Raw genomic sequence first — 144,179 nt, forward strand, 5'->3', positions numbered from 1 at the left:
TGTTTACTGCAGAAAAGCTAAAAACTTTAGGACCTTTTGGATATGCATATCAATGGTAGGAACCTGATTGCACTCAGGGGAAATAGTCTCAGTTATCACAGAAGCGCTCAGCACTCTAGTGACAAGTGCAGGAAAAATACATATACAGAACACTGGATTAAATGGAAGGAACTAATTCTGGCCAAGTGAACAATGCCTGCAATATAATTCATACACATATTCTGAGATTTCATTAATGGTTAGATACATAGGCTTGGGCTCTTGCTGTATGGCTGGGCTACATGGTAGTGCATCAAGATGAAAGGAACTTCCATTTATTGTAATGATGTAAAATCTCCTAGTGTCTACAAGTGCTAAAAGTAGAGTTTGAACTAGTAACATAGAGCAACCAGTTACATTGTACAAACATTTCCTGATCCTGTTAAATATCGTAAAACAGTTTGTACTAACACAGAAAATGCTTTAGGGATTCTTACTGCCAATGACACTCATTATAGACAGTGAGCACAAAAACACATCTGCCTTCTACTTAGGGGGAAGGAACAACATCATGGAGCTGACCATCTATCTTACATATTCTGAGTGCTAAGCACTGAAAAATTGTAACCTGGGCCAAAAAAAAATATCTAATTGTGTTTAAAATAATGAGTATCTTTCTTTTTTTTTTTTTTTTTTTTTTTTTTCAGTCTTTTCTTAAATGTAAAATTTAGGTTCTTTTCATGTGTCCACTGAGCTTCTTCCTTAAGAGATTACATGCAAATTGTTAAGTTTTTTCCCTCAGATAGAGAATCAAGGGTTATTCCACTAAAAACACGGAGGCACATTAGCAGATCACAGCTCTGGGATCCGTTCCTTACTCTACACGATGTGGAGAGCCTTACAGGAATGGAGCATGAGACCCAGATCCTGACTTCCTATCAACCCCCACTTTTAAGTATTTTCAGCAGAGTTCATCACTTTTGAAAAGTACTCCCAGAGATATATTTGCATAACGTTTCCTTATATTTCTAGTTCTTGCTTAGCAAGGTGACTGTTTCTATCCCTACAATACAGATTTGTTTCGGACATGATGATGTTCACGATAGCTAGTATGGTCAGTGAGGCCCAGACAGGCTAAGGGCTTGAGAGTGACTTTTTACATAGGCAGGTACAGACAGGACAAGGGGAAACAATTTTAAGCTAAAAGAGGGGATATTTAGATTAGATGTAAAGAGGAAGTTCTTCACTAAGAGGGTGGTAAGGCACTGGAACAGGTTGCCTGGAGAAGCCGTGGATGCCCAATCCCTGGAAGTGTCAGGCTGGATGGGGCTTTGAGCAACCTGATCTAGTGGGAGATGTACCTGGCCATGGCAGGGGGGTTGGAACTGGGTAATATTTAAGGTCCCTTCCAACCTAAATCATTCTATGATTCTATGACTTCACACTTTCTTTTTAGAGGAAATATAGAACTACATAAGGCTTGACCATATCTGTTCATTTCAGTCTACCCGAGCCCTGGAAATTTCTCAGCATTACTTTTTTCAACCTGGCACCGCTTTTTAAATTGTTAACAGTTAAGCAGTTAAGCTAAGGTTGCTTATCTGTTAAGAGTAAGGATACCGAAGTATTTTAAAACATTTATGTCTGATCACTGAGACCAGCCTTATTTAAAATAAATCAGAAATAAACTGCTTCAGAATTTTCTAATTAAAAAAAAAAAAAAAGTACAGCAGAGAGGGACAAGAAATGGGGTCTAATATATAGCTTCCAATAAGAACACAGAAGTTAACCTAAGGATCTTGGAGATGTTCCAGTTCTAATAATTGCATTTTTGCTCTCTAAATTCCCTCTCTAATTTCATATAGGTAGAGATTTCTTAACTTCCTGTCCTAAGCTGTTGTGTAGCTTGCTATTCATTAAGGAACAATGCCATTCCAGTCAGGTGAAACTTAAGTCATACATGAACTATCTGGATTTTACCAAATTAACTACTAAGAAAATACCCTAATTTCAATTTAGTCACATGTAACTTGTCAGGTAGTTTCATTAGTAAAAGGAATTGTGGTTCTCCAAAGCTCAACTTCTACTCTTCAACTGAAATCTGTAAGGTATTAATATTTTAATACACAGCAGTATTTTAACTGAATGAAAGAGTACACATGCTGTATTTTGAATAAAACAATTTACATTATTCTGATCCCCACAGAAGGATAACACATACATGTTTATGCAACATACACATAAAATATATATCATCAATGTTCAACAACAAGCATATGTACCAAAGCAAATCTGAACAGTTTTCCCTGAATTTTACTCTGTCATTTGAGTATATTTTTCCTGATGCTTAGTTTTTACTGAGTGCATTATGGACTTCTCTAGGGAGCAGAAAATGTGTTTTTTAAGTAAACATGGAATGACTTGATAAATCAAAACATTCAAATGAGATTACTATTGGAAAAAAAAATCTATTCTGTTTTTAACTGAAGTTCTATGTTTAGGATAATAATAAAACCTGTCATCCCAGAAGACTGAAACAAATTTTTATTCATTGTTGCAATATTGCACATTTCTTAAAAACAAAATCGTCATATGAAATGTAAATAATGTATTCCCATAAGCTAATCAGAAAGAAGTAGAAATTGCCTATAGCATACTGAGTAATAGATATTTTAATGTAGTAATTAAAAGGAACAGCACCTTTTAAGTACAAATATTCCTATGTCATGGATATTCACTGTTCTACACCTTTACCTACTAAATAGAAGACAAAGCAACCCACAGCGCAAATGAATCAAACATTTTTAGAATACTGACCTGAGACAATAAATTTCAGAGCACTGCTTAGAATGGTGGCTGGGTAAAACACCAGAGGATTGTTTTTATGTTTAAACAAACAAACAAATAAACAAACAACACTTCTTGCTACATATTACTTTATATTGTTTTAAATTACACCTTTGAATCTTACAGCTGTTCAGAGATTTGTTTTTATGAAGATAAGGCCCCAAACACCTACTTTAAAGTAAAAGCCTTATTTTTCAGCTTTAAAATACAGATTACAAGAATGACATTGCAAGGCAATGTGCACTGTTCAGTAGTGACTACCGTCTGCAATAAGCTCTTTAAAATTAGTCAAGACAACTCTCTAAGAGGAAGATGCGATGTATATTTCTACAGCCGTTACTTATGTACTGGACTACAAATGCTAACATTGGCATTACAAAGTAGTGTAGAGCAGGAGCCAGATCTTCAGACACGTAAATCACAGTAGCCTTATTGCAGTTGACTGAGGCACAATGGTTTATAGCACTATAGGGTTTAGCCTGGCATTACTGGGAGATATAAAATGACTGAATATGAAACACAAGAGTATGAGTCACACATGCTAGCATTTGGAATGCTTAGATAACTAAACAAAAATTAGTCAGTGTTTAGATAAGTAAAGTACATGTGAATGTTGTGAGATCTTTTGCCCCAAATTGAAATCTAAGTCTACCACCACTTTCAGCTTCACCATAAATTCTTAGATCAGGAGAAGATCCAGCAAGTTTAAGAAAGATACCTAAATCATAAGCCTAAAAGTCTTGTACAAGTCCAGCAAGTCGTTTAGGTATAAGCTTAATTTTAACCTAGTGACTAGCTCCACTGAGTTGATAGCACAACTCATGAGCCTGAAGTTAAACAAATGCTTAAAGTATTTTACTGACTCAGTTACAACTATTAGACCAGGGCTTTGTGGGCCTGCTTCTCAGACACTGCCAAATCTGTAGTTAGTTTGAAACTAGAACTGGTGTTGATGTTGAGAAAACCACAGCAATTCTGTAAAAGCCAAGGGGCACATGAATTATATGTCTTTGCAGGAGTTCCTGGATTTACATGTACTAACCTTGGAGCTTCTTACTGAAATATAATAAATAATTTACAGATTCCACAACCCTGTACAAATATTAATTACAGCAAGTCTTATCACTCTTCCTTATAGCAAAACTGAAACTGAATTGTCTAAAGCCAAGCAGTGAGTGGTGGAGCGGATAACACACTTCTAGCATGCATTTATTTGCTCCCTACTTTGATGTGATATCTGACTCAAAGATCTAGACACTCTGTTCGACGAATCAGACTTTGGGCTGATGTTATTGCATTTTAGCTAATCAGTTCTAGGTAGAACAGATGTAAAATTCATTTCTATTATTTCTGGGTCTTTACTTTCAAGGGAGAGAAGTAGGTGGTGTACTTCTGATTCATTTAAAAACATACTTGGTGCAAATTTACAGCTAGAGAATTCCATAAAGGTGAAAGAAAGGGTTAGAGACAGCGTGTGAACACAAACTCCTCCCTCCCGGATCCAGAGAACAAGGACATCTTGTTTGAGGAGGGTGGGGAGGATATCTCTTGTTTCAAGTATGCCCCTATTTTTTCTCCATTACCAGAACTGCATGTCCTTCCTGATGTCTGCCTGCTCAAGGCGCTGCTAGTCCTGTGTTATCATGAGTATTGACATTTTTCTCAGTACACAAGTTGCAAGCTCTAACGTTTTATAATATTAAAAAAGCAGTCTAAACATTAGAATCCAAAGCACTCCTTTATGAATTAATTAGTAACATGGCATTTGACCTCCCACCACTGTGGTCTGTAATTTGAGGGTTATCATTAGCAGCCCCTATAAAACTGGTACAATGGATCTGTGAACACTGCCCTCTAATTCAGAATAATATTATTCTTAAAACTGGGCTCATTGGTGTTCTTTAATTCGGGGGGGCGGGGGGAAAGGGAGAAATGTTTGAATTCAGTTGAATGAATCTAGTATTTATGTTGCATTCTTGTATTAAAAAAATATACAGCTTTATTCATAACACGTTTGGTAAACGTAGTAGTAATAGGTTGGTGTAGAAAATAGGTACAGTGTCTTTTAACAAAAATATCTCTGATATTTGGTAGGTAGAAAGCTTTTATAAACTGTTTTCTGCTGGGTTACTGTCTTCGGAGTCTCAAAGCTTCCTCCAGTTAAGGTTAATTTATTGTTTGTAATAGTGCATATGCCTTAACAATGTAAAGAGCATTTCCCACAGATCAGTTAATAAGATGCAGCACAGAGAAAGGACCAATGAATCTGTTTGTTACAGTCTACTTAGTGAAGCTATGACTACAATACTCCAGTGCTGAAGTCAGTGAAAAGACACCCGCACAACACAATCCAGGGAAAATGCAAGCTGATACAGCACAAAAGATTCTTTGTTTAAGAGCAGCAGAAATTTCCAGCAACTGTCTGTACAAAAATGCAAGATAGAAGAGAATGTAATTAAATAACAAAACAAACCCAAACTAAAAGAGAATCATAATAAACCAGGACAACGACACTTTGTTTTTAAGTGCACACGATGAATTTTAAAGGTCTTTCTTCAGAAGGGGCAATAAAGTATTATGGAGGAGCGACACATTTGATGATGGGTAGGTTCTGAAAAAAACATATTATCAGTTACTATTTCTTGTTTGGTTCTGGTCCAGTAATTTTTATTTGAACAGGCCACATGCTAGCATGGTTTTGATTGCAGGAAGACTGTTGTTAAAGGAGGTACAGTTTCATTGACTGTATTCAGGTTTACTCTACCCCTCCTTTTTCTTTTTCTGATAGGGACTCTGCTATGGCAGGCACTGTTTCGATTGTTAAGAAAAAAAAAAAAAAGTTTGTTTAGTAGATTACTCCTTGTTTTGTTTTCAGCCACCTCCCATCCAGATCAACCCAGTGTATCTTGGAGGTCATTTAGGAAAAAAGCAATTTCATTGCTTCTCAAGTTTATTTCCCAAATAATTTGACCCTCTTGGTTTTGTTCCTTCTCTCTTTTTCACCAATATTCATCCAAAGCAGTGTCATTAAACCCGATGGAGTCACTTCACTTGAGCTACGAGCAATCAGGGAGCAAATCCCCATTCACTGTTTACTTAAGTAAACTTTTCAGAGCCTTCGTGAGATTGCCTCATCAAAAAGGATTAGTTATCAGGAGGAAAACTTCACTGTTTACCTTTCAAACAGGTGTAGGTTAAAGAACTGCTGATACCTGGAGTACCTGGAGTGAGGATGACTACATTATACCCAGTTACAGAGATAAGAACAGTCCTTCAAATAACAATCATTTCCCATTTACTTTCTTTAACTGTGGATTGTAAAGGTCCACCCACAGCACCCAGTGAAGAGAATTGCATTGTTTACACTGAGTTCTCAAGGAGAGACTTAACTGGAGAGGAATTATTCTCCTTATTCCTCAGGAATTAAAGATGTATTTAGAGTACAACCCTGGTTCTTCATTGGATGAAAATACACTGCCATTGAATAGAGTTTTCTGTTGTTTTAGAAGAATAAACACATATACAGAAGCTATTTTTTTGAATCAGTCTCTGCTAAACGCATTAATCTACTAGCAAATCTAGCTACTAAAAGAGGTGCATATGTCTTAGTCATGAATGTTTCTCCTGAGGAAGGTGCAAAGACAATAAAACTGTTTCACAATACACAGTATCTAAATTTCTGATTCCCAGTGCTTGCTGAGTCTGCAGGACAATAACAGCATGCAAGTCAACAGCAATGTATGACTGCAAATTAAAAGAGCAATGGTGTCTTCTCCCTTTCAGAGCAACCGGGAAATTTGCAGTATATAATGTGGAAAAAGAGATCTTCAAAATCTTACTTGCATTCTGAAAATATTTTTTTTTATTGTCTCATATATTTTTGAGCTGCTTAGTTTACTCACTTTTGCCAAAGTAATGTTAATATAGTCATTATAAAGAATATTAAATATTCTTATATTCCATATAATACTCTAAAGGAATATTACATTAAACTATTTTTTCTTTATTTTGACCTCTTGCCTTTTAGTACAGCTTTCCTTATGCTATTTAATGTGACTTGAACTTGTAAAATTCGATTGGTTTACATAGCTTCCTTGCATGACAAGATATGTGGTTCTAATACATATCATTCCACAATGTTAATTTCCAAACAGCGATGCTTTACTTTTTAACAATTTAATGTGAAAAAACATCCCCTTTCAACTTAGTATGTACTTTTAAAAAGCTAAAGTTTCGAAAAATGTGGAATAGTATTCATTGCACCTAAAAAGCCTCGAGTCAAAGATTTAACTCAAATAATTAGATTTATTCATTAATTAATATGGGCCAGAGGCTAAATAGTGACTTTCATTAATGGTATTGTGGAGGCTTGGGGAACTCTCTTTACCTTCAGGGGCCTGGAGTGCATCTTGGGTAGCAAGAAGTCATGCTAAATCTGTTCTCCTTATCTCACACTGCTAGCAGACTCCTAACATTGCAGTAAGCACTGAAACCTGGTTAGGGAAGATGGCAAGCCACATGTTTTCAGATAGTCACGACTTCTGGGATGGATGTCCTCATTCTTCCTGTGCTGCGGGTGACTGCATGTGAGGTCTGTCATGTGAGTGGGTGACTTCCTCCTCATCCTAACTCTGCCTTTCAGCACTTAGCCAAGCCCACACATTCTCTTGTGAAAATAAGACAATTAATTTTTTGAAAGCTAAGAAAGATTTGGATCCAAGCCTGCATATGAACTGACGGACTTTTACTGAGATTAACGTGTCCTGTGAATAAAATGCACTAAGAAATATTGTTGTATTCTCATCAGGGTTGTAATTTTTATTTAGCTAAGATGTAACTATAAAGTATACTTGTGTGAAAATACTTTATTGAGGTCCAGCTTTGCAGATCATGTCATATCATAATTGGTCCGTGTTTATTATAAACCAGATGAATGTTGATACAAAATGGGGGTTAAACAGCCTCATGGCTAAGGCCATATAACAAATATTGTAGACAGGCCTTAAGACTAACTCCTTACCTTACAGAAAGCACTCATATCTAGAACCTGATAACAAGGTGCATGTGCAATTTAGTGATGCATAGGATTTTGCAAGACTTCTATAAGGAAGTTGAGTTTTCTTCCCAAATAATTTGCAATGGTTTTGCCACAAGGAAAAAAAAATAAAAAAATCCTTACTGATAGTTCTTGTATTTGAATGAGAAAGGGAGCGTTTGTCTACGAAAAATTACTTTAATTTCAAATATCTGCCTAAGCCATTCTGCACTGTCCAAGTTTGCAAATCCAACCTCTAGTATATGACAGGCCCTAAAATGCTACCCTTCCTGCAGATAAAACTTCTGTGGAGGTTTTCCTGCCACATCCCAAGTGAATTTATTGTAAGTAGAATTGTGTCGTTGCAAGAAGTTTGCATGAAATAAATCAGGCAGGCCTGCAGAAATAAGCAAAATAAGATCATGAATCCAAAACACCAATGCCTGTAAAAATTAAAGAAAATGGGACTTTGGCAGTGTTTAAGAAGAATGTACAGACTTCATTAAGAAGCAGTTTGGAACACAAAAACTCCTTTGCACAGATTTCTTGTTTTTGTGAGAGGGATACATATAAACTGATATATAAATCATCATATTAAACACAGTATCATAAGTTCTCCTAATGTGCTTATTAACAACATACCCCTACAGTCACTAACAACTAATTCAGGAAGTTGTACACAGTGATTGTTTTAAAGACGTACTGAGACAAGGTCACTTGATAGCACTTGTAAAACACAAGTACACAAAATGGGTGTCATGTTGTCACATTCTTCTACCAGTAAAACCTGGCTTAACACCCTAATTAAAAGTTTAAAGCAGAGAGAACTTAGTGCCAATTCAACTGAAAACCTCCTTGAGTTTATCTTTTTGAAGGCTTGTTACATGGTGTATTTAAATATGTCTACTAATTTAGGACTTAGTATAAGCCATTTTGAATTAATTGATTTGTCAAAGAGCTTCACACCTTTATTTCTGTAAACACGTGTGCGCGCACATGTGTGTTTGTGAGTACACAGCTGACCAAGTATGGTGACCTGGTAGCTTGGTCTCAAATTAAAGCATAATAAGTTGCAGCAATAGGCACAGCCCTGTTGCTCTTCAGCTACAGTCATTCCAGACAGGAAATCCGTGGGGTTACATACCAAATGGCCTCAGGATAGGACCTGTTATTAAAGGTCCTCTGGCACTGATAGGTCTCTGTATTAAGGTTATGGCTCAGCTATAAAAAGATCACCAGAGTCTGCGAGTGGGTTAGACAATCTTAACTGGAAATTAAATTTTTTTTTTTTAACCTATCCTCTAATATACATATATAGGCACACATTGTTCTGTTCATTTTAGACCTAAGATTTTAAATGTAAGTAAAAGCAGACTAGCTCTGAATCAATAGGACCAAAATAACCACTTCATAGAAGAAAAAGAATGGATGAGACACTTTGCAGCCCTTAGCCTCTCTGCGATATTTCACAAGGCTTTTTTTTTTTTTACACCAACCCAAACTCAACACACTTACTGTGCCTGTAAAACTGCCTAAATATTTCTTGCAGTTGATTCAGTTATGAGAAATCTTTAGCAAGATGTGTAAAACATTTAAAAGCTACCTTCTCTACTTGCTAAATAATAGTACAGGTTATATAACCTACCATAAAAGATTTTTCATAAAAGAAGGAAAAAACAAGGAACTTTAAATACAAAACAACCTATATTTAAAGATCCATCAAGGCTGTGTCAGAAGTGACAAAAGACGGGAAAATAGAATGACATCGACATCCTGATCTTAATTCACATCATTTAAAAGTGGCAAGTTACAGTGCACTTTCTCTTAAACTTCTGAGTTTCATGGATCTTGCAAGAATGTTGCAAAACTGGGCAGAAGTGCACATTGATTCATTTGTTAAAGAGTTAAGCAGGTACACACAGTCATTTTGGTAAAGCTCAGCAAATCCAGCTCTGTCCTACCCCTAGTTGCATAAATTCACTGAAGACAAGAGAGAATGAACAGTGCTGAGGCATAGATAACGTCACTGCCAAAGTGCTCTCCAAAAGAAGAGGGACGGCTTTGATGGCAGAGCTCTGTACGTTGGTCTGCTAGTGAACTGAAGACCTTTCCCTCTGGAACTCTGTACCTCACGAAGGCAGGGCTACAGAGAACACAAAATCCTCCTGTTATCTCAGAATTCAGTATCTTCAGACAGAGTGTTTATTTTATAACTGGATTAATTCTTCTCTGCACTGAGGATCCTAAAATTATGGTCTGAACCCGCCCATCATATTTCCAGAAACACTCACAACTCCGCAGAGTCCCGTAACTGTTCTGTTCTCACACAGCTTTCAAGCACCTGGGTGACAGGCACTACACTAAGGCATTTGCAGGCTTTGCAGCCATACCTCTGAATGTCGAGACATGATCCTGGCATGTGGTGAACATCCTCCATTTCAGAGGAGCTGAAAGTGCTCCACTGCTTCGTGCAGGATACTCGTGACCAATCCTTTAAAAGCATTTTTGGTGCTGGAAGGTTCAGACACAAGCAAAGTGGTCTTTTCATAATTAGTCAGGTGCTTTGTCTTCATATCTTTGAACGGTATTTAGAGGCCTAAACTCCACTGGAGCACTGATTATGAACCCTGTAAATGTGAAAATACCAGCAGAAACGAAATCTGCAAGCATGACAAAGCCTGGGTACTACAATGACTAATGAAGCCAACCCTGAAGGCATTTTCGGTCATAGAAAAACAAAAGGTGAGAAGGACACATTTTGGTCAATTTCCCAGTGACCTGGATTAGGCAAAAATGGCTTCAGAAGGATTTAGAACCACAAAACACTCTAGGTGACAGTACATGCCAGATTGCAAGCAGACTCTGGTTACAAACTTCCCTTCAGAACAGAAAGCTGATGAATTTCTGCCCTGCACCTCCTAAACTCTAGACGGCAGTGGAAGATGGATGCCATCACCACCTTCTTCAGGTGGACAGATGGTGCCATCACCACCAACACCAGCATCCTGAGGTCCTGACCACTGGACCAGCCCTTGGAGGGCAGGCAACGAAGGAAGAACCTTGGTGAGATGTCCCATCAAGGCCTCAGGCCGCTCAGCAACTACAAGCCTTAGCCAGAGAAAAGGGGGTGGTAAAAATATTTTACTACTAAAAACGCAAATATATGCAATTTAGCTACCATTATTAGGGCACTAATTGCCGAGTGAAAGTTTTGAGACTATGGATTTTGAGTACAGGCATCCAAAACGACGTGACTAAACCACATCTATTTTGCATGCAGGTTTAAACGGCAGATCATCAGCTGTACAAACTGCTTGGAGGCAAATCTAAGCCTGACAGGCGCAGACAAAAAAAGGAGCCTGAGCCTATCGCTCGCATGTGCACCGGTGCATGGTATTGCCTGCAATGGGGCTTGGCAGGAAAGTTGCCATGGGGTCTTTCTAGGACACAGTACCGATCGGTGCGGGGTTGCTTTCTGAGAAATTAGGGCTGCTAGAGGCGGCAACGCAGGCACGCGACAGGCCAGCTTCCCCGGCTGTGTTCCCTCCTGCCTGCAGACCACGGAAGCCACCGCAGCCGCAGCCAAACTGCTTGTGAGACCTACACGTTGTTAGCTATCTGTTGCTGCTGATAGTTAATTTCCAGATGGGCTCACCGCGCCTTCAAAAACACCCGTCCCTTGGGATCCAGCGGCCCTTCTCTCCTTTGACGGGGGCACAAAACGCCCTGCGGAATGCCAGTGTATCTTTAGGATAGAAGGTTCAAATGTCACATCCTTCAGCCTTACTCCTGCGAGTAGCTGCGAACAGCATCCTCTCACGGGCGCCGCTTCCGAGAGGGAAGATTTCGTCCCTTCAGCACTGCCAGCGGGGAAAAAACGAAACAAAACAAAAACTTAAATTATGTCACATACACACCGCACACACCACGCACCCCCGGGCTGCCGGAGCCGTACCGCAGGGCACAACGACACCGGGAAAAGAAATTAAAAAAAAGGATAGCGCGGGGAGCTTTAACCGCGGCGGGACCGCGGGCGGCCTTCAGGGGGGCTGCCGCGCCCTCAGGCGCCGGCCGTTACCCGACCGTTACCCGGCCGTTAGACGCCCCCATCCTGGGAGGGGGGGGGGGGGAGAACAGGGGCTTGTGAGGCGACGCCGCGGGGCCGCGCTGGCCTCTTGCAGGCGACGCTGCCCCCAATTAGCGCGGCCCCCCCCGGCGGGGGCGATCCGGAGGAGGAGGAGGAGGAGGAGGAGGAGGAGGAGGAGGAGGAGGCCGCCGTGTCCCCCCCCCCGCCGCCCAGCTCCCACCGCGCCCCCGCCCCGCGCTCTGGATGCGGCGGGAGCGGCGGCGGCCGGCAGCGCCCCACGTTACTTTGATTGACAGGTGAACAAATGTTTCCCCTGTTCCAACGCCGGCGCTATGGCACGCCGGCGATCTCAAAGCCCCGCCTCGGGCGGCGGGGAAACAGGCGGCGGAGAGGCCCGGGCGGCCGCCTGATTGGCTGCGGGACCTCGAGGCGTCACGTCCCCACGTGGGGGCCGGCCGCGGGGCCGCCCCCCCCTCCTCCTTCCTCGGTCCCGCACGCCCATTTGTCAGCGGCGAAATGATGGGCATTAATACAGAACGGCGATTAATGCGCGGGCGGCGCTGATTGGTCGGCGGCGACGCCCTTCGTGGGCGGGGCGGAGGAGGGGGCGAGAGAGGGGTGCCGGCGACGCCGCGGTGCCCGCCGGGAGAAGAAGTCCCGCGCGCTCTGCCGCCTGCGCGGGTCGGCGGTGCCTCTCGCCGCCAGGACTACATCTCCCAGGGTGCCCCGCGCGCGGCGGCCTCCCGTGCGCTGTGAATATGTATCAGAATGTTAATGACGAGCCGCTGCTAAATTTGGTCAAAGGAGTCACCTCGCCACAGCGTGCTGGGGGAGCGGCGCGGAGCGGCGGTGGCGGCCGGGCTGGGCCGGGCAGGGCTGGGCCGGGCCGGGCACGACCCCTCCGCTCCGCTCCGCGCGGCGCCGTCGGCACTTCCCGGAGTTCCGCCAGGCGAGGAAGGGGGAAACAACCAAAACAAACAAAAAAGAGAGAAATACGTAAATAAAGCAGCCCGGACCGTGGTTTCTTCTTCGTCCTCCTCACTCTTTTTTTTTTATTATTACTATTTTTAATTTTTAATTTTTATTTTTTTAACCACAAGCAACAACAACAGCAGACACCGGCCACGCAGCAGCGCCCGGAGTGGGGGATGCGGCCGGGGCGGTAGCAGGAGGACCCACACCCCGCTCCGCTCCCCCAAAAGTTTGCAGGAGGGGAGGAAACTGCGAGCGGGGACCTCCGCGGGGAGCGCACAGCCGGAGGGGCTCTCCCCGCCCTCCTCCTCCTTCTCCTCCTCCTCCGTCGCCGCCTCGCACGGGGCTCGCCGCCCGCCGGAGCGCTCGGCTCGGCTCGGCAGACCCGGTCGGCGCCGCCCGGGGGCCCCCGGGGGATGTGGCAGCGGCCCCCGCGCCCCGGGGACGCCGCCGCCGCCGCCGCCGCCTCCGCCGCGCCTCGCTGCCGCCGGGGGTGCCCCGTCGGCACCGGGGCGGCGGGGCCGGGGCGCCCCTGCCCTCCGCTGCCGCCGCCGCCGCCGTCGTCGCCGCCGCCGCCGCCTCGCCCGCAGCTTTGATTCCGGCCGCCAGCGCCCCCCGAAGCGGCGTGGATGATCCGCGACCTGAGCAAGATGTACCCGCAGACCCGGCACCCGGTGAGTGGCGGCGGGCAGCGCTCCGGCGCGGGCAGCGCGGACTTGGAGCCATTTTCTTATTGTTGTCCAACGCCGCCGCCGCCCCGGGCCCGGATCCGGGATGGCGCCGCCGAGTTGCCCCCGGCCGGAGGGCGGCGGCCCAGGCGCCCGCCCCGCGTCCCGGAGCCGTGCCGGGGGGTCCCCGCGGCTCCCGGCGGCTCCTGGCTGCCGACGCCGCCTCCCCCCGCGGCGGCCCCGTCGGGGCGGGAGCGCGGGGAGCCCCCGCGGGCGGCGGGCGGGGGCGCGAGGGGCCGCGGCTCGGGGCGCCGGCACGACCCGCTCGCTCGCTCTCTCTCTCTCTCTCTCTCTCTCTCTCTCTTTCTCTCTCTGTCTCCCCGCCGCTTGCAGGCTCCGCACCAGCCAGCGCAGCCCTTTAAATTCACCATCTCCGAGTCCTGCGATCGGATCAAGGAGGAGTTTCAGTTTTTGCAGGCGCAGTACCACAGGTAACGGCGTCCCGCGGAACCCACCGGGACCCCGCGGGGACACCCCGGACCGGAGCCCCCCCGGCACGGCTCCCGCACCCGGAGCCGGGGGGGGCGGTGGGGACGGTGTTCAGCCGTGCGAGCCCATGGGCGGGGGGCTGTTGGGGTTATTTTATTTTTTAACCCTTGTTTCCCCCCCCCCCCTTTTTTTTGGGGGGGGGGGGGGAGGGATGTAGGAAGAAAGGGCGTCCGGCTGGGCGCATCCCCCACTTTTTATTGGAAATGCCGCTCAGGACACGCATCTCGTCTTGGCTCGGCCCCCTCGCGCCTTTCATTGACATGTCAAGTGCTGATAACCTGAGAGCGAGGCGGCGAGCTATTTCATTATCCTGAGCCGGAGGAGCAGCGTGTGCTCCAAGTGACAAGTGACTTCTGGCAGGACTGCTTAGCGCGCCTCTGAAAGCAAACAAACCGAAAAATAAGGAAAAAAAGAAAAAAAAAAAAAAAAAGCGACGGACGTGTTCGTGTTTACCGCAGTATTCCCTAAATTACCTGCAGTATTTTTCCTGTCGTCGCTAACAGTCCCCCCCAAAAAAAAGAAACAACAAACAAAAACAAAATCCCAGCAACTTTTTGCTTCTTGAAGCGGTGATACACATTTGATTCCTGTGTGGGCTGGGTGAAAGCAAGAGGTGTTTCCTAAGCTCGTTTAAATAAAAGCTAGGAAAACCAAAGCATGAATTTCTGAGTGGCTTCTCAAGCTTAAGTGTTACAGGTGAGAACATGTGTGCCTGTCTTCTGTGAAGCAGTGTTTTGTTTTATTTTTTTTTTGTCAGTGAAAAATGCTCTCCTGCATACTGTATGCAGTTCGCTTAGGAGGTGAGGATGTTGCACAATCTCTCTCAAAAGATGAAAAGTATAAACCCCACCCTGAACTCCCAGGCAGGTGCTGGAACGTACATTTCTGTTTGTGTTTTGGGGAAATGCTCAAAAAGGGGAGTACCCTGTGATCAGAAGAGCGTCAGTTTTGCGTTACGAAGTACCCATGCTTTCTTTTTTCCTTTTTTTTTTTTTTTTTAATGTCTCGAACAGTTTAAAGCTAGAATGTGAGAAACTGGCCAGTGAGAAGACAGAGATGCAGCGACATTATGTCATGGTAAGCAAGCTGCATAACAAATTCAAAATGTCTATTAGCTTGGTGTGCTGAGACTGAAGAAAGATTATAGTTGGTGCTGCTGCTGTGGAGGTTGCATCCGTGCTGCCATTATCCACCCTTGGTTTCAGGGGTTTGTAACTTGTTTGTAGCGGTTAGTTTCTACGTGAAATCCGCTCTTCGGTGTTTTAAGCAACTGGGGATATTTCTTCGAAGTGGTAGGATACTTGTCAGCCCTTTTAAGGCATGTGCAACTTCAGCAGTATTCCTGGGGACGATGTTTTTTTCACTTACACCGACTTTCCCAGCTACCATGCCTCTGTAAAGCCGTTTGGGGTCACATTTTTTTTTTTCTGTGATGGCAGTAAGCCCAAATTGCACATGTGTGTCTATAGACCTGAAGCCCCTGTCCTTAGAAGAACTGTTGCTTCTGGGCTGCTGGTTCATTGTTTTACTGAATTCATAGCGGCAGGGATCTGAGCTGTGAAAGGGATTTCCTCGATGGTTGTGGTGTGCCTGGTTAAATAACGTGCATAGGAAGACATCCCCTAAATACATAATTGCATGATGGATCGTGATAACTCCAGAGGAGCTCTTGCCATCCTCTCCCTTGTGCATCTACAAAGGATTAACCGTTTTCCATTTGTATGTGACAAATAACACACAGGTATTCACAAAAAAAAAAAAGAGCAAATAACCTGGAAAAATTATTAACCAAGAGAACAAACATATGTTAAGGCTTGCATTTGTCTTTTTCATGCCTGATTTGCTTAAGTCTCAGAGATTGTTTGGTGCTAACATCACACACTGACCTGAGTTCCCTGATGCTCAGGCACATCAGGGGATATGTAGGGTGGCGTGTCTGCTTTGGCTCTGCATTTACGTGCTCCTTCATTCTTCGCATCCCTGCAATTTAATTGTAGCTTTTTTGTGTTTTTAATTTAAAATACTGAATAACCGGTCTGTTAGTCGTTGCTGATTTATATGTGTGTCTGGCTTCAAGCACTTCAGTGTTTTTTGGCATCTTCTATGTGTGCTAGAGAATAAAATCTTCAGCATTTTCTGTGTTTTTTTTTTTTTTTTTTTCCTCCTGCTTCTAATCTTTAACTCTGGTTTTGATTACTTCTTGTGATTTTTTTTGTTGTTGTCTGGGTTGGGTTTTTTGCTTGTTTTATGGCCATCTTTTGTAGATTTGTCAAGAAGCAATGTAGATAAAGAAAAAAGAAAAAACAGTTTACTGTGAAATGCTTTCTGAAATTCCAGGAGCTCTTCTAGCTAGTAAATGGTTTTTAGGTCTCTGTTTCTTTGTACAGATGATGTTAGAGTCAAAGCGAATTTGGGAATGGTTTTCACAATTGCAAGGTCTAACAGAGTCATTTTCTTCTCTCACAGTATTACGAGATGTCCTATGGGCTGAATATAGAAATGCATAAACAGGTAGGTAAATATTTTGCTTTGTGTAAGAGCATTCCCTGTAATTTCTCCCATCAGTCTTAAAACAGATGTCTATTACGTGCGAGCCGCTTTAATTGCATGCTTAAATGCATTGGAATTTTTTTGCGCTGCATGCTGCTCTGAAACTTGCACCTTGCGTGCGGTGCGTGGCTCTGTGGAGGCAGCGGTGTTGTTCACCAGGTGTGTGTCGCTGTGTTGACTTCTCCACGTGCAACCCCCATGCACGCGGGTAGGACCGAGGCAAGCAGGGACGGATGGGGTGGTGGCTTCAGATCCGCCTGACCTCAAAAACCTGTTTGGGGTTTGCGTCTTGGAGTGATGGCGACGTTGTAAATACGCGTTGGGTGCAAAGGGACATGTGTTTGTGTGTGGGACAGACTTCCCTTTGGTTAACCTGGACGGATTTAAGCTGGAACTAGAATAGCTATTGATGCTCAGCCATGTTCCTGTCTCCCTCAGATCTCTTACTTGGACCTTTGTCCAAAAGCAGAGTCTCAGCTTCTCAGCCACAGAAAGGGTAAATGAGCTTTCCACAAGGATGTTAGCTTGCTCAGTTTTGTGCCTTGAAGTCTAGCACTTAGGCCGAGATTAGCAGGAGGTTACTCGGATGGAGCATGGTAGCGTAAATCAGAATTTCTTGCTTAGTAATATGTGTTTTTAACCTTCTCCAGAGGAGAATGAATTAAACATCTGACCTCTTTTCCAGTGAGGGAACTTTTAATATGGTGGAATTTAATACTGACAACTCATTTTAGCAAACGGTTGAGCAATTCGCCAGTGTTGCTGGGGAGCGTAAACTGCAGAAGTAAAGAAATGGTTGAATGGGACAAGAAAGACTATCTGAAAATTGTTTTATATGCGCTTCTGTTCAAAGTAACTTTTCCGGGTTGCGGAAATAGGATTTCTTTATCTTGTTGAGAGCAGACATAGAAGTCAAATGTTTTTCCCACTTGTTTATTATTTATTGTATTTTGTATGCCATTAGCACCCCAACCCAAATGACTGGGGACGTTTGCGTTGGGTGGCACGCGATGACGAAGGCGTCAGGTTTTCCTGCCTCGCAGCGTTTTGCACCTGAAGGCCCAGACCTGCAGAAGCGTAGGTGCGAAATGTGCTTATGAAGGCTCGAGGGGAGCGGTGAGAGAACCGCTGGCAGGAGGCGGCGGTGCCTGCAGCGGGGCAGCTCGTGCTGAGCGGGGTGATGCAGGTCACGGGTGCTGCTGGACGGGCTGATGGCAGCCTCTCGGAGGTGCTGGAGCTGGTGAATGAACGCCCAGGTTGTCCCAGGTTCCGTCTGAAAAAACAGCACCGCCGTAGTGAGTGTGAAAGCAATCCACCAAGTCCGGAGTCCTCCTTGCAGGCCACCTACGAAGCAAATGCTTGCATGTGCTCGAAAGCAGCCATTGCAGTCAAACTTGTTTATGTTTCTAGGCTCTGTGTTTTTACAGCAGTTAGCTGTATGTGGACTTAAACTGACTGTGCAAAATTATGTGGGACAATGTTGGCTTGCAAGTGAAATATGTAATTAGATTGTTTTAAGCGGGGGAAACCCGCTTAAAACCAAAACCTTTTTAATTTCTAAACGCTTTACTTCAGAAATTGTATACAATTATGGCAATGGAGACGTCAGTGATATTCTGGAAAAATTAAACACCTAGTTAAAACTAAATGTGGGGATTACGAAGGACGGTTTTAATTAAACACCTTTTTCCATTACTGTTCAGTCTGTTCAAATTAGTAGTTTAAGTATTCTGCTCTCATGCAAAACACTTAAATATTTTGTCAGACATTGATTCAAATCAACTGCGGCTAAGAAACTTGTTCGCTATCATTCCTAAATCTGACGCTAGTTCTGTATCTTTCATGCCTCCCCTTCTATTCCCACAGCATTTTTATCCTTCCTCCTCTTGCTTCAGCGACCGCAAAATATTTCACATCTCGCTTTATGATCGCAGTGTGGGGGCCCAATTTTGTACATATAGGGAGCTGATTGTTTCATTTGACGCGCACAAATCTTTTTTAGTCTTCCACCTTAAATCCCCTTTTCTTCCACTCAGATCTTTGAATTTTACTTGGCTGAAATTGAGCGATTCACCCTCCTCCCCCCCTCCCCCCCCTTTTTTTTTCCTAGCTTTCTAAATTCAATCATATCAAAAATCCTGAGGGCAGTTTATCACATTATGAAATACAGACAGCCCTGCAAACCACCTACTTATTATATTTTCTTTCTTTTTTTCACTTTAGCACAGAGGCATATCTGTCTTTATTTGTTTTTCTGGGCAGACAGCCTTGGTTCCTCTTAGGTTCTTTTCCAGATGTACTTGCTGGATGCCCTTGTAATGGAAAGCAGGCAATAATGCAGTGAAGTTGCCCTTCGGCGTAATTGGGCCTAGTTCTCGAGATCAGGTTAGGCTTATTCACTTATTAGATTTGCGTCTCAAAGGGTTCAAGAGCAGGACTCCCTGGAGTCCTTGGAAGTACCCTAGTAATTGGTGGCCCTGATATTTGAAACCTTTGTGTATTTTTCTGTTAAAGCTTCTGTTCTTCTTGGCTGCTCCCAGCCACAGAGTATTTATTTTTAGAGAAATTTTTCACTGGAACAGAAAATGATGGCTGTGATGGAGTCATGACTCTGTGACTTAGCAAATTGATAAAAGGATAAACGTGGAGCGCAGCGATAGTGTGTGTGCACGGCGGGTGGGGGAGCGGGGGGAGAGCATTGCTTTTCCCACCCCTCATGTGATGCTCATCATCAGTCATCCTGTGTTGATTTTGATAGAAGACTATTAAAGTGAAACCTATGGGGAATTTGTCATTCTGAAAGGAAAGCTAATGTAATTAGTACCAATTAAAGTACATTTAGTAAATTGGATTTAATCTTAATTAAGCCTGCATAATGTTGCCAATTTTTAACAATTATGTTTGAGAACATAATTAATTTAAATTTTGGTAACTGAGTAAATAGCATTAGACTGGTAGAATTAGTCATTTGTATTTTTTTTTAAAGACAAGTGTGGGGTGTGTTGTGACATGTGGTGTTATAGCCTAAAACAGTAAGCTAATTTTTGATATTCTGTACCACTAGGATCAATAGAACTTCAAAATAAAGAGATTCCAAAAAAAAAAAAAAAAGAAAAGAAAAAGAAAAAAGCCAGCAAGTTGGGGATTGAACAGGTACTTCCCTACGGTTTTAATTTCAGCATTAGAACAAATGGAAATGTTTGAGTGTGGTCCGAAGAGGTCCATTTCTTACCAAGTTTTTTTTTTTTTTTTTTTTTTTTTAAGATGCTCAGTGGATAGTTTATGAATGAATAGTTGATGTGCTGATCTATGTTTCTAATTCAGTGTTGCTAGTTCTTGTTGGTGGTCATTTGGTTTAATTTCTGAAATTAGGCTGTTTTAACGTTATGGTAAACAGTTTATTTAAATTGCCGTAATCAAACATGCTTTCTGAAGGTTTTAATTGAGAATTGTAATTATCACTTAAAATGTCTGTATTTTGCTACAGACAACAGATATTTGTGAATGGCACTGATGGAAAGCATAAATAGGATACAGCATTCACTTCTTATTTCAATTATGGTTTTGGGGGTGGCAGTACGTAAATGCTGATTCTTCTTGGTTAGGCTTCTGTCTTTGAACTAATTCACATGCTGAAATGTTGGATTTCAGCATTTTTGAAGGAAAATTCAGATCTGTTAAGAAGCCGGGTGTTAAAAAATAAATGAAATGACTTCTTAAGATCACAGTAAAGAAAAAAAATAAAAACAAAAACACCACCATTTCAGTCCAATCCATGTAAATTTTATTACAAGACTTGGGCAACAACCATTTGAGTGCTGCTAAAATATTAATTGGGTAGAAATGAAAGGGCTCTACTAGCTGATAGGATATCATAATCATAGCTGCAGTAGTCGATGGTAAATGATGATAAATGGCATTAGGAACCTTTTAGCAAACTGTAATAACTACGAGGAGGGAAGCAGTATGGATTTGCATTATATCTGATACCCTCTAGTACCAAGTGGATTGCCAATACTGCTTGTTTAGCATTTTCTAAGGGCAATAGGATATTGATTTCTGACTTACAAGGAACGGCTCTATTTTCACCATTGAAAAGTATTGCAGGTTGTTAAGAAGAAATTGACTTGAAGAGGCCTGACTGCTGCCCATCATGGAGCAAATAAAGCAAAACTGCCGAAGCATGGTGGAGCAGCGAGATGGGGCCCTCAGCAATTTGTTGCTATTAATTTACCATGCTCGACAGCAAATCAATCGGCATCTACTTCATCTGCTGGAGAAAATGCTGTCCAGGGCAGATAAAAGGCCCTGCGTGGTATGGGGAATAGGCTGGATTGGCCAAACGGAGGCTGCAGTTAATGTGTAAATAAGTGAAATCAAGGCCACTGTTGCCGAGAAAGCTGTTTTTAATTAGGTTGGGGCTTTATAGTGAGCTATTTAAGAAAGTAGTATGGAGCTTGGAGAGTAAGGGGAGATTTATTGCCGACTGAGTTAATATATGGGTTGTACGGCATCCCAGCCTTGAGCCTGCTTGCTTCTTAAGCCTTAGTAAATTATTTTGGTAAAAGGGTAAAGATGGGAATCAATTTGTTTAATATAGGGCTGAGTTTTGACCATTTTTCATCTTCATGGCCATAAAATGCATGTATCACAGCGAATTGGTTTGTACGTGTGCCATATACGTAACAGAAAAGTACTTTTTTTTTGTTTCATTAACAATGGGCTAGTCTGCGCGTGAATGCGTGTGCATACATGTGTGTGCACACCTTGTTTTTTTAACACAGTCTGCAGCTGAATATGTATTGTCTTCAGTTTGAAGAATAGCTGGAGAGCCAGCTGAAATTATACTGGCTGAATTTGTTCTCCATTATGAACAGTAGGAAGGATTTAATAGAGATACTGGCAGTGGGTAGTCAGAACCGAGCTGGAAAACTTCAAAATGTGAGGGATTAGACGTGAAATCTTGAAGACTGTGGCTCACACAGGACTATTAAGGAGGAAGGGAAAAACAAGTGTTTTTCCATCAAAGTCGCAAAATATAAAAAATAGGTTGTCAAATCAGTTTGACAGCTGAGGCTTGTTTGTCCCAGTTTTAGGTTATTTAGCCTCTGAAGCCAGTAGAATAGCTTAGAAGCTTATGAAAAGTTAGAAAACATGTTATTCTGCAGTTAAACCAAAAACCTTTTACTTTGTAATAACTGCTGAGTTCTTAAACAAGATTCTGTGCTTTTTTTTTTCTCTTGATACAGTTGTTAGACAGCCTTCCTGTTAATTACTTAGAAGTTTGTTGTTTCTGCTTCTCTACGATTTGCTGTTGAACTAACCTTCCCCCTCAAACCACAGAATAACATGTATTAGGACAAGAGCTTCTATTTCATCCTGGTTTTGCCATTCATAAGCAAAGGAAAATGTCATTTTCTCCCACTTGTTTTGGCAATTCAGGCAGATGCCTTAGACACAGGAAGTAGCACAAAACATGCTGAGCAAACTTTTAAATTAAGACATACGTTCTGTTTTTACTGGCAAAAGGCTGTACTTGACAGTGCTTAAACATAACAGCATTTTTCTGCCTTTGAAAGATGCTAATTGCTGTGATGCTGCCTCACCGGCTGTGTTAGTTTATGGGCACGCTTGTAATTACTGAGGGGGCCAGTGGTGATCCTATGGTTAGGGTCGCCTAACACTTTCTGGTGTAAAAAATTCTTGGAAAAATGCGTATGTGGTTGGTGCTTTTTTTTTTTTTTTCCTTGCAAGAAACTCTGTCACCTTGACTATTTGCAGTGAGGGACCATGTTGTGGCAGGAGCCCCGTGTTCTTTTTCAGCAGCAGGGGAGAGGAAAGATGGGAGGCAGAAGGAGGTGGTCTGCAGCTCCTGCCCGGCACGGCCGGCTGGCACGGCTGGAAGTACAGCTCTAGTGTGAGGCTCGTGCTGAGCCGCTGGAGCTCACCGCCTGCGATGCATCTGACAGAGGAGGAGAGGGAAGCCATGTCACCGTTTCATATTTAATTACATTTGCATCATTTTCTACGATGAGGTTTCTTTCCATTCAGGGGCAAAAAAGAAGTACCGAGGTTGTTAAACACAGAAATAAAACATCAGCGGATAGGTTTCAAAGTGAGGTACTTGGGTGCTGGGATGCCCAAGCTCTACAGTGTGCGTGTTAGTTTGGTCCTGCCCTATTGTGTATGCGCATTGTGGTGCAATTTTTAGTTACACACTCGCCGATCTCATTACCAGTTTTCCTAGAGGACCTCTTTCACAGCACAAAATAGACATTAGGAAAGTAGAATTAAAGTTGCAGAGACGACTGTAACTCTGGCTTGAAAATGTTTGACTGCTTTGCTCTGCAACCGAAATAAATAACTTTTAACATAAGGATTTAGGGATGTGAAATAATAGTGATTGGAAGCTCTTCAAGGCAGGGATTCTGTGTTTGTGTGGCAGTGAAGGGGATGTCCTAACAGGTCAATCACAGTGTATGCCATGGAGTTGTTGTGCTAAAGCATGGGAACAGAGGTTTTTTTTTTTTTTTTTTTTTTGACACTAATACCAAGGCTGGCAAACACTAAGAATTCAGAGCTATCAATTTGGTCTTACCTTTATTTTATTTTTATTTTATTTTATTTTATTTTAATGAGAAGATACAGCATATTACTTGTGGAGTTGATGGAGAACTGGGTTTTTCAGAAACGCATGCCAGCTAGTGAACAGAGTGATTGTAATTGTTACAGAAGTCACTTCTGCTGCTGTCTGCAGATTAAGCACATCTGTTGCCACTGACTTTCAGAAAACCTATTTAGCCACAAGGCACAGAGGGAGCAGAGCAAAGATGATACTGTGAAACACAGGAAGTATAAAATGATGCTTGCATTAACTAACAGATGACAATACACTTGAAGCTAAACCTATCCATACTCAAGAAATCTGATTCTAAGAAAGAAATTGAATGTTTGAATGAAAAAATAATCTTTATTTTCAAATGTAAAATATGAGGTGTCTTTAAGAATACCTGTTTGTGCCTCTGTTTATCTGTGTGTTTTTACAAGTTTGGCTTTGGTTCAAGATGATATTTTTATGTTCTACTGCTACCTTGAAGTACTTCTTATGTAAAAATTTCCCCTTGGTATTGTTTATCTTAGCGGTGACACAAATGTTGTAGTAGTTAAGCGTAGTGGGAAGCATATTGGCACAATGTCGAGACCAGGTGTCTAACTTTTTAAATTTTTTTCTTTAAAATATAATCAAAATATATCAGAAGTAGTACGTTGAAGTCTACACAGTATTTTCTTGCATGTATGGATAGAATTTAGACTTAAGGAATCGTCTTTACTAGCCCAGGACAGGTATGTAATGTTCTGGCATTGAACACTGTTGCGTTATGGCTGAGATGTTTAAATGCGCAGGCCAGTCAAAGTTATAGTCCCCACAGTAAACTTGAATTGGTCTCTTTATGGTTATGTATTTGTATGGTACGCTCTGTTGCCAACTCTAAATGTTAAATCATGCCAGTTGTCAGAAAATCATGAGATTGGCTTAAAATTAATCACGGGATAAAAATAATATATTTGGGGTTCTTTTTATTTCCCTTCTAATTTTAAGCTGCCAAACTACACTTGGCTCACGCTTCTTAGGTTTTTTCTCCAGCATTCTTCTATAATCATTTTTTGCTAGTAAAGTGTAAAACATCCTAAGATTCACAATAAAGTCAAGGGAGCTGGATATGTGATGCAGCTGGCAAATTTTGTCGTGATTTCCTGTTCTTGGAAAGTGCGTGAGGTGTACTCTACTAAGAAAAAATAATACCAAGTTAAAACTATGTACATACTCAATTTAGAATAGCTTGTTAAGTTTTTGAGGATTATGTACCATGATGCCACAGACTTGCTGGTGGTGATTTCCCCTTCTGCATCAGGAGGAGAAGGAACACAGGATGTGGTTTTGAGTGCAGGTCTTCTAACTTGGCCTCTTTCTTTTGGTCTGCTTAAATGGTTTCTCCACAGGATCTTATACTGCCAGAGGTTTCTGACATTTGCTGGATGAGATTCAACTTCTTCAAAGGAGGAAAAAACCTCTCGCTATTATGTTTGGGATGTGGAACATTGGCAATGAGAATGTGTGCTTTTCTTTTTCTTGTGTTTGCTTAAAAACCTCAGCAGAGCATCTCACAGTTGAGCAAAAATCAAAATCTGTCCCTTTCATGCTATAAAGAGTCTGCATAATAATAGGTCCTGCCACTAGATTTTGTTTGGCTCGTGTTGAGAGCTGTGTGCATGTTGTGGATGATCACTGAAAGCACTTTAAATTTTTAAAAATGCTGTTCTTTCCTCCATCTTAAATGCAATAAACTTCTCATGTATTTGCTCCCATCTCTTTATGTGCCTGGCTACTCTTGGTGTCTTGGTGGTTTGGGGAATATGCCAATGCAGACACCCTTAAGCCTGCATCCGTGGCTTAGCCCAGAAGGAGCAGTGGCTGCCCTGGGGCTGGCTAGCTGGTAATAATAGATGGGCACCCCTTGCAGTAGGTAGCCTCTGTCTAGAGAGCATGGTAAGGCTGCTGCTGGCCCATCCAATGAGCTTCAGTTACCTGCGTGGCCAGTGTTTGCAAAGTCTGGCTGGCAGAGTACTCTTACTGACCAGCAGTTCAATGGCTGAAGCCGTCATTGGCTGTGTTGATGTGATAGCATTGTTTAAAATTAATCATAACGCAAAGCATAGTGAGTTTTTCGCCTGGGGTCGAGGGAGAAGAGGGCATGGTCGCTTGTTTTCTTTCTTGTGTCCCTCCGCTCAGCAGCAGAGATGAAACTTCATTTTGCTCGTTTTTTACAATGCAGATAGCTAACAGGACTTCTAGTTTTATGCATTTGGATATCCAGTTAACGCATGAATTACTCCTCTTTATAACCTGATACAAATTTTAGCTTCTAAAACCCTGGAGAAAGTGGAGCAATCCTAACATTTATCTTGGGCTACCACTTTTTGCCATTTCTCAGCTTTCCCGGGGATGAATAAGGAATTTGCAGCTGTGCTTCATGGCCAAAACACTTCTGGACCTAATTTTGAAGACACAGCGGTATTCTCTTTCCTATTGATACAGGAAAGACAGCCAAAATAACTGCAGTGCAGCCCAGCCGAAGCTTGGGGAAGAGTCAAATATGAACTTTGCAATATTTGTCTGCACATTTTTATGGAAACCACTTCACCAGTGACTGTTCAGGGCTGGGTGTCTCTGACTGTCCTCCTTCCTCACCTGGGAGATCTTGCTCAGGATTTGAGGTGGTTGGGTCCTCATCCAGCTGGTTGACAGCCAAGAAGCCAGCGGCATTTTGGACTCTGCAAGGTCATTTAACTCCAATAACTGAATCAAGTCGTGTTGTGGTTTTGGCATTAAGAGAGGTGCGGGGCTCTGCTGGGCTTCTGTGGTATCTGCAGGATGAGGAGATGTGAATTCAGTATTCATCCTCTGTGGAGTACTGTGGGTCTGGAGAGAAAAGCCACTGTTGATATGAGTCCTGTTTCCTGCTGTAGGTACTTGTAGAAGCTTACATATGTGCTTGGCTACCTTAGATCTGGAGAGGAGACCATTTAAATGGTGTGGCAAATTGGTAGTTGTGTTTTCTCTGACTGTGGGCTCACACTCTGTAGCCCTTTGTGAAAATCTCTGAACGTTTCTGTGCCTCTGTCTCCGACTCTGAAATGGTGATGATATTTACATGACAAGAGTGATGTAAGATTTAATTTGTTAACTTACATTATTAGGTGAGAGACTCTAGAGAATCACGGAATATTGAATGAATATATATTTGCTATGAAGGGAAGAGGACTCCTTCCAAACCCGTGTCAGCTTTGTAACAAGGTCCAGCAATGCCTTTACTACTGTGTGTTTTCCTTTATCCTTATGCCCCAGGAAATAACAATAGAGATGCAAGAGGTGTCCTCCTGCTTACTCCTCTGGTAATTTTGTATTTGGAGATGAAAGTTGTAAATGGGGGCCTGGTCCTATGATAACATTTGGAGAAGGAAAGCAAAGTGTGTAAGGCCAAAGCTGACCAAAACCCTTACACTAGATTTTTGGTTTGAGGGAGAAGCCAAAGAACAAGGAATGATAGGAGGAAACTAGTTAATTGGTTTCCTTCTCACATCTCGTATTTCCCGGTGGTACCATTGAGTCTGTATGACAGCCATCCAACTTCACAGTGCCCTCTTGGAAAGACGGCACTGTGGTGATGTGCAAGAGAGTCAGCTAGAATGCCACTACTGTCTGCCCTTTGTAATTTCATCAAGCATGTGACTACATAAAGCATGTAGATACCTCTTCTTAAAATATCTTGTGTTTGAATAACACAAGAAGGTTGGAAAGACTTTGTACGAAAAACACACTCTGTATGTTTGCGTCGGCATGTCAACAAAGAGTAGATAGGACATTCTTATATGCAGTTTAACCAGTAGGCTTTCTGTCCTAACTGCAGAAAACTGTTACCATCTGAACAGGTTGCTTATTTGCAGTTCCTATCAGTGTTAATTTCTGGGGAGAAACTGTGTATTTTTTCCTTAGTCTCCTCCTAAACAAACAAACAGAAAAAATGCAAGCATTGATGAGAGTTTCTTCTTTGTTGCTCTAAAACAGTAACTGTGGAGGAGACACTGATTTCTCTGAGCATCAAAGGACTTTTTTATGTCAGAGTCATTTGCTGTGTATTTGTCCATGAATAAACGTGAGTTGTTACTGTTTAAAAGTAAGTTACATATAGGTTCTTGGTTAATGTGATCAATAGTGATGTCCAGTTTCCTTTGCAGCTGTGTGCTTCCATGTTCTTCTAGAGATGGCTGTTAAATCAAACAAGGCTAATAATGTGTCTTTAACATGGATAACACGAGGAGAAGGGCATTTTCCATGCAGTGCTAGAAGACATTTAGCTCTCTCCTCCTCACCACTCTCCGTGGTTTATCTCTGCAGACTGGTGACGCCAAAATATGCATGATGTTTCAGTTGTTGGCAGCATAAGGAAAGTCTTACAATTCTATGCCTGTGGCATCCTGGAAATTTCTGGGGAATGGTTTGTTTCTGACATTCTTTGTAAAACCACATTTAACTGGGGATGACAATTGTTCTTGTTCTCAGGTTTGATCATGTAGATAGATATGTAAAAATAAGGAGCACCACAGAACTGTACTAGAGTCCCCATGAGCATACATGTGGGGTGTTTTTTTTCTGAGGTTGTGGATTTCCGCTGAAGATGAGTTTTCAAAAATGTTTATGAGACACTTTTCAGACTAGCCTTAGCAGCCTCATTATTACCCACTTTCAAACTCATATCTCTGTTATGTAACACCTTCCTTTGAATGTAGAAATGTCCAGCTTCTTTTGTGTATGCAATGTCTTTTTCAAATACACCTTTGGCCAAATAGGTTTATATACTTTGTGAATGTATGAAATATTTTGTCCTTTATTTAGATGCAGGTTACTTAGCTCTGTTTTCTGCCTGGAACTCAGGTGGGTATTTCTTTTAAAGCATTGATTTTTACCAAGTATTTTGTGTGGGTGAGAAGAATCCTGGGATAATCTTAGTTTACACATTTTCAAAGAGAAATGCCGCTGTAAGTATGCACTGTATTAAGGGTCACGAGGTCTGTTTAAGCCTGCAACAGGACCTGGAGAGCCTGAAAATCTGTAGACACAGGAAATACCTCTCAGTATTAATATGAAGCAAAGCACAAAGCTCCCAGGTAGATGAAATACAGCATCTGGGGATTGTGGAGACCAGCTGCAAGTGTCTGATCTGTGCTGTCAGAGGCTTCCTGAGACCTCGGACCATCCACTGCGCCCACTCCCAGCTGAGAGGCTGGGGCATTGCAGCAGATGCTCTTGCACCACTGGTGAGATGTAAGGACAGCAGAGTGAAGGCAGAGGGAAGCTTGCAGCATGCAGGGCAAGCCGAGTGATTCATTGTGGAGCCAAAGAAATCCAGCACGTACAGCGGGTAGCTCACAGGGAAATGTTGAGGTCATGGGTGTGCCCTACATCTGGCACTGCTTGAAGACTGAGACACCTGAGGTGGTGCTGCCAGGACATGCTGCCTTCACTTAGTAGTCTCAGACCAGAATTACCTTTAGAAGAGTGATCCCGATTTTCATCTCTCCCAGGAGAGTGAGTAGAGACTGGGCTATCCAGCAGAAAGCTGGTTTGCGTGAGATAATGATTCAGTAGAGCTGAAAGAGGAGGGATGTTGTGCTATTGCCTTGGAAAGACTGTGGCCAGCTGGAAGGGGTTGTGCTGGGTTCCTGCCCCAGACCCTTTTATGTTTTGGCCCATGGTGTTTTTTTCATGTGCAGTGGTTGTGAGCAGGATCTGGAAAAGGGACTTTCCTTCTGCAGTGGAAGAACTGGGAGTATTTCCTTCCCAGAGTTCACAGAAGCCTATTAGGTAGGGTGTGCTAGGAGGTGGGAAGGAGAAGTAAAGAAAGATTTAAAGTAATGTATGTAATGCTCTGATTAAATTCTTTAAGCACTAAGCTGTTACATAGAAGTTTCTCTGTTCTCTACCCCTTTTTATTTTTTTCAAACGTGACTGCTGCTGTGTTTCATGTGGGAATCGTTCTGGCAGGAGTTCCCAGCTCCCTTGGGGACATGGGTGGAGAAGCACTGAGTTGGAGGGGGGTGTTTGCCAGGGCTTAGTTGTGAGCTGGGTTGGATGCCAAAGACACTTCTGAACATGTCTGGGAAAGGGACTTAGAAGTGCTTACTGGGGAGCTTCAGTGCTGGAGACAGACACTCCTGCGTGCTTCTGGTGACTTCAGCGTTGCGTGTTCCCAGAACACATCCCTGTAGGGGTGTTTAGATGCTCCCCTGTGCTTAGGAATTCTTGAAAAATCATCTTGGGTACTTATCTGCTGACTTTCTGTCCAAATTAGCAGGTTTAGGCGTTATTAAAAATCCCATTACATACCTTCTTGAGATTTCACATGTGGCCTTTGTTGCCTGAGTTCTCTGCCTGGGAAGTGGAAGTAATACCATTGCTGAAGCATAACCACAGTGGAATTTTTGGAGACCGATATGTTAAGTAATAAGAGGTGGGATATTATTACATGGGAGTCACTTAGAAGTGGCTGTGTTTATCTCTCTAGACTGTAAGATGCTTGGGGCAGGGTGTTATTTCCCAAGACAGTTTTGTCCTCATTTTGCCTCCCATGTGAGTTCTGCTGTCTTTTCCATCCCAGCTGCAATTAGCATGCTCCAGTGATGTGCCTTTCGGCAGTAATGCAGTCAATGCTTTAATTTGTATTAAGGAGGCTTGTCCCTTGGTAATCTGTCTTCCCAGCCTCTGTTCTCCATCTGGAAAACAGAATAATACTATTACTACTTTTTTTTTTTTTTTTTTTTTTTGGGGTGGGATTCTGGGAGGAAAGATGAAACTACACAGAGAGCTTTCTCACCTTGTGTAGTGTGTCCCTAACTCCTTTCTTCATGCCCCCTGGCAGGGACCAGGGGTCTGCCCTACCCTTAACAAATGCCAGAGATGGGGCTTATTCCTATACACCCACTGGCTGCAGCACAGTGGGATCTTGGTTCTCTTGTACAAGTAATTATATTGTCAAGTTGAAGAAAATGTAGGTGTTGACGAAGTCTTTCATACCTCCAGGTTCCAGGCAGAATTAGTCTGGGATAGGCTTCTGCTGTAGATCTCAGGTACCTTAATTCCCAGTCTCCTCAACTTCATTGGAATTACTACCTGCCCATTTTTTGGCAGGGTCTGCTTTGATTAATTGGTTGCAGAGGTCGGAAGAAGATAATGGCATTATGAGTTGTCAAAAGATTAGGCAAACCCTCTTAGTATTAAATAGAGAGGATCACAGCTTTGCTTGAGTCATCTCAGCATGTCAGTACCCCATGTGTGAGAACCTGTAAATGTAGTTTTGACGGTAAAAGGAAGTTGGACATTGGTCAAAAATACTAGTCAGAAGGCTGTTTTAAATACAAAATAGAAGAAGAGTTTCATATCTGATGTTTTCCACTGAAATACTGCTGTGCTTTTCCACCTTCTTGAAGCAGTGGGACTTAGAAAAAGCAGGTCACTGTCTCTATGTGAGCATCACGTTGCTACTACCTTTCTTGGTAACTAATTTTGGATGCAGAACAGCTGTGAAGTTAGTAGGACTGTAACAGCTCTTGGTGCGTAGTCTACTTTGGTCTGTAGAGGTGGAGAAAACCTAATTTACAACTAGATCATATGGGCTCTACAAAGGTTTTGCAGCAGATTTTGAGAGTAATGTTCTATAGCCATGGGTGGCACTGTCAGAAAATGACATCTGTTTTTAAAACTTCACTTAAATATCCTCAGTTAAGATAATGTATGGTTTGTGGTGCATGTAGATGGTTTCCAGGAGTGTGACTGAAGTACTCACAGGTGTTCTTTGACCACCTTTGAACAGACTCTCTCAGGTCTTGCTAACTGAGTAGCCTGGGAGCCCAGAGGTCAGCAAGAGTTGATTATGTTGAGTATTTCTTGGTCAATTCAACAGGTAGCGTAAAGGAACTTCTGTTTTGTGTTCATGAGCTGAAGTTATGCCTGTGTGGGCAAACTCAATGCAACAAGTGTTGATGACTTAAAAAACAATCCTATTTCGCTTCTCTTTCCTTTGACTTCACGTACACCACATAATATGTTATAATAGTGAAAAGTGACTTTTTCGATAAGGAAATCAGTCATTTTAAACTGCCTTCCCTTTATATTAAAGGTTAATATTTTCCAACTTAATTCTTTTAACTTCACTGAAGCTCAGACAAAGAAAACCCAGCCTGAGCTATCCACTAGTCATCAAACCTATTTCCCTTCCTCCTCCCCCTGGCTTTTTCCATTGTCTTTGTGAAAAACAGACAGTGATTATTCACGAACAGGTTTGCAAACAAACTGTAGGTAGTTCAGTGATTTTAAGGTTTCCTTGTATTCTGGCAAATTTCTAATGCAAACAGAATCACACAGCTAAGTCTCTAATTGTCATGGGAAACTACTGCTATGAAAGGGAATAATTATAATAGTTTGTGCAAAACAGACTCTCATAAAACAGAATAGATACAACCTTTGTCTGCTTTTGTGGGTAAAAATATTAGGATTTGAATAAGTGCTTTTCATATAAACACTTGCCTGAAACCTTTTTGATTAAAAGGGTGGAGAGATTACAGACCTAGCTAACTAAATATGAAATTAACAAGCCCAGAGACTGCATTTTGGTAAACCATAGAATTACTCCGTGGCAAAAAGCCACATATCCATTAAAAAAAAAAAAAAGAGAGAGGGGGAGGGACACAAGGAAATGTGGTTTTGCTGTCTGTCATGCTGTCGGCTATAACTGAAAAACATACATTGTTTTGAGTTGTTTTCTTTCACAGTTCTGACCACAACATTTAATTACTTAATCTGACCACTGCCAGGCTAGTAGTCCACCACTCATTTTCACCAGTAAGTATTTATTATTCTGAATTCACTGCGCAATTGTGCCTGGGTGATTTGGTTTACCAGATGATCTAAGACATGGCTGCAAGGACTAGTTGAAACTTGCAGCTGAAACAGATAGTGATGTTAACCCGAGAGGTGAAAAGGTTGTTGTGTGGTTGATAGGAACATGTCTTGGTTGCAGCATAGTGGAGGAAGTGAAACAGAGTGCCTTCCCATGCTGAAAGGAGTATCGGTATATGTCACAAGATGAGAACAGCTTGCCAAGAGCGCTGTGGTGTGGTTTGCTCTTTTAACTGTGTTCTTGTTTTCTGACTTAAAGGAGGAAGGTGTTGAGCACTCACAAGAAGTCTCAGCATAGAGGCTTTGGGTGTCTGAGACTGCAGTTTTCTGTGAGCTTCAAGGTGGCAACAAATGGCATTGATAATGAAGGGGGTGATGCAAAATTTGCCTTTGTATCTTCTTCTTTGGGTTAACCCTAGGGTAAACTGGGTCTGGGAATGGGATTTGTATTTAAAAAAAAATAAAATAAAGGAAGTTTGGGTTAGTTTTAACTTGGATAAGTTCCTGGTTTGGTTCACCACATACCCATGAAAAGACTAGCAGCACAAGGGTGGGTTGAGCAGGAGCAGTGGCACACTTTGGTGCCCGTTTTTACACAAGTTCATGTGAAAACCACAGCAAAAGCCTTCTATCTCCAAAACAGGTAGAACATAACTGGTGAGAGCACTGCCCATGTTTCTGACCCAGCTGTTTTTACAGGGGGGTCATGGTTGCTGAACTGCACTAACTTTGTGGAGGAATCCAAAAGTGATGATGAGAACACGTTGTAAGGAGAAATGTGTTCATGTTGTTATCACATGGTTAATCTGTTGATAGAATTGATCATTTACCCCTTTGATGTGCTTGCTTTTGACCTATTTCCCATGTTCTAGATGTTTTTATTAAAGTCTCTGTATGCAAAATGATGAGGAGCACATTTAACATATGGCACATCTTGAGTATTTATCTGAAATTAATGCAGTTCATAGGAACTCTTCACATAAAGTGTGATCTCACAGGGAGTTATAGCACTGGAAGAGGTTTCATGGAACCTACATTTCTGCACCAGAGAGTTCTCCTTTGCTCCATACCTCCTGTTCTGCTTTTTACAGCGTTTTCTTAAATTTTATGTTTCTTTAAAAAGTTTATGTTAAGGTATTTGAAAACTTCTATAATGGTGATTTAATTTCAAGATAAATGTAATTTAGTATTGCTTGACTCAGAGTCTGTCCTGGTAAGAGTTTTACTGGGGAAATGCCATTCAAATGAATTGAATATGAAGATGTACTTAGTGTATCCAGCTGTCTTGGACAAGCGAATTTCCTGGATGTATTAAGCATTCATGTCTTACAAGTGTCTTAACATTTGCTTTGCAAATGTGTCCTCTTAGAAGGTTAAAAGGCGTATTGTAAACTGTCTGATTATTTTAGATGTACTTCACTAGCGAAACTACCACTTGTTAGATATTCACATTTTGAAGGATAAAATTACCTGTTCTTTTCTAGTCCTCCTCCACTTAAGAGAAAACTGGTGAGTGCTGCAGGGAACTCCAGTTGCAGAAATGCTGAAATCCGAATAGAGTTATTGTCAGCAGAGGTAGTTACGGTCCACAGCGATTGAAATTATGAGCCATGACAATTCATATCAATATTTTTTCCTCTATAGGAGTCAGGGTTACAGACTGTTACTTTGTTGTTGCTCACAGAAAAGCAGCATTTTGCTGCAGCAAGAATCCTTTCCTGTTAGGCTAATGGTGGCCCCACGTTTTACTTAAAAAAAAAAAAAAAAAGTGGGTACAAAGCAGTGTTGTCTGAGTGGTGGCAGAGATGTGTGAACTGCTGGAACATTCAGTGTTTCACTACTGTGTGAATCTGCTCAGTGTGCCAGCTCCACGGTGCTGCCCCACCTACACTGTGGGCAGCCTGCCTGAGAGAAGAGGAATTGGGTTCCTGCTGGCTGTGCCAATGTGTGTGGGGTGGGGTGGTGAAAGCCCCAAACGGCAGGGCTGGTAGCAGTTCATCCTCGCTTGCCTGTCCCCAGGGTGCCATGGCATTGAGGTTTGTGGCTGATAACTTCATTAGAAATGTGATATCATCTCATCATCTCAAAACATGATGAAATCAAGAGTCGGCACCTGAAGTTGAAATTTCCAATTATGTTCAGAGTAAAAAAAACTTGTGCTCTACTACACACCCTTAGCATTTTATATAACTTTAATTTGTCTATTGAGTGTTGATTAAAAAAAAGAAAAAGTTCTCTATAGGTGGGAAAGGGAGAGAGGTATCTTAAATGTAATCAGATTCTTAGATAATCTCTTGATTCCAGAAGAAGGAACTTGATAAAATACCTCCAAGGGATACAATGGAACATCTGTTTATTTATCTTCAGAAAGATTTAACAGGTATCATACTTCTACAGGGTTTAAAAATGGAGATGGTAACATGCTTTATTTGGATGCGTGTCATTGAAAGGATCTAAAGTGGATGTTTGATTATAGCATTGCTTTAAAATCCACTGCACTATTCTTTCATCTCTTTGGGGGGCATAACTAAAATTAAATGGTTTTGTGTACTGGCTTAAGAAGGGTAAGATTTTTATCTACTAAATTATGTCAAATACCAAAGTTTGTTACCTTAATGTACGGAAATTACATCTGAGTATTGCTCATTTTCATAATACAACAGGAAGGTGCAATGGAAAATGAGTTAAATTGTTGTTTCCTTTGCATAGACTACTTTTCCTTAAGTAAACTTTTTTTTTTTCTGAATTTCTTAACTAAATAATAACTATCCAACACATGGTGTGAAATCTCTGGGTAGGAAGAAGAGATGAAGGATTGGAGGTGAAACAACACAGTGTTCTAACAGTGTTGAAATTATTGTAACCAGACCTAACAAATCCACTGCACAGGTCAGTGTGCGGATTCCTAGCATTTATCTTTCTAGAAGCAAACATAAACAAACGTAATTATAAATGAATTGAGTGGGCTTTGGGCTGCAACATCCATGAGCTGCAAGGATGAGGTAGCAAAGACAACCAGAAGTGGAAGGTGGAAGACAAGTAGTAACCACATCTCCAGATGAGTTTGAAAGAGAATAAACCAAGTTCAATAGCTATGGTGTTTTTTTTTTTTTTTTTATGGAGACTTGCCTTTTTTTTTTCCCTTTTTGTAAGTTTATTGGTCAACTTTCTGTAGTTCATTTAAACCTGGAGCAGCGCAATGTTTGCTGGATAAACTTTTTCTTTTTTTTTTTTTTTTTTTTTTTTTTGTCAGGAGGAAAGCAGAAATGTGTTGACAGTGGTTGCATGGTGTTGGTGGTCAGGACTGGACTAGTACAACCTCGTACATGTAACTGGAGTCTGCCACAATCTCCATAGTTCTAAGGCTTGATAGTGTATCAGCTTCTTAGTGATGACATTGGGAGCATACTGCTCCAAAGCACTGGAACTGGAGAGTGGAGGTCGGATGATGGGGGCCTATTGCTTCTTCTGAATGTTTTCTTTCTTCTTTTTGTCTACTTGCAAATGAAGGGCAAGTGTTGGTGGGGATCAGGAGTGAGAGCTGGGCACTTGATCAGATTCAGGAGTGAGACCTGGGAACTTGAACCAGCTCTAACTATTTTGTGGAGGGAAAATGATTTTAGTGTTTCTTTTGTGTTAACATTTGAAAAAAGCATCGGAGTCCCCTTTCCTGAGCACTGTTTGTATAGGTTTTAAAAGCATGGTTTTGTCTGGATTAACCTGGTAGAGGCATTCAGCCTTTTGCTAAAAAGCTGGCTCCTTAATATTTTTCCAGTGAAGCTAAGGACATCCCAAAGTAACGATAAGTCTACTGAGAATGGGTTTTGACTCTCACCTTCCGTTGGTTCTTTATGATGTACAGATTGAAACTACTGATCAGCAGTATTTCTCTTTGATTACAATTCCTTCAACTCCTGAGAAAGAGTATGAACTTGTGATGTAAATAGATAGGGGACTTACTGCACCAGATCAAATTGAAACTGTGCATTAAAAGCACTATATGTATGTAGTTGTATGGCCAGTCTGAGATTGGCTCGTGTCATTTCCAGTAGGTACGGAAGAACTGTGTTCAGACTGTTTGGAGGGATGCATGAGGGGACGGGTCAAGCAGTAAGAGAGCGTGACAGTGCATGTTCCAGCATTTCAGCTGTTATGGGCAAACATTAAAATGGAAAGTTCTGACCTAATTAATTATGAGATGGACACAAAAGATTGAGCTCAGAGCTAAAGCTGCCTTAGTGGGATGCCACAGGTTTATAAGCTTAAAAAGAAAAAAAAAAAAAGCTTAAATAAGCTTTAAAAAAAAAAAAAAAACAACTGTGAAGTCAGATTCCTTGAGATGGTGGAGCAAGCTGGAATCTTCTCATTCTTACAGTATGAGGCCATATTTTACAAAGTATGTAATCCTATGAAGTGTCCTGTGTGAGGATTGCTGGTATGTGGTGGGATAGTACCTTTTAGGGTACTACAGTGCTGTATTGATGTCTTTCCTGAAACACCACCGTGCTTCACAGTGGTCCCTTCTTACTTGTTTCAGTCTGCTTTTTGGGCTCTCTTGGAAGAAGGGAAGTTGAAGCCAGTTTCTGTCATTTTAAATTCCATTTGCAACTTTTCTTCTGAATACTCTGCAAGTATTTCTGGCATGGCAGGACAGGATGCAGCTTGCTACCTGCTGGTAGCCTGAAGAACTGAAGATGAGACACTCCAGGCAATGCATTTCTGTGTCCTTACTTGCTGGAAGACATTGATATTAACAATAAACATGAGTTCCTCAAGTGACAGGTTTGAAGCAAGTTTGTTAGCTCACTTGATTTTCTTTTTATTGTCTTAATCATGAATGGTTCAGTATGTATCTTTTCTTGTTCAGTTGAGGTCCATGTCGTTCTTGAGACATTAAATAAAAGCCATGTCTTATCACTTCAGCAGCCCATGGATTGGGATGTATGTTAGTATTTTAGAATTTTGAAAATTCTGCCACTCCAATCTATTGCTTATATTGCTGTCCTCAATATTTTTGTACAAAATAAGCACATAAATTAATTTATTAAAGAGTAATTATCAAGTTTACAGTACTCCATAGGCTTAGTTGCAATGTTTATAAAGGAGGTTGATTAGGAAAGTGAGGGGGGGTAGGTATATGTGTTTATTTAGCAGGATCTTGTTGTTGCATTCAACTGTATAAGTGCATTTCATACCAATAAAAATTAAATCTTCTGTTGCTCAAGTTTATTGAAGAAGTTTTCTGTTTAATGTCTCTCTCACTAGAGATCTTTGTCCTCCATCCTCTTTGAGTACAGGACTAGATTATTTACATCTCTGTTTCCAAACAACATTCCTTAATGGCTGAAGAGGATTTTTATATTCAGGGCTTGCAATATTTTCTCCAGTTCTGTAGAACTGGAGTAAGCACTTCCAGACAACAGTCTGTGATTAAAACAAAACACATTCTTCTTTATGAAAGAAGAGTTAATTTTCTGTGAAATACTAAGATTAGCTTTTTTGCTCGCTTTATTCAGGATCCTGATATGTCTCATACAGTGTAATAATGTTTTTTTCCTCATTAATTTGTGAAACGCTTGTTTAGATACTATGGGTGTGTGCGTGTGTTCTTGGTAAGCACTTAATAAACTAGATTGATCTTTTTGGCAAAGGCTGCATTGTGTAAAACAAATTAAACCTGAAATAACAGTTGTTTCAGATTATTTTTCTGAAAGTGTAATTGCATATATTCCTTTTCCTACTGGCTGCTGAAATGGGTTTCCCAATAGTGTTTTATTATTCTGTTTTATTTCAACAATACATATATAGTAGTTTTGTTTCCATTCCAGTGACAGACCTACAGCCTCCAGTGGTAATTCTTTACCAGCAATTTTTTATAATTGTAATAACTATGGAACTTCATGAAATGTAGTGGAAATATTTTTCCTGAAGTTTATATACTATAAATAAAATCCCAATTTTGCTTTTTTCTCTGCTAAAAAGAAATGCAAATGGAGATTTTTAAAGCAACAAATAGATTCTCAACACTATATGTGTTAGAACATTTCTCAGTATTTCAATATCTGAAGTTTATATGACTCTTGCTTCTCTCTTAGGCTCCAGTTGTGTTAAGAATTGGGACATACGCTAAAATACTTAGCAAGGCACTTAAACACGTTCCCATATTTTACCATGTGCTTAAGTCCAACTGTTACTGTGTGCAGCAAAGGTGAATTGAACTAAGTCCCTAGGTGTTACCGTCAAGGGGATTCAGGAGTGTAGTGGTCTGTTGTGTGCTCTCTCCTGCATGCAGCTGGTGGCTGCTGGGCAGCAGTTGTGCCACAAGCACTCTGACACCAGTAACTAGCTCTGTTTTGGGCTGGGCTGCCTCATGGGGGCTTCTTCTGCACAGCCTTGCCCACAGACTTATCTGCTGAACGTTTTTCAGAATTACCAAGTTTTCAGAGGCACTTTGAAAGGTCAGATTTTTAAATATACTGGTCTGCATATCTAGGCAATTAAGCACCATTTAAGTATTGCTCCCTCGTTGCTTTGGTCAAAAAGATGTTGTTGGCTGAGCTGTGGAATTAAGCAGTTGCTCTTGTGTTGTATCCTTTCAATAATTTTGAGGGACTATTGACTGATACAGGTCCTCATTCCTTTACATGGGTCAGATTCAGGCACAATGATTTTGTTATCATCTCTTTATATGCATACCAAAACGTAGGAGAAGGCATGTTTATTAACATTATAGTTAGTAAATGTTCAACCATTCATTTAAAGAAAAAAAGCAACAATGTAAATTGTTATGAAAAGAGCTTAAAACTGTTAAAATAGTGTTTTTTCTTAGGTGGCTCTCAGAGGGAGTCAGACAATACAAGCTTGTGTTAGATAAGTAAAAAGACAATTCCAACTCGAGCCTTCGCTGCCTGCCTCTCCCTCATCCTTTCTGGTTCCATGCTGGTGTGTTTTTATGCAAAACCAAACACCTTTTGTGTTTAGGGAAAGGAGTAATAGAAGTGTCGTTGTTTGTTAACATATTTGACAAACTATGGCAGCAAAAGCTATCCTTTTTATATTTTGGCATGAACAATTGCCCTTTTATTGGGCCATTAATGCTATTTCAGAGCATCATGCTGTATCCACAGGCAATAATTTAGCAGCTGTTTATCAGGAGCTTTCATAAAGCTTTGAATAGTATTATAACATTCAGTAACCCTAACAACAGCATTTCAGAATCTGTGCCGGTTTAAATGGGATATCCGTGAATGTAGTTGTTCAGGGATGCGTGACCCACATAACCTATAAATTTGATTGGAAGTTACAGTGCTGGCATAGGCTGATGGATAGCAGATTAGAGCCCTGATTAACCATGTGATTCACAGACTGGGAATATATTGTCCTAAGAAAGATTCATCAGATGCAATCAGAATTTCAAGTGGTCAGATGAAATTCAAATGTGCTCTGTGCTTTTTTTTTTTTTCCTTGTGCTTTTTTCCTTAGGTTGCCCTCCGTTATTTATTTATTTATTTATTTTTTTATTTTATTTCCAATGCTGAAAAATACTTCTTTGATGAATCTGCTCCTCACCCTAAAGCTGTCTGTCTGTTATTCATCAGAAAGCAGGTCGCAGTTCAGTGAGCAGAAGAAAAGATTTTAATAGAAGCTGTGCCAAGGGCTGTAATGCATCATTTTAGGGCCCTAATTACATTACAATGACAAATATCAATGGTGACAACAGCAATAACCTACATCCTTTAATGGCTATGCTGGAAAAGGAGTTTGGGCGCTGCGCCATTAGATTAGACTTGGTTTCAAAACATAGGCCATTAGAAGTGTGTGTCCACAGCATTATTGGCCGATAACTGAAGCCCAGTGGAAAGGCCTGTAAATAAATGATGCCTCTCTAAAGCTTGGTCCCATGGGACAAAGGAGGCAAAATTAGATGGCTGTGGAAGCAGCAGTGTTTCCGAGGCAACTTTAGCTTTCAATGTGAGGAATTGGCTGCCTTATTTTATGAAATCATACTTTTTCCTTCTCCTGCCAATTAGGCTGATCATGAAAAAAACATTGGTATGGCATCTAAGAGAAAATAGAAGGTCTTAAACTGCTATTTAAACGTATATTTCTAAAAGTCTCTGTCAACATGGAAATGTAACGCAGACTTGTGTTTTTGTTTTGTCTCTTACTTTGTACATTACGGAGTTTTCAGGTCTTGTCTAATCGTGGTTGTAGTAGGCCTACCAAGACGCTAGCCTGCATTATCAGTGTCTACACCTTTAGATCTTAGGGTGTCCTTGTGAGAAATCCACTCTAACTAGCTTTAGTTGGTTAGCTTTTTGTCAAATTGCAGTTGTAATAAGCACTTGAGCGTATTGCTGTTGGATTATTCTATGCAGTTAATTGCAAAAGTGGTTGCAGTGCCATGGCAGAGGATACTTTGCTTTTACTAAATTAAAATGTCTAGTTTAAGATTTGTTTTGTACATCACTTTTTTTTTTTTCTTCATACTAAGCAAAAAACAAATACACAAAAGGTGTGTTTTGGTTCTTGAGTTGTTACGGTTTGGGATCATTAGTTTAATACCTAACACTGAGCAAGGCGATGAGAAAACATTCTTGCATCGCTGAGTGTTGTTGTGTTAACTATTCAATTCTGGACCACTGGAAATGCTTACTGCAGACAACATTCCTTGGGCAAAACGAACAGTATCCTGAGGCATCCCTGCCATCTTTACACTTGAAATAATAAGCATTTGTTTAAAAATGCCTTTCACATTTGACTGTTTGAGTACACAGCATGCATCAGGAGACTTTAGTGTTAAAACAACAAACATGCGTTGTTCCTTTTTTTACCCATGTGTTCTCAGCTGCGTGTAAAGCCACATTGAATTCTCTAATCATATAGTTTTCTGCCTCTGATAACCTGCTCATTGCTATAAGCTGACAAATGTGCTGTGTGAGCATACAGCTTGCCCATACTTTTTGCTATAAATACTTGCTGATGGCTAAAGAAACAAATTTGTTGGTACGAAATTACGATTTAGAGAAATTGTATGAAAGTTTGGGAGAGAAGCAAGACCCCCTTAAAATTTTGTATGCTGCTTTGGGCATCATGTTTCAGTCCCAAGCGCTGAATGTCCCTCTGCCATCGAGTCCAGCACCTCTGTGGGGTTTCAGAGTAGCTGGAAGAAGGGTTGACTGTAGTGCATTTCTGATGCTTTTGGCAACACTTAAAAGAACATGAACCTAACATAAACCTAGGTGAACTTCATCTGCAGGCTATGCTCTTGGCTCGTTTGTAAAGAAGCCTCTGATTTTTTCTTTTCTGAATTTAAGGAATAATTGAAGCGTAATTAAAGTCTTCCCAGCAATATCTGCAGGCACTGGAGGGCTAATGCTGAAGTTCTAACTCTTTCTGGAATATTTTTGAAATTATTGAAGACTTCATCCTTGAATATTCAAGAATAGTTCAGTGTCTGTTTTACAGTTCTCAGTGTCTGTTTTGGCAATAGCAAGAGGCATCCAAAGACAACTTTCTGAGGAAGTTGAAAAGCAGTTGCTTTAGAGTCAAGCCCCAAAGCATTGTGGAATAATAAAGTGGATTGTGTACCCTTCGTGAAGTCTCCCTGTCTCTGGCAGACAAAAGCAGAGCAGGTCTTTTGAGGTTGTCAGACTGCACAATGTGTCATGTCCTTCCTAGCATTTGTGCACGTACCTGGCACTTTCTTTCCTGCAATCTGTGATCTCCAGGGTCAGGCAGCCCATGTCTCAGTCCAGCTATACCTCTGCAGACTGTCAGTCAAGTCCTGCTTCTTATCTGGGGTGTTTCCTTGCTGCACGCTTACTCTGCTGAGGAGCAGAGGGGTCTGCAGAGTGCCACGCGAAGCGGCCTACTCCCAGATCTGGTGTTTTGACTCCCTCTTCATCAGGTGGCTCTATCACTGCCTTTGGCATAGCAGCGCCATGAGATGGTGCGTATTACTTCTTACTGATTACTTCCTCCTTTTGCTTCCCTTGCCAGGACCTTGTAATAGTTATTTTTGCTCTTCAAAACAACTGTCTTTCTGGAAACTGCTCTGAATTTTATCTAAGCGTTAGTGTTGCAGATGGTAAAATGCAAGCATACGCAGGACCACACAACGAGGAAAGCTCATTGCCATGGAAAGTGAAGACAATTTTAACAAGGAAGTCATCTTAGTTTTAGAGGCTGTGCCTAGGCTTCTCAGCTCTGTTGTGACTGGTCCAGCAGGCCCCATGGCTAGCTGAGAACTATGGCTAAGGGATGTCTTAGCATCTCCTAAAGCCGTCACTGAGCTCTTTTTCTTCTCTGTACATTGGGCCAGGTGCTTTCTCACTCAGTTCACCTTCCTGCATGAAAGGACCCCCACTGTTCTGTACTCTGGTGTGGCTGATACCAAGAGGTCTGTTAAGGTTGTGTAACTGCTCATATTCGATCACCGAGTTTGAGTTGTCCAGCTGAGGTGGGGAGTAGTCTTCTGCTGAGCATAGCCAAGGGAAAAGTCCCCTGGGGCTGTGTGGGAGGTGCGTGTAGTTGTGACAGGCATTTTATGGGTGGAATTGTTTAGGAGGAGTTGTTCCATAGTGAGAAAAGCATCACTTCTGTTTTATTACTGCTTAAAGGGTAGGCCAGAGGGACTCCACCTTGAGTCACGGACAGCAGTGCTTTGGTGTTTTCTCTTCCTGTGGAAAAGCCTTCGAGAGCAGGACGTGTAGTTTTCTTTTTGGTTTTAAGGCACTCAGGAGATTCCTTGGGGGAAAAAAAACAAAACAAAACAAAAACAAAAACTGTGGCTGGGACCCAAAATTTGGAAATGACTGAATTAATGGTGCTTGAACTACTACAGCACAGGTACTTTTTAAGAGTGCATTGTATTACAGTCTACAATTCCTTAATCAAATACTGCTTCTCAAATAATGCAGTACTAGATCATGAAGCCTTTCTGGCTGAAGCTTAGACACACATCTCGTAGCTCCCTGTATTGCTTAATGTAACAAGCAGTTCATAAATCTCAGGATGAAATAGCAAACACTGTCTATTTAAAGGAGTATTTAGGTTTTGCATTGTAGCATATCTGATATTATAGGCATGTATAGACCTTTGAAATCAGCAGATAATTTAGCTTTGTGATGAAATATTCTCAAGTGTCATTTAAGGTGTCTATGCTTGCTGGTAAAACAGAAAACGTCTAGTAGATGAATGTCAAACGTATTAAAATGCATAACTTTAGTGAGATGGGGACTTGCATAAATCATGAAGATCAGTGAGAAGATGATAGTGCAACATAGAGATTGATACATAAATAACCTATGGGAGTTTAAATGGATTTTGGAGAGATGAAGAAATTGCATTGAGAAGTAGCATGTGTAAACACGAGTGTGTCACAGTACGCACAAGGGGGCAGAGTTAGTTTCACACATGCCCTTACCTCCAGCATTCCATGTCTTCTGGTTATGTAGCTATGTAACTGTAATATTCCTTGAACACGGGTTTATTTTCTGTGTAGTTCTGTCTTTTTTAATGCTAGTTCTGGGCCTTTCTGTTCTGTCGGTTCATTTCTAAGGTTGTGCAATTTAAGAGACTGCATAGCAAAAAGGCCAGAGGGGTTGCTGGTAAAAGAAGGAAGCCCAAATTGCACAAGTTTATACGTCTTTGTCATATGGTTAGTGATTTTGCAAGAGGAAGAGCATTCTGTCCTACTGTATAATGAAGAACTGGCCCTGGTTATAATTTATTATAAGAAAGTTACAATTTATTGTAAGAAAGTCTACATCACTTTAAATGTTCTGTCACTAAAGCTGTAATTCTTGTGTTATCTCTCCAAATCTCCTCTGTCTCTATTGAGATTTGCAGATTAGATACACAGAATAAGAATTCTGCAGCGTGGAAATAAAGCATCATATATTATCCATTTCTGATCATGATTATGGTCTGCATCATGAAAGCAACTACTGTTAACCTTGGATTTGATAATGGCAAAAATATGATACAATTATGCAAGAATATATAAATATAAATTTATAAAATGTGTGTAAAATTATTATCAGTGAAGTTGTATATAGTATTGCTAACGTTCTCCCAGTGTACATATAGAAGTAATTGGTTTATTTGATCCCTTCACTTACAGTGGCATTGTTGTAATTTGAAGTGATACTTCTTTTTGCCTCTTAGGAGAGATTTTAGTGCAATACACTGTATTTTGTTTTTCTTTTTTGTTAAATCTCCTGAAGAGTCTTTCTTCAAAAACAAATGTCTTTGTTTATATAATGAAAATTAACTTCTCTTTGTCTTATATGGAACTTCTAAACTGTAAAACTTTTTAGCCAGAAATGACCGTCTGCTAGGAACTATTGAACAGGCATCCAAATGCTTCTGCTAAGCTATCCTAGCCAGAAGATGGCTAGAGATGGAAACAAACAAACATATGTTCTGTGCTCATGGGTAACAGTTGCATCTGAGAATTTATATAATTAAAACTTCTTTCTTCTTGTCATTTGCAGGCAGAAATTGTCAAGAGGTTGAATGCTATATGTGCACAAGTTATTCCCTTCCTGTCCCAAGAGGTAGGTAGTAGTTTGCACTGGTACTAATCTAAACAATTGCCTCATCATATCTGTTACAAAAATGGGACTTTGTGTTGAGACTGTTCATTTATAAATCTCATAGTGCTTGTAGATGACTTTCCACTGCGTTGTCCTCATTGTAACTTAATTATCCTCTCCAATTCTATTATAATGTCATTTAAATGTGTTTATGAAATTGAGAGTGTTGTAATGTGTTAAGCAAAATTTTACATGTTTAAATACTTTGCTGTCACACACAAACGCAGTTTTGCTCACAATTCTGACTTTGTCAACCTGAAATCAGAGGGTAGCTTGCAAAAATGCAAGAAAGGCATGATTTGTGCTACATTCCTGGCAGCAAGCTTTAAAGTTTGGCACAAACTTATGTTTTGGTGAAATGAGTAGTGGTGCTCAACAGAATAGACCTACAAATGCAGCTTTTTTTCTGCGTGTTTTCTCTCCGCATCCCAGATTACTTATTACCGTAAATCCTTTTATGTTTTCTGCATATTTGGGGAATATAGACAGAAGATTGAAACTCACTGTGAGCTAATTTCTCTAAGCACTAATTTTCTCCAAATTACTCTTTGCCGGTATTATCCCGAGCGCGCAGTAGATACTTGGAGGGGCACTGGGATTTGCGGGAGTTGGTTGGAGCTAGCGAGGGAGCCTTGGAGCCACAGGCATGTGCGAAGTGAAATGGCAGCGTGGTGCATGACAGGAGATGTTGCGTGCGTGATGGCTTCCCGTCCCCACCCTACTGGGGGAGAGGGACGGGGAGGTGGGGTCTGACAGTGCCCGCTGGTGCGCATCTGTTTAATGTGTGGTTTCGCTTCAGTAGCTGAGAAGTCAAAGCTGGAAGCTGTATTTCTTTGTGTTGCATACATAAAACATCATATCCGTGCCTGAGAATATGCTAGGGCTCTTTCCGCCACCTTTTCAGCTGCTCCGTAAAGTGCCATTGCATTTGAAGAGAGCTGCTCATCCTGCTACGTACCAGGGGCCGTGTGCTCAGCACCAGCATTCAGCTGATGCTGCCTGTGTACATGCGCCCACGTCTGCCTGCGTCTGAAACGAGAATGACGCTATGAAAACTAGGACCTGGCAGTGTCTGCGAGCGCAGCAGTGCTCCTTGCCTGTAAAGATGGGTTTGTGGAAACTAAATGATGTCTAATGATCTAGTTAGATTGCTGGGGGACCAGAATTCAAGTGCTGCGTGGATCTAAAACGGGTAACTGTTGATTTTGTATTTCGACTGCTATGGAATCGCTGTACTTCTAGTTAGGGGGGTTTATTTGCTGCACAGGAATAACACTGCATATAAAAATGAAGTGTAAAGCTGACTCATACTCATGCTAAAGCGAGCACGAAAATGTCACGATTTTGAAACAAAGGCAGGGGTGAGTACTTGGCAGGCAAAGCTGTGATCTTGGCGAAGGCACACGATCAGTATTCCATGACAGAGACATCTTCTCCTGAGTATGTGATACAGTGTTTAGAAACTCTGTACCGCTATACTACTATTGGTACTGCTATTTTCAGATGAAATCCGAAGCAGAACTCTGGTACACAAGCAAGTTGCACTGCTCTGCCTGCTCTGCTTCCAGAACCTAGCCTGTTCTTCCTGGAGCAGGTCTGGTTCTTGCCAGGGAGTACATCTGAAGTGAGATGTGTTTTGTTTACAGTGACTGCTAAATTTTGGCCTTTGGCTCTGATTTTGAAAGCGTTAGTGTCTACCCCATCTATGTGGAATTTTTTTTTTTTTTTTTTTAAAAAAAAAAGGGCAGTGAGTTTTTGAGCTTTAGTGTTAGTGGCATCCCACATAGGTGAGCAGACTCTCTCCTTTTTCTCTGCTCTGTTTTGCATCATGCTCTCCTCTCCCTGGTACTAGATCACCCTGGAGTCATTCTCCTGAAAGCTGGTATTGATACAGTTTAAGTGCATGTATTAGAGAGAGGAGGCATTGTGATGGCTTCACATCGTGCTTCTTACTTTTCCTCAGTCAATGTGAACCTCCCTTGTGATGCTCACATGCTGTAACTTCTGAACTATAAGCCAAAGGCTCTGATCACTATTTGACAACCTCCTGGCCATCAAGCCAGGCATGGAGAACATAATTTTAAAATAATCATGAACTTAACCATTTCAGTGGCTTTCTCACTAATATGCTTGTTGTAAGAACTAGACAACAGAGATGATCCAGATTGTAAATTTAGTAAATGATGTTGTCCCGCTTCTGTCATGGGTACTGTACCATGCAGTAAGGGCTTAAGCGCACTATTGTCGGTATGTTTCGTGACCACCGTTTTCTTTTTTAGGCTTTAAATCAGAGCTTTGAGTTAAGTTTTTAGATCTGAAAACAATATCTCTTATGGTTTCTGTGCTAGTGGGCCTTTGCTTTTCAGAACCATGGCCTGTAAAGTTTCCTTCACCTGTTTGCATGTCTTGTTTACCAAGTCTTACATCTGCTTCTCTGTGCATGCTCTGTGATGTCAAAGCTCTTCAGGCTACAAAGGAAATGGAGAGGTCAAGAAAAGTTCACAACTTCAGTATTTTTACATGCATTGACAAAGACAAAAGGGAACACTTCCAAAAAGCCAGTGTACACATTTGTCTTGCTTGGAGGCAAACGTGTTTTTTAGTTCATCTAGCAAGAAGGGAGCAGGGCTAGACAGCAAAGAAAGATTGAAAGGGGAAGTGCAAAAAAACTTTTCACATTTCTTGACAGTGCCACCGATGGTGATAGTTTTCATATCGGGGTTAAGAAAATACTGGTGACTGCATGACTTCTATAAATACAAACACTTCTTAAAATCAGGTTATTTCGGCAGCATATGCTGATGAGACAAAAGAGAACTGATCTCCAGTTTTGAGTGTTCTGCTAGTCTTGGTTTCTATCTAATTTGTATCTTTAAGAAGTAAGAGTCTTAATGGAAGCCTCTTTTATTTCATCATCTAGATTAACAGAGAATTGAATTGCAGCGTGCTTTTGCTGTTTATGCAGTTTGCATACAGTCTAATTGTGGAATAGTGGCTGAAAAATGTGATCAGACTCCTTTGTATTGTGCCTGAGGGAAAAATGAACAAAATACAGTGGTTACATGCACTGATGGCAACATTATTGCCTCATAATAGCACCAGGTTAACTTGTCTTATTGCTTGTTAACTTTGTAAGGAATCAATGGCTTGCGATAACTCACTTAGAAGTAAGAAATTGTGGCCAAAATCACTAGAGATCTCATGAAAAGGATGCAATTACAATACGTCACCCTACTGTGCCTTACTGCCTGCTTTGTTTCAAGGAGCAATCCAGTAAAATATTCAGGAAGTTCTCCAGACACAAGACTTGAGTCAGTTTTACAGTGCTGTAGATTACCTAAGTATCCCTTGAAAATAAATTTTTTAACTTGCCTAAATATGCAGTCAGGTGGTACCTTGTTTTTACATTGATTCCAGCTTAGGAAGACTGTAAAGAATATCATCAAGAAAGACAAGCTTCCCATTTTGATAAGAAAGAATGACTTTGTGGTCGGGGCATGAGATGAACCTCAGGGGTGATCAGCGTTCAATTTCTGCTGCTGTTGCAGACTTCCTGTGTTGCAACAGTCATTTTCCACCTCTGTGTGATGTTGTAAGATATCAGTGTTCTCAAAGTACTTTCTATTATATATGAGGAAAGGGGTGCCTTCAAGCTGTAGGTAAATACTTGGAGTAACTGTTAGCACTCAGTTAACTTAATGTAGATCGGCTGCAGCTGGTGTAGGTAGCTGATGTTATATCATCTGATGATCTAAGCAGTTAGACACTATTCATTTGGGGTCTAAAGCTGTAAATTATGCCTCTGCTAATTTATGCTTCTTCTCAGCTGAGTGTACCAGCTGCAGCACAGCATGGCGTTTGCGTAACCCTGCAGCTTTCAAGTTGAGTCTGGTTCCTGTCTGGTCAACGTGGTGTGTATGACTGGGTGCAACCAGTGGCTATTGCCTTTCAACTCTGTCAGTGTGCCCTGAGAGGCAAATGAACTCATGTGCTGGAGTGCTGTGTTTGTTCAGTGTGACTACAGTTGCTCTTATATCATGGTTACCTGATTTTGAGTAAATATTGACTGTGTTTATATTCATGCAGACACACACAGGCTGACTGATTTACAGCTAACAAAGTAGTCGTGGCAGTCTGGAGCTCAGCACAAGCTACAAATGTTGCTTGAGAAGCCAAACAAATGTTCATAGGATTGTCCCCTGTCGACTTCCATGCCACACTGCAAGCATTATGTAGACTGGAGGAAGCTATGAGAAACATTTTCTGAAGGTTCACCATCCCTTCCAACTACCATTGAACTTCAATAACAGCAAGCCAGACAACTTGCTTTAATGGGGGTCTTCAGTTCCCCATGCAAAATAAGGTGGTCATGTCTACTTAGAAGCATGATCAAATGCCAAACAATTGCATGCATATGTGCAAAGAAACGCACAAAAATGAAATGCTGCATGTGTTACCAAATCCAGTCTTTTCTCCTCAAACACCTTTATATTAGCGGATGTTTTTCCTTTTGCAAGATGGATATGGACCATAACATGCTCGCTCTTCTCTGTATGTATATTCCCAGGAGGTGCTTCTAAAGCTCAGTAAATTTGGGTGAAGAGCATGACACACATTATACAGAAGCAGAGCAGGAGTCCTTAAATGTTATTCAAAAGGAAGTAAGTGTTGGTCTGAGATATGAGAGGCTGAGAAAACTCTGAGAAAACTATCTGCCTTCATCTAGGGCTTGCCCAAGACTAGAGCTGAAACAAGTACAAGGGAGCTGTCAGGTATCTGTAATCCTTCTACCAAGAAAGGAATCTTATTAGCAATTTATGCATATATCACTAGTAGTTTTCTTAGGATTTTATGAAGTGGTTGTTATCTCTTGTCTGAGTTACAGTGTGTGGATTCAGTGACCCTGCTGGTCCTTTTTAGTTTTCTAAGAGTGCTGTACTCCACTGTAAATGTGTTTTTTCTCTCTGGTTCTCACTAGTGTTTTCAGCACTGCTTCATCTCATTATGCTGTCTCTAGATCAGGCTTTTCAGAATGACACTGCTGCAGTTCTTAAGCAAGACCTGGTCTGTACTCCCTCTAAACAGATAATACAACAACAAAATAATATGAATAAAACATGGAAGAATCCACTTGCTTCTGCAAAGTAAATTGTTCATTGAGTTTTGCATCGGGTTTTGTTAGTGGTGCTGAGAAAGGCTGGAATTAGGTATTTTTAACACCAGCTCCTGTGCATGCTTGTCAGGAGGAATTTCTGCTGCTTGGCTGCCATCAGCATGGCTCGCCTGTCATTGGAAGCAGCAGGGAGCTCTGACATGTTATAAAAAAAAAAAAAAACACAAAACCCAGGTATTTTCTACCATGCTGCAACGCATGTGCAGGAGCCAGGGCTAGGTGACAGACAGTGTGGTAAGACAATGTGATGGTGAAAATGCCTCCATCCTACTTGTGGTCTCTGTCGCTACCCACCATGAGACTGAAAGGAGAAGATTTTCCAACAGAAGGCAACTGCAGACACCGCTCATTACAGAAAACAGAAAGGGATGAAGAGAAGAGACAGGGAAGAAGTTAAAAACGAGAAACGATACTAGTCAGGGTGACAGGCAGGGCAGGGTATCGAGTTTATTGCTCTGGCCTGTTAAATGCGATGTAAAATACTGTTTTCTCATATCTGAAGAAAAATGGTTTGCTATTTGTTTGTGTACAGGGTGGAAGGCTAGCATTAAAGTGTGTGTGAAAGCTGCAACCCCGTCGTTACTCAGCTGGAAAAAGAAAAGTCACATTTTTATTTATTTATGTATTTCTTACCTGGCTTTAAGCCTTTCCATGACCACTTCAGGGGCTGACTACTGTGTGGTGTTAACACGGTGCTGCTGGTTACTGGAGCACTTGCAGCAGAATGCCTCCGAGCATCCATCTGGAAGCGGGGCTGTTTGTCCTTCCGCACTGCCGCCCCGTTCACTGTGTGCATTGCCTGCTCCTCACGTGGGCTTCGGGTTGTGCTGGGACCCCAGAGCACTGCCCTGTGCCTTCTTGTTTGCTCTGCTGAGGCAAATGAGTTGGGGTCCCCTCACCAAAAAGGTGCAAGTCGGCGCATGGACTGCTCAGTTTTTGCTTGCTGTGATGCTGTGGTGTGTGTTGTTTGCATCTGTGACTCGAAGTAACTTATGGGTTGCTTGGGGCAGGCCTCCGGTGGGGTGTCAAGGAGCAGGGAGGGAGCTGGATGTGAGTGGGTTGCTGGGCTGAGTTGGAAATGATGGAGAGGCTAATTACAGACCATCTATTTTGGGTGTTGTGCATACCGTGCCACTGAAGATTAAATCAATGTTAAAGCAGCTAGCAATAGAGAGTTTTAATTGTTTCTACTATACCTAATTTAGGTTCAGTGTTATAAGGCCCATGGGTTTTCTACTCTCTATGAAGGCTTGATCCCAAACCTATTAGAATCAATGAAAGATGCCTTGTGAGACTGCTTAGGGAATTTCTGTCTTACAGTGCTTTTCAGCAAAAATCTTAAAGTGAGATTTTGGTACTTGACCCTTCCACCTTCTGTTCTCCACACCTGGGAACGAAACGATGTTTTTCCCAAATACTCTTCAGAGCCATTCTTTATACTTTTGCTGTAAAGGAAAAGAAACCATTTAAACTGTTGCGGAGTTGACTTATTTTTTCAAAGCCTGGATGGAAATTGAAGTCATTTCCGCAATAGCTTTGATGTTTTAGGCCAGCTTTCTGCAGGTTCCTCAGAAGTTTTTCTTTTCCTCCCCGTGGCCCTGGGAACAGGATTTAACTAAATGGGTGTTGGAATTGTAAAGAGTGCTCATATGTACAAATCAAGAACTACATTCCTGTCTTTACTTCCATGTAAAATGGCATTGCCTAGGGGATGTTAGGAAAGCAATGATGACTGTAAACCTCTCAGTAAATGAGGTGGGTTGTTTTTGTTCTCCAAATAAGTTGTTCATGTTTTTTTTTTATTTATTATTATTTTGTATTTATTTATTTATTATTACAGGATCAAACACTATGATCCATTTGTGATATAAATGACCTCCACCAGAAAATGGTGTTGCAATTTTTATGGTCACCCCCTTGCCTTATAAAGCCACTTATCACAGGGCTTTCAGCTACATTATTTATGCAAGCTGTACCTGTCCTCATCACATGATGACCTGGAGATGATAACACATCATCAGGAACTCGAGGCTTGAGAATTGTAATTTCCTTTTTAGCGGTTATCCGTGATGGTGATACATCAGTCACTGCAGGTTTTTTTCCCAAATGCCAAGAACACATTTGCTCATGTTCAGGCCTGCTTTTCGTTCTTTATGTTGGCTGCTCTTAAGTGACAGATTTGGTTTATGTTAGCACTGTAGCTTTAGAAAACCCTAAATGGGACTGCTGTGATTCTGTTTGCAGCAGTATGTTATTTGCTCTCCTGGCATTTCCGTCATTTAATTCTTCTTTGCTTAAAAACAAACAAACCTTAAAACCATTTTCTACCCTCCAGGAATGTTTCTAGATTACCTCTTTCATTATTGCAAGCATCCATTTTTCGTAGCTGGGGTCAATATTTTTCATGGTTATGGGTGGATTTTTAGGCTTGGTTCTCCTTGTCCCGAGAGCTTTTAGGGGAAAGGACAATGTGATTTTTGTTTCTGCGTTGCAGACTCTGTTTTCCCTTTATTACAAAGATAGTAGTGGGGGGAACACTGAGAACTGACATATCCCTGAATGCCAAACCCTTGTGCAACAGAGCCTTTCCGTAGAGCCCTTGCTTCCATCCGAGTTCAGGCTGCCTTACCATGCTCAGCTTGTGGCTCTAAATCAAAGGTGATTCACGCCCAGTACCGATCATACAACCTACTTGCAGTTCGCCCTGGCCCTACATTGCACCAATTTGTCATTTCTAATGCTGATCCTGCAAGGCTGCATGTACAGATGAATTTGCTACCACTGGAGCTCCAAACTGGCACAGGTCTGGTTGCAGGATTAGGACCTTGCTTTTATTTGTAGCTGATGTTTTCAAATAAATACCAATCAGTTTTCAGCATACGGCAATTTTGAATTTACTGCACTAATACAGTATCACTCAAACTGAGATAATATAACCACTGAAGCTTGTAAACTGTGTTGTTAATTAGACCATGTGTTTTTGATGGACTTTTTAAAGCTATTAAAATTTACATGTTGGGGATTGAAATAATTAGTTCTCTTTCACGTGTTTGACAGAATTGTGAATGGCATTTTAAATTTCTTTCTTACGGTTGAGCTGCTTTGAAATGTACCAAGGAGGAGAATCTATATATCCTTCAGTGATGTGGGCACTGTGTGGTTGTTGAAAATACATACCTTTCATTTTCCAGTATGCCTTTTTTTTTTTTTTTTAATGAAAAAGTTTCCATGCCTTTAAGGAAAGTGGTTTGCTTTATAAGGTGGCATGTAAATTCAGGAGCACACTGTGCTTGTGAACAAAAGGAAGACAGGTCCCCCCATATAGCTGGGTTATAAAATAGCTCTTTTTGGTGGTAAGGGTGTAATTCCTGTCAAGTAACAGCATAAATAAAATCCTCCTCTTACCTTATACACAAAATTTGACTGCCTGTTAGAGAACAATTATTTCAAGCCCTGCATGTGATTTAAAAGAAAAAAAAAGGAAAAAAAAATTGTGCTTAGTATTTTTTTTAAATAATTTTATTCTGTTTCTGGTCTTCATTTATAGCACCAGCAACAAGTGGTGCAGGCTGTGGAGCGTGCCAAGCAAGTGACCATGGCAGAACTGAACGCAATCATTGGGGTATGTGGTCTTTCCGTTTCAGCTCTAATAGTATTTGAAAACAGCTTTCTTTTTCTTTCTTTCTTTTTTGAACTCATTTCTATCAGGTGGGCAAAAGCTGGGGGCAGTGGGGAAGGGAGTTGGGTAGCTTGATCTTTGTAAAAGCTGGTTGCTGCTTGAAAACTTCTGCTTGTGCTGCGCTGAGAAGACTAAGAGGGTTAATGTCTGTGTTGTATCCATTCCCTGAAGCGGAGTGGGTATCTGTTTTCTGTTGTCCTTTTTAAGCCACATTGCTTCCTTTGCATACTGCTTGCCAGCCTGCTTCCCTAGCCATGCTAACAGATAGCCTTTGTATGATGCACTGTGCGTTGCTGAGGGGTTGGTTATTCCCCTTGCCGCTGCCCGTGTGTTTTTCTGTGTGGTAGCCTGAGACCATAAATATATGCCACACATTTCTCTCTCTACATTAAAAAATGATTCAGCTACCTTTTGCTTAAATAGAGGAAAAGAAGCACAATAACCCTTCCCCAGTTCATTCACAGGATCCAGTCCCGGTTGTCTAAAAACACAGGTGTGGGGAGCCCCTCTTTTAAAACCTTTACGACCAGCAGTATTGGCTGGTAGTACAGAAGCCCTGCAAGGTTTATGGGTGTGGGCAGCCACAGTGTTTACATTTTATGAGTGGAGAGGAAAGGCATAACAACAAAAGCCATGGCTGCTCACACTACATAAAATAAAGGTGAGAAGTCATAGCTTAATAGCACATTATTCACACGTATAATTATGCAGCTGGTAAAAGCAGTTGTTTAAGTTATTCTAATGAAGACACTACAACTGTGCTTCCCATATTCTGCCCCCTCCCAAATGCTTTTTCTTTTGTGTATAGATTATACATAAAAGTCTTTTCCTTTTTTTTATTCAGTGTATCAAACACACTTTGAAATGCTAATTATTCCATTTACTTTCATTAAAATTCAAATTGCTGAGTGAAGATGTGGATAAGGGTCGCCGAATAATCAATCTGAAGTGAAGATATTGCTTCAATTATGCCTCTGTCTTTTAACAAGGAAATCAGGACTCTTCTGATCATTGCTGACGGTAGTGTAGAGCAGTGGTCTGATTGTAGCTTGTTTTTAATAGGCTGTTTCTAACTCTATTTTGTATCCCTCTGACCACAAGAAAACACTGGTAGTCAATTAGAAGATATAAATGGAAAAGAGTAACCTTTATTTCCTCTGAAGTAACCATTAGAAAGAAGGGGGTGAATCAGAGCGAGTCGTGTAGAATCATGAATAACATTTGTTGTACGTCTTTTACGCTCCAGTGGGGAGAGTGGGAGATGAATAATTTCCCAATTAGTTTTCATTACCTAACGAAAAATATTGCCTTATATTAACATTCTTTGCATAAAGTAAGTAGCTAAAGGTTGGCTTCTTTGTTGTAGAAGTTTTTACGTCTGCTTTGCTAGTGTGTACGTAGTGTTGTTGTGTATATGCACGTACCGTTGTGCGTGTGTGCGTGTGTACATGTATGCACATGCACATGAATATATCACAGTCTGTGTACGTTTTTGTCATTCACCCTTGCATATATTAGGAAGACTGTGAAAAGTAATTAGATTCCTAGTAAATGTTAAGTGTATTGATGTAGAGCATGTGGCATTGTAGATACTGCCTATTGCACTTGTTATTTAAGTTTATCCTGCCTTCATGAACCGCTAAACTACACAGAATAAATATAAACAAGCTAGAAGCTTGTCTGGGAGCCCAGCAGTTACTTTTATTGGTCTGCCCCCAGCAGACAGAAGTGAATTTCCTATTTTGTCTGTTGCTGTCTGAATTTATCTTTTCAAGTCAATTGAGATTCCATTGCTTGAAATCTTTGTAATATCTGAGTTTTGTTTCTGTGGATTAAAAAGGGATAGCTCTCATCTCCCTCAGAAGAGTGATTTTACCTTCCTTTTTTTCACTCTTGTTTTATGTTGACTTAAAAAATACTGCGTAGCCCTCTGTATAGTTTTAGAGAAACAGGAGCAATACGGACTGAAAATTTCATGTTCATCAGATTTAAGGGGAAGTAATCTAATTCAGTCTTTAAGAGATTAATTGAAAATTTAATAAGTAAGATAGCAAGTTATCAAAAGAGCTTAAGTTCTAGTTGCATGAATATCTACAATAATTTTATGCCTGCTCTTAGAGAGATTCAGAGTCTGAAAATGTAGCAAGGGACTCGAAAAGGCTTGTCATACTTTGTAAAGTGAATACCAATAACAAAAAAAGCAAAACACATAATTAGAAATCATGTCTCCTTTATATCTCTAATTATGTTGTTTTATATTATTTTGCTGCTTGCGAAGTCTGACAAAGTTTGTGTTCTTTTAACACCGATATTTAAAAAGCTTCCAGTGTTTGTTCTCTGTTGATAGTTTTTCAAAAGATATCTGTTAATTACCCATTGAATTGTGTATTGGAAGAAGGCAGAAGCAGTGTCTGAGTTTTTGAAATACAAATGTAGCTTAGATTTCTCAGTGCTTTGGGGCCATATTCAGTTCACCTCGTTGATGCTGAACTGTTTTTCGTTTGAGTGGAGGAACTATGGTTAGAGTTTAAAATGCATTTTACTGGAATGGGGTATGGCACAAGAAACGAATGTGCACAAATCATGTCTCTCTTTGTGTTTCACATATATATTTTTATATGAATGTTCTCTGATTTAATGGAATCTGATGAAGCACCTTTTTAACTTTGCAATATTATTCTATCTTCATTGGTAAATGAACCAAATCACTGATCCGTGCAGTTTAAATGCAAAATACTGAAGTGAGCTTGGAACCTGGAGAGACTGCTTGTTCTCCTGACAACAAACTCGTTGTGTTTAATGGAATGAAACACAGTTATAATGACTTCTTTCACAGGTCATGTTCAGTTTAAAACTGTTGACGGACTGAAACAAGTTAAATATCATCCATCTTCTTGAGAGATACAGGGAGAAAAACTAAACCAAAACTATGTATCATAAGCATGCTCTGCAAGAGGATTGTAAATCTGTATCTGGTGGTATTTGCTTTGGGCAGTATGGTGCAGGATTCTTGCTTGGGGTACTTAGTAGTGCACACTCAGTGTCCCTCTCCAGGTTGGGTGCATCGGCATGAGCAACATAATGCATCCAGTTGATCTCGTCATGTGTCATAGCTGCCGTGTTTTTAAATTAGAAACTGCAAGTTCACACTGTTGGAACAACACACAAATTGTAGCCTTAAATCAGTAATATGATCTAATTAGGAATGATGTTTTCATTTCCTGTATTACTAAATTGAGTTGTCTAACTCTCTTAAAATGTGTTTTTTTTTTTTAATCCATTGTACTATATAATCGGAACATGCTGTGTGAGTGTGGTTACGTTTTAATAAGGGAGCCAGGGAATTTAACTTGCAACTTTATAAGAATTTTATCAGAGTATTTTTTTTTTCCCTGTTTTAAAATAGTCAGTTTTCAACTGCATTTGGATGGTAAGACAGAAATGGAGGCTACTGCCTGTTTATCACAGAAACAGATAAATGCACCAAAAACTTAAGAACAGGTATGTGATGGTGTTCAAAGAAAATGCAGTTTAGCACAAGAAATGCTGAACCTCAATTTTTAGCAGTGACATTTTAATGATAGGAAGTCTGCAAAATTATTTGCCATCAATTGTGAAGGCAATAACAAGCCTTGGTGGTTTTTCACACTCTCTGTGTTAAGTGCTTTCAGAATGACAGCGTAAACTGTGTTAGAGAACTCCAAGGAAGTAAAACTGATTAAAATGTTCATGCTTGAATGGTGCTGATGGAATAGTTCATTTGGACTTTCTCTACCTCCTGCAGCTCAAGCTGAAATATTAAAATTCAGTGGATTTAAATCTCTCTCCCCTCAGCTCAGGAAAAAAACATTACATTTTAATAGGTTTTAAACTCATAATTCATTGGTTTGGAGCAGCACTATTAAATCTATTTAAATATTACTTGTATTACTAAGGAAATGATTTAAATGATTTTGCCTTTACCATTCTATACATATCTGGGTAAAAGTAAAAAAAAAAAAAAAAAAAAAAAAAAAGGAAAGAAGGCTTTGGTTTAATTTTTAAGCATTTTGTTTTATTATGTCACTTTTATTGTCTTCTTTAAAAATAAGCAAATGGCATTTATTGGAAAAAAGGATGGCTCTGTATTGTGACATATAACCATCAAGCTATAAAGTTCCTTCTTTAATACACTGCTTGTCAAAATTTCAATCCTGTGTTTGAGGTAGAAGTGCTTGTTTGCTCCATCTCAGAAATTATGTAATTTCTGGTTATTTTTAAGTGAGTATTCCATTTTTACAGATGTGAAGAACGACGCCTGTTTAAGTAAATTATGTACCAACTTTATAGGTGTGCAGGTACACAAAGCTGTGGGAGTATTGAGATGCAGATAGGTGCACACAGGGTATAATAAAAAACTTAGTGTCAGCGCATGCTGTTGCTCCCACGGCCCCTGTGCTCCAGAGCTCCTGCTGCTAGGTGCAAAGGTGTGCAATTTAGAGGCATTTCTGCCTCCTCACGGATGGTGGTTTTTTTTCTGCCTCTCGTGCGTGCCTGTGCAGTGGAGAAGAGAGGAGAGGGGCTTCTGGGTGAGCCACAGCGCTTTGTGGGGATGGACTCGGGATGATGTTGCTGGTGGTACCTGGGCAGAGGTGGGCTGAGGCTCGGACTGGGGGCCGGGCAGGGAGCAGGGATGCTCTTTGCCACCCCATGCCCAGTGCCCGAGCAGAGAGATGACTGTGGGCAGGTGTGGCAGAAGCTTTTCCTGTGTAAACTATGAACGTTTGCTTTCTGGTTTGTGTGGTAAAGCCGTTCCTGCAAAAAACACGTGCCTTCAGAAATGGGAACTTCAGCGAGGACGGGGAAGGGCAGCAAAATGCCCAACTGTGTTGTGGCACTGGCACAAGCCACTTGTCTCTCGGGCCCTTTTGTATTGCTTGTGCAAGGGCTGTGCTGGTCTTTAGCAGTGGTTGAAGCTTAGATGCTGTAAAACAAAGTGGCCACCTGCTGTATGTTGTACACAGATTGTTATAGTGGGAAGGTGGCAGACGAGGTTGACTTAGTGGGTACGTGCTTTTGGTTGTGTTTATTTGTGTACCTAAAGAAATACTGAAATGCACTCCTCCCTGTTTAATTGCTCCTTTGCTGTTTGTATACTGAGAATGTGTGAGACGTGGTCTGCAAATTTTTTGACACTACCTAATCCCTGAAATGGAATCGTAGGAGGAAAAACATTTCAGCAAACATCTTTTTGTTTCTGATTATTTGTCTGAGGTATGGCTGGGTTGAAGACACTGCTTTTTTTTAGGTGGGGGAAGTGGAGAGTTTTTTGTAGTGTTTTTCCCATGTGCCAGCTTCAGAGAGAGCCTTATAGGTAAGGCCTGACTTAAATCTCTTCCATATGCAGCATTATCCTGATTTAAAGAAGGTGAAAATGAAGTACACAAGATCTTTTTAGGGATTTTTGAGAGAAGTAATTAGAATGGAAATAATTCCGGGTTCCATATTTACTGAAAAAACGCTCCAAGGGTGGATTTTTAAATGCTGTTGCTACACTTGGAGTGGGCTGTCACTATTTTCCTCTTTATGCAAGCTGTTGTAGCTACTGAATTTATATTGGTCTATCACTCTAGGAGCAGTCAGTAACATGTTTCAGGGCGAAGTGCAGACCACTTATTACATCCCACTGCCAATATGCTGATGCCAGAGGCCCTGCTCGTTATGCTTAAGTAAGTGCATATGACACGAGTGCTACAGCTCACATGCTGTATCTGATCAGGCAGGAGAGCTGACTTCTGCCTCCGTGTTTCTCAAGATTTTCCAAACCCTGGCACCACAGCCAATTGACCACCACATCTTTTTTTGGGGGGTTAGGATTAATCAGTGCAGATAGCAGAAGAATTTCCTGTGGAGAATTTTCTTTGTGCTCTACGGTATGAAGATCCCAAACAAAGACAATTTGCTGAAATTCAACGCAGCGTGGATTTGTGTGTTATAACCATGAGAAAACAGAAAGTAGGACTGAAAGAGCTATGTAGTCTGTGTTTTTTGGTGATTGCTATCCAGAAATTTGACTTACTAGTGGTGGACTCTAAAAAAAAAAAAAAAAAAAAAAAAAAAAAAAAAAAAAAGTATCAAGCAAATGCACGTGCGAGATACATGATATGCATTTTATGCTAAGACTGCATGGCTCTTTGACTATACCTTGTGAGGAAGTTTAGAAGTGAATTACTGTTGCCACATTAAAAGCTCTGGTGGTAGAATTGCTTATAGATTTAGCAACTCAGGTCTCTGTGTGATCAGTGGCATTTCTTTTCTTTTAGCTTTTTCTTTTAGCACCAAGTCACAGTGGAGACACCCATTTTCCTACTGTCTGTCCAGACCAGAGAAAATCTCTTCCCAGTGTCCATGGGTAGGATGTGAATAGAGTGTCTGGATAAATCAGGTGTGTGTAAATAGGATAAATCAGGACAGCGTGCACCTGTCCAGATCTGAATTTTGCCCTCTGTAAGTGAAGACACCCCATTGCTGCTGTCACTATTCTTCTCTCTGCACTGGTCTTTGTAAACGGTTTTGAAGCAGAGGTTTGTTATGCGAGGCACATGCGAAGCCACTGGTGTTTCTTACAGTAAGACCTTGAGCACAGCTGCACTTGGTGCTTTCTGCCTTCACTTGCAGATGCGAATTTTCTTTTCCTAAGCTAGCAAGGGGATGGGGAAGAAGGAAGAAGAGAGCTTAAGTGGCATGATTTATGCAAGAATTTCTGCCCTTTATTAAATGATAATAGAAAGTGATTTTAAAGAGCCTAATTCTTTCTCCTTCCAGTCCCAGTGTAAAAATGAGAGAGGAGTCCTGCAAATAGAAAAATGAACTACTGAACTCTGAGATTCTGGGGAAAAATGCACACGGCCTTTTGTGGGAAACCAGCTTTTTTTTTTTTCATTATTAAAATGCTGGCCTCTTTAACCACAGGTCTTTGGTTTGGTGGTGGATCATATTTTTTTTTGTTGTTGCTTTCATCCTCTGTCTTTGCTGTTTCACTGTGTGAAAAATAGTCATCGGGGGGGAAGGGAGGACAAATGGTGAAACGTATCCTGACAGATGTTCCTGTATATATGATTAAGAACGGAAATGTTCCCTGCATATATTGCCTTTCATCCCACAATATGATTCTGGAGTTGACTTCTTATTCGTAGATCACTTTAAAGATCTTTGAGGCAATTTGTAGAGATATGATTCTGATAGTTTCTTTGTTATTTATGAAGGAGTTCTAAATGCTCCCCTTCTGATTAATGACAGCTATTGATTTTTCCCTTCCCCCCATAGTTTTCTCAGTGGAGCTTGCTTTCCTTCTGTGGAATCAGTATCCTCAAAGACAGAAAATACTGATTCTCAGGGAGGAAGAATTTTGGCATTTGCTTGATGTTTTTTATTTACTTATTTTTGTTATTGTTCTTTTAATTTATCTCATTTTTCTCCGTTTTTATGTTTTTTCATTCTTTGTCCTGGATTTTCTAACCTGTGCATCCATTTTCCTTTGTGAGCAGAAACAAGCACTGTGTTTGCTGCAGATGAGCTGCGTATGAGGGTACTGAGTTCCCACCAGTCTCTGATGCCATCTTTTCACACTGGGCGCATGCAAAATGATCACTCCCTTACAAGTCCAGTCTTAAGGACAGTAGGTTGCTGTATCCTACATCTATACCACAGTCTCTTTAAGACAAACCAATCATATGATATATGTGCATATAGCTCCAGGACTGTTCCACTGGAGGAGCTGTTGCATGACTGTCCTTCTATACTGTTTTTCCATGTTGTACTTTAACATTAAAAAACAAACAAAAAAAAAGAAAACAACCCTGGTTGGGGAGGTTATGACAGCAGAGAAAGGAAGTGGAGACAGTGCACATCATGTCAGGGGATGCTAACAGGCATGACAGATAAAAATTCGTATCATCTGAAACACGCTTAAAATTGTGTGTGCCAGAGCACTTCCTTTTCTTGCTGGTCTTTGAACCATTGACACTGTGTACTCAAGCCATTGTTTTTATCTCTTTATATTTTTTATCCTGATTAGGGTTTTCTGTGTATGCTATCATAATAATGTTTCTCTCTGAACAGTCAGTCACTTCACCTGAATAATTTCATGAAGCTATCTTAGTCAGATGCTTTGGTGTCCCCCCAGCAGTATAGCAGGTTTGTGTATGATTACATATCTTTTTGAGACGTTATTTTGTTAACATTAGAAATGTCTTCGGGTTAGAGGAGTATGTTCAGGTTGTTTGGATAATGGCTGTGCATTTCCAGGGTCTGTAAAGGAAAAAGTGGTAGATTACTGTGACACAGAGCTGCTTGGAAAGTATCCAGTAAAAACTTGAACCTTTTCCAGGAAAATAGGTTTCGAATGTGCTGACTATAACAAGAGAGCATTAGAAGCTAATTTGTTAGTGGGTTTATTATCACATTTTGTTTTAAATTTGATCTCTTAAGATGTGTGGGGAAAAGAATTAAGCTAAGCATCAATATTTATAATTCCAGTTGTAAAAATTAGTGATACTCAGATAAGAACCTTTTACAAAGCCTTTTTATGCATTTGTTTAGACATGGCTTTGGGAGTTATGTTTTCCCTTGTCACTATAGACTAAGTAGAAGAAAATTCAGAAAATTTAAAAACCCAAACCAGATTAATAGCAATTAGATGTTATCTTTATTTGATATGGGTTGATAATTGTTGAAATTTTTAATTCCATTTTTAATGACAAACTTATTTAAATGACTGTCTTCCTAAACTTATTACCAAAAGAGCGAGGTTTTCTTTTTTGGCTTCTTTCTGACTACTGATTTTACCCTTGCTCCTATATTTTTGTGTGTTGGATATTTCTTAAAAACATTGCAATCCAGTAGCATTCTATAGGGTATGTTTCTTGGTTGGTAACTGTAGCTGTTTTTATTTCTAAATAGTTCTGGAAAATTTACAGCATAATAAAGCCTGGTGTACTGGTTTTGCAAGTTTTCACCTGTTACGAAAATGCACGCTTGATTTTATGCATACTGTAGTCAACTGTTCTAGGATTGTCTAGTTAACCATATGCTAAGAGTTCACAAATGACATGACTAAGGATAATAAATTAAAGAGGAGATGGAGGAGTGGGAAGTGAAAGCATTACAGCAACATCAAAAAATTGTGTGGTTGCTCAGTTAGTTCATTTTCAGGCTTTCCTTGCAAGTTTTTAAATTGTATCAGATTTCATGATCTAAATTCATTCTATAGGCAAAAATGAATGTAACCTGCATTCCACAGGGGCATATTTATTTGTGGGGAGTATATCTGTCAGTTGTCTTATTTCATATCTTCAACATTTTGAGGACTAGAGAGAAGACCATGTTTTTTTCTTACTACTTTGTAGCACTAACCAGATGCCCAGTGGGTAAGGAATTGCCCATGTTTTTCTAACTTTCTCTGTAACCAAGCAGCTGTGTACAGGCTGGTCTAGAAGATAATACTCACTATTGATGCTGATGGGTAGTGAAAAAGCAAAACCAAGCTGTGAATGTTGCAGGCATTTGAATATAGTAATAGATTTCAAAGGTTTGGAAATGGCAGCTGGGGAGGTGCTACCACTTTCTGGCTTTGCCTTCTTGAGTATGTGCGTTAGAAAACAGTGCTTAATTATGTTGTAATTTACTTTCTTCCTTCTTTTATGATGACTGCCAGCTTTGTCCCCACAAGGCATTGTATTTTGAGAGCAAGAGTCTACCCAGTATTTCACTTCTATTTTTTTCATTTGTGTTTTTGGACCGGTGTCTCACTTTGGACATATGACATTGCTCATCATATTGGAGGAGCTCATAGTCCTTTTCTGTACCGATGCAGTCCTACTCCCAGTCCACGTGTTGTTGAACTTCCAGTCCTACCCTAGTCTATAAATATGCACCATGTTATCTGCAACTACATGGCATGAGCAAGTGGGGTAGTAACGGAATTTGGGATGTTAACTTAGGTTAGCAGTCTGTTTTTCATACCAAGGTGTTTTCTCTGTGCCATTGCAGTGTGGCTAAATCACACCAATTTTCCGCTGTACCAGTGAATGGCACTGCGTGACTGTGGGGCCATCTTCCATCCAGATTTCATGTTCCCATCACTTTCTGTGAAAGATCTTCAGAGTCCCTTCAGAAAAGTTGTGTGCGTGGTTCTCTGTGGCAGGAAGGCTGTGGGTTTGTTTTGTTTTTTCACCTGCTCTCTTCAGTTCTTTTCAGAGATGTCTGCAAGGCAACTTGCAAGGAAGAACATTTTAGTTCTTGGCCAAGAGAATCTGGGCCAGCCATGCAGTTCTGGGTGATCTCAAGCCACTGCACTGAGGAGTCATTGCACATACTAATCTTAATGCCCAAATTATGTCCGGGAGATGTTAATGTTTGGCATAGCTAAGATGTAAAGCCTGTGGTGCTGTATGGCTGAGTTATGTAGAGAAACTCCCAACAAAGTCCAGTAAAAATGCCATTGAGTTTGTACGAACATTTTCTTCAAGCTCTTTGGAAACCATCCTGTATCCACAGAGGAGGTCATATAATGCAAATTAGGTAGATTGGTAGGCAAATGTTTATGGATTGTACAGAATTGTGCAGTGAGTGACCCTTACTTGTATACTTTGATCAACAGTGAAAGAGTTAACAAGAGCAAAACTCTGTCACTGCTGGTATTCTCTGGTGCTTCTCAAAGCCACTGGCAAACTCAGGAAGACATCTTGCATTGGTTTATAGCACATTTTCAAAGAGGAACGGGTAATCCATGTTTAAAACAAAATCCAAGATTCTGGATTACAAGGTCTTTTGTCTGCTCATATTCTTTCTCTGTTTATCATTTCTCTCTGTCCTCCTCCCTCCACAAATCCAGCATGCCAGCTTGTTCCCTTGCTGTAAGGTAGTCCCATTCAAATTCTAAAGCTAACCAACACACAGTTGTCTCTTGTTTCATTTTGTTGTAGTTAATTTTCAATTCTGAGCAATGAAACATCCTTCCGTAAGAGCACTAAACAAACAAAATGTGTTTGGTACTTTCTACAAAAAAGGACACTTAACTAGAGTGACATGGGTTTGCAAGTAGGGAGAGGATTGATCTTTCTTTCCCACCTGCAAGAATCTTGTTTCTGGTTTTCTTTCTTTTTGTGCCTTTTTTTGTCCTATTTTTTATATTTGTGTTATTTTTCCCCTTCCTTTTGGGTCATTCATCTTCTGTCCCTGTCACTGGGCTGAGTCAGATGCCGTGTACGTGCTACTGTCACTCAGATTCCACCGCCTGGATTGTGTTTTGAAAAGTAGGAGAAGGATCTCTACCTTCACAGGAAAGTGTGGAGGGATGCGTGCGTGCAGGGTGCTGCATGAGTTACGTGGCGTGCTGTATATATGACTTGCGTTCTTTTACTTTCAGCTCACCCATATGTAAAGATTTCATGCTAGGGAGGGGAGGGAAAAATCAAGTGAACAGCGTTACTGCCTCTCGATTGATTAGAGAGCTAGGCTGTGAGGTGGGAACTGAATTTAGATTCAAATGAAAAACAAATAAAAGCAGAACTTGAATCTCCACAATTAGGAATTTAAAATGGAATGTTTTTATGCAAAGTGAGTTAAGTTTTTATTTCTTCCTCTTTGAAAGTCCTTTATGAAGACGTGGAGGGAAGAGAGCAATCCTAGAGGACTTCTGATTTGATTTACCATGAGTCCTGAGAAGTGACTGCTTGGAAACTAAGAGAAAATTTCAAAGCTAATCTAGTTTCTGTATGAACAGGAATTAGTTGGACAGTTAGTGGGCAAGTCTTGGACCTAAACAGATCTCTCTTGGGATGTACTTAACATAACTTTTTTTTTTTTCATGCCTTCCCATTCAGTAGCAACAAACAATCTATCTACCCACAGTGGTTAGCATAGCACAGAGCTTGATGCAGCTCTGGTTGAGGTCAAGCACTCCAATTTGAACCTCTCAAGGGCTTTCTCTATGTGTTGCCAGTGTACTGGTAAAAATGACTTTAAACTCTTGTCAGCGCAGTTACTGGTGCATGCATCACAGTCCCACTCAAATAAACCTGTCACAACACAGAGTCAGCAGCTAGAGAAGAGTACAAGGGCAGGCCTCTAGCTTTTCATTCGAGCATCACTAAACGTGCACAGAGTGCCCAATTATTTCAGCATTATTGAGCAAGCCTACAGGAGGACCCAAGCCTTGCTACATTAGATTTTCTTTAGTAATTTGCTCAAGTACCGCTGAGGACACTTAAAGGGCTTAAAACGGTGGCTGCAACCAGTTTCCTTTTCTGGATTGTTAATTCAGGTTTTCTCTTTCAAATTAACTCTCACTGCATGCTGTGCAGTAGCGCTGGGAGAACTGTTTAACACTAATTTTCTCAATTTTCAGCCTTTTTTTTTTTTGGCATTATATAACTGCTTTTATAGTTACATATGTTTTGATTAGACGTGTACGTGGTGTGTTTCTGCTAGCAAGAATAAAATGTAGCAGCTCTGTCAGAGGAATAAAAAAATTCACTAAAACTGAAAAAAAGCTCTTTTTTTTATAATTATTTTTTGTTGTTAATTCAGCCTGAAGTTTACAGATTGTGTTGTGTCCAAACATACAGACATTTTTAAAATGCCAAGATGTTTGTGAGAGTTGATACGTGGGTTGATCGGATGTATTGGTTGATCTGATCAGTTAGGTTTGACGTACAGGATCAGTCAGACAACCCCTCCTCTCCCTGAACAAATTCAATATCTGTGTTTCATTTTTCACAGCAGCAACAACTCCAGGCCCAGCATTTGTCACACGGACATGGTCTGCCCGTGCCGCTCACTCCGCACCCCTCAGGCTTGCAGCCTCCAACCATCCCACCCATTGGCAGCAGTGCTGGCCTTCTGGCACTGTCCAGTGCACTGGGGGGGCAGTCCCACCTCCCGATCAAAGATGAAAAAGAAGCACCATGATAACGATCACCAAAGAGGTAGGCACTGCCAGATGCATACATGGCTTTATTTGTTTCTTATTCCTTCTTTCTTTTATTTTTTAACTCTCCATATGTTTTGAAAAACATACAAACAACAAAAACAACAACAATATTCACAAGTAATTTTCACTAGCTAATTGCTTTAGTATTTATTACCTTGTAGTAGCCAGAAAGTGTGTTCAAAAGGTGGAGTTCTGGTTTTATAAATCTGGCTGTAGGGTATTAATAATTAACTGTACAGAAAAGTTAACATCTGTGCAATTTATTATTTAACAGATATCAAGATTCTTTCTTCTGAGAATGATAAATGTGTAATTTTATGTAAACTAACTAGTACTTTCTCTTTCTCTCTCTTTCCCCCCACCTCCTCATCCCCTGCTGCTGCCTCCTCTCCTCCATGTGTGTGGGGCTGCTCTGCACGCAGACAGAGACTCCATTAAGGTAGGACTCCATTTTGCAGGTGGAAGGATAGGCTCAAAAGGGCTGCACACTGCATTTTTCTGACATGTGGTCTGGAGTGGTGGAAGAAGTCACTGATTGAAACCAGGGTGTGACCTTCATGCTGATTATCAGAGTCCTGAATAGGCTGTGTATCACACTAAGAGAGTGGCTGGTCATAGTGCAGCTAGGATAGCCAGTGATGTACCATCCAGTGAGGCTGGTGATCAGATCTCTGCCCCTTGGCCAGCTCTCAGTGTTGAGGCTGTTCTCAGATATGGTAAAGAGGACTGTCCTGAGTCTCTGTGTAAACTTCGGAGATAGAAAGAATTAGCCAGTGGTTTTAAGTCTTCAGAGGCTGTAAAACTATAATTCTGATATATCCGCATAATACCATTTGCATTGAAGTTATGGAGAGCTGTGTCACTTTCAGGGAAGAAGCAGGTTCCCACCTGCTGTGGTTTCAGCAGCTGTTGGCTAACTATAGTGAAAGGAGCTGTAGAAGGCAGCACTCACTTTAAGAATCCTATATTCCTCTCCCAGAAGTCAGTTTTCACGCTCTTAATGACTCTGTGGCGTACATACGTACGCCATCCTGTGAATGATAGTGTTTATAAACAGCCGTAGTACATATCTTGCAGCTCATGTAATTTTGAGCATTCAGTGATGCATACTGCAGCAATTCAGCATATATTCCTGTGTGCTCGTCTGTACTTGATAACCATCACAGTCTCACAGAGGATGCTGGAGTTTTAATGCTGCAAATGGAAAGGTGCATCTTGGCTCTGCCCTCTCCTGGATCAGCCTGCTTTCCTCACTGCCAATGGCCATTTACCAACTCACGGCAGAAGCAGTTGTTGCTGGTTGCGCAGTTACCTGCATAGCCCTGGGTAGCTGGATGCAGTTAGAGTAGAGCTTGAACAGCTTGCACAATCTTCAGAAGTATAAGATTTAGTGGGTTTAGGTGATGGTGAGTGTGAAATGAAAAGGGTGCATGTCGTACAAAGGGCAAGATGTGTGCACCTGACTTACTGAACACTTGCAAACAATTTGTCAAGTTTTCAGCGGTGCTTTTTTAAGAAATGTGTGATTCATTCTTGGGGGTGGCCAAACAGCAGAAGAGGTGTTCACAGCACAAGTTTTAGGAGCGTTTGATGAGATTGCCAGGAACTGGCCAGTAGGGTGTCCTCAGGGCTGCATTTTGGAGCCAGCTCTCTTCAGTGTTTTTTAAATGATCTGGATGCAGAAGTCAAATGCATACTAAGCAAGTTTGCAGATGATACTAAATTAGGAGGAGCTGTGGACTCCCTTAAAAGTAGAGAGGCCTTGTAGAAAGATCTTGATAGACCAGAAGGAGGGGCAGGTGCTGAGCTCTGCTCTCTGGGGACAGCGGCAGGACCCAAGGGGACGGCATGGAGCTGGGACAGGGGAGGGTCAGGCTGGGTGTCAGGGAAAGGTTCTGCACCCAGAGGGTGGTCGGGCACTGGGACAGACTCCCCAGGGAAATGGTCATGGCACTGAGTCTGCCAGAGTTCAAGAAATATTTGGACAATGCTCTCAGACACATGGTCTGGTTTTTGGGTGGTCCTGTGTGGAGTTAGGAGTTGGACTCAACTAAGGTCTCTTCAGCTCAGGATGTGCTACGATTGTTTTGCTCATGTGCCCTGGACAGTCAGGAGAAGCACAGTGCCAGGCACAGGCTTTGCCCCACCAGAGACCTGTCCCACCGGGGGCTGCTGTGTGAGGGGGCATGCCTTTGCTTCTCCAGCAGTTCCCAGTGGGGACGCGTCCCGTGCCCTTCCCCACATATCTATTCTGCCATTGGCAACTTTGCTCTGTCCCAGCAGAATGAAATTGAGCTGGTTGTTGTCAGTTTTACTGTTACTCACGTGGTTCTGCATAACAACCAGGAGCTGACAGGAACTGTCAGTTTTTACTGTGAGCAGCAAAGGCACTGAAACTGTCTATCCACCGACACAGGACAACAGTGCATTGGATTTCACTTTAGCTTCTTTGTCACGAGGGCTAGAAACTGGGATTATTGCTTTGTGCAGTGAAACCAGGCACAGATTAATGATGATTTCGGCAGAACGCCTGCTGTTCACTCTGAGCAAATAGTTTTAGCTGTTCTTCTTTTTTCTCCACATCCAAACAAACAAGTGCAAGTAGGGCAGATATCTAAATATACCTGAGAATATAAAAATGCTCATTTTCTTTAGCAGGCTTGCATACCTGTATAGTTGAGACCACAAGCCTTTCACTCATGAAGGTGAATAAAGAGAACTGCTAGCATATAGGGTATGCCAATTACTGTTTTAAATAGATTTATTAGTCCTGTTTCCATAATGTCTGTGGGATGTTGGGGTATTTATGCTGGTACGAGTATTGCGGGTGTGTTTATACTAAAAAGACTGATTTTGTTTAGTTCATCTGAAATTACTTAGAATGATTCAAATGCACTGTTACTCATACAGCTTCTGACACTGAGAGGAGGGTGTCACTACTTCGTAGCAATTTATTTTGAAATGATAAGTAGATGTTTGTCTTGTACAGTGTTCAGGTTGTGAGTTGGCTTGTGTGTCAGCATTATGGGGCTTGCTGCCAGCCTTGCAAGGTGAAATAGTTTGCTAATTTCCTTAAATGTTTTCAGTGATGCCCAGAGTAGCAGTTAGTCGCTTGTTCTATCGATCTGTCCTCCCTTAAGTGGCTCCTGGTTAAGAGAGGCTTTTTATGATCGTCTGCTGTGTGACTTGAGATGTTTTTTGTCAGCCAGAACGTGCCAGTTGCCAGCAGCTGGAGTCTGTGTGCTTGTATGAAATAATTTATTCATGCAGGATAATGCTCCTTAACATTTAACAGGTAATGAACGTGACATAAATTTCCGTCTTGCTTTTAATTTTTCCCTTTCCTCTTCTAATGTGCAAACAGGCAGCTCTGGTACTCTAAATAATAAGTAATTTTTGGCCATCTGTCAAAAGGAAATTTCAATACAAATTTAAATTAATGGTGCCTGAAATTTTTTATAGCTCCTCTAAAAGCCTCTAATGTGCAGAAAATTCTGAATCTGCTGGTAGTAATTAGTGTAGCATGTAATGAGGATATGGGCAACGTTATACAGCCCCAGTGTAACGTTTTGATATGGTAGCAAAATTTTGATTTATACAAGGTTGTGCCTGGGTTTAATTGTGAGAGACACTTTAAAGTGTTTTCTTGCTGATACAGATTATTAAGCAGGGCAGATTTTAGAATAGCTCGTAAAGTGTAAATTTACGCTTTAGTGTACGATTCAGATAATGAAGGTACCCTGCCCATCGGTACAGAGGAGCTTGACTGAAGTGTCCCATTTCCCCTCGCCACTTCATGCTACCACTTCCTGTATCTTTGATTTGGCAGGCAGTTTTGTTCGTGAAACTTGTTTCCAGTTATGCTCACCGTGACCCTCCACGTAGTTCTGCCCAGGGAAAATGCTGTGCTGGAGCAGCTGGAACTGCTGCTCTCTGTTCCTCCTCACAGAGAGGAATGAGCAGCGTGTGGGTGAGGAAGAGAAGGGCTGGGCTGGTAACACCTTTTGCATGTGAGATTTTACGGGTTCTTTGGAGGTTGTGGCAGGCAAGTTGTTCATGTCACTGGTGAGCACTGAAGCCAAGATCTGAGGCTGCAGCCATGGAGTGAGGCAGGCTGGCATCAAAAGGCTGTTTCTTTTCAGACACAGCCCCATTTCGGTTTGTATCACTCCTCTAAACATGACACTTTCTGCCTGATAAGAGAGCCCAGCCTTGCTTCCTTCCCAGCACCTCCCTGGAGCAAGCAGTTCGCTGCTGAACGAGTAGGGACCTTCCAGATAACATGAGATTATCCACGAGCTATTCCTAAATAATAGATCGCCGTCTGCACATCAAGTTCGGTGGAGGAGGATGGCTTTGGGAACTCTTTGATTTCATGCTGGATTCAGTCCTCCGAATCCTCTGCAAAGTTTGAAATGGGGAAGAGCTCGAGATGCAGTAAACTGGGTCATGGGTCTGCTCTTCAAGGCAGAGGAGAGGGGAGGGAAGGGCAGCAAGGGGCTGTGCTGACAGTGTAGTGGTGGCTTAAGGGATATGACAGAATAATATGTGTTTAGACTCAAAGACAAACAAGCAGCTGCACAGTTAAACACATGGCTTTTCTGAGAAGGTCTGATGTTTTCTCTTTTCAATGCAGTAAAAATATTTTTTTTTGGCTAACTAGTAAATAAATAAAATATGATTCTGCAGTGCTGCAGTGTGCCCTTGCTTTCTGTTTGTACCCCGCAAGGATTTTTCCACCTCTCGTAAGGACTGCTGATTCAGGAGGCATGTCATTCTTCCTGGCCTGCTTCTCACCCACTGTCTCTGGGACAAATTTGACAAAAGTTTCTCTGGTCCATAACAAAGCCCGTTCTGTAAAAATTACCTTTTGAAGAAGCTTAGGAAGCATTTTGTGTGTGAAGGTGTCATATGGCAGACAGTAATCAAGTGGTAGCAGTCTCTTCCCATGGCGTTGGCCGAGACACCTAGACTAAAGGAGCCCCCAGCTGCTCGCCAAGCTTTGAGTCTGTCACAGCCAGTGATGTCCCTTACCAACATATTCAAGAATTTCAAAGTCTTCTAAATCACTGTTCTGTACATGGGACTAAACTCTTGCAACTTTTTTCCCTGTCTGTAGTTAATCCACTTCTGTTCTTTATACCCATGTGGTGTATTTTTCCTTTTTTTTTTTTTTTATTTGAATTGTAAATTATTTGGGGCGAGGCCATACCTGTAGTACGATATGCCAACATGGTGGAAACTGTTCATTTCTATGAGTTCATCTCAGTCACAATAAGTCAGTAATTAAAAGCTGCTATCTTGTGGCTGGAATAAAATAGCCTATTTGAGATCCCTCTGGAAAAGAAAAAAAAAAAAAGGGGTTTACATGAAAGGATAATTTTAGCTTCTGAAATAACAAATCAAATGCAGATTGGAGATGCATTTCTGTCCAACATGTTAGTGAACTAGGAGAAGTCTGTCAGGGCAAATTCAAGTGGGTTTAGCAGTAAGATTACTTTTGCCTTAATCTGTGGGAAGGCTAATAATTATACATGTGGCAAATACAGAGAAAGGGGACTCGTTGGTGTGAGTCTCGTGTTCCATTTACATTTCTGGTGGCAGGTGCTCCAGTGCTTGCTAAAACCTGAGCCTGTCTCGATTTAGCTTCTCGAGCTGTTAGCCACTATTAAGTGTTTAGACCTCTGTTCACTTAGTATGTAAGTAAGAGTAAGCTGCTTACTCCTGCAGCTGTTATTTGATACTTGTAATGCTTCTGAAAAGAACAAGGTAGTTTAAAATAAAAAAGACCAAGATATATGATCAGAATTCTGGATATTACCAAATGTAATTGCATTGCTCGGACTTTGTTCTTCCACTGGTAGAGGAACAGCACAAACTGACATGATTTACTGCAGTAGACTTCATCTTAATTGTCAAGTTTCTTTTAAGTGAGACTTCCTCCAGTGATATGAGTCTCCTGCCAAACACCATTGCATTCAGTTTGTATTTAACGAGCCAAAGAAACATAGTTATCTGTTACATGCGTAAAGAAAGTTAGAGAATTTATTTCCTGATCATTTCATTTTGCCACTTCAATACCACTCAGCTGAAAAGCTCTTCACAGGCTTGTAAAAATCAAAACATGTTTCGCATTCGTGTCATGGCTTCTGCGTGCGCCTTTCTCTGTACGGAAACAAGGCGTTGCGTGTATTTTGCTTTCTGTAATGATGAAGTGGTAATTTTTGAGCTGAACTTGTTTGAACTAAACTTTGCTCCACAAGAGTTGTGTTTTGATCTTCATGGGTGTTTTGAGGGTAGCATTATCAAAATATAATGAGTAACTTCTGTTGGCTCGCGATACAATAATTTGTTCAGTATTAATTGATATCTGCCTCTGGGCATGTAAGCTGTGCTGAATGTAACAGGTGCCTTAATTCCAGAAAATGTGTTGTAATTGTTTGTATGTAGAACAGATGAATAAATATCTGTAGGGCATAGCTGGTCCTCAGGTGGTGAACGTGAATGGATTAATGATGTGATTGGGTGAGACAAGCTTGTTTGTTGCAGTCTCGTCCAGTAACTGTCTGCTGAAGCAGAACAAATATTAATTAGCAGGGTCCTGTTTGTTGTCTTGGTTTATCTTATGGAGCTGATTTTTTGGCATTGCCCTTTTTTTTTTTTTTTTCTTAATAACCTTTTCATAGCTAGACTTGTAGCATGTCATTCAAGTCTGTGGTTTTTAGCAGATTTTAAAACACAAAACTGAACCTCAGGTATCTCTTTTTTTAACTGAATTTTACACTTCTTTCTTTCATTCAGTGTCACATCATTTGCCTTTTTAATGAGGTCGTCTGGGAATTTTAATTTAGTGAAGAGCATTCATATGAAAGTAACAGCATGTACTCTGCTATCAAAGAATTAGTTGATTCTGCCATGTCTGTGGCTTCACTTCCTTTACCCAATGGCTTTTTTCCTTCTTCTGTGTATAAACTATGCTGGCCTCTTTGCTCGTGCCTGTTACGGCAGGGTGACTCTTACTCAGTGGTGTGCCCACATTTGGATGAGCTCCTACAGCGCTTCTCACTATCAAACTTTATTTTGCCACTTGGTGATTTAGGGTAACTCAAATGTTCTCTCTCCAGATGCTCTCTTCACCCAGGAGGCAAACACTTACATGGGCTGTAATTTCTAACCTGAGCAGTCATGTCTAATTATTTCCATGGCAACAGACTGTGATGTTGATAATACAAGATTATGACTTCACATTGTAGAGTAGGAAGAGGAAGTTTGCTGGGGTGAGGAGGTGGGTGGAAAGGTCTTCTCCAGCGCAAAGTCTTTGACAGTGTAATAGCTAGGAGGAAAGAAGCAGAGGGAGGAGATGGATTTGTTTATTATCTTTTTTTTGAAGTCCTCGTTATAATGTAAGTGCGCAATTAAAATCATACCCCCAATGCTGGCATTCATGTTTACACCAGTTTGCTCAGGGTGAACGTATCTGGAATGAAGCACGTGTTTGCAGGTTCAGTTAAAGAGGTGTTAGCCTGAGGGATAGGAGAAGATACATAATATTCATCAACTTTTACTGAAGCGGGACACATACTAGGTGGCTGCTTTATGTGTTTATGCCAGCACTGTGACAGGTTTTCTCTCTGCATTGAGCGCTAATCACCTCTTTTAATTTTGAGTTGTTATTAAGACCTTTACAGCCAAGGTATTTGAGACATCCCTTATTTTAATGCATATCAGTGGATTCATTGGGCATTCTAATTATCTACTAGAGGGAGAAGAGGAGACGAGATTACCTTGTGGAGTCAGCAACATGGGCGAAATGCACTGCAACTTTCCGTCCCCTGCCTGAAGACACCGAGTGCTGGTAGCAGGTTAATGCTGGTGTTAGACGGCTCTTGCTGTCTCTTCCCCCGCGCTGGGAAAGAAGTAAATTCCCAGTTAGAGTGTTTTCGGTTTCCGAGGCTGATTTTAGAAGAAGCTGGAGGAAATGAGTGGTCTGACTGATTCCTAAGTTGTTATGAAAGATTGTCGAGTGCATCATGAATTGCAAAGTTTTAGATGTGTTTTTGAGCAATTACGCTGGCCAGCGGGAATCAGCCATTGAGGAGAATTTGCAGAAAAGTTACACCGGGCCTCCCGCCTCTCTCTGGTACACTTCTAATTGAGTCGAATAATTAATTAAACATCTAAAGCTCGATTAGCCTATTCTGCATGACGATTTGAAAAGTTCTGTGTTTTCTTGAGCGACATTTGGCCTTTTGAAGAACAAAAAATTGGAAATGCTAATGTTTTTTTCAGCCAACTAAGGGAAGAAAATAAAAATGTCTCCATAGCAACAAAGCTTCTTTCTAGATAGTTTCCTAAGATATGCCTGAACCAGAAGCAGATGTCTGATTTGAGAATCTTGCCTCCTTCAATGTAAACAAATAACTTCTAGGCAGGTGTTGGAAATAATATGGAAATCCTATTAAGGGGCCCTGGGTTTCTGTCACTCAGGAAGCCCTAGCCACAAAAGGGTTGGTTGTCTGAATACAGGCGGCAGAGTAAATTCTCATTAGGCTTTAGCTTTTCCCAGGAAATGATTGTCTCTGCGTGCTCTTTTCTCCCGCGAACCTGCCGCTTCGGCCACTGATCCCCTCCGCCGCCCTCGCCTCCTCGCTTTGCTCTCCGGCTGGATTAACGCCTGGTGCGCGCTGCTGCTGATGCCGGTGCCGCGATAGTCGTGACAGTCGCGACCGGAGCGAGGGGAGGACGGGGAAGGGGCGGGGGACGCGGCGGAGCAGCGGCTCCTTCGGGCGGGTTTGCAGAGTTCCCTTGCGGGGGGGGGGGGGGGGGATCCAAAAACGAGACGGCGAGGTTTCGCGCACCGTGCCTGGGAAGCCGGTGCGCCCCCCCCTTTTTTTTTTTTTTTTTTTTTTTTTTTCCTTCTTTCTTTTCCCATCCCTCCGTCCCGCTGCCGAAGCGGCTGCTGGCACGCTGCTGCGGCCCGCGGGACGGCTCCTGGCGGGGGGGACGGGCTTTGTGCGGGATGGGGCTTTGCAGCCTAGGGTTTTTGCAGGCTGAGGCTTTGCAGGCTGCAAGCGGGGATCCCTCCCTGCGCTCCCTCCCCCGGCCCTTCCCCGTCTCCGCGTCCCGGGGCGCACTTGATAAAGCCAATGAGGCGCCCGCCGGTGGTCTCCCGTCGCCCTGGCAACAAACCGCGGGGCACCCTGTGTGAGAAACGCATGCATATCTCTGAATTAACCTTTTTCCTTTTTTTTTTTTTTTTTTTTTTTTTTAGTCTGTTCCTCCCTCGGCGCCGGGGGACCCAGGGCCGCCCCGCTCCGTCCCCGCGGTGCCGTCGGGGCGCTGTTGGCTCGCTTCTGGCCCCGGCTTCGCCGGGAAAACACCCCCGACCCGAGCAGGGGGGGACTGGAAACAAGCTCAGCGCTGGCAGGGGGCGGCAGGGACTTAATGAAGTGCTGGAGCAAAATGATGTGCTCGGATCGCCCCTCTCCGAGGTGCGGGCTTTCCGCAGGGAGCGCCGAGGCTTGCTGTGTTTGCACCCCGTGCCCCAGCCTCTCGAGAGGCAGCTGGGGGAGGTTTCCCCATAGCCTGGGGCGGGGAGGGGAAGGGTTTGGGCACGCCGCCTTCCTCCCTTGATCTGCGGGGCGAGCGCTCCGCTCGTCCTCCGGCGTACTCCGGGCCGCCCCTCGGGTCCGAGTGGTTATCGGCACGGGTTTTGGCCGAGCCTGGCGAGCTGCCGAGCCCTTCGCTCGTTTTGTTTCGGTAACGAGCGGCCAGACGATGCGGAGGTCACTGCTGGAGTTAGAAAGCCAGCGCCGACCTCAGTAACACGCAGCCTCCCCTTGCGATGTTGCAGCGCCGGGCGTTAGGAAAGCACTGTAATTGGCTTGAAGTAATTATAATCGTGCCTTTGAGTGCCTTGGTTCTCCCTGATGTTTGCCGAATTCGTTTTTGTTGATGCCACAGGTCCGTCGCACCTCTGTTTCGGGGCTGCTTTTAAAAATGCCAAACTGCAATTTATTGTGACCCTGCAGGAAACAAGTGTTATGTTTTTCCTCCCCTGCTTCGAGAAGGAGTTCCTTTCAATTCTTTCACCTGCAAATATTTTGTAGTGAGCTTTGCTGTCCCGTACTGCAAAAAAAAAAGTGAGAGGAATTCTGAAAAATGTCTGAATAATGTAAAAATAAGCCCTTTAAAATCAATTACCAGTAAACCTTGTGGGGAGAGAGAAACCCTTTTCCTGCTATTCCGTTGATGTAAGGTGCCCTGTCAGTATGCATAATTGGTGTTAGAGTAGGAAAGGCACCCTGCTTTCAGCATAAAGACAGCCTGTCCAGGGTCAGTTTGGTGCCTTTGTAAAAGCACTGTATGCTCACCACCTAGGCAGCCTGAAAGCTTTACATCACACCGCGGGGTATTTGAAAGCAATTAAGCACTTAGCAGACCTTCTGTGGGACTCTTGTGTGCTTCATGAAGATTTTCTGGTAGCTGCGTTGCCACCAGCCATGGCACAGGCTGGAAGTGCCATTTTTGGGCCCTTCTTCCTGCTCCGTAGGATAGGAAGGGGGGGAAATTTGGTGTAATGTTGTCTCTCCCTGTCTCTCTCTCCCTGGTTCTCTTGAGAGTATCTAGCACCAGACGGTGCAGTCTTTTCTCCAGTTTGTCTGTGCAAGTTGAAACTCGTTTGATACCAAGTGTTTTTTGTGCTGTAGTACCTCTCCGCTGTGCCTTTGGTCCCCATGGACCCTAAACCATTTTACAAATATTGCTAATCAACTGAACCAATGAAGGTGCTGCTGTTAGGACAACTGATAAACAAACCTAGTGTTTCAAATAGTGCTAGTTTGATTTATAGTAGTAAATGTAACTGAAGTTGCCTACCAAGTGGAGTAGGGCTGGAATGCCTACAAACAGCTGCGGGAATCACAAAGTGACATAGCCACATCTACGTAGTAGACAAGCATTTCATAATTGTTTTGGACAGGAATGGGATGAAATTTTTTTTGACTGAAGAAGGTTTTTATGTTGACAACACAGAACTCCAGAGATTGTTACAGTGCAATCACTCTAAAACTGTTTTACAAACAAAATATGTTACAGATTTTAATTATAAAAACAAAAATATGTGCTTTAATTTGACATACAGACAGAATTTCTCATGCTGTTTTGCTAAGTCTTAAAACTGCCAGGGATTCTCTTTGGAATACTAGATATTCAGCATGCACGACTGCTACTGTGGATGTCAAAAATAAAATATTTATAAATGTATTTGATACTGTGTTCTGGCTCAAAATATGTATCCGTGCAACACTACTCTGTGATGTATACGTAAACTGGTCTTAGATGAAGCGGTTGCTATTATCCAGGCTTATTGGTGCCAAACGTAAGATTAAATCAAAACAAGCACCTATACTTGTTAACTAACATTTTCTTAAAGTTTAAAAATAATATTTTAATGCAGTTATGTGGTTATGGCCAAAGCCAACAAAACGAAGGAAATGTATGTTCTGAAGGTGGCTGTTGCCTGCACTGAAAAGACAAATGAGGTAAAAAATGAAATACCACTTAAACGTGCTGCCTTGTAGCACTGGTTTACACTGCTTTTTGAAAGCATAAATATGAACCTTCACGAAACCTCTGGAGAAGAGCGCGTGAACATTCGCCTGACAACCAAGGAGAAAGAAACACTAAGGTGGGTGATTAGTAAGAGATCAAACGAGCAGTGGAGAGAGATGTGGGAATAAACGCACGTTGCCTGTGTCCACCTTACTAACTGCTGTGCTTATTTTTATTCACGTCTTAGATATTCTCTGGAGAGGGCTCTTTTACAACTTACACTTGAAAAGAGGAAGAAAAATTGTAGGCAGCAGGCTTGATTATGCTGGATTAAGATCAGGCAACTAATAGACCTATGTGTGCATAACACTTGTATTTTAAAAACTTGTTTGCTTTCTATACAGTAACACCAGAAACAATGCGTAGGAAGTCATTAATCCTCTGAACACTACGCTTTTCAGGATCATAGGTTACCATTGTCCTCTGCTGTGTCAGAATTTGCCTAATGTTTTATTTTCTCCTTTCGGACATCTGGTAGTTCCTGGGAAATATTTGAAGAGCCATTATTTAGTAGTTTACGGGGAAAGCCTTGAATAATTCAGACAACAAATGATTAGGCAAGCACTTGTCTATCTAACTGAATTATTCTGCATGTTTGCTGAAGCAGTAAAGCAGGAGAACAGCATTTCCTTCTCTGGAGGGTTTACAGTGGTAGTATTGACCCACCTAGTTATTGGGTTTCAGCCTTTTGTTGACACTGTTGTAAATGAAAGCAGCCTGGACAGGCACTGAGCAGCTGGGCTGGTTAATTGTGAAGGATTCATGCTTGTTGCTGTTACCCCCAGTGTTTGTAGTGGGTTGTTTGCTTTGACTTTTGTTGAACTGTTGACAAAAGCATTAGATACAAATGGGAACAAATAAAGTGTTGAGATGCCAGGAGGGCTTGGCAGTAATGGTGGTTTTCATTCTAACTTAAATGGGGAATGTCGACACTTAATCAGGATGGGAAATGGAAGGTGTGTTCAGTGTTTGTGTGCTCCCCCCTTCCCTTTTGCTTCCTTTCCTCCCTGCTAAATATGTTTTGGCAAACACAGGTGAATAAAAACAGAGTGGAGGCAATTTCACCATCGCCTTAACTCTTTGGCACCACATTTTTCAAGCGCTTTCTGACTGTGGATGTCTTGCTGGGCAAATCCAGTTCCTGGCATGAAAGGATTAAGTATAAAAAGGGATGGGAAAAAAAAAAAGGAAAGAAAGAAAAGGAGGGGGAGGTAGAAGGGGGTAGAGTTGGGAAAAGAGGGATTAAATAGAGCAGTATACACTGAAGTAGTATAGCCAGCAAAATTGAAGTCATTTACTGGAACGCTTTTAATTTGGTTTAAACAAAATACTCTTTTGTATATTCAAATGGGGAGTAGCTCAGCTGTTGTGAAGCCAGAAAATTAATGGTATTTTTAGTGAAATAGCAAAAGCATGTCAACAACATAGCTGAGGATGATAATGTTGGCATTTTATTCATGAGGAATTATCAATGCAGGTTACTGGACAACATAGTGTGACTGGAATGATTGAGCACAGGGGGGGAAGCGGCTGTCCTTCTGTAAGATGATTTCATTTTGCATTTAGTGTTTCTGGAAGAGAGGAAGGAGAGCAAAAGGAAGCATTTAAAAATACGTGTCTAAGAGGTCTATCCTTGTGGTTTCTGGCTCCCAGAGTCTAACCTTTTTTACCTCTGTCTGACACGCGGTTTTGCCACTTCTTTTTTTGTCAGCTGTCCTTTCTTTTCAAGTCTTTCATGAGGGATGGCAGAAAATAGAGGGAGAAGAATGAGTTACTTTAGGATATCTTTGCTGAAAAGGCTGTTTCGGCCCTGGAAGAGGTGCAAGTTCATTCTAGCTGTCTCTGGCTCTTTGTGCTTTGCATGGGACCCTTAATGCATTTAATGCGTTGTGAAATATGGTTACCGTGGCTGGTCATGGAGGAAGTTAATGTATGATCTGGAAGGTCTTACCACTTAGCAGGAGAGATGCTTCATATTTGTTATTGCAGATACACTTTTCTTGTAACAATCAACCTCCGAGTATTGTGCAGGTCAACTGGGAAGTGGCAAATAGAGTTCGCAGGGTTGAAGATGCCGCTATGATGAGAGGAGAAAATGCAGTTTTCTACAGCTGTATGAAGGCACACAAAGGTCTTCCTTGCCTCTGCTGCAGTGTGTGCGCCTGGTGGTATTTGAGGCACCCCAAGGGTTTGTAGCACCAAATTTGTCATATGCGGGTATTTTTTGTTGCCTGCCTTCGTGCAGCTTCAAGTTGTCCTAAAACCAAATGCTGTAGTAGCAAGGTAATCTTGGCATTTATGGACCCACTTTGAACAATCATCCATGAATGTTTTCTTTATTCCCCTTTGTTATGGTTGCCATATTGTTCCAAGCCTCTTCACAGCAACAAAAGAAGGGAAGCACAAAAAGAGATAAGGAAGAAATTGCCTTTTACTGCTGCCATTGCTGAGGGTTTTTTTTGTAACTTGCAGTGTGTTTGTTGTGCCAAACCAGAGCCCTGTGGACGTCAGCAAGGAGCGTTTTGCCCAGATGTTAAATATTGTGGGATCAGGGCCTGAATTTGTTATTAATCCTACAAATATTAAAAGAAAGTGAAGAAATATCAAGCTATTTCCAGCAGGCAGGTACTGGGGGTGGTGTTACTGTAAATATCAGCTTGTGCATGATGAATCCCCAATTCTTTTTGTCTCTATCTTTAGGGAATACCTGCAGGGGGCTAAAGAAATTCTCATAGCAAATTTCAACCCTGAATGAAGGAAAAGTGAGAAAATCTCTGAAAAATAGAGACTTAAAGCCCAATCAAAATAAATATATCCCATAATCATCTCTGCACAGCATTTGGGAAATCCAGTTTTGAGTCATCTAAATTATGCGAGAATTCAGAAGAAATAACTCATGAATGTTCTACGGCATTGCCTGGGTGCTTTTTAATCAAGCTTGGGTAGTTTTCTGATTTCATGTGAAATGCACTTTCCCCTGTACTTGGTTACAGAGAGTTAGCTCTTTAGGCTAATCTGCTTTGCTCATGGACCTGTAAGAATGGCCCCAAGCTGTGCTTTACCAGGAGAAAGCACGAGTTTTGGGAAGCTGAGACCTGGAAGCAGGAAAGTGCTTCTGGAAAGAATTTGCATTGGAGTAACAATAGTTGTGAATGATTACAGGAGCAAGAAGAAGGGAGATGAGTGGTATACTACATAGGTTGAGAATGGATTTGGACTCACCCAAATTGCAAAGTGATTACGCGTTACGGTGCAAGATTTTTTTCATAGACTGGCATCAGACAGTAAGAAAGTGGAGTGCCAGCATCCAGATAGAAATAAGAGCAGAGTTGGGAAGGGATATTAAAAATAGAGCATCGGAAAGTGTAAAATAATGAGACAGAATAAGAACAACAGAGAGATGATGCCCTAAATCAGTGATGCACAAGCCTTCAGCACAGAAGGTCTTTATTGGCAAGTTGCCATGTGCCAGTGGGCTGCACCTATTTTGCATATAATTTACATTGGATTTTAATCAGATAAGCACACACCCTGTTTGTTTGTTTGTTTTTTATATTTATGGAGTGCTGTAATTGCAAACACTGTGTAGCAGAAAGCAGGGTATGACTGCATACTTAGTAGGCTATAGTAAAACAAGTAATGATGGGAAGACTGGCTCTGCAAAATCAGAGAGGTTCATCTGACATCTGGCTGTCTTTGAGATGGCCTTATGCATTTTGAAGTACAGATCTGAGTTTATTAGGCAGCTGCAGGTTGGCTTTGTTCACAATTTCAAATGCATAAGTTTAATTTGAGAAAAATCATTTCAAAGACAAGCCTGCAGATAGCAGATTTCCTGGTTAATTCTGTTACCCATGGGTAATTCAGAAGACAAACAAACTACAACAACAACAACAAACAAAACCAACAACAATAATAATAAAAAAACAATTTCTGAAATGTTGTTCGGTGGTACTTAGTTACATCTCAGATGCAGCGGTTTTAGCCTCTCTGAGTTCAGCTGATGGCAGGCTTATAAACAATGCAGAAGTGTTTCCTCTTTTACATTTCATATGTCTGTGTGATATGGATTTATGCAAATTAAGAATAGGCTAAAATTACTATTTGTAGACCTATTAGTTGCTGGAGTATAGCCACTCTGTTATAGTATTTGGATTGCTGTGGTTGTGTTTTTGCTGGTTCAAGGAACGTTTTTTTTTTTTCCGCCCTTATTTGTCCGTTCCAGTCTAAGGTATTTAATGGATCCATCCCCATAATACTGAAGTACCTCCAAATCTTCAACACATTAATCCTCTCACCAACCCTACAAAGAAAAGAAAGGCTCTCTAGGCTTCTGAAATTATCCCTATCTTATAGATAATGAACTGAGACATGAAGAGGCTTAATTGACTTCACACAATCAGATAAAAGAGCAGACTACTGAACCTATATTTCCCAAATATAAACACAATTTTTGATCCTTCCTCCTTTTCAATCTCTCAGTGCATTTGAGTCCCATTCAGGGCAAATGTATAGGTGATGCTTTCTGGTCGTAGCTCTTGTGGGTTAAGTTTGCCAGCTCAGTCCTTCAGGGCAAATACCTGTTTCAGCTGAGTACCTAGTCTCTGGACGTTTTTTCAGAGGAGAAGCTTTGGCTGAACTCTCATCCTTCCTTGGGGTTTGATCACATTGCTGTTTTCATGTGGAGCAGATCCGTCTGTAGTGCTGGGGGCTGTAGATGTGGCAGAGTCTGAGGAACCCCCTTGCACTGCTGGGAGAGCGACAGGACAGGGAACACGCCTGCCACGTCCCCCGCACCTAACCGACCCGCTCAGCAGTCGTGTACCATGCCGTGCAGCACACCACTGAGACCCGCAGCTAATGTGGGGTGCTGAGGGGCTCCAAGGTGCTCCCCCGCGTCTTCTGGCTTGGTTGCAGAGGGAGCAGCCCCACAGGTGGGTATGGGAATGTGATTTTTGGCGGTAGTGAAAGTGCCCTGTGGGGAGATGGTGTAGGCAGATAAGAAGGATTTCCATCTGTGGGCTGGAGCTCTGGATACAATTATGCCTGCTGTGAAAGAGCTTGTTACACTTTCTCACTGTAAGGGCTCCATCTGGTGCTCTAGGTGTCTTTAAATGGAAATTTACATTTACTGTCAAAACTAAAGTCTGCGCACAACGCGCAGTCTGACGATCTCACTGGCCACAACAATGCTAAAAGCCCTTCCCGCGCTTCCACCCAGTAATGTGGAAATTGAGGGGAATGGACTCAGTGCTTTCAGCATCTGTCCCTTAATTACAGGAAGCACTAATGAAAATTCAAGATTTTCTCTGACCTAGGGTAGGATGTAACTGTGTCTAGGAATAAGCAAGGTGGTGTTGCAAGGAAGCAGAGTACACTCTTGCTCAGGCAGCCCAGATGTCAGTCAGTAACAGAGGTGTGACTTACAATTCAGCCTCTTAAATTCTAGTGAGAGACTTGCTGGCAGCTCTCTGCGCACACGGTGAAAAGACTCCACTCACTCATCAGGACAAGCGTGCCCTACATTGATGTCAAATTTGAATCTGATGTGTGCAGAGATCATAATAATAGTCAAGTCTTGCACTGGGAGACAGGTTGCTAGCAATGCTGACTTCTGCCTCGAAAAGTCACGGTCTTGGCAGCTACTAAGGAGAACAAATGCACTGACAAACTGCTGCAATCTGGGATCTAATAACACTTCCCAACTGAGAAACCCATTTTGCAAATCAGAGGCAAAATCCTAATACACCTCCCCAACTTTTTTTTGCCTTCTCGCCATCTAGCTGCTTCAAGTCTCATCTGGATCAGTCTTAACAGCTAAAACAGTCCCTGACCATGCATAAAATCAAGTCACTTGCTTAGGTGTCCAGTAACATGTAGGTATAAGTTTTTTTACCTACTCCACAGCAAACTGAAAAAGGCTTATCTTTGCTGTTCCATTAGGAGAGTGAATGGTGGGTAGAGGAAATTTCCCATATTGTGGGTAGCTTGAGGAAGATTTTTCTTAATACTGTGACTCGTTTTATAGCATTGCTTGGGCCTTTGATCTCCATGTTCTTAATTGGCTCACAGGGTGGTTATTTACAGTCAACAAGGAAAGTACCTTGAACTTGTCATTTTAATAAACTTGTTACTAGCCAGCTTTTCTATAAGCATCCCAAATGGAAATAAACATCTTTCATTTTGTTTTCTAAATAAATTTTAAAAATGGTTTCCTAGACAACCTTGATGAAATGTCAACTTCTTCGCAGATCTAAACCCACACCATAGGTATTGTTGTCTCCATCCCTGCTGGGTAATTTGTACACTGCAATAGTTTGTTTGGAAACGTGCCGGTTGTTCTTTAAAATGTACTTAATGCTAGATTAGAGAACATAAGACTTTTTTTTTTCCCCTATTTCTACCAGCTCATTTCTAAACCATTTAAAATAAAAAGCTTGAGCATGTATGGTATTTAAAAAACCTTTCACATGATGTTTTTAAAACAGATCAATTTCAGCATTAAAATGTTAGGAATTCAGCCAAGGAAAATTCAACTCAGGATTGTATAGCTATAATGATAATGTATTATGCTTATCTTCCTTGAAAATGATTGTAACAGTAGAGTTGAACCTAGTGAATTACATAATTTAGGAGTGTTTGCCAGAATGCTGTTTTAGGGGGATTACTGTAGCCTTCCCTTAACAAAAGCAAAGGGGAAGATGGATCATACTATGAAGGACTTAAATGAGACAGAACAGTCTTCACAAATTGTCTGAGATAACTCATTTGAATTGAACAGAAGGTCATGTGTGTGCATGCCAGTTATCACACTTAACTACTTGGCAGAGTGTATGGGGAGTACAAGAGGGAGATTTTTGCGTTTCCTCTCCTCTAACCTGAATTAAAAATATATTGGCTGCTCATTCCTGACATCAAAACATTTCCAGCTAGCCTGAAGTTAGTATTTGATTGTGCTTTTAACGTTTAAAAAATTAACAGCATGACCTGTCTAATATAAATAATGAAAGGACCAGAAAAATAAAAGCTACTGCTGCTTCTCCTGGCAAAGCTCTAGGATGTTCAGGAGCTGTAATGCATCTAAAAATCTGGCAGAAGTACTGTGTGTTTTATTTTCTCAGTCTTCAAAGTAGGTGTTGTACATATAATGTGCTATTATATACTGATGTAACTGCTTTAAGGCTGACTGCAGGATCTGTGTTCCTACCACTGTTCTATCCATTCCACTTACCACAATCCTTGATTTGAAAAATAAGTTTGGGCACAATTATTTTTGCAATCAGCTGAGGTCTTGATTCAGGGTAGCACACAGTAGGCATCCAAAGTTCAGCACATATGTACATTCTTCTCATTTCTTTATCTGCCTTGTGACTTCTCTGAAATCAAAGTGTGTGCCTCAAATCTGGCAACTGCTCGAGCGCTTTCCTGAATAGGAAATAGGATAATTTCCTGAACAAGGGTCTTGGGAACACAAGTAGGTGAGTATAAATGAAGTGAGGCAAAGATACTGGGCTTGGATGTTATGTGGGCAGGGAGGTGAATGGTAGTGCTCAAAGATTTCTTTCTGGAAAATATTTTTTTAGATGTTTGAGAAAACATTTTTCTTCAGAATCGCCATGAACTGTAATTTGCAAATATTTAATAGCACCCAATCATGTTTTATTCACCTGCACTGGTTGGATAATGAATTCCGTTTTGATGGAGGAGTAGCAGTGGCTCTGGTTTCCTCAGTCATGGAGGGTACTAGAAAGGCTGAAGTATATTTGGTCTTCAAAAGCAACACAAGATCTGACACAGGAAGAGATGAGTGAGCAAATTGCCAGTCTCTGATTTAATACCCAAGATAAACATGAATGCTTTGCTGCTGATTGAAGCAATGTGCAAGTAAACTTAATGTTTCTATTGAAATTTAGTGTGCTTTTTATAATCTTGTTACCCTCTATAACTTCTCCTATCACTTTTCTACTGGTCAAGTCAGGAAAAAATAAGATTAAAAATAAGGGGAAGAGATGGAACAAGTTAGTAAGTGTGGAGAAAGATCATTAGTGGTACCCTTAAAGTATTCAGTAAAAACGATCATTTGCGTTGTTTTCTTGTTATCTCCTAGGTCATCTCTGCAGCAAAGCAACTTTCGAGACAGGCAGAAAGAAAAAAATGAACATGTTTTCCTCTGAAGAATTTATATATATGGATACATTGGAAAGGAACGGAAATGTGAAAACTCAAATTGATGCCTTTGCCATGGATATAACCTGTGTTAGATGTACCCAAAACTAAAAATGTGGGGCACTGCGGCAAAGTATCTGATCTGAATGTCTGCTGAAAGCAGCTAAATGGAATGTCCCATGAGACTGCCTTCAGACATGATCTCTGTGGTTTTACAGCAACAAAAAAGGCTAATTAGTGCCAGGTTATATCCTTCCGGTCAAAGTGAAGAATTAGATAGGGAACGTAAATCCCTGGAGAAAGTTGTTAGGACCTGTCACATGAAAAGTGAATCCACTTAGCTATCCTCAGAGAAGGTAAACCTTAAAACCTGATTGTTATTACTTTAACATGGAAAATTTGGGGGGTGTATGTGTATGTATTTTTACCTCCTGACCCTCTGTTGCTAGTACTGACGATATTTTTTATAACCCCCGTGGCTTGAGCCACTGCAGGGAAGTGTTCGTGTTCAGCTTGGCTCAGTGCCATACAGTCCATTTTAATTACTGTGCAAAGTGAAAGGATAACAGTTTTACTTTGGTACTCAGTCTGAGAAAAGGGCCAGCTGTTCTTCGGAGGGATTTCTTGATTCTTATAGATATTTTTTAACAAAGTATAAAGCATACTGACACAGGCCTTTAATGGATATCATAAAACATTCCGTCTTTAGTGTTTTCTTACTGTTCTAAAACTAACCAAATTACCTTGTGTGCTCTGTTTAGATTCAGCTGCTATGGAAATGTAATTAGTGTTAATATTCTGGAGATACGTTGGATGTTGGGAATTTTCTGTGTGCATCCGTCACCGGCTTTTGTAGAATGTTCACAGAGCGCCGCTGTTTTTCCTCGCATTGTGGCACGCTGCTGAATCAAAGCCTGTAATGCAGGCTGGTGGTTATCTGTCTCTCTCTCTTTCATGGTGGTGAGCCCACAATTAAATTGCTGCATTGAATGCTCTGGCTGGTTGAGCTTTTTCTCTTATCCTGTGATTGCGTGCTCTCCCTCACTTGTTCTCTCTAGCTAACTCCCAACACTCTCTCTTTCTGCCTCTATTTTGCTAGAGCTGCTCAAACTGTTTCAGGTCTCTGCTGAAGGAAATAGCATGAGAGATCAGTAATTGGAACCCCAAATAAATATTTGAGAAGAGCAGAGCTGTAGTTCTGTGTTTCCTTGGCACAGCTCTGTTCCTCAGATTTCCAGAGATGATTGTATTTACCCTCAGTCTTTCTGAATCTCTGTAACTCACTGGCCTTTGACCCCTCTGTTTCAGTGTCTCTGATTTTGGTTAAAATAACGTTTAGGATTCTGTACGCTGTGATGACTGATATGCTGGCTTGTCCCAGATTTGGCATTTATTTTCCAATATGCCAGCAACAGAATTTTCTCTGTCAGGTAGCATTTCTGCACTTGTGCATCTTGGTTTTTTCAGGAGTGTTTATCTGTTCTGGCATCATTAGCGACAGAATTCCGTTGCAACTTGCATATGCCCTGGGGCTCTCATCCTCTGTATTCCCTGTACCAGTTGTAATTTGTGTGTTAACAGCTTTTTGTAAATCTTTTCATTCTGTCCAAATCACCTGCTCTTCTGTGTGCTGAAGCCCATGGTCTTGGTTTGGGGTCTGTTCAAAAGGGAGGAGACTGAACTGAGGGACAGCGAGTGGGAAATGGATCAGGTGAATTGCTTTGCGGATTAAAGGGGAGGATGTTTGACAATGCCTGGGTTGTGTTACCATCAATTAAATTCAATATTTACAAGTTGGCAGATGTGGACAAGAGCGGGCTTGATGGTAAATGTAATCCGTGAACTTTGAAGCTTCTGTAAACCTATCAGAAGTGTTTAACTCCTTTTCCTGCCCCATCTGTTTCTTTTTCTTTTGTTCCCTGCTGAAACCAGGTCCTTTGTTCAAACCGTCTTGCTTACCAAAGGATGCTTGTTATTCTTGCCACACTGCTTGATTTCACTACCTTCATGTGCTTGTGCTAAGATATACTTTAACCTAAACCTGTCTTTCCTTTTTGCCTCACAGCTATGCTCCTCTACTACTTCACTGCTTGTACTTAAGCCGCATCGGTTCTTCTCTCCATCCTTTGACCCTCACAGTGTCAGCAGTGATTAGGCCTTATGTGTGTTATGTCCCTCAGCCAGTGATTACTGGAGAAGCTGTATTTTAAAGGATTTATTGCAAAAATCCATCTGTGAAAGGCTAGCCGGCAGCCCTTGCCATTGCTTTAAACACCTCCTTTTCCTGCCACCACTGTGCGCCTGTACACCAGGAGGGACTGGAGAAACAACAGCTCATGCTGACAGGATTACATGTCAAAATTGCTGGGTATCTCCAATTTCTCCTGTGTGGCCGGCACAGTTTATAGCAAATTGATAAGTGTATGTTAAAATACACAACTGGAATTAACATGCATGCCGTAGTGGTTTATTGTTTATCACCCCTTTTGTAACATCTAGACTTCGGTGCTTTTGACTAGGTTAGATTAGAAATCACAGTGGTGCCAGCAGGGCAAGCAGATCACCCGTGTAAACAGTTGCATGATTATGTTTAAAGAAATTACAAGCACATATGCATAATGGATATACATATCTATATTTTTATTCATGTAAAACTTCTGAGAACACTTGTCTTTCGAAGATGAACTGCTGAGCCCACACGTTCCTTTTACTGTTGGCTTTTCTTTACGGCCATTTTGTTGCTCTTGCAGCAGCACTGCACATCTAGACTTTGATGTTTTTTTGACACTCTTATCCACTAATTAACTTCATTAATTTTGCAATTAGTGAAGTTAATTAGTGGGTAAAAATGCTATATAAAACTTCAAAGTTTGCATCTTAATCATAGTTTGTATTAAAAATAATTATCACACCCTTGATTACTAAGCTCGATTCAGTTAGCTCAGGCAGGGTCATGTGATATTAAAAACAGCTTTTTTCTGTGTCTTTCTTAGCTAGTTAGTAGCATTTTTCACAAACAATTACTGAGACTTTGGTATCTGAAAACGCAGATACAGGGAAAAGGCAGTGAATGAGACAAAAAACACAGCTTGATCTTGGTGTGGCAGACTAGGTTTTGGGTTTTAGTTTGGGTAAGTAGAGAAACAAGTTGGAAATGAGCAGCTGGAAATATTTAAAATGTTCACTGTGACTGGTGATATATGTGGGGAACAATACTTGGGTCTCTCCTCATTCGATAAGCCTATTCTGGGCTGTATTCGTGTGATCATAATCTGTTGTGTATACATAACGGGATAAGGAAAACCTAGTTGCCTAAATAAGGACAGCAAAGGGAGGATGTTGTTAAAATAATGCAAATAGCAGAAATTCAGTGAGGCTGGCATGGATTCTGGGATGTAGTAATAGTGATAATAAGAGCAAAAAGCTGTAGTAGCAGTGGAGGTGTGGGTGACCTTAGGAACACAGCCCCTGTACAAACAACACCATACGGTACCTACAGAGCAGCCCATGGTATTTCACACCACCTCCCGCAGTTTAATGGAAGTACTGTACATATGCGTACAGAAGTATGTAAATAAATGCTTTTTTTTAAACAGATGGGTGTTCCCTTATAGTTGGAGCCATGAAGAACGTTTGATACGTGGGAGCTTAGTTGCAGTTTTTCTCCATGGGTGTGTGACATGGCCTTGACAGACTGCTCCAGACAGTTTTCATCACCTGCCTTTAAAAAGAGGAGTGGAGGTGAAGGCTCCGCGACTTCCTTCACCATTTCATGGAAGAGGCAAGAGGGCTCCTTGAAGCTGTTTGCCTCTTCCACACATGCATCTCCTGAGCTCAGGGGGGCAGCATGTGATTTGGGCAGGGCTTTGTAGGAAACCTGGTAGCTGGTGGGGTTTTCTTCCACGACCTGAGGGAAGGCAGCATGGTGACAATTCCTGCCTTGGCTTGGGCTGGTGCAGGCCTTATCCTAAAGGGGAAGTGTTGCTGCTCTGTGTCTGGTGGCTGGTGCTAGGGCGCCGTGTGTGGTTCCTGGTTGCATGTCTCAAGGGAAACAAAACGGAGGAGGTACAGGGAAAGGCAGCTGAAACAGCCATCAGGATGGAGCAGCCCACCTGATGAGGGGAGGCTGGGAAGGTAGGACCTCTTCAGTCTGGGGAGGAGAAGGCTGAGGGATGATGTGCAAAACCGCAAGGCAGTGGGTAATGCCGGGCTATGTTCACCAACTCCTGCAGCCCTAGATCTAGGGGACATGACGAAATGAGTGGGAAGATTGAGTCTGAAACAGAAAAAAGAAAGCCCTTTTCACACAGATCATCTGAAGCCTGCTGCTGTGAGAGACAGCACAGGCAGGATGGTCACCAGCAGTTTTAGAGGGGCAGGCAAGACAAACCCAGATAGGTGGTCTGCTGGTGGTTTCTGAAGGGAAGAGGCAGAGGGTCTCAGGTGGCTTCCATGCAGCAGCCCAGGGTGCTGGGGAAGCTGGAGGGACAGGGCAGCAGCCAGTGCCTGCCCAGGCCTGGAGCAGTGCCTGCAGGCAGTCTGTGGCGGTTGTACACCCACATACAACATTGGTGCCAACCATCCGACCAAGCAGCATTACTGTCCGGTCATCCCTGGACTGTGATGCATGCTGTATCCATTTTTATAGTTTCTTTAGTTTCTTTTATACTTTCAACAGACTTTATAACAGCAATAATGTCATTCAGATAATTATACTGTAATTGACCTTAGCGTTGAGCATCCTTGGCTTTTACTGCAGTTTGCTTAATACTTCAGGATGGTCAATTATCTCATAATTCCCACTTTGTTGGGAATTATTGTTTTAATTATTACACTCCAAATACATCATTTTGGCATAGCGGTAAGGGTACGCTGGGGAATGGTCATATTCATGAATGCTTTAAAGAGTTACCAGCTTTATCGTGTGGGAGGGCTTTTCATCCTGTCATCTCTAGTCATTACTTTTAACACTTATTCCATTTAATTATCACTTAGTCTGCTCAAGCCAGGTCTTCATCTGCAGGAGCTAGCATATGGGGAGTTGGGGCTTACAGGATTTGAGAGCAGTTGGAAGGCAGCACAATCTGACCATATTGATTTTTTTTTTCTGCTGTGTTCCAGCATGAGTCATCTGTGTTAATGCAAGGAACTTCCAGTGGAAGCTGGGGTTAAAATGGTGATTGTGATTCCTGTGATTTTTTTTTTTCCAAGCAGTCTGAAGTATTAATTTTCCCAAGGAGACAGTGAGCACGCAGATGTTTGCCTTGTTACCGGTGAGAATTTTACGGCTCTGTAAGAGGCTTATATTGCCCTCTTTATGATCATTTAATTTGTTCCTGTGTGGCACCGATACTCCACCAGGAGCAGCACCCTGCAAGCGTTGGAGAGAAAATGGACTGCTTTATGAAACTCCAAATGGCCTTCATGATGGGTGATCTTTTTGTTTAGCACTGTGCTCAGCACTGCCCAAAATACACAGTGAAGTATAACGTGTCATGCTTTATGGTCTAGTGCAACAGATACTGTGGATCCAGCACTAGAAATAGATTCACTTCTTAAGCAAACTACAAGGCAATGTTCTCAGCGTTTCTATAAATGTATCTGTTCAAATGTTTTTTTTTTTTTGTCAGCATTTTGTGATGTATTTAACATCAATAAAAATGTCTTACCTAAGCAGAAAATGAATAACTGGTACATTTTGCTAAAATGGAAACTAAATGTAACCCATTTTTACCAAAGAATATTGTTTCCTATGTTTGATCTAATTATTTTATGTGAGCAAACTCTGTGTTGGTTAGTAGGAAAATGCTTCTCTCTCTAGTAGATTAATGCATTTTATTGAAGAAAACAGCAGTGCAAAAAGTCTTTATTTCTCAATAAATTTTAATAGTTACTAAAATGAGGACTCTGGCCCATTAAGTTACAGCCTGCAAAGGTATAATGCTGAATCACTTAATTTCTCTAAGTAGCTATCCTACTCCAGTTTCTTAAAGGCAGCTGTTAGAAGAGCACCAATATTTTAATTGAGAAACAGGGCAGAGTCTGACAGCTAAGTGGTGCGCTTTGATGGAGGTTTCCTTGCACAGTTCGCATATGTAAGAATCTCTCTAGGAATATATATGTAGGCTTGCACACATGAGAACCAGGATGTGTGGGTATACAGGATTGTATGTTGGAATTTGATATCGGTGGAAACCATGAAGACATTGTTACGTCTAGGTATTTCTCATTTGTAGCTAGATCCTTACAGGTGTTGATAAGATGATAAACAATTAGCAGGAACTTGTTATGGGTAATAATGTTGTCCCTCACACACTGAAGTTAATAGGAGTTAGGTGCATGTGAAGATCTAGACCATAGCCTGTTGGCTGAGCAGTACTTGACATATTATTAATCAGAGAGAAATTTAGATCTGTCAGTACCGGTACTAGAGATCCCATGAAGTTAGAGATCCCTGTGTGGCAGATGCATTAAATACTGAACAGAAAAGAAGCTGGTATTGCAGGAGTATTGATTCGTTGGGTAACTGTGGCTCCATGCAAGAAAAGGGGTGAAATAGTTTTAAGTGAGAGTGTTTAATTTGTTCTGTAGTAATTGACTCTTTAGGTAAAATAATGTTAATCCAAGTTCAGTGGCCAAATTTCAGTTTGGGAAATTAGATTCTTCCTGCTTTCTTCACTCCACTAATTTGCCCACTCTTCCCACCAGCTATCATTAAGTTAGTTGTCTCCATTTTTTCTACTAATGTCAGGTGGGATACCGTCTTTTCATATCAGTATCAAGTCTGATCCATCTTTGAAGCAATAAAACCATTAAGCACTATCCATTGCCCCAGTGCCCAATGTGGTGCTCATCCTTTATGTGCTAGTGATAATTAACTACTTTATCATTCTAGTAGGGAGCTTTAATTTATTACTTTATTAAGCAGTGAAATCAAAGATTAAAATGGTATGTATAGCACATAGCTAACTAGATTGTGAAAAATGAAACTATATGGTTTCAAATTTATGAAAATAAATATTTCTATTTAAATAAGTGCAGTAGTTTGCTTTAATTCTTTAGACACCACTCTAATTTGTAGTTTACTGGTGATTATTTTTCTTCGTTTTAAAGTAATTTGCTTTCTGTAGGGTGAAGTTGAGAAATAATGAATTGAATTCACATTACAAGCTACTGCCTCCCAAACTGTAAATGAATATAAATGTAATAGGAGTATGCTATTAAAATCTTTTGCAAAAGACTATGCTATATCATTGCAGTAAACAATTACATTCTTTCAAACCATCAGTTCATTTAATACTGTATTTCTACTTGGCCTTTATTATAAGGGTTTCTGTGGCTACTGTCACTACTGCCTCCAAATGCCTTAACGTACATTGTCTTTTCAGAGCAAACAATAACATTTTTAATTTGTGTCATTTACAGTATAATAGTTGATTAATGATCTACTTTAAAGCTAGATCAGTGAACTCATTTTAAGATGTACTTGCTCAGAATAGGAAATCCTTGTCTACCTATTGTATACTGTCAGGAAGGAAGAAGGGAGGGAAATGAGAAAGGCACAGGCTGTGCTCGGCACCATCTTTGTTCTAAAATTTTAATTTCCACTCAGCGTACTTAAAAGGTAAATAGCAATCACCAACCAAAAATTGTTTTGTTTTGTTTTCCAAATTCTACACTCATTAATCTGAGCTGCTGTTGACAAGAACTGGAAATTTTAGAGAAGTAGAGATCTGAGTGTCCCAGCAATGAGAAATGTTCTCTTACGTGACTTGGGCAATGATCGCAGCTCCGCTTCCATGGTTAAGTGTTTTTCATTCTTACCAGAAGTTTGTGGTGTAATAAGTTAAGGAAAAGAAGAAATGGAACAGAAGTTGCACAATGTAAATGCTAATTCTTGGTTTTGTGTTCCTGGTAGCAGTGATTAAAATAAACCTAGGGAGATGTTCCTTTAGAACCCCAAAACCAGAGTGCTATATCCTACAGTTTTATGAGGAACAACAACTGGTCATAGCATGTGGAAGAAGAACCCCCCAGACGAGAGTTTCTGGATGAACAGGAGTGTCTGAAATCCAGTAGTAAGGACTTCATTAGTTGTTGTTCCTCTGAATCCCTTATATAAGGAGAATAGAGAGATGGAAACAGTCAGCAGGGTTTCGACTGAGGATTACTTTCATCTTCATTCCTGTCAGTTCCAATTCTGCAAAGTGCCTGAACACATCCTTACTTATGTACGTTCAACCATTGACTTCAGTGTGAGATAAAATTTAGCGCACGGTTAAATGCTTTCTTGAATTAGGGCCAAAAGCTGCTGCTGCTGCTGCTAAAATCAATCCCAGAGGGAACTTTGCATCTTTCATTACTTCCTTGTTTGTATACCAAGATACAGGTTCTACCAAGCTCTGGAAATATGGTAGGACTTGATAAATGTCACCTTTCCTGTTTAAAGGAGTAGAGCAGAATTGCTGGATGAGAGTGCATAAAGTACAAATTACCTTCCTTGCTCTCCTGTCCCATAAATATGCCTTGCAACCATCATTGCTAAGTGAGGGCCGCAGAATGACAAGACTCCCTGAGACACTGTGTTGTGTTCCTGTCTACTGCAGGCACACCTGGTAGTTCTAAAAGGAGACGGATTAAAATCAGTTTAGGTGTTTTCCCCTATTCCTTCCAGTTGCAAGATTGTTCGTTCAGAAGATTGCTTCTGTCTTTGCTAGAAATCTTCATTCAATGTTTGCTGAGGTCTGACTTACCTTGAGTCATCTTTTTTCTTGTTTTGATTTCTTTGTTCTTCTTGTTTTGATTCCTGCATGCATACATACACACCCCTCTTCTCGGAGGTCAGTATTGATTTAACCCTGCATATTTGTACAGGAAACAAGGCAAGACCAGGCCAATGTACAGTATTCTTAAAATGGTCCAAAGTAGCTCTACATTCATCCTGTTGACACCACAGATATCAACTATTCAGTGATGTAAATTGTTCTCCTTTATGTGTATATCTTGCAATGCAGTGCACTTTTAACACAAGAAACTTGCTGGGTAGCTATCAGTGATTAAAACCCAAAGTGCTGTCCATAAGAGCAGCTCTAAATCACCTCATTGGCTTAAGTTGTGTTGAGGGAATGTGACAAATAAACCCTTGTTTGGAATGAGCATCTGATGTGTTTTCTCCATCTCTTTTCTAACTGCAGAGCTCTTCTGTATCTCCCTCAGCCAGTTTCAGAACAGCGGAAAAGCACAGAAATTCAACAGATTACTCTTCAGAGAGTAAAAAACAGAAAACAGAAGAGAAGGAAATAGCAGCTCGTTATGTGAGTAAAACATTTATGTTGTGCACTGTTAAACTTAAGTGTTCCTCGGTAATTTCACCAATTTCCTACTGCATAACTAATTTTAAAATTGATGGTCAGGTTTTTACTGTGTTCTTACTGTGTGCATCTGTGATAGGTAGAAGTTTTGGGTGTGTATGATTAATAGTATTTTTGATAATACGGATACAGAGCACTTCGAAGGCAGGGGACGAGGATGGAGCATTAGTTAGGCTGGAACTTGATAAATCTGGAATATAGCTTGGCTCCAAAGTGCAGTGCAACTCTGAGTGAAGATTTTCATCCTCGGGCCTCATTCACTGTTCTGAAAACTGGGAAGAATGCTGTAGCTGTGAGAACCTATTAAGGGAAGCACCTAAATATTACAGCATTTTTTTTACTACATAAAGTTTGATTAAAGTAAAGGAAATATTACATAGTTGTGAGCAGCTTTGCATTTCATTGGCTTATTTTTTTCTTTGTACTTAAGAAACTTCAGGATATCGAATATATATTTTTACACATTGTGATCTGTCATTGCAGGACAGTGATGGTGAAAAGAGTGATGATAACTTGGTAGTTGACGTTTCCAATGAGGTATGCAGAATTGTGTTTTTTATACCTTACACTAGCAGTGGTGGAGTTGGTCGTATCTTCAACGATTTCTGGGTGTATTGGGTATGAATAAGATTACAGCCTTTGCCTTCATAAGAGGGCATGAAATGCGTAAGGAAGTCCAGTCAGGTCTTTCTTTAGAATGCAAATCAAATTTGTAATACTTATTTCTACAAAGGACCTTTTTGTTTCTTGTTCACACCAAAAGTCTGCTTGAGATTTTTGAAGCCAGCCCAGCCCAGCAGATAGGATGCAGCTTGTAATAGTATCTGTGTTTTCTTTCACTCTGGCCCTGACTTCTTTTGTGAACTTTATCAGGTCTGCCAAGTGCCTTTAAAGTGCCTTAAACCTTTCCAGTCTGTCAGCTTAAACCTTTCCAGTCTGTCAACTGAACAAAATAGATTTATTTGCCTATTTCAATATCCATAGGTTTCAAATATTTTTCAGTATCCATAGATTTTAAACAGTTTTTCATGTTTAATGGCAAGAAATTTTAAGGCTTTAAAAATATTTCATTATTGATACTGATTTTACATTTTTGCCAACTAAATTACTTAAGGACTGAAGGAAGATGTCACACTTTATGACAGAACTTCACTCCAAAGTGTGAATTGCTCAGGACAAGCACTAGCGGGTAGTATGAAGTTTTCATGCTAATCCACATTGCTGATGTTTAGGATCCTTCCTCTCCCCGGGGGAGCCCAGCACACTCTCCACGAGAGAATGGCTTGGACAAGACTCGACTGCTGAAGAAAGATGCACCAATTAGTCCGGCGTCAATTGCATCCTCCAGCAGTACTCCTTCCTCCAAATCCAAAGAACTTAGCCTTGTAAGTGCTTCTGAAGTCTCCAAAACCTATGATAATAAGCTGAAACAAATGCTTACCAGCTTTCTATCTAGAAACCATTTGGATTTCCGCAACTATCAGTAAATCATCATGAAACATTAATTTCAAAAAAAATTTTTAAGTAAATTTTATAAAACAGTAAGCAGAATATCCACAGCCTTTTTTTTGGTATAGGAAGAGGTTATTTTCATTGGTGGTGTGGGTAGATGATAGATGTGCTGTGCTGAGAGATGTTTTTCTCCTCCCCCATATGAAAAACTGTCATTCTAAGTATAAATAAGAGTACACAGGGGTTCCTTGAGCTGTTTTCCTGCACTGTGGTTTATAGCAAATTCAGTTCCTGCTTGGATGTGATTTGGTTGTTAGCTTTGTTTGAATTACCAGGCCATATACAACAACAATAATTTTTATTTTCTATCTAAAAAGTAATCTGTCATTTACAAGAGCCTTCCTTGACTTGCATCACAAATCACAAGGCAAAAAAAGAGCTGCCAGCAAGTTGGGGGTGTTCTTTCCTTTCCTGTTTGTGACCACATTTAATCACATTTCTGAGCTGCACAGTAACTCCCATCTCCGTTCTTCACAGGTCAGGGTATATGATTATTTAAAGAAATAAAATAAATAAAAAGCTTAAAGTGAAAGTAGTGCTCAGGAAAGGTGATGGAATGACATGTTCAGGCTTGGGAGTCTGATGAACAAGCTTGTCACAAGAGTAGCACTGCACTGTTCCTGACTTAATACTCATCACTGTGTCCATCCTATGTTACCAGCCCCAGATCTGGGTGTGAGTTGTTGGTCAGTTGTATGTTTTTCTGCTCTTCCTGTCTGCTGGGAGGTGGACCCTCACGGAAGCTCATAACATGAGCATGTCCACCACAAGCAGACTGAGACCACCACCGTAGATCACGTGCTGCCAATATAATTGCCAGATGGCAATGATCTTCAGTCATTGACCTCATTCTGAATCACATGGATGCCCCAGGCAAGGAAAGCTGTGAAGGCTATAGTTAATTTGCAAAGCCATTCTGTCTTCTTCATTGTCTCTGTAGCTTCTCTTCATTGCCAGTGACTTTTGAAGCCCAAACCCAAAAGCTAGATTTCACCGATCGTGCATGCTCTTGTTGTCTTCCGCTCTTTTTTCAGCCAGTACTCAAAAAGGTAACATAACGAACACACTGTTTTTCCTTTTCTTTTTTGGTAATTAGAATGAGAAATCTACCACTCCTGTATCTAAATCAAATACCCCAACTCCACGGACTGATGCGCCAACTCCAGGCAGCAACTCCACTCCTGGACTGAGGCCTGTGCCGGGAAAGCCCCCGGGTGTGGACCCACTAGGTGAGCGTCAGTCTGTCTCAGCAATGTGAAACTGCTGCCATTCATTTCCTTTCCATGTACAGTGGCAAAGTCAGTATGTTATGACTGCTTAAATTGGATGCTGAACTGGTTCTTCAGCACTTTAAAACTTACATATATATGTTTTACATATGTATATATGTATATATGCTTGTTTTTATATACGTATAATATTATATGTGTATATATATAAATACGGTTTAGTGGTTTAGGAAACTCATATTTCATTTAATGGGTCTGGGGTGGCTGTGTGATTTCTCTCTTTTTTTCCTTCAATAGCTTCAGGTTTAAGGACACCTATGGCAGTGCCGTGCCCCTATCCAACTCCGTTTGGCATCGTTCCGCATGCTGGAATGAATGGGGAGCTGACCAGCCCTGGAGCTGCTTACGCTGGTCTGCACAATATTTCCCCTCAGATGAGTGCAGCAGCTGCAGCAGCTGCAGCGGCAGCAGCTTATGGGAGATCTCCAGTGGTAAGTGTTTGCTGCTAGTGCAGTTGGTGTTGAAAGTAATTCATATCAAATTTCATATCAAAGTAAGACCTGTGGGGTTATATCTAGTTCAGTCTCTTTGTAATTTGGGAAGTATGCTATGGAGAAAGTGAATTAAACAGTCTTCTCTTGCCTATCTCCATCTTTAATATACCTTTTTGTTTTGCTTGGGAAACCTATAGGTTGGTTTTGATCCACATCATCACATGCGAGTCCCAGGCATCCCTCCCAATCTCACAGGCATCCCAGGAGGAAAACCGTGAGTATCAAACATTCAACATCACAAATTATTCATCTGCTGAAGTTATGTTCCCTTGCTGGTTGGAATTTCCCTTAGCTACTGAAAATTATTGTGTGAATAGAAATAAATACAGCTGTTTGACAAAGGAAGGAGAAACTGTTTAATCTTAAAGTTGCATGTGTAAATTTGTTTCAAGAACTAACAGCAGCGGGCAAGTATTGGGTGGTATAGAGGAGACAGAAATAAATGGAAAAAGGAGCTGAGCTTCGAGGTACTACATGCTGAGTCTGACTGGTTAGTCTTATATAGAAATGCAAAATGGAATGGGATCTCAGCTTTCCTTCTCCACTGTACTCTGCTTCTCAGTTTAAAAAATGATTTCTTTGTTCACAAAAGCCTTGCAATTACTTGCAAACTTACCAGCTGCTATAGACAGCAGTGTGCAGAGAAAGGAACACTGAGATGTTTTATTTGATTGAAAATACTGGAAAGAATTATTGTATCGTAATGTTCAAATTCATCCTTGATGGAACTGACTGTAAAAGGTGACCTGCTCTACCAGGCATCTCTTGTGAGCCTCAGAAGAAGAATTACACAGATATGAAGAACTCTGCGCTCACATCCCTCTTGAGTTAGAGAGGGAAAAAAATGAAACAGCAATGCAAACCATATTGATTCAGATTTTATGTGATGGTCCTCCAGTTCCTACGTGACACTCATGGGAAATTGTGGCTGGCTAATACGGCAGAGGTGGAAGGGCAGGGGACGTGGTTTGTGCCATTCCTCCTCTCTCTGTCTCGCGTATGAACATGTTTATGGGGGAGTGGATGGGAGATAGTCATGCACCTGCATGTGAGTGAATGCGTATTTACCTCCCACTGAGCTTGTGGACGTGCAGGATTAGTAACCTATCATGGGAGAAGTGATCAGTCCTAGTGCCTGTAACTCCTCTTGTGCAAACATATCACAGGAATCATAAACTATATCCAACTCTCTGCACACACTGCTGTTCGCCTCGGTTGACTTTCTGCCAGTTGATCTACTTCGATAGGCTGTTGCGTAAGCTGGGTTTGGAAATTGTGTGCAGCAGCCACCAGGTCAGCTGTTTGCATTAAAAATTCTGCAGGGTGCAGACTTTCATTCTACACATACAATGGGCACTTAGAAATTTCCTGATGTAACGTTCAGATGTTTGCACTGTTCAGGTTCATCCTTGGTGGAGCTGGATCCAAGAAAGGTGACCAGCTCTGCTAGGGTTTGCTTGCTGTGCTCTGAGAAATGTAAACTGTGCAGACCTTCCTGCTCATGTAGCAAACTGAAGTCAAACCAGTTCAAGTTCTGTTACATCTCAAGGGATTTTGAATGTCATTGACATATTGATGACAGTTTGAAATGACAGTTGCATTTAAATATTTGTCAGCCTTTGGTTCTGAAACCTTTGAAATCTGTGATTCCTTTAGCATGATTGCATTCTTTTTTCTTCGTTGTTAGGTATGTTATTTTTCAAAGCTACCGTTTGGGATTGTTGCTTTCTCATGTACTCTTTCTTGGCCCTTAAAGCAAAAGTTGTGTAACTCTGCACTGTTGAGTATTAGTTGAAATGCAGCTGGTAGCATGTGGCACATCAGGGGTCTGGCTACTAATAATTCTCTTTCCACTTTGGACGTATCTCAGAGAACTGAGGGTAGTACAATATACAAATAGAAAAGGTAGCTAATCTGGACAGAAGAAAAAGTGCTCACTGGGTGTTTATAGTGTCAGATATTTAGTAGGTTATTAGGGTACTTCAAATAAAAAACATGCAGTGTGAGTTCTCAGTGTTTATAAAAAAAACAAAAAACAAAAAACACAACAAAGCAACAGTTTAATCACATGTGCTGGTGGGAATAATGGTTAGAATGAGAATACTGTAGTCACTGATTGCTCCAGAACTAGGCTTTATTTCTGCAGTTGTTCAAATTTGTTCCCTACGTACTTCATAAGCCTGGCAAAAATCTCTCTGGCTGATGAAAATAATATACAAAGTGTTCATAGTGACTCTACAGAGCGACTGAAACTTTAGGCAGAAAGCAGAAAAGATGATAATGAAGTTCCACTTGTTTTGTTAGAGATTTTAGCTTCTTTTTTCAGTACCTTACTGCAGCAAACAGGAATTAAGGAGATAATGGGGAAGATATTTCAGATTTCTGTGGTGATAATTGAACCCAAGATTCTACTTATATTGGCAGTTTGCTGCTTCTGACAACCACAGAAATCTGTCCTACCCTTTCCTGAATGTGTTTAATGTCAAAAAATGGAGAATGATGATATGATCTGTCACTCAGACCTGCCAGAACAAGAAACAGAGGGCAGGATGAGAAGAGTATGTAAAGCTCTGGGAATTGGGCAGAAAGGTGAAAATGCAGTTGCAATTTATCCTGCTGAAAATTATTGTTCAGATGTTAATGCACTATGAATCTTAAATAACAAATTCAGTAGTTGAATTCTGAAGCCTGCCTTCTTCAACGACTTTCAAGCAACAATTAAGGAAATGAGCTTTCTAAGTAGTATCATAATTTTTTTTGTGAGCTCTTCTCATTCTCACCATTGTGACATTTTTTTTTTTCATCTGTATTTCTGTGACATTTTAGGTCTAAGGAAATTAAAGCTTTCTGTTAAGCATACTTGGTGTGTTTAGGTGAATCCTCTTAAGTTTGTGCTCTTGTAATAGATGTGATGTGTCAGGGAGCATCTAAGAACAAGACAGTTTCACAACCTAACTGTTCTCCTTGGAAAATATTTTGAGATGAAGCTGTTGATAGGTTATTCACAGGTGGCATAGCTGGCAGTCACACAACACATTCTTTCTCAGTGAGAGTCCTGATTCTGGCAAGAGAAATCGGGATTTGTAGTTGTTGTGTCAGTTCCACAAAAAAACAAAATAAATAAAAAGGGAAAAAGAAAGTAAGCTCAAAAGAAGGAGGAACATCCCAATGTATTTTTGCTGGTCTGTCATGTCAGATGTCAGCAAGCATGCCTGAGGGCTTAACTCCTTGATGGTGGTGTGGTGGTGGTTTCACTGCACCCTTACACATTGTGCTTGGCAATTTCACTTGAGCTGCGTGAGATCCGTGGTGTGTTCGGCGCAGCTGGGCAGCAGTCCAGCTGAAGTCCACATGTTAGAGTCAGTAAGGGAACAACCAAATGTCCGCTGGCAGTCAGCTAGCCCCAGCGCTCTGCAGCAACAGGCCAGCTATTTCTGTCTGCCAGTAGGCCTTGACCTGTCCTTCCTTCACATCTCTGCAGGCAGTGGCCTCCCCACGCATTGCCAGAAACTGTCATTGCATGAGTTGTGAAAGCTCATTTGATTGGTAGATGGTCCTTGGCTTGCCCCATTAAAAGTGTATGTTTTGAGATCCATACTGTAAATATCTAAAGGATTTCTTATTTACATCACTGAAAAAATCGCAAGAGGAACTAAGCAAACAATCTGATGAATGCCTGCATTGGAAACACATCTATAAATCTGTTTTTTTAAACAGGCTTGAAGAAAAACTTCTTCAATCTTACCCCTATCTTTTTTTTTTTCCCCATAGAGCCTACTCATTTCATGTAAGTGCAGATGGTCAGATGCAGCCTGTTCCTTTCCCTCCTGACGCCCTCATCGGTCCAGGAATCCCTCGCCATGCCCGCCAGATCAACACTCTGAATCACGGGGAAGTTGTGTGTGCAGTTACCATCAGCAACCCCACAAGACACGTGTACACGGGCGGCAAGGGCTGCGTTAAAGTCTGGGACATCAGTCACCCTGGCAACAAGAGTCCTGTCTCTCAGCTGGACTGCCTGGTAGGTGAACAGTGGCATATGACAGTGGAAGAAAATGGCAGTTTGTGTTAAGGTTGAAATGCTACTGGTAAGGTACAAAAAACAGTGGCTATTTGAGTGTTGTCATTGGTATCAGAGCTTGGTATTTCATTTGTAATTCTGTTGTTTCTTTTAGAATGGAGTTTAAAGTATATTCCGTGTAGTACTTGTGTCTTTTTTCCCCCCAGTGAATCAAAACATTTTTAATATCCTAAAATTGTATTCACAGGGGGAAAGATCAAAGACAGCACACCTGATATTGTTTATAAACTTTGACATTTGTTGGTAATGTTAAAGCTTGATATCCTATAATGCTAAAAATTGCTGTCTTGCAGCTGTATTCTCAGAGAATATTTGAAGATTGTCACGTATTTTGTGTCTGTGTATGTGTGTGAATGCATCACCCTGTCTTAATGTGACAATTAAAAATATCCCTGAGTGTTATTCACAAATTATTTGAATGTGCTAACAAGATGAACCATTGTTAGCAGCTTTTCTCGTGTCATTTACCAGTTCTTGGTAAGATGTTGCTTCTTGTTACAGAGGCAGTAAAACGAGAACTGTGCAGCACATCTAGACATATAATGAATTGCTACACAATTTGCTACACAAATGAAGAAAATTGCCCAAATATTTTTCTCTGACATCTCCGAGATGGTGGCAGCAAGTCTCACTGGAGCAGAGCGGGGGGGTGTGCAGTGAATTTGGTACTCCCCCATACTGAGAGGTTAATGTGCGGAAATAAACAGCGTATGAAAATGTAACTTTCTACACAAGCTGTCGAATACAGCTATCTTGAATTGTTTGGGGTTGGGTTCAGGTCTTTGCATTCTGATGCTAATTAAGATTAAATATCTCTCACTACTGAATTTTGTAGATCAAGTTTAAGTACTTCCCTAATGTCATGTAATTTTCTGGCATTAATATACTTTATCATTGTCATAAGTATAAATGGCTCATTAAAACCAGGAGGGAATACAATACTTTTATGGATTTCTGCTCTCATGTTAATGCTATTTTCCTTTCCTCATGAGTAATCTCTTGATGGCTTCTGTCTCCACAGAACAGAGATAACTACATCCGTTCCTGCAGATTGCTCCCTGATGGCCGCACCCTGATTGTTGGTGGGGAAGCTAGCACGTTATCCATTTGGGACCTGGCAGCTCCAACTCCACGCATTAAAGCAGAGCTGACATCTTCTGCTCCAGCTTGCTATGCCCTAGCGATCAGCCCTGATTCCAAGGTCTGCTTCTCCTGCTGTAGCGATGGGAACATTGCAGTGTGGGATCTGCATAACCAGACTTTGGTAAGGTAGGTCGACAGAACCAGATCATCGGGTTGTGAAGAATTAATTAGACATAGCCTTACATGCTCTTCTGCATAAATACACTCTTTTTTCATGGTATCAGAGTAGCTGCTCCTGGCATTTCATTGCTAGGCAATAACTATGGTAGTACTTCAACAGAAGTCGATATAGTATTTTGTGAGTTTTGCAAGTTTCATAAATTCAGGCCTACCAAACAGCACCATAACTATAATTGCCTAAGATCAGCTGGTGTTGACACTGCTGTAGGTTCTTTGAACAGATGGATTTCTTTCTTCCCGTGTCATACTCTGTGCTCACACTCCAATCTCTTTAATCAATGCTTCAGCAAATGTTTCAGGTACAAATGTGTGTAAATTACTGCATTGCACACCTCAGCTTCTTAGGGATATGGGTTGCTCTTTAACACTAATGTACAGTTAGCTAAGAGCCAGTCATATAGACCTTCTCTGTGCACTGCGCTGTGTACACACTATTACATGTACTCTTTCAGTATTGCATGTAAAGGCAGACTTTCACCTTCTAATATTCTCAGTTGGGCAGCTTTTTAAACAAACAAACAAAAACCAACACCACCAACAAAACAACCATTTTGTTGATGTCCTGCAGATTCTTCTTAAAGCAAGTGAATTTTGACAATCGTGCTACATTCTTTCAGGGGTATGTGGTATTTCCAGTCAAATGGTGGGTGTCACACAGCAACAAAGATCCCCAAAATCCCTAACTCATAAAGCATGCTTCTTGAGCTGTCTGGTCTGATTGATTGCTTCATCAATTCATCACAAAACTCACATGTTCATCCTAGAGTTTAGATTAATCCTGGATTTCCACTAGCATATACTTTTCTGTTGTCTTCAATGGCTGTGTGTCAGAGACTAAAAGAAAAAGGAGGTATGTTGAGTACATGATCAGAACTCACTCGTTCCAATGCAAGAATGTGTGAACCTTCTTCTGATGTTTTCAGGCAATTTCAGGGTCACACAGATGGAGCCAGCTGTATTGACATTTCTAATGATGGCACCAAACTATGGACAGGAGGCTTGGACAATACAGTCAGATCCTGGGACCTCAGAGAAGGGAGACAGCTACAGCAACATGACTTCACATCACAGGTTCAATCTTAGAAGCTTTGGCATGTTAAGAAAAATCTGTCAAGCCCTTTATCTAAAAAAAAAAAAAAAAAAAAAAGACATACTCAGAGAACTCCAACGAATTTTTCACTTAGTCTCACACTTTTTTTTTTTTTTTTTTTTGATGTGGCAGCTAAACATCTTTCTGGATTATGACTGTTTGACAGATTAGTACTTCTCCCATGAGAGCAGTGGAGAATCCTTTTTATTAAAGAATTGCCAGATTAAAGTGTTCCTGTACACAATCTGCTCCTATTTCTGTAGATCCTTGTTCAAAAATATTTTACAAAAATATTTTAAAATGCTGTCAGATAAGCTAGGACATTAACTTTTATAGCTTGATCCAGTGCTTTGCTATTACAGTTTTAATTGAGCTTTGTTTACATGAACTAATTTATCTTGATTACTATAGTAATTGGATTATCATGTTTTTAAAACTGTGGCAGACCAAAATGTGTTTTCGCAGTGTTCGCAGAAGTCGATTTTCAATACCTCATTCTCATTCCTTACTAACTGAAGCATGTGTTGTGCTCATTCCAGATCTTCTCACTGGGCTATTGTCCAACCGGTGAATGGTTGGCAGTAGGAATGGAGAACAGTAATGTTGAAGTGCTGCATGTTACTAAGCCGGACAAGTATCAGCTGCATCTTCATGAGAGCTGTGTGCTGTCACTCAAATTTGCTCACTGTGGTAAGCAAATATTTCCATGCCAGTATTTTCCTTCCTTACTTCCTGAGATATTCATTCAAGATCATCCTTAGATGAAAGTAGAGGTATTTAAAAAATTAGATGTTAAATTTAAGTATTAAAATAAAAAAAAAATCTCTGTGGCTGTTTTTTTATGAGAACTCCTTATGTTGTCATCAAACACCTTAGTGTAACCAGATGAAAATGTCTGTTCTTTGGATAGGTTTTTCATTAATGTGTGAATGCATTGTTTTTATGACTACTGTGTTTCTTGGGGTGCCTTCCTTGAAAACAAAAGGCAACAATAACATTTAAACAATCTGTTGCAGGCAAATGGTTTGTAAGCACTGGAAAAGATAATCTTCTTAATGCCTGGAGAACACCTTATGGAGCCAGTATATTCCAGGTAATAATCTCCTAAAAGCTGTTTTCCACTTCACATTACAGTGCAGTAGAGCTGCACATCCCACAGTCTGTTACTAGCTCAAGGAGTTTATAACAGAAATTCTTGGCTAATTGCTATGTTTCCTTAAGACTTTGTCTGTAATTAAATAGACATGAACATTTGTCCTTCCTAATGTTCTAGTAATTTGTCTCTTACAATAAATTAACCGTTTATTCTGAAGTTGTTTTTAATACCTTTCTTTCTCACCTTCTTGTCCATATTGCTGTAATATAGCACCCAAGTTATGTTAGGTTAACATTCACTGAAGGTCATGTAACTAAACTAGTGGAAGTTGTATCCAGCACATATTTTTCCTGGATGGAATGCGTAAAGTCAGTAGATTGGACAGGCAGACTCACGAGCTGAAGACTGTGCCCTCATGGAAGGATCCTGTGGTGTGTAACTGGGAGTCTTAACCTATCGGCAGTTTTTAGTCCCTCTGTGCCCAATTTTAACAACACTTCAGTGCCGTTACAGAAAATCAGGATTTTGGGCATGTCCTTCTTTTCTTTCACCTACAGGTACTTCTATGCTGGGATTTTTCTTTCAATTAAGGTAGCTGGTGTTCAGGGTTAAATGGTCAGGTCTCCCCTGTACTGATACCTGCTGTGGTTCTGCCTTTCAGGTTAGAGCAGTCTGCCTTGGCAAGAGAAATCTGAGTTTTCTCAATGGAGAGTATTCAGCTATGGAATGACCTACCACAGGCAGCTTGAGTTGTCCTTTCAGGAGCCCATATCACTCAAAACTATTATTCCTGGTGCAGCTTTCTTAATGAGGGGTAGAGAAAGAAACTTCTTGTGCAGCGTAGCAGAGGTTTCTTTGCAAGAACTTAGCATGATTGGGTAGTATTTAGCTCTTGCAGTGACAGGCAGAAAAGAAAATGTAGACATATATATAGGAAACATGCAATAAAATAGCAAGTAACATGTGACAATATATACACATAATCTGAGAAAAGAACATCTGGGAAAGACAAAGCTACTGCATCCTGTCATATCCTGTCTTCCATTCACCTTCTTATTACACCACAGTATCTTTTTTATATTTACATCCTCCCTGATAATGTAAATTCATTTGTACAAGAGTTTTGTCTTCCATGTTGAGCAAATACTGAAATGAGAAATAGTTTCTTCTTTGGAATTGTTTCATACCTGTAGGTAGTAGGGCTCTGTAGTGCTTCTCCATAAGGTTTCAGTTAAAAAAAAAAAAAGAAGGAAGAAGAAAGATGTCTTCTATTTTTAAGCAAAGGCTAACGTATAAAATATTAGTAAGTGCTCATTGCTTGTAAAGTGTATAGAAGGGACTGCTTGTTTTTGATGGATTGACAGATTATCTGTAGGTCCATAGCATTGAATAAAACATTCACTTTCCTTTCTGCTGCCCTTTTTTGTTGCCGTAGAGCTTTAGGTGAAACAAGTTTGGGGTAACAGTCGTGTAGCAGAAGTTGCCACCCTGTCACTTTAGGTCTGAACCTACAGTGGTGATATTTAAGTGAGCTTTCTGTGTATTCCCTCTCAATAAGCTCTTCTGATTAATCTTCAAACCCTTCTGGATGGAAAGATGGAAAATACATAATTTTCTTTTTGTCTTTTTCTCTTTTTCTTGTAGTCCAAAGAATCCTCATCTGTGCTTAGCTGTGATATCTCTGTGGATGACAAATACATTGTCACTGGCTCTGGGGACAAGAAAGCTACAGTCTATGAAGTTATTTATTAGAGACAAATCTAAATGCAGGCAGAACTCCTTCTCCTAGCACTTTGCTGTATTTCCTTTTTTTTTTTTTTTTGTTCCCTTTTCTAAACTGAGAATTTAAATGTTCATCACAGTTGTGGAATTTATTTTTACCCTCTTGAGTTGCTGTTGATTTGTGAATGCTCATTAACAACTTGTAATACCAAATTGTCAGATAGCTACTTGGAAGATTCAATAAGCATACTTAACAGTGAACTTGACTCTTTAATTATGTATTATAGCTGTAATGTATTTATTTTGTTTAAAGAAGGCTTTCTAACAATGAACTGACTAAATAAAGCTGTCTGGCCCGGCTTTAGTTTAAAAGGTGCATTGTATACTTTGTGTTTTTGCTAGTGGATAAATTGGGGATTTTGGAGAAGGATGTTCAGGAGATAGTGAAGGTTACACTAAATAGACTTGTAGTTTCTATTTAAAAAAAAATAAACTTTGTTATATTTTTTAGTCCTGTTCTTGGATGAGACCTCTTAAGTGTTATTACAGTATAATTATTTGGTGGGAAGATGCTGTAACTTAACTATTTTAGACAGTCTTGGAAACTTAGGAAATTGCAAACTGTAGCCAGTAATCTACATGCCTGTGATGAATGGCAAATTCAGTTCACATCTAAATTAAATTCACTTTAAGTCAGAATGTGCTAATTTATATATTTGCAATGTTAATATAGCATCTTGTGTACAGATTTGTTCTCAATGCTTTTCTGTTGACGAACATAAAGCATTTTGGTGTCAAGCTAGGTTTTTTAATATGAACACCTCTCTTTGTTATATTGTAGAGAGTACAATAAGTTGCCTCAAAGAATCACCTTTGTTACTTCTGGAAACTTTTGCAATGTTTCCTTGAAAATGGGGATATGTGTCTTTGGGCAATTTTTCAATTACAAGAGATTATGAAAAATATTTGATATGTTCTTTGGAAACTGCACTGAAATAAGAATGGATGCCTACCAATATACAAACTACAAAAGCAATGACCTCTGAGGTAGGATTTACAAGAGCACTCATTCCAACATAGAAAGTGGAATGGATTCTCATTTGGGAAAAGGACTTGCTTTGTTTGCCAGCAGTTCAATCCAAGTCTTGATTGGATGTCCCTAAAACGGACATAGACTGAGCCATTGTGCCAGAGACAACGTGTTATCTTTTTATGTTGTTGTTGTTGCTGTTAAACTATGATCTGTGACTTTTTTTTTTTGAATGCTTTAAAAAAAAATCTTTAAGTCTGTGGATCTGCTGATGTACAGTGCCTTTGCTGCTATGGATCAAAATCAAAAGACCCGTGTAGATAAATCTTATTGTATAAGTAGAAAATTACTTAATTTCATACTAGAAATGGATTGATGCTGCAAGTTAAAATGGACTGTTCATTGAAGTTCCAAATGTGGTAGCAAAAAATGGTGTCTTAAGTGCTTAGTGTTTGATGTCATTAACAGTTTCGTAATACTCTACATTGTAGAAAGATTTTGATACTAAACTGTGTCATTGTACATAGTTCTAATGCATTGTATTGACCACCAGTACTTCTATAATGGTAGATTATTGTTTGTGCATTCAGACTTTTAAGCATTAAACATAAGTAACTTCTAAGATGTATTTTTCTAAGTCTTTTTTCCCTCTCTCATTCTTCTCGCGTACGACAGTCTCAGTTACCTGTGTAGAATGCTGTTTGTAGGGAGAACTGGCATTCAGAGAGCATGCCAGTACAGATGCATGCAATTTTGTCACTGATAGACAGTGTTAGGTTTCACAAAGCTCTTCCCAGCCAGCTAAATCAATGAATTTATAATTTCTTAAGTTTCTTGACTGCATTCATTCTCAGCTTTTGGAAGTATCAGCTCTTGGAGGCCACAAGACTTCCAAGTATGTCACCTAGGAGTTTGTCACCTCCTGTTTGTGTAGTTTCTCATCAGATATAAAGTTTTATGTTATCCCATATGTCCATGAGAGGGAAATTTGGAACAACTCCAGCTCCCAGGCCTGCTGAAGTATGCAGAGCTCAGCAAGATAGGGGAGAGGGATGATGCACTGAAATGTCATACCTGGGTTTCCTCATCAAGGGCTAAAACCTGTTCATACCAGTGCAAAGGCTTCTCTTGACTACAGTAGGCTTTTGGTTAAGAAGTCAATCCAGCTTCCATTGAGTTAGGACACAAAGTGAACTATGGGAAATTATTAGGGGAAATAAAGTGAACTAGAGGAAATATTGTACACTCTGCAGGGAGAGGGAAATTGTACTAGTCATAATGGGAGAAATGGAAGAAATCCAAGTGGAAATTGGAATTAAACCTTTCTCCCGTAGCCTATATCTGAAAGTGACGTGCATGTTACAAATATCAGAGGTGTAAACCTGTTGTGCTTTGAGGTCCAGCCTATGGTAACTTCTGTTTCATGAACCCCAGGCTGAGAAATTACTGTTTTTCTGAAGTACGAAAACAGGGCTTAAGCTGATTAGGTCATTTACCTGCATTGTGAGTGGCAGGGTAATACTTGTCAGTGGAGAAGAGTGTGGAGGGAAATGCTGGTATTTTTCCCTCAGAGCTGTCAGATTTCTTACAGTTAACACTGAAGAGTTTTCCAGATGTCCCCCAAAATAACATAAGTTTTCACTCACACGAAGATTCTGTGCTACTTATTACAATAATGCATTGTAAAGATAAACACTGTGCAGATGCTTTCTGTTAATTGTTACTCGTCTGAAGAGATATAATTTACCTGTTATTATATTGGAGACACCTTTTATTTTCAAAGCCATTCAAAAATTTAAAAGGCTAGGGGTGTACTCCATTTACTAACAAAAGAAGAGCCATCTTCTTAATGTTTGCAGAGGATATTGTATTTTTGTGTAATAGTTCAGGCATAAATAAGAGATTACTTTAAACCCCTAAAATAAAGCTTTCCTTTAAGAAGAATAAAACACTGCATATCTTGAATTTGTACCAGAGCTAGTTTTGACAGTGCAGTAATACAGTTTTCAAGCAACCTGACATATATCTGCCTGTTAATATATGTATTGATGACTTGTAAACAGTCTAGGAATTAAATGTTTTAATCAAAGATTATCACAGTTAAATGGGTAGTCATCCTAATTTTTCTCCCCTTCAGGGTTCAGTGCAAGTGAGAGGTGGTAAACAGCTACATTCTGTTCTTCAGTTAAACTCACATAGGTGCACCTTCCTTTTTCATTCTTTAGTTTCTCCTACCACTGCAGAGCACAATTTCACACAGAAATGTTTTGTTACAGCTATTTTTTTGTACCACAAACGTGGCCAACATTCTCCATAGTACAAAAAAGCAATGGCTCTGTCTTGAATCTCTTTCCCCTCTCAAATGCTTTTTAGTGCAATGATGCATTAGGAAAGCCATTTCTTTCTAATCTTTCTGTCTTTTCTCTCTGGCCAGTATAGACATGTTTGGTGGGAGTACTTTCCATCAAAATGGTATTTTCTAAAAATGTGTAACTTTAAATGTTATTTCTCCTGCATCTGCTTAGGCATGAGCTTTCTCTCCTAGTTATTTTTAAGCTACTCAGTTACATTATATACTAGATATATACCAGATATATAACTTGATGTGATTTCTCTGTATTTTTAAGTCTGTATTAGAATAGTTCAAACAGGACTTTGTTTGTTTTCAGTCTGGCACCTAAAACATACAGAAAATTATTTCTTCCCAAAATGCTGGTGAATGAATGAGAGGAACAGGAAGGTAGGTTTGCAGATATGCAAGTATTTGGAGTATCCTCTACAGAAACACAGGTCATATCCTTTGCACAAGTGAATGCATCTGTTCTTAAGGCAATAATGCTCCCATGACATATGCAGATGAAACTCTAGCTCTACGGCATAGAGGATCTAATCAAACTACTTTTTGTTTCTGGTGGTGGTGTTTTGCTTTGTTTTTAACAGTTTGGACCTTTGATCCTCTTCTGTTCTATTAGCATGCTTATTTGTGATCGTCCCCACTGAAATCCTGAAGTGACTAGCTTCTATTCAAGGATTTATGCTCTGAAAGAATGACAAGCAAAATATTGTTAAATAAAATATAGTCAAGTTTTTGCATGTACAGGAGTCAGTAAATTCAAAGCAGTAGTTTGGTCTGCAACTGTTTGTCATTTGCATTGAATTTCCTATATCTTTATGGTACCAAATTAACACTGAATTCAGCAATACAAAAAATGCTTAAGAATATCAAGTATGGCTGCTGTGAGAAATGGTGCTTTGAATTTTTCAGAACAAATGCATGCTGAAGAGCTCAACCAAAGAGCTGCTCTTATGTGGAATATGTGGGAGGAGTAGTTGCATTCAATATTGAAGACCTTCTCTAGTATTAACATTTTCTAGTGACCACAGTTGTGTTGAAGTGGGTTGGGCAGTGTGGGCTTGCACATGCGGACAGGCAGCTAGCCAGTTCTGCCATATATCTACTACATCAGAATCCCCTTCCCAGGCATAGCAGGAGATGAATCCTGGAGTAGTGTGCTGTACAAGATCATCTCTGACAAGCTCTTAAATAATGCACCTGCTGCGTCTGCTTTTGAACCAAGAGTTACTGAACATAGCCCTTGAGATTTCGCGTTTCTTCCGGTATTTGGAGTACAGTGTTTCCACCTCACGGCAAGAAATTTTTATGTCAAAACCAATAAATGTTCTTACTCTTACCAAATGATTTTCTGTCCCAGTTACAAGGAAACAGTATTATAGTGTCTTTTTTTATTATTAAAAATGGTGTAGTCTGACATATACAACATGTCCATAAACCTGCCATCAAGTGCAAAGAAGCTCTTCTGGGGGTCACTCTGAGTCACATGGATGTGTTCTAAAATGTTGTTGCAGAAATATTTTTTTTCCCTGTTTTGGGAGAATTAACCGATGATAGTGCACGTGTAGTATATACATTAAGTGAGGGACTTTTGCATCCATGTCTTGGACTTAGCCAATTACCCTAAAATGCTAAAATGCATCTGAAGGGTAAAATCAGTAAGTACAAATATTTAAGGATTAAAAAAAAAAATCTGCTGTTCTACAGTAATTATATTGACCCAAACTGTCTTTTAATGTCATATCAAGGCAAGCATCTGTATTACACCTTCTTTTCTTATTCAAATAAAGGAGGGGGTGGAAAAATTTAATGCTAATCTTTATGTTTCAATCAAATATGTTCTTTTAGAGAATACCCTAATGTTAGTGCTTGGAAGAATAATTGCCTTAGTTTTATTATCATTATTCTTGAAGAAATTTATAACAAATGTGCTGTGGCACAGTCTACTGTAATGGTATAAATGGGGATAGATGATGGAGTAGCTATTAAAACTCAGACTTTGGACAGTGCTATTGATATAAAAAAAAAGCCCGCATGACCTGGTGGTCAATGGTGTTACCTCATTTCCTGAGCAACAGGACCTGAATGTTTTGCAATACGTTAGAGTGCATTTGGCAGTATATCTAGTGTGGCTTAGGGAAATTTTGATGGGTTTCAACAATTCTTTTTTTTTTTTTTCCCTGTAATTTAGTATTTGATGCAAAAAGTGGTGCTTTTTGATGGGTTGGGTCCCAGGGCCACAGTCAGTGTCAGGTGGAGCGGGCTGCCCCATGTTTGCTCCTGGGCTGTGCTCTGCCTCCTGGCAGATAGCGAGATGATTTGCCTGAGCCCTGTAGAGAATGTTTTTCACATTCTTCTGCACAAAAGGTATTATCTAAATACTAGATGTCCTTTACTTATAAGAATTTGTCACACCCAAATTGAAATACAGGGAGACATTTTCTGTTGGGAAAAGAACAAGGAGGACCTCTGGGGAATCAAGCATTTCAACCCCATATCATCACGGTAAGTGCAAACAAGGCAGCCGCACAGGTGCATTACAGACTGTCAGTCTTCTGTCTAATGGCTGGAAGCTGCTAATGGGGCAGGGGAAAAAAATCCTAAAATACGTGGTATGAAGATAATAGACTTCCTTGTGTTCCGGCATGGCTTTAAGGTATTAGGTATAAAGTCTAATTTACCTTCGTTTTAAAATAAACAAACATGAATGCTTTTGTGATACTAAGGATGGCATGGGTAGCCAGCTTACAAAAAATAGCGAGGTTTAAAGAATGAAGGTAGTTACCAGGCTGTCTCCTTGGATCACGTTAAGCAATAGTATACACAAAATTCTGCTCCCTTTACAGTATAACTTCCTAAGTGTGGACAGTGTTGTTAATATTTCAGTGAAAATATTTTTTTCCAAAGCAACATTAACGTTATCCCCCTATTCCCTTACACATATTTTTCCTGATATAAAAAAATCCCATTTCCTTTGCAAATTAGCCCGTTTCATTCAGACCTTTAGGAAGCAAACAAAATAGCTTTTGTGGTATTGCGTTTGTGTGTTTGTGCGTGTGGCTTTGCTGCTGCTTTCCTACTCCTTCCTCCCCGACTGGGAAACGTCCCAAGGCTGAAGAGATGCTGTGGCATGTGGCTTTTCTGGATCTTGGGGGCTGCTCAGCGAATGGGAGTGGAAAGTGTTTATGGGATTTGGCTGGCTGTAACAACTGCCATGACAGCTGTTGCAGGCTCGTTTATGACTCTGACTTCCTCTGAGCAGTCTTAAATAAAGAGATGCAGTAGGAGCAGCCCTCGGTCTAGCTGACCCTTCTGCTTTACCAGGTTTCACAGGTGTTCATCAGCTGGAAATGATGGAGGAGGAGAAGGAGCAGAGTGTCCTGGCTGGGCTCAGTGTGCCAGCAGGACACAGCCATGAAAAAGACAAATGTGATCTAGGATGTGTCAGGAGAGACATTTGCAGCAGAGAGAGGGAAGTATTGCTGCCATTATACAAGGCACTGGCGAGACTTTGCCTGGAATAGTGAGTGCAAGTCTGGTCATCTGTGTTCAAAAAACTTAATTGAAAATGGGACTGATAGGGAGAAGGGCCTACCAGGCAGACTAGAAAATTGAGGGGATGAAGACTATGTCATGTAAGTAGAGTTTATGTCCTTTTAATCTAGTGAAGTGGCGGGCTGAGAGCAGATACGAATGTCATCTAAAAATGCTTCAAATGTTTATTCATCGAGGGTGAAAAGGTATTAAAACTGAAAGATAAAACTAGCATAAAAAGCAAGTGCGGAAAACGACGTAGCCTGGAATTAAAGAGGCTCCTGTCAGAGCAGGGAGGTCCTGGAGCAGGCTTCCCATCCAGAAGCAGCGGAGAAAATCACAGACTGCTTTTAGCTGGAGCGTGATGCATTTACAAAAGGGTACCTGAGGCAGGAGGGCAGTGAGTCCACAGCCCTGCATGTCTCTTCCAGTCCTTGCTGTGTGTTCGACCTGCATATATAAGGGGTGTATAATGGTAAGGGAATGAAGTGATGTTTATTTTGGAAAAAAAAAAAAAAGTTTGGTGTGAGGGAGGGAGAGAAGGGAGGTGGGTGAAGAGAGTGGGAGAGAAAGCCTGTCAAACAGAAAACATTCATTTGGAGTGTTTCACTGCTACTGAAAAATGAGTGCTGCTTGCTAGGTCTATTTATTATGACACTGCTTATCTAAAAACAATAGTTAAAAAGAAAACTGCACATTATTCAAGCTCTAATGCAGCATGTTGCAGCCTACTTAGACTTGCTGGGTTTGTACTCTATCAGCCCAGACAAGTGATCTGGTTTCTGTTATAAGCCAAAATGTTTGGATTTTTGTTGAACTTGGAGACACAGCAGATGCTTCTCCACGTCTGTCACTGGTCATGTCCAGGGCACTGTGGGCTCAGTGGAGTAACCCAGACTGCAGCTTGCAGACTGGTAGCTGTAAACTGCTCAGACTAACAGCAAGGGAAGAGAGGGAAGATTTTTTTTTTTTTTTCCCTGCACAGGAGGGAGGCAAGATGGTTACAGCTGGGGGTCATCAGTCGTACTGGCTGCTTACTGCGCACTGCTGAGACAGATGTGGCCTGGGGACAAGGATTGCTGAAAATTCCTTCACTTACCACGTCGGGAAGAGTAGGGGAAAATGGTATTAAAAGCCAAATTGTTCCATGTGAAACTCAGGCAGCTATACCACACCAGGCTAAATTTTATCAGCTGTGTCTTTGAGATGGGGCATTTCTTTTCTTAGTGCGTAGCAAAAGGAATTCCTGATATGTCGCCAGAAGTATTTATATACTTTAGTTGGGCAAGGCTGCAGCTGGAAAAATGTGAACATGCATGTACAGGCTTGATAGATCACCTAGAGAGTTGTTTTATATCTTCTAACTTCTTTTATTCTTTTTTTTTCTTTTTTTTCATTTCAAACCGTATTTTCTGAAGCTGAACACCAGTCCACCTGAGAAATCACTGTCCATCACCCTGCGTAGTTTTCCAGAACTTAATGTACCAAAGTGCAAAGGTACCAACAGAAGGAGAATCTGAGCTGAGTTTTGTGTGGCCTCATACCAGTTTTAGATGTGAAACAAAAGAAAACAAAAACAAAAAGTCTGATACAGCTAAGTTAGGTGCCTGGCTGTTTTGATACTGAAATAAAACAGGTAGGTAGGGGAACACCCAGAAGACAGAAAAAAAGTAGATGGCTGAATTTTCTAATGCAGAAAACAGTCATAAGGGTGATTACAGCTGGCATACTCAAGCAAACAAACAAATAAATAAAAGACAAGAGCTCTGCTCTGCTCTCCTGCACTTTGAGAATATGCAGTGGAGAACATACACCTGTGCTCAGTAGCTCCTGTGTAACTTTTCATCACTCTCTTGCCATGACTTGTGAGAGGAGACTGCTGAAGACTCTTCCGGGGGCCTAAAAGGATTATGTGTCTACTGCTAGCACTGTGGTAACAGTTATTCCTGGCATCTTTTATAGCAGCTTTCCCTTAGGGAATCACCTAATATAACTAGTGACATTTATGTAGCACCTTCGTCCAGTGTACTTGACAAACCACAGGCACAGTCCAGGGAAAGCTTTATTTACTGCTGAGCTCCAGCCATTGCGGGATTGGCAGGAGGCAGCCACTCAGCAGAGCAAAGGTATGCTAAAAAATAAGTAAGGCATTTTTGCCTTAAACTTAAATTTGCTTTACTTAAAAAATAAGTAAGGCATTTTTGAAAATACAGGACAGCTACTGATGGGGATGTGCTCCATCATACACTTGCTCATGTGAGCAGGTTCTGATAATCTTTCACAGTTATGGTGTTTGTGAACCCAATTGTTCACACACTGTCAGTAATATTTCTTGAGAAGGAAGCACATGAAATGGTCATGGAGCACTGAGGTTTGTCTTACTGATCTCACTGAAAGGTTGACCCACACTGGGGGTACTGAAATATCTGGGATTTAAGGAGCATCAGTCTTTTCTACCTGGCAGTCCTAGCTTGGCATTGCAAGTCTGGGCATGGAGGGACTCCAGCTTCAGGCACATCAATACTGTGTGGCCTTCACCATCACACCATCCGTGATCTCCTCCCACCATGTCTCACCTGCAGCTCTGACTTCAAGCACAAATGGAATTCCCATGCTCATGGTAACTGTATGACAGGCATGGAAAACTTTAAAGCATCTGAAACTCCTGTGACTGGGACAGGTTGTATTTTGAGCTCTTATAAGGACTTTTTTCTCAGCCATTGCGACCTCATCTGAGATATGCCCTTCCTCTGAGATATAATCTCGACAAGTCTTTCAGGAAGGGAATTTGGTATTTTATGTTGCTTTCTGATAATCTTTTCTATTAGAAAATAAGTTTGATGTAGACACTTTAGATTCTTGGGACAGCTGCCTATTGTGTCCAATCAAAGCCTCTCAGCTGCTTGGCAGCCTTTGGTTTTGTTGTACTTGCAGCTCAACAAAAGTACAAATCTTTTTTTTTTTTCTTTTTTTTCTTTTTTTTTTTTCTTTTTGAAAGAACAGGCATAGTTGAACAAGAGAGTAAAATAAAAAAAGAGCTAATTTCTTAAAGAATATTATTGAATTGGTTGAAAACCAAGTCTTTCCACATTTAGAGGTAAAGGAAAATATTGTCTGCTTTTCACTCCACATCTCTACATGGCCTTAGCCCAGTGTGGGATAAAGACAAAAAAGAAGCGTTGTTGTTCAAGCCACTCAGTGGTATGACTTCCACAGTATGTGTGCTGCATAGTTGTGTTTGCCAGCCCAGCTTGATGAATATTTGCCTTCTATTATCATATTTTTGCTTCATTTTGAAACATTTCTTTAATAAAGGTGCTGGTCATTCTTATGTTTAGGCATTGCTAGGACATCAAATGCATCAAATTACAGCCAGTTAAAATCTTAAAATAATAATAACAATAATAATACGCCCCCCCCCCCAATAAGTTAAAAACACCTCAAGAAAAATGTCCTGGTTTTCCTTCACAGGAAATGCAAATAATTTTACTAATTCACTTTTTAAATTGAAATTTTTATTTTAGACAAATTTAGGCAAATTTAGACAAATTCAACTGGAAGCTTTCCCAAGACTCAGAACTCAGTTTCTGCTGAAATGAAGATCTCTCTTCTTCCAATGTGAGGGCATCCTGGGTATGACCAGGGATGGGATGGGAGCCCCATGTTCAGCCACCTGCTCTGCTGAGCTCAGCCAAACAGCTTGAACAGAGGCATTGCCAATGTGGCAGGCTACTGATCCCGGCCATCAGATACACATCTGTGTGCCTATCATCTTTTCTTTCTATCTTGTTTCATGGGCTGCAGCCTCTTTGGCTTTTGGGACTGCCTCTTGTTCTGTGTGTGCCTGGGCCTTTCTGAGGTCTTTGTGCCTTAACCACAGCACAAACAAAAGTCGTGTTCTGGTAACTGTGTCTACAGGTCTAGACTGAACCACAATTCTGAATGTCCGTCTGAATTATTTTATAATCTATTTTACTGCTGATTGATATTATAAACTTTCACACTAATTGATTATAATGGGTCTAGGACTTTTTTTTTTCTTTCTTTTTTTTTTTTCTTTTCTGTGTTGGGGGTTAGAAAATGAAATATCAACTCCTACTAATCCTACTCTGACCAAGCTAGAGGATTCTGAGGCATGTTTGATGTTGCTTTGTGTTATGATATGTGTCTACAGACATGACTTCAGCTAGTATGATCCCATACTAGCTGATACTAGAGTCTGATGTAAATCATGTTCCTTTTTTTCTGTAATGGCCATAATGGATCAGTTATTCCACAGTGACTCCTATATAAACGTTCTGATAATGTCTTACAGTGAAACCTACAGATCTATCTATCTATCTATTTATTTATTTATTTATTTTAGTGAAGGTACTTTAACTTAGCTCCTATCCGTTATTAAAATATAGTTGATAAATATGCTTTTTCTTTATGAGATACTTTGATAACTATGTATTAGAAGTGGGAAGTGTGACTATTATCTTTTACTCAGGAATTAATTTATAAACTCTGTAACATTATTTCAGTGGATGATTACATAAAGAACAGAGACATATTTTTAACACATCAGCTTCAGGAAATCTGAGACCAAAAGACAGGCTAATGTGAAAACCTGACACGTCTATAGATATTCCAGAATCAAGAATGCTTGCACATTGTGTCTCATTATGCAGGATCATGTATAAAATGAGGTACCTTCCTGAGGGTTATCATAATGTCTGTCAGTCGGCATTTGCCTTGCACTATGATGTTACCCTCAGATGCACTGTTCTCTAAGGAGGACTTAATGTAACAGGGAGGCTTGTAGTAGTTTCCCAGACAGACCAGAAACTTAAATTATTAAGCCTACTCTGAGTCTCGAAACAGCCTTCTAATAAATAGGTGATCACATCTGGAGTCTCATTTCTCCTTTTCTGAAGCCAGATTCCAGATGGGTGAACTTCAACAAAAGATTGCATTATAGTTGAAAGTTTTTTCTAGTCATTGTTATGTGAATGGAGGGCATAGGGGCAAGTGTATAATAACTATATTTCTTTTTTCTTTCAAGTGCATCCTTGCTCATTCTTTATAATAACAGGCATTGTTAGTTATGAAACTCTGTCGTATGATATTTGGATTCCTGTATACTTTCTGTTCCACAAGTTGAGGTAAAAGTGTCATTTTCTGTGAAAGGAGACAGCTGAAGTTACTTGATGAGCAATAGGGGTTTGAAGACACTTTCAGTAGTTTACACTGGTCTCCTTGTTTCCATATCTATTCCAGGGTCTGCTTTACAAGAAACTGGTAAAAATAGGTTTACCACAAACATTGATAATGTAAGGGTTTGAGACAAAAATAGTGCCAGTAGAATTAATATTTTGCAAAAGTTAAAGGAAACGCTGGAGTTTGCTCTAAAGACTTCTAAACAGCCTCTTAGTAAACACAGAAAAATCTATCATTGATTACGTAAAAGTGTTTCAAATTCTTCCTCTGTCATAAGTTATGTGTGGTGAGTAGGTAAATGAATGTTCGTAGTAAATCTCTTTATCACAGTAAAATAAAAGAATATTTGTAATTTTCCTAAAATGTATTTGGTTTTCAATAGATAAAAGACTGAAATTATTTCTCTAAAGAAAACTGTATTTTCTGCAGTTGTTAAACCACTATCAGCAGTATAGGCAGCGTTAGCCTATTTAAGTGTTTTACCTATCCAATAGGTAAATGCTTTCAGCTGCACACAGGTAAGCTACAAATGAATCACATCTAACAATGAAATATTTTATTTAGAACAGAAATTATATAATTTTCATTTGGAGGCACCAATATAGTGCACAGTTCCTATTGTGTGTTTTCCTGATGGCTTACTCATGGCTGACTTTTGCTTGTTTGCTTGTTTGTTTTTAGTAAGTGAAACATCACAACGTCATATGAGCCATTATAATTCAAGAAGTTAAGGTAAAACATTGTTTTCTGTTACAAACATTGGTAAATTTTGAAGGACATAGGTTTCACCTTGTGCAGGATGGTCTGTGGGTGGCCTAGGCATTAGCTTGAATGTGTTTCTGATAGCTGAAGAATCTGATGTTCCATTTTTTTCTGAACAGAAGTTAAAAAGTCTTGAAAACATTTTCATCTCCTTTTAAAGATGCAATCAGCTGTAATCTGCCTGCTTTCTTACAGCAGACAACCTTATTTTTGCAGGCTGCTGGTATTTCCTCCTGGAGAGGAATGTTTTCTTCCACTTTGCTTTGCCCTTTTTTCCACAGGACATCAGTTTTACTGAATAAACCTCTCTCATCAGTGCAGGCAGCTACCTGTAATATAGGATGGTGGGTATAGCTGTGGTGCTCCTCCCAAGACACTGGTAAGACCTCTGTGTAGCCTGTCAGAGCCCTGACACTGCGTTGTCATTTATCTGAAGCAGAGCTGTTATACTGCAGGATAGCAAAATGGGGTTGAAATTTGTTGTTGCTACTTTCACAGCTGTGTGTTAAGATCAGTGCTGTCCAAGTGATTAGTGATGTACTTACCTCTGTTTGCCCCTCCTGCACCTTCCAGCTTTCAAAAAAAACCTAGTATTTGATAGTGAAGTAATTGACACTATAAATGTTCTCTACAAAATTCTTTTGAAATGAAAAATGAGCTAGATCTCTGAAGTTGGGTTCTTTTACATAATACATAAAAGGTGACTATGTATAATAATACAGTAGATGTGTTCACTCATTATGCTATAATTCATTTCATGTCCTATTGTGATATGCCATTCTGTTTAATATCTGTAACTTGCTCAACTGAAGCACAAAAGTAGCAGAGCTGTAATCCAACCATTCTGAATGATATAGGGTGATATAATTTTCTTAAAGGGCCAGTCCAGTGATTTTCACCTAGTCTTGCTTAGACAACATGCCTTTTACTTCCATACATTTTTGCTTAGGGAAAAAAAAATAATAATCAAACAACAGCAATAGAACCATGAAAAAAAAAATCATCTTCACAGAATAAAAAAATAAACAAACAAAAAAGAAAACTTTACACCGAGCCTTGGTTTATTTGCATTACAAGCAAGTCAAATATGAAGTACATACAGGCAGGAAAATGATGATAAAAAATATTTATAATTCAAAAGCAATGTATTGCTGAAAAGTGTTCAAAAATGTAATATGTATTTTATGTAAATATGTATCTGCAAATGCAAAGATACAAATGTGAAGACAATTTTTGTTCATGCAGATAATACCTATATACAAAAAACTAGGTCTGCTCTCTACAGAAAATAGGCGAATGTCTAATTGCAATCAACAGCAAGAAGAGATTTGTGATGATAAAAATAATTGTTATTATAATTAGACCTGTTGTAAGGAGAGCAGAAATCTTCAAGGTAGTTCGATCTGTATAACTCCTTGAATATTTAAAATACAGAATACAAAATAATGTTCACTGTTAAAGAAAGAGCTTATAGGTTATGCCAAACAAAACTGGGATAGGATTATTCCGTTTCTGTTTCTGTTTGTTTCTGTTTCAGTTTCGTCTCTTCTCTTTCTAATGTCCAAAGAAAACTTGGATGAATATGGTTTTGAACATGACTTTCTATCTCCAACATTAATTTCTTTATATAAATACGGCAGACAACCCTAAGTGGATGAAAGCCTGATTTGGTCAGCAGACAGTTCCCCTCACAGTACTGCAAACAGTCATTTTTTAACAGGGCATTGTAATTATTAGTGTGTGTGTGTGGTGATGGAAGCAGAGGAAGAAAAAGAACATGAATAGCTCTTCCCTAACAGATTTCACAGACCTTATTTCTTCTTCAACAGAAAGAGAATAGATAAATGCCACTTAGCTGATCTTTCTCCCTGAGAATTCCTGCCAAAGGTCTTAAAGAGGGTGGTTTGAGGTTTTCTCACCATTCAGACATCTACTTATGGATTATGATATAGTTTTTTTTTCTCTTTTTTTTTTTCTTTTGTGTGTGTGTGTGTTTGTGTGTGTGTACATTCACCAAGGAACTTAACCTGAAATGTTTTTAGGTCAAATCAAGTAATTCATGGAAACAGCAGAAGATCAAGAGCTAAGCCATCCAAAACCACTCTTGTGGTACAAGTGACTGGAGCTCAAGAGTCTGGAATTTAGCTGCAGCTATGCTTATTAACAAAAGGGTATTTCATAAAATTTCTTGTCCTTATCTTGTATAGGGATGGCAGGGACTTAGTGATAGTGATGCCTGATGTGATAACATTGCATGATTGTGAAAAAATGCTGATCGATCTTCTCAAAATATGGAGACATGCTTTAGAAGTCACACTGGAGTCCTAGCAACATGACTTCTCAAAATCACAAAGTCATGAGCATATAGTAAGGAGGATATAATATAATGAGCATATAATGAGGTGATATGTGACATGGCTTGACTAAGGCCAGATTGTACCTGACAAATGTGGTGGCCCTCTGTGATGGTGTTACAGCATTGGTGAAGAGGGGAAAAGCAGCTGATATAATCTACTTGGACTTCATTTGACACTATCCCCCGTGATATCCTTGTCTCCAAACTGGAGAGGTGTGGATTTGATCGATGGACCACTCAGTGGGTAAGAAATTGGCTGGATAGTTACACTCAAAGATTTGTGGTCAATGGCCAACATCCATGTGGAGATCAGTAATGAGTGGTGTTCCTCAGGGGTCAGTATTGGGAACAGTGCTTTTAACATCTTTGTTGGTGACACGGACAGTGGGATCGAGTGCACCCTCAGCAAGTTTGCCAATGACACCAAGTTGTGTGGTGTTGTTGACATACTCATTGTGCAGCCGTTCCAGCTCCAGCTCCCGCAGCCGTTCCAGCTCCAGCTCCTGCAGCCGTTCCAGCTCCAGCTCCCGCAGCCGTCCCGGCTCCCGCAGCCGTTCCAGCTCCTGCAGCCGTTCCCACTCCTGTGGCTGGGTCGGCGAAACGAACTGTAGCAGTGCAAGTTGCCCCTGCAGAGGGTACTCCAACCCCTGTGGCAGACCCTGTGGCTGGGTCAGAGAGGCGAGCTGTAGCAGTGCAAGTTGCCCCTGTAGAAAAGGTGAAAAAATGGTATAGAGACTCAGGTCGTTTAGAACGCAGAAAGTCTTCTGCTAAGTCTGGGTGTGGAGAAGACGAGGCTGGGCCATCAAGTGTGCAGGAGGATGAAGATGAGGATGAGGATGTCAGAAAATCAACAGTAACTGCCCGAACCCTATACCAGCGTGAGCTACGAGATGTGCGAAAAGATTTTGGTCGCTGTATAGGTGAACAGCTTGTCACCTGGCTGCTCCGGTGCTGGGACACCAGAGCCAATGGTGTGGAATTAGAGGGCAGGGAAGCCAGGCGGTTGGGATCCCTTGCTAGAGATGCAAGCATTGACAAAGCAATTGGAGATGGAGCACGATCTCACAGCCTCTGGAGGCGTCTGCTGTTAGCTGTGAAGGGAAGGTATCCCTACAAGGAAGAACTTGTATGTCTACCAGTCAAGTGGACCACCATGGAGAAGGGAATCCAGTACCTGAGGGAATTAGCCGTACAGGAAGTAATTTATAAAGACCTAGACGATGCACAAACATCCACAGATCCAGATGAAGTCCAGTGTACTCGACCCATGTGGCGGAAGTTTGTACGGAATGCACCATCAACATGGGCCAGCACATTGTCAATAATAACCTGGAAAGACGGTGAAGATCCCACAGTGGGTGACATGGCTAAACAACTCCGGGAGTACGAAGGAAATCTCTCCTCTTCCCTACAGGCCTGCGTCTCGGCTGTGGAGAAACTCCCTGAAGAGTTCCACCAACTTAAAGAGAATTTATCTTCCCCCCCACCTGAACAAACCAGTGGCCACCAACTAAAAGAGAATACTTTGGAGAAACTTTTTGAAGAGGTCCACCAACTTAAAGAGAGTGTATTTTCTTCCCCACCTGTACAAACCAGTGTCTCGGCTATTAGGGGTAAACGTGCATCCGTGCAAAGAAGACAATATGGTGGGTACACACCCCGCGCCACCCTGTGGTTTTACCTACGTGACCATGGAGAGGACATGAGAAAATGGGATGGAAAATCTACTGAGACCCTAGAGGCACGGGTACGTGAGTTGCAAAAGAAAACAATCGGGAGAAAGGGGTTCTCTGAAAAGTTTGCTGCTCCAACCTCTAGTGGGCAGTCTTTTAAACACAGAAATGAAGATTCTGACCAGGACTAGAGGGGCCCTGCCTCCAGCCAGGGGGAGGAAAGGGACAACCGAGTTTATTGGACTGTGTGGATTCGATGGCCTGGCACGTCTGACGCACAGAAGTACAAGGCTTTAGTAGACACCGGTGCACAATGTACTCTAATGCCATCAAGCTGTAAAGGGCCAGAGCCCATCTGTATTTATGGCGTGACAGGGGGATCCCAGCAGTTAACTGTATTGGAAGCTGAAGTGAGTCTAACTGGAAATGAGTGGCAAAAGCACCGTATTGTGACTGGCCCAGATGCTCCGTGCATCCTTGGCATAGACTATCTTAGAAGAGGATATTTCAAGGACCCAAAAGGGTTCCGCTGGGCTTTTGGCGTAGCTGCCTTAGAGACAGAGGACATTAAACAGTTGTCTACCTTGCCCGGTCTCTCAGAGGACCCTTCTGTTGTGGGGCTGCTGAGGGTTGAAGAACGGCAAGTGCCAATCGCTACCACAACTGTGCACCGGCGGCAATATCGCACCAACCGAGACTCCCTGATTCCCATCCACGAGCTAATTCGTCAACTGGAGAGCCAAGGGGTGATCAGCAAGACCCATTCACCTTTTAATAGTCCCATATGGCCAGTGCGAAAGTCTAGTGGTGAGTGGAGACTAACAGTGGACTATCGTGGCCTGAACGAAGTCACGCCACCACTGAGTGCTGCAGTGCCGGACATGCTAGAACTCCAGTACGAACTGGAATCAAAGGCAGCCAAGTGGTATGCCACAATTGATATTGCTAATGCATTTTTCTCCATCCCTCTAGCAGCAGAGTGCAGGCCACAGTTTGCTTTGACTTGGAGGGGAGTCCAATATACTTGGAATCGGCTGCCCCAGGGGTGGAAACATAGCCCTACCATTTGCCATGGACTGATCCAGTCTGCGCTGGAGCAGGGGGAGGCTCCTGAACACCTGCAGTACATCGATGACATCCTTGTGTGGGGTGACACGGCAGAGGAAGTTTTCGAGAAAGGGAAGAAAATAGTCCAAATCCTTCTGAAGGCCGGTTTTGCCATAAAACAAAATAAAGTTAAAGGACCTGCACGAGAGATCCAGTTTTTAGGAATAAAATGGCAAGATGGACGTCGTCAAATTCCAATGGATGTGATCAACAAAATAACAGCTATGTCTCCACCAACTAGCAAAAAGGAAACACAAACTTTCCTAGGTGTCGTGGGGTTTTGGAGAATGCATATTCCAAATTACAGTATGATTGTAAACCCGCTCTACCAAGTAACTCGTAAGAAGAATGCTTTTGAATGGGGCCCTGAGCAACGACAAGCCTCTGAACAAATTAAACAGGAAATAGTTCATGCAGTAGCCCTTGGGCCAGTCCGAACAGGACCAGATGTAAAGAATGGGCTGTGTGGTGTTTGGCTGCCGGCCGGGCTAAACCACAACAGTACTAAAACTCCAGTCCACATTCTGATTCTCAGCCTGTATAGCTGGCCAGGAGACACTATTAGGCAAAATGAAATGAGAGAGCAGGAAGAGAAGTTGCACCTGTAAAGATGAGAGTGATGGGCTGGGTGAGTGGGTACCTGGCCCTGATGCCATTTGCTGCCACTTTCAAGGAGACCTTGAATTGCAGGAAGGCAAGGGAGAAGGAGGATCATCTTGCAGCACTTTCAAAGCTTCAAAAGCTACTGCTGACAGGTGTGCAAAATTTAGAGCAATGTGTTACAGCATCTCATCCCTAATTTAGAGCTAAAGCATGTTTCCAAGAATATGCTGACTGTTGCAGTAACCACCAGTACAATGCTGAGAAAGCTCCTCTCAGCAAAAGCAACCACGTTAGAGAATAGATCCTGCTATGGGCCTAAAATCAGAGCTGGCTGCCTGCCAAGGGGCAAATGCTTTTTTTGGCAGCTCAGGAGAAGGATTCACAAAAGGAAGTCTGTTAACACAAGAACAACTATCAGTTGCCTCTGGAAATATATCCTGGTTTGTGGAAAACCAATTAAATACAATCACTGAATCCTTTCAGCTTTTTTTTTTTTTTTTTAATTCGCATGGATTACATTAACATTTTGAAGTGTAAAAACTGTATTTTTGCTAGTATGAAATAATGAGATTCTTCAGACTTACTATAGGTCATGCACTACTTTATGCTGTTCACATTGTGTAAAAATATATACTTATTATACTCTGGAAGTAAAATAAAGAAAAATGTCCTTTAGCTGAGCTTAAATTCTTATTAGTTTTATTACAGGTATTAATCACTTAAAAGATATAAGTATTAATCACAATAAGAGAACAATTAGCAGTAATACTTTCAAAGGCACCTAGCCATCTCATTCCCATCAGCTTACAACGGAAAATTTGGCAGCTAGAGTACTGAATTGTGCTTTGAGACTCTATCCCTCACTCCTTTTCCAATACCAGGACAAAAGTGAAAGCGTGAGTGGCTACACTTGAGAGTTTCAAACCTTAGAGACCTGAAAGAACCTAGGCTGGAGAGACTTCCAGTTGTCTTACATGCTGACTCTGGACAAAATATTTCTTTACAGAATATATATATATATATTTTTTAAGATGTTTTCAGAGTTGTATGCCATATTTCATTGTTGAACTTTTCTTTGTAGTTTAGAAGAGAATTACTAGACAGCTGTCTAGTGTTCACAGACTCTGACTTTATATGTTCACTTTCTCTGGAAAGCTGAACTGCACCAGGCCGGTTCTGTGGTCTGAAACCATATTTTTTGTTGTGGTTTAGCCCGGCTGGCAGCCAAACACCACACAGCCGTTCGCTCACCCTCCCCCCTCCCTCTCCGGGATGGGGGAGAGAAACGGGAAAGTGAAGTCTGTGAGTTGAGATAAAGACAGTTTATTAAGACAGGGAAAATAATAATAATAATAATAATAATAATAATAGTATTAATAGTAATAATGTGTACGAAATAAGTGATGCACAATGCAATTGCTCACCACCCGTTGACCGATGCCCAGCCTATCCCCGAGCAGCCGGCCCCCCCACCCCGGCTAGCCACCCCTATATATTGTTCAGCATGACGTCAGATGGTATGGAATACCCCTTTGGCCAGTTTGGGTCAGCTGTCCTGAGTCTGTCCCCTCCCATCTCCTGCTGCATCCCTAGCCTGCTTGCTAGCAGGACAGAGCGAGAAGCTGAAAAGTCCTTGGCTTGGTGTAAGCACTGCTCTGCAACAATTAAAACATCAGCATGTTATCAGCGCTCTTCTCATTCTAATCCAAAACATAGCACCCTGCCAGCTACTAGGAGGAAAATTAACTCTGTCCTACCTGAAACCAGGACATTTTTATTAAAAGTTATTAAATCATAGAATCATAGAATTATAAGGGTTGAAAAAGACCTTCAAGATCATCTGGTCCAACCCTACTACCGATATCACCCACTAAACCATGTCCCTAAGCATCAGGTCCAACCTTTCCTTGAACACCCCCAGGGATGGTGACACCACCACCTCCCTGGGCAACCTGTCCTAATGCCTGACTGCTCTTTCTGAGAAGAAATGTCTCCTAATTTCCAAGCTAAACCTCTGCTGGTGCAACTTGAGGACATTCCTTCTAATCCTTTTACTAGTTATCTGCAAGAAGAGGCCGACCCCTAGCTCCACAAATGTCTGTGAATGTTTAACAGGGCTATCAAACAGGATGTATTACATATATAGGCTTTATGTAGGTAAATACAGCCATGTGCAAGTCTTTATGGCAGTCGTAGTCTGACTGCTATCTCAAGAGGTGGAATAGATTATACAGTGTGGACTTCTCACACCATAGACGGGTGAGTGTACTTTGAGGGTATCTCATGCCAGCCACATTCCAGGCCTGTTCTGATTGTCTAAAAGATTTAGACTTTTTTGTTTTAAATGTTAGTTTTAACTGATTATATGTATATATATAAAGTTTTTTTGTTTGTTTGTTTGTTTGTTTTTTCCCCTTTTGCCTGTTGGCAAAAGTAATCTCTCTTTCACTCTCTCTCTCCTTTTTTTTTTTTTTTTTCTTTTTTTCTTTAAAGGAATCAGCTTGCTGATAGGATTAATCTCTACCAACAAGTCCTGACTCATTCAGCTTGCGTATACAATGGTGTAGTTTTGTTGTCTGGTAAGACCAGTATGCCATGAAATTCATAGATCATGTTTCTGGAACTAGATGTTTTTCACTCTTTCCATCCCACTTTTCCCTTCGAATCTTTGGAAGCTTCCAGGGCCACCTTCTCTTTTAGTTATATGACAAATGTAGAATACTCCTGTCTTCCCAATGAATGTTTTTTTGTTTGTTTGATTTATTTTTTTTGGTAAACCTGATAATGAAACTCTTTACATTAATTAGATAGGAAGGAATTAGAAGAAGAAATGTTGATGATGGTTGAAGTTCATAAATAATAGCTCATTGGAACTTGCATTCAGAGCTTGAAACTTAGGTTAGCCTTTATTACAGTAAGATGGAGCTGTGAGAAGAAGGAAAAGGTGCTGGGAGGGACTTCTGTTTGCGGATTTTCAACCTAACTGCAACCTGAATCCTCTAGTTGCTTAGAGGGTCCTTTACAGGTTACATTTCTACACTGGTTGCAATCCAATTAATATCAGTTTTGCTCAGCAAATATTATTACTCTTCTTTTTTTTAACTCACCCTTATTTTGATCGTTATAATTTGTATGAGGCCATGGAATTGGCTGAAAGTCTGTATATCAGTTATAATAGCAGAAGATAGATTCCCTTCCCTTCCCTTCCCTTCCCTTCCCTTCCCTTCCCTTCCCTTCCCTTCCCTTCCCTTCCCTTCCCTTCCCTTCCCTTCCCTTCCCTTCCCTTCCCTTCCCTTCCCTTCCCTTCCCTTCCCTTCCCTTCCCTTCCCTTCCCTTCCCTTCCCTTCCCTTCCCTTCCCTTCCCTTCCCTTCCCTTCCCTTCCCTTCCCTTCCCTTCCCTTCCCTTCCCTTCCCTTCCCTTCCCTTCCCTTCCCTTCCCTTCCCTTCCCTTCCCTTCCCTTCCCTTCCCTTCCCTTCCCTTCCCTTGAGGCACAGCTTCAGGAAATTGCTTAATATATTTTGATCCTTTTCTGTCCAGGGCAAATCTGTACTTTTATTACTGTTTCCACAGCTATTATATTTGTTCTTTGATAGTGAATTGCATGCTTGTATTCCCTATTTAAATATTTATGTAATCCTTTCTCAGAGTGGAAGAACAGGAGATGTGCAGATCTTCTGAAATAGAAAAGGATTTTACCTTGCTCTTTTGTATTGGTTATATATCTTAGTTTGTAATATTTCATTGTGAATATTAAGAGAGGATATACTCAAGATTTGGTTAGTTTCCTGCAGGTTTCTCTACTCACAAGACACTGTTGATCAGCCTACTATTGCTAACTTTCTTAGGATAAAGACTTCTTGGTTTTCAACTGCTCTTTGGAGTGCTTATGTGGACATAAGTTGCAGAGGTGACTAAACTTTATGGTCCTGAATGTTTATCATTACTGGTGTTACTGGGATCAGAAAACTCAAAATCAAAGGGATGAGTAAAACTGCTGAAACCTTGTCTAGTACTTGTAGAGAATGTGACATTCTGGGAGTAAAATAAATTTTATTTTGATTTGGTGAAAAACTGCAAGCATAGTTTTCAGAATTCAGAAATCTTAATTTATCTGAATTGCAGCTCTGTTCTTTTTCAGTTTGAGAAATTGTTCATGACTGTTAAAATAAGAAAGAAAAATATGGGAATGAAACAGATGTTACTTTGCCTGCCAGACCAAGAGATGGCTAACACTGAATATATCTCTCTATAGTCTTCACAGATATTGCCAAATTACTGAATGAAAAGGGTGTGTACTGGATCTGGAAAAAAAAAAAGTAATATATATAGATTACTAAATATATATATGTATATATACTATGTATTAAGAATTACTTTATAATCTAATCCTTAGTATAGCTTGAAATGGGCATAGAATCATAGAATAGAACCATAGAATATCCTGAGTTGGAAAGGACCCATAAGGACCATTGAATCCAACTCCTGGCACCACCCAGGTCTACCCAAAAATTCAGACCACGTGACTAAGAGCACAGTCCAAACACTCCAGCTCCAACAGGCTTGGTGCCATGACTACATCCCTGGGGAGCCTGTTCCAGTGCGTGACCACCCTCTTGATGAAAAATCTCTTCCTGATATCCAGCCTGAACCTCCCTGTCACAGCTTGACTCCATTCCCTCTGGTCCTATCACTGGTCACTAAAGAGAATAGACCGGTGCCTGCCCCTCCACTCCCCCAAATGTTCTTTGAATACTCTATTTTCCTTTTTTGTTATTCAGTCTATGTTCATTTTACATACACCTAAAATATGATTTACTACTTGAGTAGTGTTTGGAAAATAGCTTGCCCTATAGATATTGTATCCCTACTTTGTCAAAAAGGTAGTATTTCCAGAATAAAGTATGATAAATAGACATTCCATTCCATAACAAAATATCTTTGGAGGGAAGAAGGTGTCTTGCAGTAACTGCTTCAGTGCTTTTCCCAAAATAGACAAGCTTCCAGTGTTTTCTTCAAGTGAAGATCAGTCTAAAGAATGTCTAAAGGAGTCCAGCATTTCTAAAGAATGATAAAGTCCATCACTGCCATTGCTAGTAGCTAACATGAGGTTGAGTACAGGTAGCCAAATTAATACAGACATTTGGCACCACGCTCAACTACCTCTGTGTTTCTAATAGGACACTGGACTGAGATTCAGAACACAGTGTGTGCTATTACTAGTACCATGAGTGGTCTCAAACAGATTATTCAAGTCACATTTTTTTTTTTGGCAAAATGCTTGAACACATACTTATGTCCCAATGATCACAAGATGTGTTTCATGAACATAGGAAATTGTCTCATCACCACTTAATTTCTTGCATGAAATGAGGAAAAACACCACCATTTTTTCTGTCCCTCTTTTTCTACCTGATTACTTGCATTGTCAGCTTTCCAAGGCATGAATTTTCTTTATGCTGGAGAAACACCACTTTTTTTTTTTTTTCTTTATGCTGGAGAAAACTTATTGCAATTCATGTTTACTCAAAAACTTATTGGTTCAGGATTATCAACTGTCATCACTGGCTCCCTAGCGGTGGTTACTTTTCCCTGAGATTTCTTGGCACAGCTGTTTGAGTAGGCATCCTCTAGCCTGCTTCAGCCAAATCACTAAAAGTCCTGCTATTGAGCCTATTTTTTACAGCTAATTTGCACTCAGATGAGGTTCTCATGTAGAAGCCACAATATCTCTTGACACTATGTAGTTGTCAGAAACAGAGAGTGGTTGCATTTTCTACTGGTCCAATCATGGTCAAAAGTGTTTTATGGGTCCAGAGCTCTCTTGTAGACATGATAAATACAATGCAGCTCTTTGTACAGAGATCCTCAGACTGTACAGCTGTAGAAAAGTCTGTTATACTTTCTTTTCCAGTGGTTGGTCTGTCGTCTGACAAGTGAAACATTCCTATGTGTACTTGTAACATTTACGAAATTTCATTTTTTCCTTACTTTTTTTTTTTTTTTTTTTGTTTATAATATGCTTTTGTCTCGGACACGAGATTTTGGCAGAGTTGGATGTTTGTTATTTTTGAACACTTAGCCAGTGTATTTTATATCCCTAAAACATACATATAATTTTGTGCTTTATAGCTGTAAGAAGTTATTTGTCAGTCAATCAAAATATAAATGTCAGAAATGCTAGAATTTTATTTTCTTGACTGAAACTGCCAATCCCTCTTTCAAGACAGTAATATTACCTTTTCAGTCTTACTAGCTTTCTATTTTACCATTTAAGAATGCAATTTCATACAGAGAAGATATTTAAGATTATGTTCTGAAAAGTAATGAAAACCATATGCAACATGCAGGAGACCTGAACCCATAAACACTCCCTTTTGTATTTGCACCCTACATGTAAAAATTTAGGATCGGCTCTTCATTCAAATCTCCATGTTCATTCTTCTTTATAACATCAGCCTTTGAAATGGCAAATTGAACTAAATGATATATTTCTAGAAAGTGTGGAGAATAGAATCATAGAATTGTAGATTATCCTGAGATGGAAGGGACCCACACAAGCGTCATTGAGTCCAGCTCCTGGCTGCACACAGGATCACTATATGTCAAAAATCAGACCATGTGTCTGAGAGCATTGTCCAAATATTTCTTGAATTCTGGCAGACTCAGTGCTGTGACCGCTGTCCTGGGCAGCCTGTCCCAGTGCCCAACCACCCTCTGGGTGCAGAACCTTTCCCTAACACCCAGCCTGACCCTCCCCTGTCTCAGCTCCACGCCGTCCCCTCGGGTCCTGTCACTGTCCCCAGAGAGCAGAGCTCAGCGCCTGCCCCTCCGCTCCCCTCGTGAGGGAGCTGCAGGCCTCCATGAGGCCTCCCCTCGGCCTCCTCTGCTCTGGGCTGAACAAATCAAGGGACCTCAGCCACACCTCATACATCTTGCCCTCTAGACCCTTCACCATCTTTGTAGCCCTTCTTTTGGCACTAATAGTTTTATGTCCTTCTCATACTGTGGCGCCCAAAACTGCACACAGCACTCAAGGTAAGGCTGTACCAGTGCAGAGCATAGAAGGACAATCTCTTCCCTCAACCAGCTAGCAGTACTGTGCTTGGTTCACCCAACAGTATGGATGGCCCTTCTGGTTGCCAGGGCATGTTGCTGGCTCATGTTCAACTTGGCATTGACCAAAACCTCCAGATCCCTTTCCATAGGCCTCTTGTCCCCAGTCTGTACATACAGACAGGGTTGCCCCTTCCCAGGTGCAGAATCCAGCACTTGATCTTGTTAAGCTTCATATTATTGATGATTGCCCATCCCACTGGTCTGTCAAGATCTCTCTGCAAGGCCTCTCCACCCTCATGGAATTAAACAGCTCTTCCTAATTTAGCATGGTCCACAAACTTACTTAGTATATTTTCAAGTCCTGCATCTAAGTCGTTTATGAAAACATTAAAGAGAACTTGTATGAAAATGGAGCCTTCCTAAGACCACTGAAAAATAATTGAGAGAGGTCTTACAGTGACATCAGCCAGCTCTCTGAGTACCCTGGGATGAATCCCACCAGGTCCCACAGACTTATATGCATCCAGTGGGAGCAACAAGTCTCACAGAAGTTCAGGGTTTTGCTGGGAATTTATCATTACCACAGTCATGGTCCTCCAACTCAGGGCACCTGGGGTCCCAGAGCTCATCACTGATGTTGAAGGCAGAGGCAAAGAAACATCTCTGCTTTTTTTACATTCCTATTTGTGAGGTGAACATCTTCATCAAGTAATGGACCAATGTTTTCTCTGTGTTGTGGTTTAGCCCGGCTGGCAGCCAAACACCACACAGCCGTTCGCTCACCCTCCCCCCTCCCTCGCCGGGATGGGGGAGAGAAACGGGAAAGTGAAGCCTGTGAGTTGAGATAAAGACAGTTTATTAAGACAGGAAAAATAATAACAATAATAATAATAATAATAATAATAATAGTATTAATAGTAATAATGTGTACGAAATAAGTGATGCACAATGCAATTGCTCACCACCCGTTGACCGATGCCCAGCCTATCCCCGAGCAGCCGGCCCCCCACCCCGGCTAGCCACCCCTATATATATTGTTCAGCATGACGTCAGATGGTATGGAATACCCCTTTGGCCAGTTTGGGTCAGCTGTCCTGGGTCTGTCCCCTCCCATCTCCTGCTGCATCCCTAGCCTGCTCGCTAGCAGGACAGAGCGAGAAGCTGAAAAGTCCTTGGCTTGGTGTAAGCACTGCTCTACAACAATTAAAACATCAGCATGTTATCAGCGCTCTTCTCATTCTAATCCAAAACATAGCACCCTGCCAGCTACTAGGAGGAAAATTAACTCTGTCCTACCTGAAACCAGGACACTCTGGTCCTCCTTTTCTTGTTAACATATGTAAAAATATATCCTTTCTTATTGTTCCCCACAGTACTGGCCAACTTTAACTCTAATTGAGCTTTGGGCACACGTTTTATCCTTATGAAGGCATGTAACATCTCTGTAGTACTCCACTGTTGCCCAACCTCTCTTCCAGTGGCCATATCTTTTCTTTTTCCACCTGAGCTCTACAAGAAGATCCCTGCTCAGCCAAGCTGATCTTCTGACCAGCCTTCTTGATTTCTGACATTTTGGAATTGCCTGTTTCTGTGCTCTTAACAGGTGCTACTTGAAAAGTGACCAGAACTGATGGACCCCAACGTCTTCAAAAGCAGTTTCCCAGGGCATCTTACTAACTGGTTGCCTGAGCAGCTTGAAGGCTGCTCTTCCCATATCCAGTGTCGAAGTTTTCTTACTATCACCAAAGATTTTAAACTTGAGTAGCTCATGTTGACAGTGGCCAAGACAGCCACCAATTGCCACTTCACCCATGAGACCTTCTCTGTTTACAAGCAAAAAAATCTAGAAGGGCACCTTTCCTAGTTGTCTCCCTTAATACCTGTACCAAGAAGTTATTATCAAAGTGTTTTAGGAATCTCCTGGACCTGTTTGTATCAGCTGTGTAGTACTCTCAATTCACACTAGTCAGAGGACTCTTCCCAACAAGTTTCACTTATGCCAATGATGTTGTAGCTCTGGGATGGCGCCAAGGCTTCTAGGTTCTTCTGTTTGTTCCTCATGCTGTGTGCATTGGTATAGAAACATTTCAAATGTGCTTCATTGTACCCAGCACCTTGTGGAGCAGACTGAAGGATCTGAGTAGCACTCAGTTCTTCAGGTTTTTGTTTGCCACTCCATAGCTTAACACAGGTGGGCCTGATTTTATCCCTTTCCCCTGCTAAGCCTAGTTTAAAGTCCTATCAATCAGCCCTGCTAACTTCTGTGCAAAAATCCTTTTGACCCTCTAAGAAAGGTGGATTCCATCAGGCACCAGCAGGCCAGGTGTTGCGTAGACCATCCCATATTCAAAGAACCTGAAATTCTGCCAGTGACACCAGCCTCAGAGCCATATATTCTTCAGCTGGGTCTACCTCTTCCTTTTAATATTGTTCCCTGATACTGGAAAGGTAGAGAAAAACACTACCTATGTGCCTGATCCTTTAACAAATTGCTTCAAAGCCCTAAAGTATTTCTTGATCGCCCTTGAAGTTCTCTTTGCTACTACATCACTGCCAACATGAAAAACCACTATTAGATTATAATCAAAAGGTTGTACCAAGCTAGTGTCTTTCTAGTAATGTTTCTTACCCAGGACCCACGGAGGCAGCAGACTTCCCTAAGGGTTGCGTACAAATGGTATATCAGGCCCCCTGTCACCCTCAGAAGGGAGTTTCCTATGACAATAACCCTTCTTTTTTTCTTGATGGAGGTTATTGTTATATGTGGGGTAGGCTACTTGCCTTAGACAGCCCCTCATATTGGGTTTATGTAGCAAGGTTTTGGCAGTGGGGAGCTACAGGAGTGGCTTCGTGAGCAGATCCCAGCAGCTGCCCCATGTTAGATAAGGGCCCGTTTCAGCCAGTTCCAAAGGGAGCTGCTTCTGGCCAGCCAAGCCAACAAGCAATGCTGTTTGTGCCTCTGTGAGAGCACATTTAAGAAAAGGAAAAAAGTGCTCCGCAAGAGCAGCTGGGAGAGTGAGGAGTGAGAACCAGCCCTGCAGACCCCAGGTCAGTGCAGCAGGAGGGCAGGAGGTGCTCCAGGCACGCAGCAGCAGTTCCCCTGCGGCCTGTGGAGAGGCCCCTGGTGGAGCAGGCTGTCCCCCTGCAGCCCACGGGTCCCACACGGAGCAGATCTCCACGCTGCAGCCCGTGGAGGAGCCCCCGGTGGAGCAGGTGGATGTGGCCTGGAGGAGGTTGCGGCCCATGGAGAGCCCCCGCAGGAGCAGGCCCCGGGCCGGAGCTGCAGCCCGTGGAGAGGAGCCCACGCAGGAGCAGGGGGTCTGGGGGTAGCTGCCGCCTGTGGGGGACCCATGCTGGAGCAGTTTGCTCCTGGGGGATGGACTCTGTGGTACGGAGCCATGTGGGAGCAGTTCTTGAAGAGCTGCTGCCTCTGGGCAGCCCCTGCAGGCTCAGTTCGGGAAGGACGGCATCCCGTGGGAGGGACCCCACGTGGAGCAGGGGCAGAGAGTGACCGTGAAGACGTGGAGGAGACGAAGTGTTAGGGACTGACCACAGCCCCCATTCCCTGTTCTCCCTACTGCCCAGCGGGAGGAAGTAGAAGAAGGTGGATGGCGGAAAGGTGTTTTTTTAATTATTATTATTATTGTATATATTTTCTCACTGCTCTAGCTTGTTAGTAGTAGGTAACAAATTACATTAATTTCCCTATGCTGTGTCTAGTTTGCCTGTGATGATAATCACTGAATGATCTCCTTATCCTTATCTCAGCCCTCAGTCCCTTTTCATCATATTTTCTCCCCCTTTTGTCTTTGAGAAGGGTGAGTGAGAGAATGATTGTGGTGCAGCTCAGCTGCCCAGATGAATAAAACCACCACACCCCTTCAGCTTGCATGGAACTTCATCCACATCTTTGCTTGCTGGTTCATCAAGTTCTAGAGACTCATACCTGTTGTATAAGGGCACCTGGGAAGGTGAGGTGGGCAGGGAGGGCTCACATGCCACCCTGAGCATAAACCTGCTTCCATTCCCTTTTCTCTGTTAGGTCCCCTCCTACAGCCTGGTAGCAATAGGCTAGGGGATTCTGCATTTCTTGTGCTGTGACTGGCCAATGTATCTGTCTCAGGGACAGTATAGTATGATTCCAACAGTTGATCTCCTCCAACTCGCTGATATTCCTCAGGCTGCCCACCTCCTCCTGGAGGCGTATAGGTAGATCACTCTTGGTTTCATTCATTCATTCATTTCTTCCACCTATTCAGAGCCATGCCCTTTATCTCATTCTTCAGCTGAAGTTATTTGCGGGAATTATTTTGAAGATTGCTGATGTTTTCTGAGATTATAATAGATAAAGTTCATAAAATGATTGCACCTCACTTATAAAGATGCTATGAGAGATCTGAGTACAGTCATCTGTTGCTTTTTCCACCAGCCTCAGAATTACAGATGGTGATCTATACATAGGCCTGGTTGGCTATCACCACAGCCTTTTTGGTATTGCCAACTGAAAATCATCTTCAGGCAAGAGGTGTTGAAAACTTTTAATTATCTCTGTGCATTTTGCTCCATATTCTGTTTTAGTGTTGACAAGGCATTGCTGTTGCACGTTTTCAGTTTAGTTTTTAGTTTAGATCAGGCAGCTGCATCAGATCTTTCTCACTTGTCTCAATGCATTCTTTACTGTTGGGTTTTGGGTTTGTTTTGATTTTTTCTGACAGTTGATCTTGTTCTTAGCTTATTCCCATTTACAATTTTTTGGCTTTTTTACAGTTACCACTTATGTACAGACATGTACGCACATTTCTTAGCTTTGTGAGGGTAACTTTTATTTTAATTCCTTCAAACATATACTATATTTTGCATCATTTGTCATTCTTTGTGAAGTTTCCAAACCTTTACATGATGCAGCCCATGCAAATTCCAGATCCCTTAGTTATTTCTGTTCATCTGCTTGATTCCTCTCTGTATGTCTGCAATTCCTCCTTATCACAATGGCTGATCCTGGAGATGCAAATGTACTCAGGTGTGTGAGCTTGTGCATATACATCACACACAGACTTGAAGACAGATCTGCTCCATCCAAAATACTATATCAACACTAATAGGTCATTTTCAGTTATCTAAAGGACCACAAATATGTACATATATATTTCAGATTAGAAACTAACTCGCCAGGTATTAATAGAAGTTATTTTAATCTGAAATATTGTTGCAGACCCTTCAAATAAAATACTTTCAGTTTTCTTTAATATTTTACTCTCCTTGTTATCTACAGAATTGGTTATCCTAAGTAAAATCTCCCTCCTATCTTTCTGAGAGGTTGTGTGTAGAGCAGGAAAAAAGTGAAAGACCGAAGACCAATGTGGGGGCTCTATGAGTAACTCTAACAGGGAGTGACATAGTTGTATCACTGCCTGTACTAAGCATAGCGTATTTGCTCTCCTCCTGGAGCTTCATACCACACATATTGCCTAAAAAAATGTGTTTGCATGAATGTTTTGTAAACTTTGGTCCAAATGAACCAGGTTAGGAGAAACAGTAGAAAGAGTGGCCTGAAAGGAGCCAATCTGATTCATTTTGGAAATCATATGTGAGCAAGCTCAGCTGGAAAATCTGAAAGGATAGTGACTTTCATCAGGAGGACATAAGAATCAGATGTGGAAGCTGATCACGGTAATTTCCCTGTCCAGAAAAGGGACGTCTTAAGCTCTCACTATAATTTAATTATCTGTTTTCTAAGAAAAGACAAGCTCAACCAACCAGCATTACTGCTTTTTGTCATTTCCACAAATTCTTTTGTATTTTCCAAAAAAGAACAAAAATTTTAAAGCTTGAAGAATGTTTTAGATAAAAATGAGACGGAGGTTTTGATTTGATTTGATTTTTAGAACACTCTTGCCCCATATAAAAATATGGTTTGAAACTTATATTGAATATTTATATTTCTTTTAAATGTGAGCTGAGGTTTCATCCAATGACTTGCAATAAAATCATAGAATCATAGAATGGTTTTGTTTGGAAGAGACCTTAAGGATCATCTATTTCCAACCCACCTGCCATGGGCAGGGATACCACCCACTAGACCAGGTTGCTCAAAGCCCCTTCCAACGTGGCCTTGAACCACTCCAGGTATGGGGCAACCACAGCTGCTCTGGGCATCTTGTCCCAGTGCAACGCTGCCCTCATAGTGAAGAATTTCTTCCAAACATCTACTCTAAATCTACCCTTTTTCTTTTTGAACCCATTACCCCTTATCCTATCACTACACTCAAAAGCAAAAAGTCCATCTCCTGCTTTCTTGTATGCCCCCTTTAGGTATATAATGTATAAGGTCTGACCAGAGCCTTCTGTTCTCCAGGCTGAACTACCCCAACTCCTTCAACCTGTCTTCACAGGAGAGGTTCCCAAGGAACTTGATCATCCTTCTGGCCCTCCTCTGTACTCGCTGTAATGGGTCTATGACTTCAACAGTTTCATGTTCCATGACTGATGTTTAGATAGGCTGACTTAAACAAAACAAAACAAAACAAAAATAACAAAAACAATCAAACAAACAACAACAACAATACAAAAACAACAAACCAAATCAAACCAAGAAAAAAAAAAGAAAAAAGAAAAAAACCCTGATTATCAACACAGTCTAGTACTCCTTTGGTAGAAAAGCTGAAAATAGAGAATGATTGCTTGTGCAATGTCTTGACATCTGAGTCTCCAGTTCTTTTGATATAGCTATAATTAATAGCGTAGTGACGGTGGCTACGTCAGTATAAGAGTCCTCTTACCCTCAGTAGGCATAGAGGCTTACTGTTAATTTTATGAGTCAGAATGCAGTATCTGACTTTCCCTGGGCGATGTGCATGTGGATATGGGCATCCTGTATACTTTCTGGCTGGAAGATTGAGAGAAACTGAAAAGTTCATCTTGGTGTTATTAAATTTAATGTTATATTTCCTGTTGATCTGGTGACTTCAGGACTGGAGTTCTGTGTAAACAATAATATTCCAAGGTATGTCAGTTTGCTGATGACAAAACAATCTATTGTACAGCTGTAAGTGCTCTCTAAAAGAGAAAAAATGACAAACATCAAAGGGCAAGCTGACATGGTAAACAATCATCAATTATTGAAAATAGTTCAGTGAAAAACTGCAATACTTTATAAGTTTCTAACATGAAATGTGAGAAAATTAATTATTTCAAATCACCTTCGCCTGAAATTGAAAATTAAGCAGTATGTTTCCTCTTTAAAACCAATCTTCAGTGAAGCTCCTTTCATTTAATACTAGTGAGTTTATTTTGTACTGACTCTGTAGGAGTACAAGGGTTAGCCACCAGTCTTATGCTTCTCCTGGAGGGTGCAGGTTGTTGGCTTGGTTTTGTAACTATTCAGCCTTGCACAGCCTTACTTACGCAAGTTATCCTTAACCAAGGACAAATATATTAGGGCAGACATTTTTAGTCCATTGAGAAGCCACCCCACTCAACTCCCCTTCTGCAAAGGTGCTTTATGCATCTTGTATTACTGTTGAATTCAGTAGCACTGTGTGTGTGCCTGAGCACCTGCTTAAGTACATTGCTTACATTCGTCTTGATATGAGACTTGATCCTGCTGTTATTTTCATGTGAGTGGTGCCAGTGTTGTAAGAGTCTCTTTAAACTTCAAATGGGTAAGCGCTCCTTGTAAAAGTAAGTGCTTCCAGAACTCCACACTTGGAGTGTGTAACAGATATCCTGGTTTCAATCTTATTTGATGTACAGGTCAGCCATATATCTAATGGGATGCACAGTAGACAAGTACAGTAAATAAACCAGGGGGGTTGGTTCTACAGCCCTTCTCCTGTCTATAGGATTACAGCACGAAGTACTGCACAATTAAAATTTCATGCCCTTGATGATGTGTAATCCCAGATATCAGCATGCTTGATCACACATGTGAAATAAACAAACAAACAAACAGGGTAGGGTTACACAAGGATGAAATAATATATTAACCTTTCTCTCCTTTTCCCCTGGAGAAAGTGTGTTTTAATGTAAATATCTTGCTACAAATTTTTAAAAATATTGCTGTTTGTTTTTAATTCTAACACCCCACAAAAGTAAATAAATAAATGAGAAAAATTGTTTAAAATATATATAAAATGTACCATTTTTTATTGATTGTGGTAGTGTTTTTCTGCGCCTATTAGCTTGGCATAACTGTTTATGTGTTAACAACAATGCTGTAATGTAGTAAATCAAAATACAACAGGCAACAGCTGTCTTCCAATGTTGCTGCCATTTGCAGACCATAATTGGTGGAAAAAAGACCAGGGATTCTGGAGAGTGGATAAAAACCCAACATCCACTCTGTCAGAATGTTTCGAGACTTAAAGTGGAGATATTCAGCTCTTCCTTAATGCTTATCACCTGTGCAGTTGAAGGCCCTTTCCACTGGCAAACCGGTGTTGTACCTCCAGGGACAACCAGGATACAGCCCCGAAGGAAAAAGCACCTATTTTCAAGTGGCATCAAATGTAAAGTGCATCACAGCTGTGAAACTTGGGACATGCAGGGATGAGAATGGTGGCCTAGAGAAAAAAAAAAGAGTCTGAGAGGGTGAGCCACAGCCACGGGAAGTGAAGTTGTTTCAAAAACGCTGAGCAAGCCCTTTGCCAGAGGTGGGTGATGGTGAGCTCAGCAAGCTGTGGCTTGGTCACATGAGTAGACAGGGAGCAGCAATGGTACTATTTAGAAGATATTTATGCTAATGTTGCCTTCACAGTTAACAAGCTAAATCTGCAACAACGAAGACTTTTAAATATTTACTACTTTGCTTCTAAGGCAATCATTTCTGACAAGCTAGGAAGTAGCATTAAAGCACTATGGAAAATGGTTTATAATCCTCTTATATTTATCACTTGTATTTCTGGGGTCAAAGATGATGTCATTTTTCAATGGTTGCCAGCAGCCATATGCTCTGAAATTACAAACAATGGTAAAAGAAACCTTCACTTGTCAAAAAATCCAGATTTTTTTTTTCAAGTGCTTTCTCTATGTCATCTTCCAGAGTTCGATTGTTTCCCTCATGAAATAGATACTAAATGTTAATCCTTTTAGCCTTGTTAGTCATTGCAGAGCTATATAGGGCTGGTATTACAGTCCTCGGTTGTTTTCCAAGCAGCAAGACATGATCTGTTTAAAAGATGCACGAGCCCAATATTTTATCTAAAGTCAAGGATGTTTTCTTTATAATCATTCATTACCACTATTATAAAAGGATGATGGCGAAGAGAAAAGTATCTCACTGTAAAACACTAGTAAGATATTCTCTTTCCTTCCCCCCCACCCGAAATTACAATATGATGCGATTCAGTGAAGCAGGCAACAACTTAACTTGCAAAATCTTTGTTCAGCATAGCGCATAAATATGCACCTAAGACACGTTGCAGTTGGTGTTTAAATTTAAACGTGTGCTCTTGTATTAGTTGAATCCCATTCATGATACACACAAGTATGTTTATTTAATGAATAATCTTTTTTTTTTTTCCATTTATTTTAAAACTAGTCAAACCACATTCATTTTGGTTCCCTGTGTTAAGCATTTGATCTTTTCCCAAATGTTTTGTTTAAGAAAGGGTTCTCTTCTCAGTCTATGGCTTTATGATTGTGAGAATTCCTCTGCAGCAAAACTGTTGAGAGCTTGCAGTATTAGTTGCCATATTTTCCATCTTATAATTTCAACTTGCCTCCAGTAAGAGCTGGCTTTATTGGCAAGCTAGGTGTAAAATAAAGGTGATCCTGAAGTGGAAGATAAATTGTAACTATAAACATCATGATTGTTTGCATTATTTTGTACACAGTAGGTACACTGCTCCAAGGTAAAGAGTAATTTGTTTGGGAATTAATAATCCTAATTCTAAACAGGGATAAATTACATCAAAGTAAACCATTTTATATCAGGCTATCAATGCTATACCAGCCATGAGAATATATATTTTATCAATAAGACAATATGTGTACCGAAATTCTTATTGCAGACAAATCTTTAGAGGCTGTGCTAGAAGTGGTGGAGCTGGTAGGGATGCATGATCCAGTCCCTCTCCTAGTCTCACACACTGGAGGGAGGGAGGGGTGGTGGATGGGG

At 41.0% G+C, this 144,179-nt stretch overlaps 1 protein-coding gene across 1 annotated transcript; it reads left to right on the plus strand.

The window, feature by feature from the left end:
- The first annotated feature begins 13,447 nt into the window (after window positions 1-13,447).
- LOC118253777 (transducin-like enhancer protein 4) lies at window positions 13,448-110,037 on the plus strand. The gene is given in 21 exon segments (XM_035558540.2): window positions 13,448-13,594; window positions 13,982-14,079; window positions 15,151-15,214; window positions 16,604-16,648; window positions 44,702-44,764; window positions 53,524-53,598; window positions 66,418-66,591; window positions 66,593-66,623; window positions 67,051-67,067; window positions 95,602-95,721; window positions 96,262-96,315; window positions 97,011-97,163; window positions 98,387-98,519; window positions 98,817-99,010; window positions 99,211-99,287; window positions 102,845-103,094; window positions 104,176-104,423; window positions 105,401-105,548; window positions 106,107-106,257; window positions 106,584-106,660; window positions 108,308-110,037. Coding segments are annotated over 21 exon segments (2,325 nt in total). The 5' UTR covers window positions 13,448-13,549; the 3' UTR covers window positions 108,416-110,037.
- Window positions 110,038-144,179: the final 34,142 nt, after the last annotated feature.

This window comes from Cygnus atratus, chromosome Z, assembly GCF_013377495.2.
Source record: "Cygnus atratus isolate AKBS03 ecotype Queensland, Australia chromosome Z, CAtr_DNAZoo_HiC_assembly, whole genome shotgun sequence".
Classification (NCBI taxonomy): domain Eukaryota; kingdom Metazoa; phylum Chordata; class Aves; order Anseriformes; family Anatidae; genus Cygnus; species Cygnus atratus.